Genomic DNA, 144179 nt, shown 5'->3' with positions numbered 1-144179 from the left:
GTATCTTTTTTTTTAAAAAAAAACAACATAACAATACAATTTCTTTAATTTTCTTGAACATATATATGTACCCCCACACTACTAAGATTAAGATTAATATGGTAAAAACTTTTCGCCTAGCCTCATTAACCTTGTGTATACATTATATACCATAATATTAATAAAAAAAAATGGCACATTTTATATTTCACGTTTAATTTCACCAAATTTACCCGCGTTGCGGGTGCACCCACATGTCCCACAACTAGTTGTGAGGAGGGTGTGCCCATCATAGGGGATCCTTCTCCTCTATGCCATGACCCTTTAAAACCCTAGAACTTTACACTTTTTTTAGAATGTATTAGGATTTGAATTCATGACTGTTTGGGAGACCTTGAATTAGAGTTGATTCTATCATTACACTTTTTTGTAAGAAACTAATAAGGAGTCGTCAATGAGTTTTTAGGAAAACCCATAAAGCTCGTTCATGCCTTTCTCCCAAGTAGGGTTCAAGGGATAAATAACATGAATCATAAGTTTACCCATGCTCAAATTAGTCTACTTGTACCAAAAATGAGTTCGGGAGTGAGGGTACTAAAATAACGTTCTTATTAGGAAGGAATTGCTATTCTAGCCCTAATGCGGCCTTTACTAGCTCTTCCTTTTTCACAATTTCATGACCAAACAATATATGCAACGTGATACCTAAAACTAAGTTAGTTTATTTTATTTACACACGTTAATCACTTAAATATTACATTACAACGAAAGTCGTTATTCTTTTTAATCAAATTCGTGAAAAGAACAAACTAAACAATATTTGCCTTAGCTTAAGTGATAAAACAACAATTAATTATTCCAATTCTAGTCTTGATTAACGAAATAATACTATGTGACATAAATTAATTAAAAGTTTGTTTAAAGTGGTCAAACAACACTAATTCATCAATTAAAGTTATTTAATAATAAAAGAAATTTGATTTATCTAAGTGCTCACGAAACTAACCGTTCTTTTATGATAAATCGTCGTTTTAGATGTTTATGGACCTTCTTTCTTCTTCGTATCTCCAAGGACTTCAATGAATTCAATTAGGGTTGTAAAGTTTTTTTTGGAAAAGAGAAGAAAAATAGTATGATAGTAAGAGGACCTGAGAGATTAGGGTTTTAAGAATATTAGGGTTTTAAGAATGCTAGGGTTTAGAATTATGATTTTTCTTTTTAGGGTTAAACAAAGACCCCCATTTATAGGCGTAGGAATCCAGGTTTAAGGATTTAGAGCCGCGGAATCAGGTGGCACACGCAACACTAAAAGTCACGCTAGGAGTCATGCTGGTGTGCCCAGCGCAATTCTTTGACTTGCGCTTAGCAGGTGAGCGCAACAGAGTTGCGCTCGGTGCGTGCGGTTTGCCTTATACGAAAACACGTTTTTTAAACTTCCATAACTTTTGATTGCAAAGTTGGATTAAGGCAAATAAGTATCATTGCAAAGCTCTGAATGTCTACTTTCTAATGCCGTTAGAATTAGGTTAAAATCTGTTATGGATCAAAAGATATAGTCGTTTGAGTACAAGGTGTAGGGAATATTTCAAGCATTATCCCAAACTTGAATCCCACTGTGATCATACACTTAAGCATGGTGACGTCCAAAGGGAAGGAAGCTAGAGCAAAAGAGTCGCCAACAAGTTTTAGGAACTTGTAAACCGTTCACAAGGTGAAGATTACACCCCTTAACGATCCAGGAGATCGTCAAATCCAAAAGGTCTTGAACCAGATAGGGTTCGGGGATGAAGGTACAAATCCAACCTAAAAGAGATTGAACTTGCCCTAAATAGGCTTCTACTTCATTCTTCTCGTATTCATGTGCGCTTTCTGACTAACATGCAATCAATAGGTTTACCCTAAACCTGTTTATCTATGTTGGTTGAACATTAATGCACAAATAAAACTATTATTGGCGATCACTTGAATTATAATCATATTAGCCCTAACAAGATTATTAATTATCTTATTAAGCGTGATTACAAGTACAAATTCCCTTAAACCTACAAGAGAGGGCGTGATCAAGAAATAATAATATATCAAGCAACATAATAATCATAAAAATAATAATCATAATCATGATAACAATCATACTAAAGCTAAAACATAATAATAGCAAGATCCTAGGCATGATACTAACAAGATTAATGACAAACCCTAGCATGTCACTAAGCAATAAAGATCAAAGCTTTAGCCCTAACATGATACTAACATGATATTAGAAAAGAGAATAGGAAGCATCCTAGAAATCATAATTGATATAAGCAAATCACCCTAAATATCAAACTAAGGAAAGCATCCTAACATGATACTAGGAACCAAAATAACAATCTAAGCATGATTTCTATATCATAAGACCAATTAAACAATTAAAGTACTTACTTCGATGCCTCGTATCTCTTTCTAATAAAAAAATACACGCGTTAGTAACTTCAAGGAAAATATAAAATCAAATAATCAAATCAAATAATTGAAATAGAGATTAGGGACCAAACCCTCAGAAATTATAACCTTTCACGTCTAGGGCGAAGGCAACTTCGAACTTGGCTAGGTGTGTCTAAATCTCGTGAATGCGGAATTTTGTTAGAGGAAAGGTTTAGAAAAAGAATAGAGAGAGAAAGCTTCTAGCTTTTGAGAGAAAGAGATGATTGATTGATGTAGATGATTGTGAATGTAGATGAATAAAAACGGAGGTTCAGGACCCTATTTATAAGAAAACAGTCCGGAAATAGGTAGAATTTGATAAGGAATAAAACTCCACGCTGTCGCTGCAAAATCGACTTTGTCGCCAGGCGACAGGGTCTGTCGCGTGGCGACAGGCCTGTCAGGCCTGGATTTCCACGCGTTTTCAACACGGAGTCCACTTATCAATCAAAATCGATTTGTAAAGTCCGTATGAAAATTGAAATCGTATTTTTCATAAAATAATATTTTATTCCAAATAAAACTTTATCAAAATATAATCATTAATTCTAATTCTATTAGGATTAAAGAGAATCTTCTAGAGAATTCTACAAGACTATAATCAATTCTAATAAATTTAGGAATAAAAATTAACATTGGGCCCTCCCCTAGATCATTGGGCCGCATGTAAAGATCAAACCGGGCCCAATTTAGTATTTTGGCCACAACTTCCTCATTATTCATCGGAATTGGGCTTATAATATATCGTTGGAAAGCTCTTTGCAAGCCCCATCCAACTACACTATTATTGGACCCTTGTCGTGGACCAAACTAAACCGGATTGGCTGTTTACATAAAATAGAGTTGTTTTCGAAAATAGAAAGAAAGAATTTAATAAAAACCAACCGCAACACTTGACTTTTCACACTTTCACCTCATTCGATAATCATTCGACGTAAAAGGTATTCATCACTAGGTTTGGTTTAGGGGAGACACATTTGGGTGTCTACACAAGGGTGTCGGTTTTAGGGCCCGGTTTAGTATTTTGATGATAACTTCTTTGTTTTAACTCAGAATTGGGCTTATAATATACCGTTGGAAAGATCTATGAAAGGGTTGGTTTATTTGATTGGCTCGGTTTTCAACAATGTAAGATCATTGGATCTAATCATTGCATTTGACACATTTGGGTCTGTTATTAATTAAGATTAAATATTTATGAGCACGTTTTAGGCCTAATTTGTAATCGGACTAGGATCAAAAACAACTTGGTCTCAAATATTGGTTTTAACTTATTTCATGCATAATGCATTTTGTAGTCCATAAACACTTCAACTTTGATCTGGCATGAAGAACGGGTTTTTGTAACATCATCGCACTTCCTGTCGGAATAAGAGGCTAAAAGTAGGTGTCTACACTAGTGTATTCATAAATTTCACATATACATACATTCTCTTTTTTTCATGCATTCATAGGTATACCACACAATTGAAATTCATAAATTGCTCTGTAATTTCACAAGCTAACCCACAAATTCATAAAATACCACGCCATAGAAAATCCTGGAGGAAAATTCCCAAAATAAAATTTAGGGTTTATGTTCAATTAGAGTAGTTTTGATTTTCTTCTCAGAAAACATGGAACAGGAACTTAATCTCAGTTTATAATTGCAACGATGCTATCTACTTTTGTATTTGGCGCATGATGCGATTATTAATAACTTTCAAGTTCAGCTTCAAAGTCAACGAAACGAATTGTCGCAGATGGTATAACAAGGAAACCAAAATTTGGAGGAACATCATATAAACTCAAATGCTTTACAACCTAATCTAATTCTGCTGCGAAATCATTCAAGAAATCTTACGAGGATCAGTGCTTTATTGGAGATATCCTAGAATAATATTGTTATGGTAGGATATTATTTTGGAATATCATGGGATATTATTGTGATTTGATATGATAGAATTATAGTAATTATTTTTGTGAATATAAGCTAGGTTGCTAATCTTAGTATTATACTTCCTCTGTTTTTCAATAGTTGCAACACACACTTTTTCACGGTATTTAAGAAATGTGGGGTTCACATGATATAATACACTTTAAAATAGGATGAGTGGTTGTTAGGAGTGTAATGTACTGGGCCATGTGCTTTAAATAAGGGAAATAGTATAATTTTTCCCTAAAATAACTTTCTATTTATAGTGTGTTGCAAGTATTGTGACATTTCCATTTTAGGAAAGTGTTACAAGTATTAAAAAATGGAGGAAGTATATACTTGTATATGTCGTGAAGAGTAATGAGAAGTTACAATGAATATTTTGATAATTATTTATTATTAACATGGTATCAAGAGCCTAGTTGAGATCCAATTTTTATTTTTTTTTATTTATTTTTTGTACGTAGATTTTCATAATATATTCCCACTTGTGAGAACTTGTGAGATTTTTTATTTTTTTTTCCTTTCTTGTTGAGTTGTGAGGATGACTGGTAGCGGCTCAGGCGGTGATGGAGGAAAAATGAAGGTGGACATGACTTACCATATGGGTTCAAATGATGGATCTAGATATATTATCACCCTGGTTCAACTTTGAGGTGAGAATTATGTTGAGTAGGCGAGGGCTATTAGGAACTCGTTGAAGGCCAAGCGCAAATATGGTTTTATTGATGGAAGCATCAAGAAACCGACGAATGGTGAGAAATTGGAGGACTGGGAGGCTATTCATTCAATGTTAGTCTCTTGGATTACGAATACGTTGGACCCTTCGGTAAAGGCAACATTGGAGAGTATGACGATGCTCAAGTCTTGTGAAACAATCTTTAAAACCACTTTTGTGTGGTTAGTGGTACACGAATTTGTTTATTGAAGTAGTTGTCCTTGGGTGAATAAAAACAAGGCAAGACATATCCCGTGGCTACACATTTTGGTCGAATCGCCAGAATTTGGGACGAGTTGAATACCTACATTACCGTGCCTGCTCATGTGGTGCGTGTAAATGTAATTTCGTGGCGCAAGTGGAAAAATTACGGCAAGAGGACTTTGTCCATCATCTTTTGATTGGACTTGATGATGCTTATGGCTCGGTTAGGGGTCAATTGTTGGCTCAAGATCCGTTACCATCTGTTGGTAAAGCTTATCAATAAATAATTCAAGAAGAGCGCTTGCGGGGAGACGGGTCCACCATGACCATGCTGGTGGCTCGTGAGAATGCTATGGCTTTCAATCTTGACACAAATTCAAAATCGCAATGATCGACGGATAATTCCGATAAATTTTGCAACCGAGTAGGGCATGATGAGTCGGGTTGCTTTCAGATTAGTAGCTACCCTATTTGGTGGGGAGACCGTGGCCGTGGAGGTCGGGGCCGAGGTCGTGGTGACTAAGGCTCGAGCAAAAGAGGAAGATCTGGGGGTCAAGGTGGAGGTTGTAAGCCTGTTTGTGTAAACAAGACTGGAGGCTAGTCGATGTCCCAGGCCACACAAGGAGGGGGTGCTACGGCAGCTAACGGGGTAGCACTTGCGGGTGTTTCTCCTGCTCAAATTCAACAAATTATTGATCATTTAAACACTGTGAAACCCAAGCTACAGGTTAAGGATCAATTAGGTTGGATCGTTGATACCAGTGCATCCAACCATGTGACTTGTGACTTGTCTCTTTTGACGAATGTGACTAATGTGCAAAAGTGGGTCTTCTGGATGGGAAGAGTGCTAATGCTTCTAAAATTGGCACTGTAATTTTGCAAGGGGGTTTGACGATTGCTAATGTTCTTTTTATGCCTCAATTGAACTACAATTTAATCTCTACAACTCAATTATGTGATGAATCAAAATTGTACTCTGCAATTTACTAACAAAATATGTGTTATACAGAACCTAATGACAAGGAAGGTGATTGGAGCGGGTGAACGCGTGGATGGACTTTATATTTTCGTGGTATTCATGAGGTGAAGGCTTTGAAGATAGATGGTGTTCAGTCGACAGAGTTATAGCATCAGCGAATGGGACATCCTTCGGGAAAAGTATTGCAACATCTTCCAGTTGTGAGTAGTTATAGTAGAAGTCTTAAAAATAAATCTTATGATGTATGCCTTAGGGATAACATCATAGGAGTAGTTTTCCCATTAGCAATAATAAAGCTAGTTGTGTGTTTGAACTTATTCATGTAGATTTATGGGGACCTTATAAGACCTCATCGACTTGTGGTTCTCACTATTTTTCAACTATAGTAGATGATTTCTCAAGAGGAGTGTGGACATATTTAATACAAAATAAAACTGAATTTGAATACATGTTTCTTAATTTTATTGCTTTGGTGAAACGTCAATTTGGTCATGAGATTAAGGTGGTTCGTAGTGACAATGGAACGGAATTTAATTCCTTAAAAATTATTTTTTTGATAATGGGAACATATTTGAGATTTCGTGTGTGGGAAATTCTCAACAAAATGGTCGTGTTGAGCGAAAATATCAACATATCAACATGGCCTGTGCTTTGAGATTTCAAGCACACTTACCTCTTAAGTTTTAGGGGGAATGTGTACAAGCGGCTTGTCACTTGATTAATCGGACTTCTTCTAGATTGTTAGAGTTCAAGACTCCTTTTGAAATTTTATTTGGCAAGAAACCATCGTATGAGTATATTAGGGTCTTTGGGTGTTTGTGCTATGCTTATAACCAACGAAGTGAGGATAACAAGTTTGCTAGTAGAAGTCAAAAGTGTGTATTTTTTATATCCTTTTGGGAAGAAAGGTTGGAGAGTCTTTGACTTGGAGACTAAGGAGATTTTTGTGTCACGAGATGTGTAATTTTTTAAGTATGAATTTTTATATAATACTCTCGATGTGGAAGAAATTTGGAGGTCCACATATGAGAAACCTTCGGATGTTGTGAGTGATGAAGAATGGGCATTGACTTGAAAAATGTGGGTGAAGGGAATGAAGAAGAAGCCCGGGAAGTGGAGACCGCAAACAACTTGTTGCGTGATGAGCAATCCCATGTCTTCCACAAATAGGCCGCGATTGGGTCTACCAGCGACACTCCAGCAGGCGCTGGTGCGGAAACCTACGAGATGCCCAACAATTTTGCTCAGGCCGCTAGAATTCTAGCGAGCGCTGAGTCTCCACACACTAGCACCGAGTAGGCAGCAGGGCAGGGGGTATTGCAGCCCACCTCAATTGAGCTTGAGGTATCCGAACAAGCTCAAAACAGTGAGTTTATGGGTAAGGCAACCGGCAAAAAAATTCCTTCCATTAAATTTCGTGACCATGTGACGCACCATTCGGAATAATAGAAGTCCATCTCTGCCTTATTGTTCATCAGCACCGCCTTTCTCAGTTAATGTTGATGAGTCTATTTTATATGTTTTTTTATTCCCCATCCCATGGTCATATTTGCGCTTATTTGAGCTCTATGGAGCTATTTTTATTATTAATATACGTTTCCTAGTGTTTTCGTAGAGTTGGTATTATTTTGTAGGAATTTGTAGATTTATGATAATTCTCGAGCTTATTTAAGTCACTACGAAAATATTAGAGACAAATTATATTTTATGACCAAATATGTAAAGCTCATGGCTGAGTTAGGGGAATTTAGTTTAGTGAATAAGGGCTCAATATAGTAAAAGAGGTCCAAAGTTCCCACACGAAATACAGATCATACAAGTGAAGAAACTTGGGCTAATAAACTCTACAAGACCAAGTCTAAGAACAAAAAGGAATTGTAGTATTGAAGCCCAACTCGTATATCCAACTGACTGGGCCCGATCAGGCGGCCCAATGCCCGATCGGATGAATGAGATGCAAGCATGTTGTGAATAGGGGTGTCCATTCGGTTTTCGGTTTGGATTTAGGCCAAATCCAATTCGATCCGAATTATAATTCGGTTTTCATTTTTCAATCCGATCCAATCCGAATTACTCTTCCAATCCAATCCGATCCAATCCGAATTTTAATTCGGTTATTTTGGATCCGATCCGAAATCCGAATTAAATTAAGTTGATTATAACGTCTAATAAACTAGTACGATAACATAAAATGATAGTCATGATTAACATAAATTGCTTAACATCCAAACAAATTAAATTGTTTAACATAAGTAGTACAACTAAAAGGCAACACTAAGAGTTCATTACAACAATTAAGTAGCATGATTTTTGTTCAAAATAAGTAGCACTTCTGGCAGTAGCAGACTAGCAGGCACAGGCGCACAGCAACTTAAGAAGAAAACAGCAGCAAACAGCAGCAAAAACAGCAGCAAAAACAGCCCACCAGCATTCTTTAATCAAGGCAGAAGCTTAGTCGTCTAAAACCTCAACTGTATCAGGCTCAGCAATGGATATCTTGCACAAATCTTGATATTGGGAGAAAAAATAAAGAGCAAATAATAATTAGATTCAAAATCAGTAACAATATTAATATATAATTAAAACAAGAAAATAAAAAGATTTAGCAATCACCTTCTTCAAGTTGCTCAACTTCCTCCAAACATTCTTCAACATTTAATGAATTCGGGGAGGCACGCAACCAATTTTGTGAACAAACAAGACTCTCAACAACTATAGGAGAAAGGGAACTCCTAAATGGATCAAGAATCCGTCCACCAGTGCTAAAGGCACTTTCGGAAGCTACTGTTGAGACTTGACAAGCTAAGACATCACGAGCTAGTTTTGCCATTGTAGGAAATCTAGAGCAATGAAACCTCCACCATCCCAAAACATCAAAGTTATCAGAGTCTTCCTCTGTTTCTTCTTCCAAGTACTTGTCCAACTCTAACTTTGTTTCTCCTCCTTTTTCCCCCCTTTGTTTCTTATACTTGTTTTTCAAAACATCAACTTTCTTTTGAGGAGCATTTAAGTGAGCATCATCCCTACTCTCACTTGAGTCCTCTCTAAGTGTATCGGTTGTTGGAAAAACACGATACTCATCATACAATGCATATAGAGATTCCCTCAAATTTTTTGTGAGTATAGAACCAACATTGAAATCATAAATCTCACTGATCATCCACTCAACATAATCAAGTTTATAGCGAGGATCAAGAACAACAGCAACGAAAATCAGCAAGTTTATCTTTTCTGGATCCCCCCAATATTTTTCATATTTCTCCTTCATTTTACAAGCCATCAAACACATATTTTCATCCCTAGATGCACACAACTCTTTCAAAAGCGCAGCAACATTAACAAGCTCATGAAAAAACTGATTGGCAGTCACATATGCAGAACCAGAAACACGCAAAGTCAGCTCATAAAAACACTCTAAAAATTCAGAAAACCTCTTAACAGTAGCCCAATCATCACATGTAGGGGGTCCATTTCCTTCCCGCTCATATAACTCTATATTATGATGGGGATCCTCCTCTGAATATCTATCAAAAGCATCCTCTAAAGCAAGGGCAGCATCTAACATAAGATACGTAGAGTTCCACCTAGTCGGCACATCAAGACACAACAACTTCTTGCTATTTATTTTTTCATCGGCAACACATTTTTTAAACTTCAATAAGCGAGCAGGAGACTGCTTAATGAACCTAACAGCATGTCTAACCCGAATAATTGAATCATGAACACATTTCAAACCATCACCAACAACTAAATTAACAATATGAGCTACACAACGCATATGAAGGAAACGACATTTAAGAACCCCTGTCTTCCAGCCATTGATTTTTCTTTTCATATAAGCTACAGCAGTGTCATTTGAACTCGCATTATCAACAGTTATGCAAAAAACATCTTCAAGATCCCACTCAAGTAAACACTTCTCTATCATTTTACCCACTTCTTCACCTTTGTGACTTGCAACAGTACAAAAACTCAGAATTCTTTTTTGAAGTTTCCAGTCATTATCGATAAAATGAACAGTCAAAACCATATAATTAATTTGTTGAATAGAAGTCCACAAATCTGTTGTTAAAGAGACCCTAGAATTGCATCGTTTTAGGACATTTTTTAGCTTTCTTTTTTCTGTCAAGAACATCTCATAACAGTCCCTTGCTATAGTTTGTCTAGAAGGCACATGAAACCTAGGTTCCATAATACTACAGAAATACTTAAAACCTTGACCCTCAACAAACTTGAAAGGCAGTTCATCAACAATTACCATAAAAGTTAGTGCTTTTCTAATGCTAACAGGGTCAAATTTCTGATAAGTCAAACCACTAGTTGCTCCACATGCTTTATTACTACCATTTTGAAAAGAAAGTAAGCTTTGCTTGGATTCTTTTGGAGTAGAATAGGGATACTTACGGCATTTAGAGATATGAGCCCACAAAGGGCTGGTTCCATTCTTTTTAGGGTCGCAATTATACTTTGTCTTGCAATGCTTGCAGATTGCCTTTAGCCTCCCACCCGTTTCCTCTTTGTCGAAGTGATCCCAAACCTCAGATCTGTCTTTCATCCTCTTCCTCTTACCCTTTTCTTTCTTTGGGTTGTTGTTTGAAGTAACTTCAAGGTCTTCAACATCAACGTTACTTTCAGCATTATTAACTTCAACATTATTAACTTCAACATCCCCTTTGCGTGAGACTCGCGACATACTGCAAGTATAATTACGAAAAAATTAAAAACTTGTAGTTGAAATTCAACAAAAAAAAAAAATGAAAAAAAAAACAAAATACAATAGAAGAAGGGTAGAAAATTACCTTAAGTGGTTTAGGATTGTGAGATCATAAGGAATGATTTGATTTAAATTTTCATGAGATGAGTAGCAGAGTAGATGATGAAGTGATGAAGAAAGAGGCGTGTAATGAAGACTGAATAGGCAGATTTAGGGTTTTTATTTATATAATATGTATTTGGGCTAAATTTTAAAGGCCCAATTATAAACCAAAACAGGCCATATTATAAATGCTGGCATCTTAAAGTTCGGTGTTCGGTTTTAATTGGATCCGAATAGGGTCAATCCGATCCGATCCGAAAATCCGAATTTTCAAAAAATTTCAATCCGATCCGATCCGATTTAAAGTTCGGATCCGATCCGAATTGACAATTCGGTTTGGATTGGATTGGATTTCGGTTTTTATCCGAATTATGGACACCCCTACATACCAAACATGCTCTGAGTAAGAAATAATTTGAAGAAACTTTGGTGCTCCTTAGTTCACAATAATCTTCCTAATCTTCATGTAATCCTTTTTAGGATGTCCATATCCTATTACTCGAAATGGAAGTTTCTACACACAAACCATGTGTTGTCAAACCTTCCTAAGACAAATAAATTAATATGGAGGAGTGGAAACATCCTTAAAAGTTCAATCAATTCTTTCTAGCAGAATACACCATTTCTTCCTAGCTAAGCTCACCACAAGATCATCAATTTATCATCACTGCATTCCACCAAAGCAATACTGAATCCTCAAAGACCACTTCTAATTGTACCCAATATCAGTGTATAAGTTTTGTTTAGACTAAAGCAAAAGAACAAAAATGAAATTCCATTAACATAGAGATCAAATACAACATTGTGTTGTAATGAAGCCTGGGGTACATGCTCTAGCAAAAGGGCAAGACAAACGATTGCTTTACATAATTGCAACTTCACAGCACATCACATTAAGATTATGAAATTACATGGGCAACCATCAATCACGCATGGGCTTTCTACAAGACTAATTATGAATTGAGAGGAGTAGAATGGTATATAGCCAACTTTTAAAAAAGCTATTAAATATTATACCTCATTTTTTTTTAGACCCGCTCATTATAGGATACATAGTTGAAGAAAACTAAAAAAAAAAATAAGTATGTGAAGGAAAATGTAAGAGGTAGTGCAAAAAGGTTAAAGGTGTAAGATAAAGTAAGAATGAAACTGCAAAAAGGATGTTTAGGTTTAAGGAAGAGTGGTAAATATAGTGTACAAAGGTGTAATATTGCAAAGAGAGGTAAGTTGGTAAAGATAATTAGTAGGGAAAAAAAAAAAAGCTATGAAGCGAGAAGAACAAATAAATTAAAAACAAAATAATTCTGACTACATTTAGCCTATGTTTAGTTCACCTTATTTTTGCTTATGTGATCTGAACTTATTTTTCCTAATATAATTATGAAATTATTTTTTCTAATTTGATTGTGTGATGAGTAAACTTGGACTTTGTATGTTTTCTAATCAATAAGAAAAAAAATATATATCAAATGAAATCTTGTTAGATTTGCATTAATGTGCATTTTCTAAATATATAATTTTCATAATTTTTTCATTAAAGAATTTAATACTACGTAATTAACAATAAAAAAATAAAACAAAAATAATGAAGTATGATCTGAAATAAGTAATGAACAAAACACAATGTTACTAGTTAGCTAATTATGAGAGCCAATTGCATATTTATATAAACGAATTACTATAATATTTAAACTCTACTTGTTATTTTAACCTAGTTAACATTTTTTCATTAAAGATAATTAGGTTTTTTACGAAAGTTATTCACAAATACACAATCATATATGTAGTATTAAGATTACATTGTATTGAAGTTCTAGAGTAATTTAAAAACCAAATATAATTATAAGTAAATTTTAAAAAGCTGAACACGAGCAAATTAAATAATAAGACGGAATCAAAAACAATATATCCTTTCACAATAAATTAATTACAAAATTTAATATGGATAAATTGACACCATGAGTCCCAACAATGACCGGCTTTTTTTGTAAAAGATCCCAACTATTGATTAACTCAAAGGTCAAAGCAATCCTAACTTTTGAGAGGTTTTTCTCAAAACAGTCATTAACATATTATTAACCGGTTAATAGCGCTACGTGTCTTGTTTTCGTTAAGCGTAATTAGAAAAAATCAATCCTCTACCACTCTAAACAACCACCCCCTCGTTACACCATCTCCATGTTATTTTAAACAACTGACCACTAAAAATTCAACACGTGACAATTTCTACTTGATTGTAAGCTAGGGATTGTTTTAATAAGAACACCCCCAATTTCTTCAAAAAAACAAAAAAACAAAAAAAAAAAAAAAAAAAAAAAAAAACAGAACACCCCCAAAGTTGGGAATGTCATGAGTTGATCAATAGTTGAGACCGTTTAAAGAAGAATGTCCATATTTGGTATTGATATTGTCAATTTTTCCTTAATTATTCATCAAGAGAACAACACTTGTTAATGAAACAACCTACAATTTACATTGATTAAAAATATGATCCATAATTAGAGAATAATACTACTAAAACATTTATAAAAGCATAACATTTAACGCAACAACAATAATCACGATAACAATAACAACAATAATAAAGTCTAATAATTCATTTGCAACTATTATAGCTTTGGAACCTAAAATTATAAATCAACAAACATGAAACAATATTAAATATGATAAAGTAAAACATAATAAAAGTTGAATGCCAAAACCTCAAAATTCTTCTTTGTGAGATAGGATTGTAGCATATCTCACTTAACCTCCATTGATTCCAACTTAACTCGTCTTCAAGTTAAACATTTTTTCCATCCAATTGGATTTGCTTTTCCCCTCTATCATAGGTTCATGCCATAACCACTCACATCGATACTGTTTTAAGAATCTTATCCAAAATTATAGCAATTTGTACTAGTGTTGATGATAACCCTTACTAGTGTTGATGATAAACCTTAGAAGCCTTAGCTTTCTTCACACCACTAGAAGAAGGTAGACCACCAAAGTCATGAGTACCAATGGTTACTACGTTCCCATCATCTTCATCCTTGTACCTTTTTTGCCACAACAACCACTTTTGAAGCAATCCCAAAGTTCCTTTTCAATAAAAAAATGCATTGAGATTTCCCAAACATTTTCGTGTACAATATTTTGTTTCACGGGCAACAAAAAAGAATAATATGCACGGTCCAAATTGTCACTTCATTGTTCTACCCGCTCGAATGCATCCACATTCTCTTCATGGTAACAAACCCTTTTCATAGTGTGCTTTAAGAGGCAAAAGGCTCTACTCCCCATGATGCATGATGCTTTTTCTAATGATGGTAATTCAAGAGGTACCATTTTGATACATGAGGTGCATGGGAGGAGTGTAAGACTCATAGGAGATAAACACTTTGTTTGGAGCTAGGTATAAGAACTTCACCCTCTCTCTTTAATTAGCTTTACTTGGGTGATGCACATTTTGTTGTTAATATGGTGGTGGTGGTGTGGGCTTGTAGGATAGCTGATGAGATAATATCAACTTCATTGCTAAAGTTAGGAACGTCTCATCTTCATCAGATCAAGTAACAATTGACATGCTACTTTGTGAGGAAAAATTGTGATCTTGGAAATTTGGTGGAGGGATTTGTTGTGAAGTGATTTGTTGTGGAAGAATTTGTTGAAAATTATAAAAATTCCCTTTCATCATTCAAATAAACCTATTTTTCGTGTATGAGAGGTGAATGAATCAAAATTTGTGAAAGCTCTCTACCAAATATGCCACCACATGTTTTAAAGCACCCCAAACAAACCAAACCTTAAGCTCAAACTCACTTGTGCCCCCCTTGACCTTGGTTGCTTCATGTCGCGGAAAGGCAAGAGTGTTCATCAAGCTTGGCTCCTTGTCTTATTTCTTTGCTTGCACCCTTGTTACCAATAGACAAAAGCACACCACACGAATCGTGTAATGGACTATGATAGCTATAGCCTTGATCATTTCCAAAAGGAGATAATTAAGATCCATTTGAAAGATAAAATAATGAAAATAGAAACAAAATTAATGTCGGCCAATCTATAAAAGTGGACAACATTTTTTGAAGTTGGCAAAACTCATTTTAACCGTAATCTGTATAAATCCATAGTGTGCATTAATGCGCATAATGCATCCCAACCTCCAACTTTAAATTTATTATGCTTAGCACACTACAACAACTGTAGCATTCCTAAACTACACCCAAAGACTTGTTTTAGTGGGCATTGATTAAAAACAAATAAATTAATTTATCGGTTTTCAAACTAAGACATTTAATACCATCTCATGATATAAATGATCTAATGAGAAGAATTGATATAACGGGTGGAGTACCATGAAATGAATTTTCCCCACAATGAATTGAGGAAATTATAGAACTACTCCATTATGAATGGATCCACTACACGAAGCAATTCTCTGGTTTAATATTAATCACAGACGGGACTAGGGGATAATTGGAAGGAAAAGAAGGGAAAGAAAATTTCTTAATATTTCAAATACAATTGGGTCACCAATATCATACGGGTTCTTTCCCATTTCCTTAATCATATTGGGTCCGCCAATATAATACAAGTATTTTTCTTACCCTATATTCAAATGAAATACCCCCCACATACTCATTAAGATAAAATATTGTAAAACTACCACTTTTATGCTTTTCTCATCAAAGCCTTATCATATACATACATCTCCCCTTAATCTATGCTCCCAAATAAAATGGGTTAAGGCGTTAAGGCTAATTGAGACAAAGAAAGTAGTTCACAATGCCCTTATCCTTTGTCATATCTCATTAGAAATGTAATACATCATAATATGAATGGGCACAACATGCAATTTTCTAGTTGTTGAGACTTAATTTCAGGGACATATAAATACTTTGATAAATCCTTGACCCTTAAGAATCCTATTCTATTCAAGGTGAAAGGTTGAGAAATGGAGTAACATTGCTCATTAGTCATTACAAAGAGATTAAGAAGTATTTCAACCTTAGCACAAGGAATTGTAAAGGAGACTTGACTTCCCATACAAAATGGCTTTATCCCTCACTCACTTTATACTTTAATGAGTTAGAGCAATATTAATACTCTATCCATTAAGAAAATGCTCAAGCTGATTTTCCACTCTACTTATCATGAGTTTCTTAAATTCTTATAGAGAAAATTTACATACATTTTAGGATATCAGTCATGAGTAACATTCTTGCATATTATCTTTTCCGAAGATTTAACCTTAAGTTTCAGTTTGAAAACATGAAAAGAATTGGTTGGAAAAGCGTGTTATAACTTTAAATAAAAATTTTAATAAAATTACAAATTTAAAAGGGAGGAAAAAAGCATAATGTTTTTTTAAAAAATTACAAATATAAAAAGGATTACTTTTGTCTGTAGGGGAGTAGGCTATTAAAAACAAAATGGAGAAAAAAATCATAATTTTTAAATAAAATAAGAATATAAAAGGATAAAAGGTGAAACGCATCCCACATTCCCATTTAAAAACCAAAGAGGCTGACACCAGAGAATTTTTTTTTTAAAAAAAAAAGGAGGGAGAGAGAGAGGAAAATCCGGAAGAAAAACAGTTAAACAGAGTTCGAAACTTTACTATCACACATCAACTTACATGGATATTGGATATGGTTATGCCACCAATACTAGGTTGAAGGCAGCCAGGATTCTTTATAGAGGCTAGAAATTAGTCAATCATTAAGCTCACTACGTGATTTAGACATATACACACATGGATATGGATATGTCATCAAAGCTAGGTTCTTTGTGAATATGTAATCAATGCTTAAGTTTTAGTTTTGGTTTTGGAATTGATTTTTCAAGTGAGCAAGGATATTAAACTAATTCAACCTGACAAATGTAAAATAAGATGAGAAGCAAGATGATGGGAGATGCATGAACAGCAAGACATGACTCAAACAACGAAATCAAGTTCTCTAAGGAAAAAAAAAAAAGTTATCTAACAAAACCAAGTTCCTTAATAAATTAAATTAAATGAGTTATCCTAATGACTACGAAATATGAAAATGATCAGAACTTGTGTTTTTAAATACTAATTGAACCAAATGATTGGTTACTAACACAAACATTATAATTAGACTAAATGGGAAAAAACCATGAGTTGACTAGAGATTAGAAGCATAGAAACGCATATAATGCAGTACCCAAACGCCTGAATCTATGCGTCAGCTGTTCAGATAAGATGGACAACTAGGGCAATGTTGATTAAGTGCCATCTGAAACTAATATACAAGTATCTGTAATTCCAAAAGATTACACATTGAGAATGCTTCTAATGGAAGCTGAATGAACCGATTCATGAAACGAAGATGTAGACGTAGTATGGGAGGAAGACAAGATTCCGTCGTACAATTAAGAAAAAATGTAAACAATGGAGGTGAAAGGCTTTCCAAGTAAAAGATTCGAAATTTCTTCTCAAATTTTACAATCATGTAAATATAAATCATGTAGCTCTTTTCCCATTAAGAAACAACGTGTAGGCATCAAGTCATCTTCTTTCGACAATTCAGGTTTTTTTTTTTTCTGTTCTTGCTGAATACTGTACTTCCCTTTTTGCAACTCAGTGGTTTCTCTCTCCTTTGGCCTTCTCTCTCCTCTCGAATCATCTGTATTCTCTCATACCTCCTTTTTCTTTCTCCTTCCTTCGCGAGATCGCCGTCGATCTATAAAAAATGGTTAGAGGATCGCTCAAAAACCTCCTTTCTAAACGCGCCGCTGCACATCCATTCTTCCTTGAACGAACTGACGTCGATTTGGGTTGAAGTTTCCAACTCTTATCACGATCTTGATGAGCAGATTGGTCAGCTTATGTAGTGCAAGCCTCTTTCCGAACAAGAGGTTTTCATTCTTTCTCTTTCTTCAATTTGAATGTGCTAGATCCATTTGTTTTCTTTGAGGGTTTCTGGTACATGAAAATGTGTGAAAGTTGCAAGATTTGTTCTGGGTTTGTTGATTTTTTTTTTTTTTTTTATTTTATTTTTTTTCAATTGAATTAATTCTGCTGATTTTCTTCTATATTAACCCTCAATTTGTGTAGAAAGTTTGGATTTTCTTCTATATTAACCCTCAATTTGTTCGTCAATCTTTTGTACTCCGTAATTTTTATTTGGATTTGTAATGATTTTAATCAGTGTTATTATGTGTTTGTTGATGATTTGTTAATTTTAATTTTGTTTGTGCATTAGATTTTTGTAATTTTCAAGAGTTTGGGGTTTTCGTCTTCAAGCTCCCTTCCTAGGGTTTCGAAGTCGCCGTTTTTTGGGGTTTCCTCTGGATTTAATAGGGTCAGCCCCTAATTTCGTTTCCATTTTCTTAATTTTTGATCTGACTTTTGATTTTAATCTTTCGTTCTTTTCATCGTTTTGTTTTTCAGGACGATGAGCTTCGGAAACAGTTCGAGGCTACACTGTAGATATTCATCTTTTTTTGAATTGTACTACAATTTTTTTGTGTGCTATTGGTGTGCTTATGTTGCTCATTCTTGAAGAACTGAAAATTGATGTCACATGCTTAGAGTTCAGACTCCCCAAATAAAACATTCTAACTTTTATGTGTGTTGATTACTCTATTTCTATTTGAGTATATTTTGTGCGATTGCGCCTATAGCTTAAGTGCTTATTTTATTTAAAAACTTCTATAAATCAGAATTTTCATATAACTAATGAGGAACATTTTGTTATTTCTACCAAGCATATAATCCAGGGTTGTGAAATTTTGGTGCCATGAGCCCATGATTGTTTTACCTTCCCCCAAACCCCGGAAGAAACTGAAATGAGACGACACTTCAGCTACTCTTTATAATAATAAGAGGACACTTTTTGTGGGTAATTTGCCATTTGATGCTAAGGTATATGCTTGATATGCTTTCCGTTTCTTTTCTTTTTAAAATTATCTAATCCATTCATATTGCTTATGTTGCTCATTGGCTGCTTTCGAAATAGGATGGGGAACTTTATCAGTTGTTTTGCAACACCAAACAACTTGAATCTAGCGTTGAGGCTGTTCGAGTGATTGGGGACCGGCACACAAGTCTTGGAAAAGGGATAGCTTATGTCTTGTTCAAAACAAGGGTATGCCTTGTTCTCTGTCTATACAATATCCATCATGTGCCTAATAAACATCGAGTTGCTGCAGAGAGATGCTACATTTCCAATTGAAATGAATTTATTGCATGAACAGGCACATCCAACTATTAATTTTGACTTCTCATCTTTTTGCTGCTGCATGTATTTTGAATTATGGAGGTTTTAGGACATCATTAAAAGGTTGCCTGTGTTTTCCTTTTGCAATTTACTTGATGATTTAATTGCATCAAATTACTTTTCACTATCCATTTCTTATAGACTGGAAAATTCAGATTATAGAAATAAGGAAGAGATGTGACGAAAATTGGAGAGTTGATCACTTGATTGTTATTTGATGCAACTAAATCACCAAAATTTGGTTTAAAGTCCTTGTCTTACGGGAGTGGATGGACAATTCCAATAACAATATAAAGCATAGTAAAATATGGGCTATTGTCTACTAAAAATCTAAAATATATAAGTGTCATATATGTGTGTATTAGTGCAAATATCTTGTATATTGCTACGCTGGAGCGTGGATGTGTGAACTTATGTATGTGTACAATAAAGTATGAAATTGTACCTTTTTTTCTGAAATTATATATGACACTAATTTGATGATTGAATCAACTATAGTTGCTAATGTGTTGCAGAATTCTCTAGTGTTGGGATGAAATTATGAAATTGCCCTATATTTATGACCCTAATTTGATGATTGAATTGACTGTAATATGGTTGCTAATGTGCTGCAGAACTCTTTAATCTTGGGATGGAACTATGAAATTGCCCTAAATTTATGACCCTGATTTGATGATTGAATTGACTTTAATTTGGTTGCTAATGTGCTTCAAAACTCTTCAATGTTGGGATGGAACTATGAAATTTCCCTAAAATTGTGACCCTCATTTGATAATTGAACTAAATTTGGTTGTTAATGTGTTGCATAACCCTTTTAGTGTTAATATTGAACTCCCTGAATTTAATTGCTGTTGAATATATTAAAGTATTGGATTGTTTTGATTGTTGCAGTAGTTTGTTTGAATCAAGAAATTCAAGATGTATAATGGGATTGGGTTACAGATGCCAAGGGGTTCTGGAACAAATGGCCATGTGCAAACCAGCAAGTTTTTGATTAGGGGGAAGACGTCAAACATGGTTGTGGATGGAAACCTGAGGTTTGGCCCTGATCAGGGTATGGGTGGTATTAACAAGAAGGCGAATAAGGAGATTTTGGAGCACGATCGAAAACGTCAAATTGAGCTTAAGGTTGTGATCTTGGAGGACAAGCTAAGTGAACAGGGCTACACGCCTACACTGATGCTGAGATTGCTGACAAGTGTGAGGAGTTTCGACATAAGCTCGAAGCTGAGGCTTTTGCTATGGCTGAATGCTGAAGATGGTTATGGCGGTGGCCGTATTGTTCTGATAATCTTGTTTTGTTTTGTGTACATGTTTGATAGATAACAATAGATGTAGAGTCTTTTACACCAAAATGAAATTACTGAATGTTGGAGTTTAATTTGCATTTTGTAAACTTTTATGTGTCGAAATGCCAAATTGTAGTAATTTTGATAATGATAGATAATGATATACTTTGTATTACGTAATTATGGAGTATGCGTGAATGAGTGATCGGCTTAATTAAGCACTAGCATCTCCCCAAAATATGAGTTAACAAATTCTTTAGATGTGAATAAACTATTGAGTGGTGAGCAAATTATTGTATGGTGAGGTAATTTGTTTATTTTTTAAGAGGTGAGCAATTTTTGTAGGGGTGGGGTGAGTAATTTATTTAAGGGTGGGTTAATTGTATATGATTTTTAAGGTTGGTCAAATTATTTAGTAATGAGCAAACTATTTAGAAGCGGACAATATGTTAGGGGTGAGTTAAGATTTTTAAGGGTAAACAAATTACTAAGGAGTGGGGTAATTGTATATGATTATTAGAGGTGAGAAAATTCTATAGGGGTAAATAATTAATTTAAGGATGAGCAAATTGTTTGAACAATTTCCCACAATATAGCTAATACTAAAATAAATTCCTTTATTGCGTCGGTGTAAAAATAAATTCCCATAGTATTGTTCACGTAGGATCGGACTTGAAAACCTATTTTTTTTTAATAGCTTAAAACCGCTAACGACGTTAGCGGTTCTATTATGAAATATGCAAAACTCAAAGAGACCAGTCATTAGTAAAACCAGGTCTCTTTTCTTACTCGCCAGAATTTTAGCAAAGAGACCTGACTTATTGTTTAACAGGTCTTATTACTTTCTTTCTATAAAAACACTTCGCTGACCCCTTAGAACCGCTAACGTCATTAGCGGTTTTAATATAAAGCCGCTAATGACGTTAGCGGTTTTCCAAACCAAACTAAAAGAAAATTTCCTTTATTATAATAAATCCCACGTGGACAATATTTTGGGAATTTGTTTTATAATCAATGTAAAATGGAAATTAATTTTCATTATAACTATATTAAGGGAAATCATTCCAAATTGTTTAGGGGTGATAAACTATTTAGGGGTGAACAATTGATTTAGGGGTGAAATCATCTTCGCACTGTACATAAGGAAATCCCAAATAATAACTTATGCATTACAAGAAACTTTTCTAGGGGCTTGCATCAATAAAAGTGATTATTTGGTTAACCATATTGCTTGCTGCAGGTTTTAGAGAGGATCATGCATGTGGTGCAAGATTTGGGTTTCAAAGTAAAGATTGATCAAGTCTCCTTTGAAGGGGGCTGAGGCAACCATGTAGATGTATTTATCATTTACAAAGGTTACTTGAGGGGTGACTTGGTCAAGGGTTACTTGAGTTATTCGGTCAAGGGTTATTTGAGGGGTTACTTGGTCATTGGTTACACAAGCTACTCAGTTAGTGGTTACTCGAGTTCCTCGGTTAAGAGTTACTCGAGTAATTTGGTCAAGGGTTACTTAAGATGTTCGATCAGGGTTACTTAAGGGTTTAGAGGTTACGTGAGGGGTTACTCAATCAGGGATTACTTGAGGGGGAGAGGTTACTCGGTTAGGGGTTAAGTCATGGATTACTCAAGTGGTTACTCGGTCAGGGGTTACTTGAAGGGTTACTCGATAAGGAGTAACTCAAGTCGTAACCCCTGACTAAGTAACTTGAGTAACCCCGGCAACTCGAGTAACCCCTGACCGAATAACCCCTCAAGTCAATGGTTACTCGAGGAGTTACTCGGTCATGGGTTACTCGAGATACTCAATCAGTGGTTACTCGAGTTACTCGGTAAGGGGTTATTTAAGGAGTTCGGTTAGTGGTTACTTGAGGGTTTAGTCAGGGTTATTTGAGGGGTTACTCAATCAATGGTTACTTGAGGGGGAGGGGTTACTCGGTTAGGGGTTACTCGAGGGGTTCAATCATGGATTACTCGGTCAGTCAGGGGTTACTTACAGAGTTCAAGTAACCCCTGACAAAGTAAATTGAGTAACCCCAACAACTCGAGTAACCCCTGACCAAGAAATAATTAACACAAAGCAAGACAAAGCTCAAACATGTGATCCAATCCAAGCAATGATATTAACTTTTCTAATTTTCTACACTCCATATCAACATAAGTGTCAATGCTTATCAATTGTTTGTGATCTAAATAATTGCTAACATTAAATTTTGGTATGAAATAATTATATCTTACACACGCATTCCAATTATTTATATTTCGTATAACTACAAATTCATGCACAAAATTACAAAAACTAAACCAAGTTGATTATTTTAACGATTCACTAATGGTTTCCTAAATTATATTAACAAAACGGTGCGCGCGCAACGCGCGCGTGCAAAAACACTAATAAGAGAAAAACTTCAAAAGAGAAAAAAATTGAGAAAATGTAGGACGATGATTAATGACACGTATACAAACAGTTATGGCTTGTACTTCGAGAAGAATTACTGAGTACTCGTATAATCCGATGGATATGTTTGCATAATATTTCATTACTCTTCCCGTTCTATAATATAGTTCCTGTTTTTCTATTTTGGAGTTTCAAAATGTTCCCGTTTCTATTTTTGAACAGTATATAAAGATAATTATACCCTCACTTTTTTTTTTTTTTGAAAACATACCCTCACTTTTTTAACCATTAGAGCACAAGCATTCACAAGGATTGTAATCCTTTTAGGTGTCATTTTCCTTCCTTTTCAACTTCCTTATTGATGTCAACATTGCCAAAAGGATACTGTTAGGAAAAGATTTGCTCTTTTCCTTTTGCTGGAAAGGATGCAAAACCTTGGCTGGTGTGCTAAAAATTTGCCAAATTGGCATCTATACTAATATATTAAAAGGCGTTTATAAAAACGTCTATGTGCCACGTAGATCCTTTAAAATTATGCCACGTCACTTTACAAACACTTCATGACGCCACATCACCTACCCAACATCTCTATATACCACATCATTACTTAATTAACCTTTTTCACTATGCCACGTCACCCAAAAAACCCACATTACTTAATATAAAAACTAGTGTCTGGCCCGAGCGTTGCACCGGGTTGCTACTTTCATTAAACTTATGATTATATGTATTTAATCTTTTTGGTGTTTTGTTTTTCCTTTTATTTTTAGTCTTTGTATTTTTCAATTATATACTTTTGTAGGCGTCGTTCGAAGTGCGCCTACGTTAAAAGCATAGTGTGAATATGCTTGGCACTCATAGGAAGTGGGAATTGACATATACGATTAGGGACAACGATTAGGGACAAGGAAAGTAGGGAGCCGCCAACAAGTTTTTAAGGAACTTGTAAACCGTTCACGGATCATTTAAGGCAACCACGATTAAGGGACAACGAAGGCAACAACGATTGACCCGTGAAGGTTACACCCCATTCATAATCCATGAGATTACTAACTCCATATGGTTCGGAACCACGAAAGGAGGATCGGGGATGATGGTACGAAGTGAGTCATGGAGTCACATTCGCCCGTATTGGCATCTACTCGATTCTTATAGTGAAAAGCATTCCTGTGATCTCAAAGGCATACAAACAAAATTCAATTCGCTCCAAAATATTATTATGCTAAATTGGTTTAATATTAATGCAACATATAGTTCTAAAATATCGTGATCACTTGATTAAATAACAAGATTAAAGGAACCTAAACCGGTTGTCCAAATTATCTTATTAGGCGTGATTTTCAATTACATATTCCCTTTAAACATGCAATATGGTGATCATAATAAATAATAATAGAATGAACATTAATTTAGAAGCAATATAGCAATAAATCCAACAATATAAAATCGTTAGAAAAATAATAGAAATAAAAGGAACATGATTCCTTACTTTGATTTTGTTTGCTTGCTACTATAAAAACAATAAACGCGTTAGTAACTTCAAGGAAAATTAAACAATAATTAAAATGGAATCAAATTAAACTAAATGAGAATTGATTTGGGGCCAAACCCTCAAACAGTTCTACCTTTCACGCCGTGGTTTAAGGACAGAACCCCGGGTAAAGTACGGACTCCTTGGAGTGCTTAAGGAAGGTATTTTGAAAGAGAGAAAGGTAGGCTAGTGTTTAGGCTAGAGCATAGAAGAGAAATGAGAGAATTAATTGGTGCCCCGTACATCAGAAATGAGGGGTTATTTATAGGAAAAATGTGCTGAGGGAACACACAGAACCCTAAAATGACAGAAACCCTAGAACAGTATCCCGTGACACGGCAAAGTGTACCGTGACACGGTAAACTCCACCGTCAGACGGGAGATAATCCCGTGACACGGTACTCTTTTGAGTGACGCGGGATACTTTTAACAAACGGGGGAAGAAAACGCGTTAGGGTTTACGCGGAAGGGACACATACTGTACCCGTGTCACATCAGGTCTCCCGTGACACGGGATTCTTTGCCGTCAGACGGGAAAGATTCCCGTGGCGCGGGATTCCTTGCCGTGACACGGGACAGTTTTTACCCTTTTTTCCGTCCAAATTCATTTTTTAACCCTAATTTCATTCAGCATTTTAAGTGCCGATTGATAATTTCGGGCCATTTTTCTGATTTATTAAAATCGGGCTAAAATAAGAAAATAAATAAAAGGTTTGGGCCAAAATAAATAATAAAACAATAAAAGGTTTGGGCTGAAATTAAAACTATGCTTTTACCAAAAACCAAAACTGATCCATAGACTATTCAGAAATACGGATTTAATTAAAGTTTAAGCACTCTCGGGATTAAATACTAAACCCGACCAATAGTGGCGGTGAAAGATTGTTCATCATCGGGTTTGGTTTTGGGGAGACATTTTTAGGTGTCTACAACTTTTATTTCATAATTATAACATGGTTGCCAATTAGCTTTGATGGTTAAATAATCATCTTTCCTACAATAGGTTAGGTGTTCAAATCTCCTTAGCCTTATGTTTTTTTATGGAGTAATAATGATGTGGCATAATGATTAAGGTTGATTGAGTGGTGATGTGGCATAAGGAAATGTTTGACTAAGTGACGTGGTATAAGTGAAAGGATCTGCGTGGCACATATACTTTTTTAGGAACGCCTTTTAATATATTAGTATAGATATAAGGTTAAGGGGATTCGAACACCCAACCATTTATAACAAAGTTGGCTATTTAACCATCTTAGCGTTATAAATATGAAAAAGAAATATAGATGAGTGTTAACTACATGATTTAATTATTAAAAAAAAACCATTAAATAATGTAGATTTCTGATTTTAAAATTTACGATTACAAAAGTAGTAACTCGGACAACGTTCGGGCTACTTACTAGTTTTTTATTATGAAAAGAAGAAAAAGAAAATGAAAAGATGGGGATTAAATTCAATGGTGTTAGTATATGTAAATGGAGAGAGAAAATGGGAAAGGATACTCATTGATGTTGGAATTATTTAAGAAAGAGGATGAGTAAAAGGATGTAGATAGTGGGAAGTGACGTGGAGGAAAGAGAGTGTGATGTGTCAAGTGAAGGAAAGGAGAGAGAAAATGTGAAAGGATATATGTATCCTTACCATAATTGGTGCTCTTATTCATTGTACCTTCTAAATTACCCTTGAATTTTGCATATGCCTTGTACTTTTTTCCACTTTCTCTCTCTAACTTTTGTCTATAATTGTACTTTTCACTTTTATTAGTGTACATCATCCACTTTCTCCTCCTATTTCTTAAATACCGTGAAAAAACACAAATAAGATTTATATTATAGGACGGAGGAAGTATAAACTAGTACTCTCTTCGTCCCATAATATAGTTTCCATTTCCTATTTTCGAGACCCAAAGAGACTGTTATTAGAAGAGAGCTATCATTGGATGAGCTAGTAAAAATGATAACAATTGTAGGTCAAATTTGTTAATTTCTTATTCATTGTACTTCATACATTATCTTTAAATTTTGCACATGCATTGTACTTTTTTTTTTTCACTTTTTCACTTTAGCTTTTGTCTATAATTGTACTTTTCACTTTTACTAGTATAATTCATCTACTTTCTCTTCTTACTCCCTCCGTTTTTAAATACTTGCTCCATTTCTCCATGTGCGGAGTTTTAGGAAAAATTGGAGAAAGTAATAAAATATAGAGGTAGTGAGGTTAGTGGAAGGTAAATTAGAGGAGAGAGAATCTAAAAGTAATAAAATTGGGTCCTACTAGTTGAGAAAAATGAATTAAATATTATAAAAGTTTTAATTTCCACATAAGGAAATGGAGCAAGTATTTAAAAACGATCACAAAAGGAAGTGGAGCAAATATTTAAAAACGGAGGGAGTATTTCTTAAATATTTATTATTTTGATTACTAAATTGTTTTAATTGATCTTAATTGTGCTCTCCGATCAATTGACCTCATAAAAATTATGCCATGGTTTACTCCATCACCTTTTATAAAATTTTCTTTATTAAACCATGTCCTCTTCACCTTAAAAAATATTCAGTAAAAGTAATTTCAGTTTAGTAAAACATAAATTTCAAAGAAGAAATATAATAAGGAACTAGTGAAAATAATTTCAGATTGGTATAAATAATTTCATTTCGGTAAAACTAATTTTAGTATAGTAAAAATGATTTCAGTTTAGTAAAATAATTTTAGTTCAGTAAAAATAATTTCACTTAAGCAAAAATAAGGTGAAGAGAATAGGACCTTAGTAATTTTAACAAATGAATCTCCAATCAATCAATTCACAAAGTCCCTAATTATAATAAGATTATTACCTAGATCAAGTAATTTACTCATCCACAAATCAATAATTACCTAATCAATTCATACAAATACTTTTATAAATCTACTCATTTTACTATTTTGATGAGTGTAAAAAATGCTCACTTTCTCTTCTTTACTTAAGCCTTACTTTCTTCAACTTAAAAGAATGATACTCATTCCATAAAAAAAATTAAGTTCAGTAAAAAAAAGTTTAGTTCATAAAAATAATTTCAGTTTAGAAATATAATAGAGAATGTTGAAATACATTGTATATATATGTAGCCCACTTGTAATTGAATGTCCCACATTGGAGAAAAAGAAGATATTGTTCCACTCTATAACGTAGTTTTTTTTTTTGGCAAATTTGTCAAAAACACCTTTTAAATGTTCCATTTTGCGAAAAAAAACCTTTTAAAAGATTTATCGTATAAAAAAACCCGAAATTAAAAAAATTTTGTTCAAAGAAACCTGGTACCACTAATTCACCTGATTAACCTCTAATATCTTTTAATTACACTCTAACTCTCACTTAAAAATTTAATAATTAAATTAATCTATAAATTAAAATAAAAAAACCACCACAACCACTCTAACCACCAGCACAACCACCCTCCTCCCTTTCCTCCTCCCTTGGCAGCAACTCCCACCATCGGCAACCCAACTCCACCGCGACCCTCCCCCCTCCCTAAACCCCGACAACTCACTTACCCACCTCCGTCCTCCCCCGATTCGCGCTCCATTGATAGATCTCGAAGCTCCATCAATATCGTCATCTTCATTAATATCATAACTCCATTATTCCCCTCGTCAATTCTCCCCTTTCTCCTCCAATGGCCTTTCTTCTCCCAATTCCTTCTCTTACCCTCTCAATCAAACCCATTATCCCTCTTCCTCTGATAATCTCCCTTACCTCTGCATCGCCTCCAATGGCGGAGATGGTAGCGTGCGTGGGATTAGTCGGCGGTAATGATAGAGAAAGAGGAGGAAATTGGAATTATGGCAATGGCGGAACGGAGGAGGAGGTGGGTAGGGAGTTGTCGGGGTTTATGGAGGGGGGGTTGCGGTGGAGTTGGGTCACGGTGGTGGGAGCTGTTCTAGGAAAGGGGAAAGAGAGGAGGGTGGCTGGGTTGTCGGTTAATTAGAGTGGTGGTGTTGGTGTTTTATTTTTAATTTATAAATTAATTTAAGGTTATTTTGACTTTTACCACCTGACAAAAACCCAAAAATTGCTTTTACCACCTCCACAATCAAAAGTTTTATTTTACCACCTCATAAAAAAATTAAACTTAGATTTTACCACCACAACCTAACTCCAGTGAAAGAAAATTGCTGAGGGGCCCACTATTTTTCATTTCCGTCCAAATTAAAAGGTAAAAATCCGATTTTCCTCTCTCTCTCTCTCTCTCTCTCTCTCTCTCTCTCTCTCTCTCTCTCTCTCTCTCTCTCTCTCTTCATTTTCTCACCTTCCCTATTTAATTGCAATCAATTTCTCACCTTCCTCCATTAAATTTTCTGAAATTTAACCTCTCTCCTCTCAATTTGCTTTCTTCTCTCTGTAAAGTAAAACCCTAACTCTGAACTTCATCACTATGTTTTGCATCTAGAGAAGAGGTGACACCACAAAATTTTCTGATGGTGATACACTTATGGAGGACATTTCCTACTGCAATTGACAACCACCAGCATTAACCATTATTTCTAATTGAACACAATTATAATTCTTAAACCCTAATTACATTAACCAATTGCAATTTAAAAAAAAAACCCAAATTAATTGATACTAACATGAACCCTAATTTTTAAAATCTGAAATTGGGGCTCAATTCATAAGTCATATCTACACTTACAATCAAACATAACAATTGTAACATAATTAAGACAAGAATTGCGAAAATATATATAATAATTCATGGTATTTGCAAATGAACTGAAATGAGTACCTTCTTCTACACTACTAGAAAAGTGTCGATTTCCGACGGAAAAAATCCCTTGGAAACTCCCTGTTTTCCGTCGGAAATAGTGTTTCCGACGGAATTCCGTCGAAAACTGTCGTCGGAAAACAATTTGTAGGAAAAAGGGCCTTTTCCGTCGAAAACACTTTTCCGACGGAATTTCCCCCAGAAATCATGCATCGGAAGACATATTCCGGCCCCGGAAAGTCCGTCGTAAATTTCCGACGGAAAACAAACCCGTCGGAAAATTACGACGGAAATTCCGTCGGTAACTTCTACCAAAAAAAATAAAAAAAAAAAACCCACCCCACCCCACACCACCACCCACCACCACGTCTAACCCCCACTGCCACCCCACAAGCCGTTAACTTATACCAAAAATAATAAAAAAATAAACCCACCCCACACCACCACCCACGACCACGTCCAACCCCCACTGCCACCCCCTAAGCCGCCAACTTCTACCAAAAAAAAAAAAATAAAAACCACCCCACCCCACACCACCACCCACCACCACGTCCAACCCCCACTGCCACCCACCAACCAGACCCACCACGACCCTAACCCAATAACCCAGATCTACCAACACCTTAACCCATTCAACCCTAACCGCCACCCACTAAATTAACCCACCCCACAAAACCAAACCTAACCCAGACCCGACCTAAAACACCCAAACCCCTAACCTAGACCCGACCTAACCTAGACCCAAACCCCTAACCCAGACCCGACCTTAAACACCCAAACCCCTAACCCAGTCCCGACCCCACCCTAACCCTAACCCTTGGCCCTAGCGGCACCCACCACCACCTCCCTCGACCCACCCTTAAACCGACCCTAAAACCACCAACGAGCCACCAGAACCCAATTTTTTTAAAAAAAAAAAAACTTTAAAACAAAAGAAAGAACATTAAAAACATCAAAACATAAGAACATGAAAAACATCAAAACATACCTTTAATTATGAAATTAGCTTCGAATTTCACCAAATTTAGGTTATTAAGGCTTAATTCGACAATAAAAACTCTAGATCTAGAGTTTTGACTCTCGAATTTAACCTTAAAAACCGTATAAAATCAAAAACGTGGGTGAGATGACGGAGAAAGAAGAGAAAAAGGAGGGAGAAGGACAGAGAAAGAGGACAAAGAAGGAGAGGAAAGAAGAGAAAGAAACATCAGAGGGAGAAGGAGAGAGAAAGAAACATCAGAGGGAGAAGGAGAGAGAAAGAGAGAATGAAAAGGGGAAATGAAAAAAACGGCTGAGGGTGAAATATAAAAGGGGGGCTAAATATTAGGGTTTGATTTTTTTTTTTAATATATTCCGATGGAATACTCTGTCGAAAATTTCCGACGGATTTTAATTCCGTCGGAAAATTACATTTCCGACGGAAAATTCCGTCGGAAAGCCCATATATTCCGACGGATTTATATTCTGTCGGAAATTTCCGACGGACCTTTAAAATCCGTCGTAAAATGTCCGACGGAATAAAAATCCGTCGGAATTTCCTATGTTTCCGACGGATTTAGGTGTCCGTCGGAACCAATCCGTCGGAAATAGGCCTATTTCTAGTAGTGCTAATTTCCCTCTTAACCATGATAAACGAGCACAAATATGTAACAATTAGATGCTAGGATTGTTAGGGTAGAGCAAATTTGAGGATTTTGGAAGAAATTCGCATAAACGAAGTTGTATTCATGGATTTTTGGATGAAAAGAGGGACCTGGGTTTATTCATACAACATGATCGAGGAAAATTGGGGTAAAATTGAAAAAATAGCCGTTAGTGTGGGGCCCCTAGCAATTATCCGTCACCGGAGTTAGGTGTGGTGGTAAAATCTAACTTTAAATTTTTTATGAGGTGGTAAAATAAAACTTTTGATTGTGGAGGTGGTAAAAGCAATTTTTAGGTTTTTGTGAGGTGGTAAAAGTCAAAATATCCTTAATTTAATTATTAAATTGTTAAGTGAGAGTTAGAGAGTAATTAGAAGATATTAGAGGTTAATCAAGTGAATTAGTGGTACTAGGTTTCTTTGAACAAAAATTTTTTAACTTCGGGTTTTTTTTATACGATAAAGCTTTTAAAAGGAGTTTTTTCGGAAAATGATACATTTAAAAAGTTTTTTTTTGACAAATTTACCTTTTTTTTTTTTGAAAAAATAACGTAGATTAGTTATTCGTAATATCACCGATCATTTTTAGCTGGAACCTCCTTTGACCTTATTTGTGGACTGAACTCTTTTCCTCCTTGTTTAGATGAGCAAAAATATAAGGTGAAGTGAACAGGGTCTTAATTTCTTGTTGGGTTAACATCATGTGAGATATAAATTGGGTTATCGATCACCATGAGTCAGATCAAAATAACATGTTGTGCCGAGTAATAATCGGTTTCTTATTATATTAGATGCAAGTTCAAATCACATAGTATTGGATCAAACTAATTGTCGTTAACATCGTTGGATCCAACTAATCGTCGCTTAACATCGGGTCGAATTCATTTCGTTTGATGAATCATTACTATTGTGTTAGTAAAGACAAGTCATTACATATTAAGTCGATTTTTCGAGTCAGGTAGAAACAGTTTTTAACAACTGTTATGGGCGTAATTCCCACGACACAAAGTGAAGTCTGAAAGGTTGTCCTATTACCAAGACGGTCCCATGTTACACGAGTTTTGGTGTTCAAGGTTAAGTTAGATGGAGAATGTCAAGGAGACTAATGTCCATGTCCAGCAAGCAATAACCGGCGTTAATGACACATCTTAGTGACGACACATCTCGGTGAAGGACATCAATACTCGACACCCGACAACTATAGTGACATTTAAAGGCCTCCAGTGACATATGTCGACCTCCAGTGGCCTCCGACGACCTCCAGTGACCTCTGACGCGACATCGTTAGACGGAGTCAGAAGATGACGCCCGACGCCGACGCCAGAGTCCGAACATGACCGTCTCGTAGTGCGACGCCAGAAAGCTGCGGAACAAGTCAAAGTTGTTACTAGTGGTTCTTATAAATAAGGAGAACATTTCTACCAGCCTTTAACCAGTTAAGGAGGTTGTTATCATGAATATAAAGCCTAAATCAGTCTACATTCATCAAAGGACCAAGTCTTGAAGTCAACCAACTACTTCCGAAAATCAAGGAAGTCATTCTTATTTTCCTCAACCGATTTCTACCATCGAAAGGCCTATAAAAGGGGGGGGGGGGCAACGACCAGCCATAAGGACAAATTATTCACACCATATTCCAAGTACAAATACCCACAAATAATACATTACAAAATATCAAAAGATACATCACAAGACTCCGTTCGACGATCCAAGCAATGGCATGTCTCATTTGATTGTTCTACAAGTTGCAATGATCAACTCAATGTTCATATATCTTCTCAATAGCTATAATGCAAACTTAATCTCTTGTTTTCATATACTACGTATTTCTTTACTATCTACGGCCTTAGTTGCCCGAATAATCATTGTATTTGTATCAATAATGGCTATAACGCCCGTATCATAGTGAACTAGTGGACAAGTAGCCACCCGTGGTTTTACCAACCTTTATTGGGGTTTTCCGCATCATTATATCGTGCCCTTATTCATTTTATTTTCGCAATCCTTTATAATCTACTTATCGGCATCCCAACCAGTGGTCGTCTCTTTAGCGATTTTTGGCATAAACAGCAAATCTACAAAATCGCATGTTGATTTATTGACCACGTAGCCTCCTCCTACTAACCCCCTATCACACTTGTCGTACAAAGAACTACTACTACGAGTACAAGAAAATCTTTCTCTTTCCTCTGTCAGACGTTACATTCAAACTTCCAAAACCTCAAACCTCACCAACAATGGCGGCGAGACTATTAACTCAACTCCGCCACCACTTCACCACCGAAAATCGCCACCATTTTCTCTCTCCTCAACTTCTCCAACCAATTTCATCGGCCGGACTTTTCTTCCGGCGATCCTCCGATGTCGCCCAACCTCTGCCGAAAGATCTCACAACCTCCGAAGAAACCCTCCCTCCAACTCTCAGTAAACCTAAAACTAGCGTCAATGGAGCTAAGGATTCAGTCAAGTCGTCCTTGAATGAGGCTGAGCTTGCGAAATTCTCCGCCATTGCTGAAACCTGGTGCGATTTCTTAATTTTTCGAAAAAAGTATTGGTTGGGAATTGTAATGGAAGTTTTAATCTGCTTTGAAACTTGTAAATTGATGGCATTTTAAATTTGTGATGATATGATTGATAATTTGATTGTAGTATAGTGGAGATTGATTGCCAATTTATGATTTCATGAAATACTTCAAATTGACATGATATTATGCTAAATTGATGGTTTTATTGCACGCTATTCGATGAGTTTGATCGATTAGGATGTTCTGGCATTGCCATATTTACCTTGATAATTTGTTACAATACCATGGTGTATTATCTGCTTACAGTTGCTGAGAATGGGGCCGCTCTCCTTGCTAAGGTTCGGGGTTTAGCAATGTGATTATTTGAACGATATAATGCGAAATATATAAAGGATATACAAAGCCCAAAGGTAATCATCTATGCATATATATATCAACAACAATAAAGAAATTAAACAAGGAAATTGCGTATTATTGAATATAATAATTACATCAACCAAAAAAAATCCCTAATGGTTTTAACCGAAATTAAATAGGCTCATCATCAAATTAAGAACACAATAATATAAATGTTACTTAATGTAATTAAAAACATCTAATCCTCTAACGTAAGATTAATAAAATCAATATATTTGGTTTCCACCTAAAAAAAATATATATATATTTGGTTATCTTGGGGACTTTTTCAGGACGTTTGGTAAATGAATCTGAAGTCCATGTTTCTTCATTTAAAAAAAATCATAAAGCGTTTCCGCAACCTCAAGAACACGCTTTTCCATTCTCATTCAACGGCAACTTGTTGAACATATATTGCTCTTTGTAGTAGGAGTTAAGCTCGAGCTGAAAGATATTTTTAAGCAACTTTGCCTGACTTACATCATCAATCAAAGACTCGGCTTGTGTTATACCACAAATGATGATTAGTCTTTTCATAAATATTAGGAATTCGATTAAATCTTTTGCATGACTTACAACATCACCAAATATTCCGGGAAGAGGTCCATCATCCGGGTTGTCATCGTAGGGCATTCCGTTATCCCTACGATACACCGTAACTTCATCGGCAAAAATCATTTCAACCGTAGGTAATTGCCCACAAGCATGCAATATGTCACTAACCTTTTTTTCACCAATACAATAAAGTAAATGAGATATGTCAAACAAATGATCAAAAACTGCTTCTGGATTAGGAGGCATTTCTGAAAAAAATGAAATGATAAAGAGATAGAGAAATTTAGGAGATTGCGAGTGAATAAATGTGATGCTTTGAAATGGTGATTTAGCTTCGTATATAGAGCATAAATATGGCGCCAAAATGACTAATTTTTCCACCAAAATGTGGCGCCAAAATGTGTATACAGATTTCCCTTCAGAGATTAAGTGGTTCGATATTAATTTGCTTTGTGTTTAAAATGGAATAAATCCTACATAATAAATAAAAGAAAATATTGCTTAGTAAAGTCAAGCTAATAATAAAATAACCTAACATAAAATTACTAATCATATTTCCGACTATAATATAAATTCGTAAGACTAAAAAATACATGTATGGCCGTATAACAAAAATTAATAAAATATACCAGATAATTCACGAAACACTTAAACAAATTTTAACAGGTCATGTCATATACTGTATTTGGATATTACATATTTTGTCCAATACAACTGTGTTTTTGAATTATTAATTGATTCAACTATTATCTTTTTCAACTCAAAAAAAAAAATTTAGTATTGATAAGATAAATTTTGTTAACATATAAAGGTGTCGCTATAATAAGATATGACAACATTGATTCATTTATTATTTTATAATAACTCAGATAAACATGATCTTTGAGAATTACTGTAGTTGATTTATATGAATAGCTAAAACTTATGTGTATATAATTTTAGTAAAATGATGCACACATTGTATATTTTAAAGATATAAATATGTAACAATATTATCGTTCTATTAAACATGTTTATATTGCGAAAACAACCGAAGTTTTAATATGTAATATAGAATAAATAGTTATGTCAATACCCATTACAACCATGAAGGACATTACTGACAGAGTACGGATCAAATGTTAATAATTTTTTTTGGAAACTAAATTTTATATAACTAATTATAACAAATAATTAAAAATCTTTTATATTTATATCATCATTTTACTAATATCGTAAAGAATATTTTAGGTTTTTTTATATTTTTGGTAATATATCTTTACACATATATATTGTATATAAATTTCCAATAATTAAAATATACTAATATGTTCAAAAAGAGGCCGTTAAATGATAATGGAAAACGTGTTCTTGAGGTTGCGGAAATGCTTGATGATATGGTTTCAAATGAAGAAACATGGACGCCAACATCCTTCACCAAGCATCCCGAAAAAGTGCCAAAGATTACTAAATTTTTTTTATTTTGTTGATCTTACATTGGAGGATTAGATTATATGTATGCAACTATCTAACTTTCAAATTTTTATGATTTTCCTGTCCTTAGAGTTTATTAAACTTAATGTAATTTAAGAGTGGATAATAAAGTATTTTCTTTAATTATTGGTGTTGACCTATATCAATATATGTTATTACTTATATAAATGCATTATACAGTTCGAAAAGAAATGTTATTTGAGTGTGTAAAAAAATAAGCCAAGAAAAATAAAAATTAACAAAGGCAATAAAATATTTTAGTGAAATAAGTTTATAAACATAAAATCAATAACGATATTTATTGATTTTACTGTAATTAAAGGAGTCCGGGTCACTGTATATCATTTAGTTTATTTTCTATATTTATTTAAACCGTAATTATTATAAGGATATATAAAATGTACTCATCTGCATAATATTGTTTTTGTTTCCATTATTTTAGCCAAGAAATAATCACTGAATTTTGAGTTAGTCAAGTCTTGACATAAATTATAGGAGATAATATATTACTACGTATCAAATAAGATATGTAAAGTAAATATAATAAAACAGTAGAGTACAAATTGGTTGACTATAATAACCAAAAGAGTTTATGACCCAAATAGAAATTGGTGATTACAATTGTATGAAATTTTATAGTAAATGAAATTTTTTTTGGTCTAACACCAATGATTTTTTTTAATAAAATCTTGTTAAAATTTTTGTAACACATATTGTTCAAATATTTATTTTAAAATCTAAGATTAAAAAAATTAAATAAAAGATAAGTTATAAATCTAATATATATAAATAAAGTAGGCATTTTTGGAGATCATTCGGCGCGCCACATAAGCAAAGGTATATTTTTGACCAATTAAACATTAGAATTCTATTTTATTTTAGAATTAAAAAATTCACTTGCCACCTAAATAAAAGCGACGAATGAGATTTAAGAAATTTGCCACTTAGGTAAAAACAACGAATAATGATTTATGAGGATTTAATTTATTAAAAAAACTAAAATTTATCTCTTAAAAAAATCATCTTAAGATAATCTTTATAGTGTTTATGATAAGAAATAAAAATTATTATTTAATTGTAATTAAATTAAAATTTGTGATCCCTACCACTATAAATTGACGCATTCTACGACACACATAAAATCTCATATCAATACAAAACCAAATCAAGCAAACTTTGTGTCCGTTTTAGGTCATCAATGGTTGCGTAATTCTTAATTAGTTTAATTTTTTAAATTCCATGTGTTAAATGTATATATTTGTGATTATTGCTTACATTGTGTTTATTTGGAAAACTTAATGATTATATGTTTATGTTTTGTTTATTGAATTTATTTTTTTACATGTAGATCTAATTAAATCAGAGAATTAAATTCAATCAAAAATGATTGAAAAATCAAAGTACGAAGAGGTATTATATCTTTATAAATCGTTTACATTTTTTAAATTTTTTATAGACCTTTTTAGTTTTTATTCATTAATTTTATGATTAAAACAATTTTTTGTGATTTTGGTAACTTAATCAAGCCTTCAAATTAACTTAATTTTTATTTTTAATTACATTGCGTTCATGCCTCAATTAAATCCAACTTTATACAATTTCGTCCAAAATAAATTGAAAGAAAAGTTTAGGCCATTAGATATTTTTCAATCGTTACAAATAATAAGCAATATCGCACACATTGTTAGTGACAACAAAATAATGATTTAATTTTTTTAAATATTACTGTTCGGGCTATTGAGGATGATGATAAAATTCAACGTATAGATCTAGATTTGATTTTGTACAATTAAAATTTATAGATCAATTTCACAACAATTTTTCACTTCCCGATAGATATATATATTGATTTATTATATAAGACTATAAAGACTAATTTTATATGAATTTTATTTTTGCTAACAGGTTTTATTTATCCATTTTGATTATATGGAAGCGATATGGGTGTGAACGAAGGTGAAGATTTTATCTAAATAGAAGATAAATAGTATACATGATTTTATTATTTTTTTAATATTTTTATCTTTTAAAAAACAACGAATAATGATTTAGGATTTTTATTATTTAAAAATAAAAAAATAGCTTTTCATATTAAAGATTTTATCCCAATATGTAATAGATAAAATATCACATTTACAAAAAACAATTTGAAAGATATCATATTTACAATTATTCATATTTTTAAATTCAGTAGTCATATAATTAACAACCACGATAAAATACAAAACAACAATTAAAAAAAAAGTAGAATTATAAATTACATTAAAAAAAAAAAAAAAAAAAAACTTTTGTAATAGGCAATAACACTTTAATTAAAATATTATATGTTTTTTTGTCTGAAATTATTAGATAGTAAAATAAATCAAATAATTAAAAAAAAATAGAATCTATTCAAAAATATATTTTCTTGAGATTTATATATAAAAAAAAAAAAAAAAAAAAAAAAAAAAAAAAAAAACCGTGCATCGCACGGGCTTTCATCTAGTAAACATTAAATCACAACTTTAATGTCATCATTATCACATATCACATCAACCCACTACACTCCATCTCTCCCATCCACAAATTCACATCGGTAAATGAAACAATTTTTTAAAAAAGAATTATTTAAACGAAATTTACAATAACTATTCAATAAGTAAAAATTAAACCGTTTAAAAAAAACACAAAAAAAAGTTGTTTAGGTAAACCGTCAAAATGGTTTAACAAAAAAGGTAAACCGTCAAAAAAATTCAACCAAATCGCCTTTACCTTTCGCAACCCTCCCCCAATTTTCAAAAACCACCATTCTCCACAAAAACCTCTCACAATTGAATCCTTCTTTCTTGAAAAAAACCTCCAACGACTTCAAATCCGAAACAAAGGTATGTATTTTTTAATTAATGTGTGTTAATTACCTTTTTTTGGTTGAATTATTAAAACTTTGTGTTTTTGTTAAGATTACAACAACTTAAGAATGTAATTTTTGTTACAAATAAGAATGTATGTCCATTATAGCTTGTAACTATCTCTTTATTATGACTATCTTAAGTGTCTTTGTAACTTTCTTTGTAACCTTTATATGCCTTTAGTTCACATTGTAACTCTTCATGATTGGACTCTTCATTGTCCATATAGGTTACATTGTTCACATCATGTATATATATAGATGGCCTATGAAATGGATGAATAGACAACACAACACAATTACCTATCTACATCTCTCTCTAATATTCTCTCTTTCCCCTTATTTTATAATACGTTATCAGCACCATTGCTTTACCTATCAAAAGTCAGAAGAAACCATAGTCAAATAATATAACAAAGGATCATAATCATCTACGTAAGTTTTTTTTTTTATAGACAATTTTACATAGATTCTTACAAACCTTGATGAATCATGCTGCATATATATGCCGCATAAGGGGGTCGGGTCTTGTTATGGACAATCACGTACACACAGTGATTCATAATTACATATTTATATTTTTAGTTTTTTTTGTAATATACGATCATGCATATGTTGGTACGTCCCTAATTTTGATATCATATGATATAATGTTAATCAATAAGTATTATAAGTCTCTTTGGTTGATTATTAAACTCTTACATTTTGTTATGTCAGACTTTTATTTGAGTTTCCCCAACTTAGTTTTATGTCACTTTTCCCGAGAGTAATAGCATTCATATTTCCATTGTATTTGACTTCATATATTAGGAGAATGTTAGACTTTATAATTTAATTACCACTAGTTATGAGTTGAATAATCATGTTAATATTCTGGATGAATAATTATGTTTGACTTGTGTGCACTAATAATCTGATTATTTGTATACACTGTGAATAAGACAATTTATTCATGAATATATTAGTATTAATTACAATGAACTTGGAATTTTGGAGGTTATGCATAAACAAGTTTTATAATATACAGTAGTATTTTATTTTATTAGTTCATGTTTTTATCCTTATTTTAAGTATTATCCTTATTTTATTTGTATACACTTTTATTATCAACCATTATGTTTTGATATGTATATGTTTGATATTTTATGAGATCTAATTTTGAACAATATTTTGTATAGTGAAAAATGTCGAATCTTGCCAAGCTTGAATTTGTGGCCCCTGATATTACCGGAAAGAACTATTTATCATGGGTGTTAGATGCTGAAATACACCTAGATGCTAAAAGGGCTTGGTGAAACAATCAAAGAGGCTAATGAGGCAACACCTCAAGATAAGGCTAAGGCCATGATATTCCTTCACTATCACCTTCATGAAGGACTTAAAAATGAATATTTAATTGTGAAAGACCTACAAATCCTTTGGAGTAATCTAAAGGAAAGGTATGACCACCAAAAAACAGTAATACTACCTAGAGCTCGTTATGATTGGTTGAATTTGAGATTGCAAGATTTTAAATCTATTAGTGAATATAACTCAGCTATGTTTAAAATAACTTCTCAATTGAAATTATATGGAGAAAATATTACTGATGCAGAAATGCTTGAAAAGACATACTCCACTGTTCATGCAAATAATATTGTCCTGCAGACACAATATAGAGAAAAAGGTTTTCAAAAATATTCTGAATTAATATCTTGTCTTCTTGTGGCTGAGCAAAATAACGAGTTGTTAATGAAAAATCATGAATCAAGTCCTACTTGCTCTACTCCATTCCCTGAAGCGAATGTGACAACCCATAACGGTAAAGAAACTAAAAACAGAGACCATTCCAGCAGTAGTGGTCGAGGTAGAGGTCGCGGTCGCGGTCGTGGCCAATGGCGTGGTCGCGGTCGTGGGCGTGGTTTTTGTAAATATGGTAGAGGTCGTGGAGGTCATTTCACAAACTCACATTCTCACCAGAAGTGGGAACGTAGAGATGATAAAGAGAAAAGTGAGACCAATATATGTTACCGCTGTGGAGGAAAAGGCCATTGGTCTCGGGTTTGTAGAATTCCAAAGCATCTTCTGAACTTTACCAAGAATCATTGAAGAAAGGAAAGAAAGTTGAGGCAAACCTTGTTCTTGAACATGGTGAAGGTGATTTTGATTTTTCAATGCAAATCAATTCGATGTTGCTGATTTCCTTACTTCCCTGGAAGGGAATAATTTTGATTTTGGCAATACAACTCATTTAGAAGTTGATGATTTCTTCAATGCCCCGGAAGGAATAATTAAATTTATATTATTTTGTGTCAACTTTATGTATTAGACTTTATCTAGTTATTTACTTATGTTAATTTATGTTAATTTCTATGGTTGTAATAAGGACTTTTGCTTTATGAATTTATGAACTATTTGGGTGTTTTTATTGATTTATTTATTTATTATCTTTATTTTTATGCGTAATACTTTGACATATATTTTATTTCATGAAGAACATGGATATTACTCAAGTTCAGTTTGCTATGAATGGTGAAGAATTATGTCTTGCTGATAGTGCAACTATTCATACAATACTTAAAAATAAAAAATATTTCTCTCATTAAATGATGAAAAGGATTAATGTGAGTACCATATCAGGTAGTACAAATATCATTGAAGGCTCCGGAAGAGCCAACATAAAATTGCCTTGGGGAACTGAAATTAAAATAATTGATGCTTTATACTCCCCATTGTCTCAAAGAAATTTATTAAGATTTAAGGATATTCGCAACAATGGTTATCATATTAAGACAATCAATGAAGAAAATAACAAATTTCTTCAAATCACGAATATAACTCAAGGCACAAAACATATTTTGGAGAAACTCCCTACATTCTCCAGTGGTTTGTACTACACAAAAATTAATACTATTGAAACTCATGCTATAGTAAACCAGAAGTTTACTGATAATTTTGTTGTTTGGCATGACCGGTTAGGCCATCCCGGTTCAATAATGATGCGAAGAATAATTACAAATTCATGTGGACACTCTTTGAAGAGCCAACAGATTCTTCATAATAATTTTTCATGTGCTGCTTGCTCAGAAGGCAAGTTGATAATTCGCCCATCACCAGCTAAAATTAATTTTGAATCAATTAGTTTTCTAGAACGCATACAAGGAGATATTTGTGGGCCCATACACCCTCCATGTGGACCATTTAGATATTTTATGGTTTTAATTGATGCATCAACTAGATGGTCACATGTGTCCTTGTTATCAACTCGTAACCTGGCGTTTGCGAGATTACTTGCCCAATTAATTAAGTTTCGGGCACAGATACTTCTATTAAGACTATTCGGCTTGATAATGCTGGTGAATTCACATCTTAAGCTTTCAATGATTATTGCATGTCCATTGGGATAAATGTTGAACATCCTGTAGCACATGTTCATACACAAAATGGTCTGGCAGAGTCATTAATTAAACGTCTTCAGTTAATTGCTAGACCATTGCTTATGAAATCCAATCTCCCAATTTCTGCTTAGGGACATGCTATATTACATGCAGCATCACTAATTCGCATCAGGCCAACAAGTTATCACAAGTTCTCCCCATTACAATTGGTTTATGGTCAGGAACCAAATATTTCCCATCTAAGAATTTTTGGATGTGCGATTTATGTTCTAATAACTCCACCACAACGCTCTAAGATGGGACCTCAAAGGAGATTGGGAATATATGTTGGGTTTGAATCCCCGTCTATAATTAAATATTTTGAGCCTACAACAGGGGATTTATTTACGGCTCGTTTTGCAGATAGTCATTTTAACGAGTCACTTTTACCAACATTAGGGGGAGAAAAGAGAGCTGGAAAAAGAAATTAAATGGAATAAATTATCATTATCTTATCTTGATCCTCAAACTAAACAATGTGAACTGGAAGTTCAAAAGATAATTCATTTACAAAGTTTAGCGAATCAATTGCCAGACTCGTTTGCTGACCCAAAAAGAGTGACCAAGTCACATATTCCAGCTGTAAATGCTCCATTTAAAATAGATGTCCCGGAAGGACAAAATAAATTTGCTAATGAGTCTAAACCACGTCGGAAACGTGGAAGACCAATAGGTTCCAAAGATAAGAATCCTCGGAAAAGAAAAGGAGCATTGATTGATGATGGTCAAATTGAAGAAACAATTTCTGAAGGATCTCCAAAAGAGAATTTAGACATGATACAAGAAGAAATTTAGGTACCTGATAATGAAGAAATTTCAACAAATTATATCATGTCTGGAATTACATGGAACCGAAATCAAATCGATGTCGATGATGTTTTTGCATGCAATGTAGCATTAGATGTTATGGATAATAATGAGGATCATGAACCAAAATCCATTGAAGAATGTAGACAAAGAAATTATTGGCCAAAATGGAAAGAAGCAATTGAAGCAGAATTAAAATCTCTTGAAAAAAGAGAAGTATTCGGACCTGTAGTCCGTACACGTGAAGGTGTAAAGCCAGTGGGAAATAAATGGGTCTTTGTGCGAAAGAGAAATGAAAAGGGTGAAGTTGTAAGATATAAGGCACGATTAGTTGCACAAGGATTCTCACAAAGACCTGGTATTGATTATGAGGAGACATACTCTCCTGTGGTGGATGCAACTACTTTTAGATTTTTTATTAGTCTGGCAATAAGAGAAGGACTTGACTTACGTTTGATGGATGTAGTCACAACTTATTTATATGGCCCACTGGATAATGACATTTACATGAACCTCCCAGAAGGATTCAAGTTGCCAGAAGCAGCAAAACTAGTTCTCGAGAACATTTCTGTATTAAATTGAACAAATCCCTTTATAGATTAAAACAATCTGGGCGTATATGGTATAACCGACTAAGTGAGTATTTGTTAAAAGAAGGTTATAAGAACGATCCTATTAACCTATGCATTTTTATAAAGAAATTTGGATCAGGATTTGTAATAATTGCAGTGTATGTTGATGATTTGAATATCATTGGAGCTCCTGAAGAGATTTCAGTGACTGTCAATTATTTAAAGAAAGAATTCGAAGTGAAAGATCTTGGAAAGACAAAATTTTTCTTGGGGTTACAAATAGAGCACCTAGAGAATGGAATCCTTGTGCATCAATCAACATACATAGGAAAAGTTATTAAAAGATTTTCTATGGATACAACACATCCATTGAGCAGCCCTATGGTTGTAAGATCACTTGATGTAGAGAAAGATCCGTTCCGACCTCGGGAAAATGATGAAGAAATTCTTGGTCCTGAAGTACCATATCTTAGTGCAATTGGAGCACTAATGTACCTTGCAAGTCATACACGACCCGACATATCATTTTCGGTTAATTTATTAGCAAGGTTTAGTTCATGTCCAACCCGAAGGCATTGGAATGGGATTAAACATTTACTTCGTTATCTTCAAGGTACGAAGCTTATGGGTTTATTTTTCCCAAAGTTGTCCAAAGAAAATTTGATTGGTTTTGCAGATGCAGGTTATTTATCTGATCCTCATAATGGTCGGTCACAAACTGGATATGTGTTCATATATGGTGGTACTTCCATTTCTTGGCGTTCCATGAAACAAACCATTACAGCTACTTCTTCCAATCATTCTGAGATTTTAGCAATTCATGAGGCTAGCCGTGAATGTGTATGGTTAAGGTCGGTAATTCAACATATAAAAGAAGTTTGTGGTTTATCATCTGGGAAAGAGGCACCGACGACTCTATATGAGGATAATGCAGCTTGTATTGCTCAACTTAAGGAAGGATACATCAAAGGTGACAGAAGAAAGCACATCTTACCCAAATTTTTCTTCACTCATGATCTTCAGAAGAATGGAGATATAAATTTATTGCAGATTCGTTCAAGTGAGAATTTAGCAGACTTATTCACTAAGGCTCTTCCGACCGCAACATTTAAAAAGTTAGTTTATCGTATTGGATTGCGTCGTCTCAAAGATCTTCAGTGATATAATAATGAGGGGGAGTAATTGTGCGCTGCACTCTTTTTCCCTTATTCATGGTTTTTTCCTGGAAAGGTTTTTAATGAGGCAGCATATAAGCGCATTAAATCTCTCTTAGATAATGGGCATCCAAGGGGGAGTGTTACAAATAATAATGTATGCCCATTATAGCTTGTAACTATCTCTTTATTATGACTATCTTAAGTGTCTTTGTAACTTTCTTTGTAACCTCCATATGCCTTTAGTTCACATTGTAACTCTTCATGAATGGACTCTTCATTGTCCATATAGGTTACATTGTTCACATCATGTATATATATAGATGGCCCATGAAATGGATGAATAGACAACACAACACAATTACCTATCTACATCTCTCTCTAATATTTTATAATAATTTTGTGCTAATTGCCTACAATTTTTTTCAATTGTTCTTATTTTTCTTCATTTTTAGGGATCCATGTTCCTCATGTATGTGCAATTCCCATTTTTCTTCCTATTTTCTTCTTATTTTTGTGCAATTCTCATGTTTTTTCGAATCGTCGAGTTCGTGTGTATAGTATGTTTTGTCAATTGTTTTATGTTTTAAATTATATACGATTATAAGAGTTTATTATTTAGTCCTAATTGCCTATAATATTTTTAATTCAGTGCTAAATGTCACAAGTTTTTCAATTGTTCATGGTTTAACGATTATTAGATGAAATTTTGATGAACGACTTTATTATTCAAATTAAATAAGCTTTTTCGATTAACCATTGTTCATGTTATTTTTGAGTTTGGTTTGTTGGTGACCCTCTGTTTTGCAAAGTATGCAAATGATTTATATTATTGGAAATTACTCTATCTAATGTGAATTTTGTTGTCACAGGAGCAATGTATACTAATGGAAATTAATATATACCAATATTTTACAAACCGGTGTTGGTTTCTTGACTGAAATTGACAATATATTAGCAAGTATTATATTGTTCTGTTTTTTCTTTTTTTTATCTTTGAATTGGATTGACATTGACACTACTCTAATCTGACTTTAAAAAACAGTAACTTAACCCTTCTGTTTTTATTGGCAATGATCTGTTGTTATTTTGGTCAATATATGTTTGCCTTTGAAAGTGAATACTTTTTTCCTTTTCCTTTTGGTTGTGACCATTTGTTATTTTGGTCTACACCTATTTGCCTTTGAATGCCTTATTCTGTTTTCTTAGGTAATGAACCTTTGTTATTTTAATCTATACCTGTTTTCCTTTGGAAGTAAATGCCTTGTTCTATTTTCTTAGGTAATGACCCTTAGTTATTTTAATGTATACCTAGTATCCTTTGAAAGCAAATGCCTTGACATGTTTTCCTTTGGTAATGATCATTTGTTATTTTGGTGTAAATCTTTTTGCCTTTGAAAAAATATGCCTTGTTCTGTTTTTCATATGTAATGACCCTTTGTGATTTAAGTCTATACATGCGTTTCATATGACAGTGAATGCCTTGTTCTGGTAACCTTTAGTGTACACATGTATGCATTTGAAAGTGATTGAAATATTCAACTTTTCATTGGTTATGACTACTCTATTAGGTTGGACCATTTACCTTTAAAATCTACACCAATATTTATTACAAGACTTTATGCATTTTTTTTTCCAAAAAAATAGTTAAAGTAAAGCAACAAGCAAGGAAACCACCCAAGAGACCAAGAAAAGGGGCATCGATCGGCTTGAAGAAACTTTCCCTCCCAAAAAAAGATCAACAAGGCAAACTGCGGCCACTTCTACACCACCTTCTCCTGCTGCAGCAGGTGGTAGCACTGACCAAGCACCTTACAAGACATTCAGTAATCGGTCAATTTGCGATGGGCGGCATATAGACTTTGAATCCCTTGCCGAAGCCCATGCTGGTTTTATACATTAGTGGTTTAAAAACCAAGGATGGGAGAAGTTGCTAACTGAAAAGCATCCTATATACCCTGACCTTGTTCGCCAATTCTACACTCACTTTGATCATGCTAACAAAAAGGGGGGAGTAATATACACTTGGGTAAAGGGAAAAGAGATAAAGTTGGATGAATTTGTATTGAGCAAAATCTTGAAAATCCCGCGAAATGGGGTGCACGTCGTTCTCCCGAGTAAGAGATGGAATACTCTTGAGCAATTTGATCAAAAGAAATGTCTCAATCTTGTGCTAATGGAAGAGGACGCTGGTAGACAAAAGAAGCCAGAAATTAATGATCTGCCACTGCCTACTCGTCTCCTGCATTTGAATCTTTTCTATACGTTCAACTGCCGCAATGGTAGACCGTCTTCCTTAACATACCTTGACATGTTGGTCATGTACTTTATACTTTCCGGTGTAAGGATGAATATGCCGAGGATGATGATTGACTACATGATTGCAACTCAAAAGGGAACAAAGAAAGGTTTATTCCTTCCTTATGGGATGTTGGTGACCAAAGTTTTTGAATATTTTGGTGTGGATTTTTCTGATGAAGTAGTGCAACTTGGACCAAAAATACCATTCAACAAAAAGACAGTTACTACTGCTTTGGGTTACAAATTTGATGTGACGGCAAAACAGTGGGTAGATAAAGAGGTTAAGCGTGCTCCTGTTCGAAAGCGAATTGATGAAGAAATTGAGGATGATATCGGTGAGGAAGATGGGCATGGAAACCTTAAAGCTGTCATGCTTGAGAGCATTGTTTAGCAAGAAATGCTTAAGCGCATTAGGCTAGACATCTTCACTGATGATGTTATGGCTGAGGTCGAGAAACAGCAAAGTCTAGGATGGACATTCAAGACGTTAATTCGGGTAATTTTAAGTTCTTTATTGACCTTAAACTCATAACTGTCCCTATTTATAATGACTTAATATGTTTTTATACATTACCATTTCTGTTTGGAATCAGGTCCTTTGTTTTTTTTTAATTTGTAATTACCAATCAAAAAATTGGATATTACTATCTTGATATATTTAGGTAATGGATTTATTACATAAGGTTTAACACCTATTTCAATGTTTAAAATTACTTCAAGACAACTAACCGTGTTATATTTGTTAATTGTGAAGGAGATGTATGTTGATAATTCAGGTATTTTAAAGTACATTATTGTATTGATAACCTTAATGTCATCACTAATTATGTATCTAATGACCTAATATGTTAATATATACCTCCATTTCTGTTTGTGATCCTATCATTATCTGTTTTGTAATTTGTATGCAACTATCATCTTTTTGGATATCTATTTTAGTTTTTTTATTAATTCAGTAAAACTAACTGGTGTTATATTTGTTAATTGTTGTGAATATAAAGATGGTAGTGATGAGGATGTGGAGACACACTCTAGTGGAAAAGACAATGCTGGTGGTAAAGATCCATCTGATGATGATGACTCTGGAAAAGAAGACTTTAATGATAATTAGGTATCCTGCTTTTGGTGGAAAAAGACTTTGATTGTTGTACGCTTTCACGAAAGTGATGTTTTTTTTTATGAAGACGACAGTGGTTTTGAGAAAATTTTAGTTGTACTCTGTAATCTATGTTTAATATTTGGCCCATTGTGGCAAAACTTTTATGGTGGCATGTCACCTATTAAGTCCTCTATGGCAAAACATTAACTTTCTAGTTACGTTCAGATCGTAACTTGGATTAGTCAAGACCATTCTAAGGTGTTTACTCTTGCTTAATATATATATTCAATTGTTAAGTTGATTACTATATTTAATGTATTAATTTCTTTAATTAAAAAATATCATATAAAAACAATGAAACAAATAATAATTAGCAATAACAATTTTATTAATAAGTGATTCAATTCTACAGTGTATTTTATTCAATTATGTTTAGCATCAACTAAAAAATTCAATAATAATTGAACACAAATAACCCAACCCATGACATAACCAACGCTGGCAAAATCACTGTTGTGTAAGCAATATGTTTGTTCTTCTCCATAGTTGATTGACATAATTGCCTTTTCAAGTCACCAATTTGCTCCTCAAATTGTGACTTTTTAACCTTCAATTTGTTTAGCTTCGTAGTTAGAGATTGAACTTCTTTCTCGATTGCATCCAACCTCTTTAACATCATCTCACACTCGACGCATCCGCCGACATCATCATACAACCAGTTGAAAAATCCACAGTCAGCCTCGTGCAATTTGCAAGTATTTAAAAACCCTAATTGATTTTCCAAAATATATATAAAAATAAACTAATTGGTTACTAGAACCCTAATGAAATATTATTCCGTTAACTTATATTTATTAAAATTAGAGCAATCAAAAAGTGAGTATCAGCATATTTTACTTTTGATATTATAGATATACGAAATCTCTGTTCCCTATTGTGGTTTCAAATTAAGCACAAGGATTCAGAAAATCTACCGGAAATTTGCCACAACCACGAAATTTTCTACCCCTGTTGTGGTTACGCTTGTTCACAGTTCGTATCTTACAGGGAACACCACATCCACATTTCACCATGAATCCCCCAAAACTAGAAGATGGACCTCCGGAATTTAGTGAATCCCCCATTTTATTTTTCGTAATTTTTAAGATAGAGAAGGATGAGAGTGGGTCAAGGATGTAAATTGAAGTTTTGTAACCGACAAGCGAAAAATAAGGGCCGTCATTTAAAAATTTTGAATTGAGTTTGAAAAATTCAATTCAGTATTTAAATGAAACATGTACCGATGAATTGACTATGATTTTACATATACTTATAACAGGTTTTTACCCTGTTGATATTTATGTCATTGTTGATATTTATGTCATTACCTATTTATAGTTAAACACTTTTACTCTGAAATTTAAAAAGTCAAAACTAATAGCTAAGGTTCATCTTAAAAAGTAAAAACTAATAACTAAAGTTCATTTCAATAACAATCTTTTACCTAACCCTTTGGGGCCATAAACTAGATACAATTTTGATTGAATAACATGTTACACATAAATATTAATATGAAGTATATGTGACAAAGTGAATAACATGTTACACATAATACTATACCCCCTTAAATAAATGTTAATAAGGTCTAATGAATTATAAAATGTCTGGTAATGTCCAAAATATTGTATGGTCGCACGTATATATTAATAAACTTGTTTTTCAAAGGTAATGTCCTATACGTATTTGGGTAAATACCTCATACACAAACAATATTTTATTTTCATACTTGGTTTTTTGGATCAAATGGGGTTACGCAAAAAAAAATGAAACGGTTTGTTGTCAAATTTGAATGACGAACCCATAATAGCAAAAACTCATAATTTTTTAACTTGATTATATAAAACTGTCGTTTTTGCAGCCCTTTAATTCTATTAGTCAAAGATTAAGAATCCACCCACAGGATGAAAGAAACCGATTATGTATACCATAGCATTACGCAATGGCTGTATAAATCTGGCCTATTTTATCAGTCTCCATTGATGCGCGATTGAAAGTAAGGTACATGGAACATAAATTGTGGTTAATCTCATTATTTGATGAAAATTTTTGAAGAACTACGAAGAACATTGATGAACATCGATGAACTACGAAGAACAAACTTTCGATTTTTATTTTTTTGTTTAATCTTAATTTTGGATTTTATTAAATTTAGATTTAGATAAAATAATTTCGAAAATTAAAATAACAATTTCAGAAATTCATTAATTGAATTTTGGTAAATAAGAAAATGAATTAAAAAAGGAAAATACTAAAAATAAGGTTTGACCAAGGTTAAAAAATAAATCAAAAATCCACCAATGAGAATTAAGTATAGTGATGGTCATTGTGAGAGTGATCATACTAGAATTTTCACCTTTGTTGGGCATCATTTTTGGTTTTCAGTTTCCTGTTTTTTTGAAAACTAAAAACCAAAAACAAAAAATAAGAAAAAGGTGTTTCCACTTTCTGTTATTAGTTTTCAAAATTATCATGATTCTAATAAGTCTAAATATTTTTTGATTCATTATGTGACATATATAATATACTTTTGAAAAACAAAAAACCAAAAAAAAGAAAACCACGGCAATGTCAAACGAACCCTTAAGTTTTTGACTGACTTCATGTTTTAACAAATAGGGAATTTTTCCTTGTTGAGGCCTAGCTTTTTTTAAATAACACTCAAGCCAAAGCCTAAATCCATCTTTAGGTGAGAGACTATGAATTCTTGGTTGTGACAAGAAATTAAAGATGTATTAAAACAGTAGCTAGTTTGACCTCTCTCAAATAGAAGTATATATATGATACAAAAACCAAAAACATATATATATATATATATATATATATATATATATATATATATATATATATATATATATATATATATATATATATATATATATATATATATATATATATATATATAAAAATCTTATATGAAACAAAGGGAGTAAATATTACTGTAATTTGCATAACATTGCTGCCTAATAGATAATGGCCATTTCCAGAAAATTGGCTTACAATAATACCAACTATCAACGGTGTGTGAAAAATAATACGAACTCAATTATTTGCTATTAGCAGTACCACCTTTTATACTATATGTGCAAAATAGTACGCAAGTCACCAAAAACGTATTTTGAGTAATATTCCGTCTACATTTATTAATATTATTTTATTAATTATTTTTTTTCAAAATACATATTGTATTAATAATTTCCTTTACAATCAAATTAATAATGCATTCCCCACCCCTTTGTTAGGTTTTTTTTTAATTGTCAATTTGTACTTAAATAATTTATTTCAAAATACATGTTATTATTTCTAGTACCAGTCTACCACACAATAGTAAATATGTTATTTTTTATTTAATTAGTTTCAAAAAAAAATTTAAAAATCCAAAAAATTCCCTACATTATTTTGGTTAATAAATGTGGGAAAATTTCGGATATTTTGAAGCTAATTTTATCAACATAATAATAATAATAATAATAATAATAATAATAATAATAAGGCATTTAAAAACCCTATTTACTATTGTGTAATGTAGAAAGTACTATATGTATTATGAAAAAAAAATTAATTACATATTTTTCCTAACAAAAGGGTAGGGCATTAATGCATTACTAATTTGGATTGTAAAGAAAATTGTTAGCATAATACTATGTATGTATTTTGAAAAGAAAACAGAAAATTATTATAAAAAATAATAATCAATTACAAAGATAGACGGAATATTCATTGAAATACATTTTCGGAGATTGGCATACTATTTTGCACATATAGTATAAAAGGTTTTACCACTAATAGCAAATAGTAGATTTTGTATTATTTTGCACACATCGTTGATAGTTGGTATTATTTTAAGCCAATTTTTCAAAAGAGTATTGCGACTAAACTGTAATTTTCTCGGCTACTGTTGAGTAGTTGTCTTCAATGACCGCGAGCCAAGACATTTAAATACGACCTAAGGTATTTGCTCTCTGCAAACACAAGTATTGTACTATAAAATTTATTCTACCTCCATTTTGTATTAGCTGCAACTTTGGAATATTTTATATCTCACAAATAATACCCCAAAGTTGCAACTAATAAGAAACGAAGGTAGTAATATTCTTTAAAAAAAAAATATTTATAATACAAGTGTAACTAAGAGATAAGTATGAGAAGTCACATGTATCTAACAACTTAATTATATAACTAATTTAACAAATTGTTATGGAAAAATAGGCTCTTAATAATAATCCCAACTATTGCACACAAAATAATACGACTCGACATATTTGCTCTCAACATCACCACCTATTCAAGAATTTGTGTAAAATAGTACGTTGGTGAACGGAATGAGAATCTTAAGTAATATTCCGTTCAGATCTATTATACTAATAATTTTAATTAATTAGTATTAAAATAAATAAATATGATATAAAATGAAGAGATGTGTCTCGGTTTGGTTAACATTTTGGTGGTCATTTTGGCCCTTAAGAATCATATTGAGGTCAAATTGGTAAAAGAAACGACCATATAAAAATATCTTGATTTGCGTGCAAGGAAATGCTTCAGTTTGCATGCTTCATTTTCGAGCCTAGAAAATTGTTAAGTTAAGGTTTTGGGAGTCATTTTGGTTTTAAGGGTCAATTTGAGGTTGAAATTGACAAAAACGACTAGAAATAATGTCTCGTTTTTGCAAGCAAGGAAATGCCTCAAATTGTGTATTTCACTCACGAGCCGTGAAAATTGGTTAAGGCTATGGAGGTCATTTTAGTTTTTAAGAGACAAATTTGAGTCAAAATTGAAAAAAAGACCAAAATCGCCTCTATTTACGTGCAAGTATTTGCCTTAATTTGCGTGCTTTATTTTCTAGCCGCAAAAAATATAAGTTAAGGTTTTGAGGGTAATTTTGGGTCAATTTTAAGTTCAAAATTAACCAAAAAAAAGACCAAAACGTCTTTTGATTTACTTGTAAGAAAATGTCTTGGTTTGCATACTTTATTTTTGAGCCGTGAAAATTGCTCGGTTAAGATTTTGGGGGTCATTTTGGCCCTTAAGAGTCAAATTTGAGGTCAAATTGGAAAAAAAAAACAAACTAGAAATAGTTCGATTGGCGTGCAAGGACCCCCAATACCTTAACTGATCAATTTTCCTGACTGGCAAATTGAGGCATTTATGGTCGTTTTTATTTAATATCATATTTATTTTTTTGAAATACAAATTATTTTTTTAATATAAAATATTAATTTAAACAGAATATTCCCTAATATTCTCATTTCAATCAGTGACGTACTATTTTGCATAAATATTTGAATAGCAGGTGATGCCGAGAGCAAGTACTTTAGGTCGTATTATTTTGCGCACATGGTCAATAGTTAAGGTTATTGAGAGCCAATTTTCCAAAGATATACTTACTAACAAGGAGTATGACAAATCAATAACTAATACTCACTCCTTAAAGATTGCCCCATTGCACTTTTTTGGGTCAAAATTTACAAACTTTGACCACGAATTATAAATTATTTATAGAAATATGATAGTTATGTGCGTTTTAATGTCTTTTTTAGAAAATCAAAGTTTTACGCGTATGAAATCGGATATAATTTTATTTTAACACGTGTATTAGAGAACGTGAAAGGTGTAATGAAATAAACTTTAATGGACGAAGGGAGATTTAGGAAATGGATAATCATAGACTATTAAGTCTATGACTTTCTTGTCTCCAACACAATCATCAACTTAAAAGAAAAAGGTAATTAAAAGAATGTTTGACGTACTAACTTATTATTTGGTTGAATCACCTTAACGTACAAAAGTCATTATGTTGCATGTTGTTAAATTAGTCTCAAAGCTTAACATACAAGCATAACACACAAACTTAAGTCGGTTTAAATTTGTCGCGGGTAGCTTTGGGCTCCATGTGAAAGGTTTGTATAGTAGGGCTTTTGAGTTATTTAAACGGGATCAGAGGTATGTTTGGCCCAACAAGGTTTATTTTAAGGGCTTGGAATAGGTTTTGGACTATATTAGAGTTTATTGGAATGTATTTAGGCTTAGTTTGAAAAGTCTGTTGATATTTCTTATCTGTTTTTAGATTCAAATCAAGTCAATCGAGTTGTACTTTTACCTTAAGTGTTGGGGAAGATACGATTATGTGTCTAAAAAAGTTCCTACTTTGACCTAAGTTTTCAAGCTGAAAGGAGAAGGTCAAAGTATTCGAGTCGAGATGGAGAATAGTTCAAAACATTTTGTGATTACAAAAGATCCTTTGTAATTGTTGGTACTTGTAAACATGTCTGCAAGCAACACCATTGTAGTTGTATTCCAATTGAACGAAGTTGATCTTGTATGTCAATTTCATTATTACGCATAAGATAATGAATTGATGCTACAAATGAAAGCGCTTTGATTGGATGGAGTTAGGGATGTTCAAGGTGCGGTCTAGACCACGCCAAACCGCAAGACAAATTGCACTTTTGCTATTTGTGGTTTGAAAACTGCAAGCCAAGCACACGATAGTGAACGTTGGAAAGTAGGTTTAGGTTGTTTCTGACAATTTTCCTAATATTTTCCTAATAAAGGTTGTTTTTTACAAAATGGCGTTTTAACAGGTTGTTTCTGACAATTTTCCTAATATATTTCAATTGAACATACACATTTCCATAGACAAACGAGTATTTACCAAGCTGCTATTAAATTTCTAAACTTTGTTAATCTTTGAGAATAAGTAGAGTTGATCAAATATGGCCCGACCCGCTAGCTCGACCCAAAAAAAGGACGAGTTTGCATAAGTCTAAAAAGGCATCATTTTTAGTTAAAAATATGAACTCAACCCCCAAAAAAAAAAAAAAAAAAAAAAAACTCGAAAAATTCGCTTTTTCCCAACAAGTCCGCCGCTTTTTTACGGATTTGAGCATGAGATACTATGTTAAGGTTCGACCTAGCCCAAATTTTTCATCACCTCTAACTCTCTAAGGTATTATATCACTAATAAGATAAAGTCGGTCTCGCAACCAGACCACGAGACATCGACACTTGGCGTTCTATTTTTTCGCCAAGCGTTGAGCCACATAGGTGACAAAATAGGTGTTATTGTGACAAATAGCTAGATACTAAATAAGCAAATTTTGAATAGTTTTTTTTAAGATTAAAATGTTGTATTGTGTTTTATTATCGATATACCTCTAATATTTTATATATACAAAAATTATTCATAATTTTTAATAAATATCTTATAACTCGATACTATTTCCATCATAAAATTCATTTTAAAAAGTTCTTTAAAATGAGATTCATGTATAATATATTTTTTAAACAATAATGGATAATAAGTAAAAGCAAGTTTTTATTAGAAAAAATAATCTAGTTTGGTAATCAATTCATTAGAAATAAATTTAAGTGCAATAAAAAAAAGAAAAAGTTAATAATAACATAAATGATATTTAATTACAAATAAAACTACAAAAGTATATTATTATATAAATAAGCGATATGATATTATATGTTTAAACATTTTACATTATCAAAAGGCGTTATATGACCGTATTAGCATTCAAGCTAAAAAGTTTAGGACAATCTGACATCGTTTGGGGTGTTGTGGTGAAAAATTTAATCTAATGTTACCATTAAACAACCACCAATATAATATTTTGGATACAAAAATTATTATTGAATTAATATAATTTATTATGAAAATTAGTATAAATCGTGCGTTGCACGGGACTTAGGGCTTGTTCTCTTCAGCTTAATTTCAGTTCAGTTCCAGTCAGTTCAGTTCAGTTCCTAATTTCCTTCTCTCATAAATAATTCATTCGGCTCAATTCAGTTCAGCTCAGCTTCAATCAATTCAGTTCAATTCAGTTGAGTAAATAAGAACAGGCCCTCTTAAGGTTTATGGGGGATTGGGAGTCGCGCCAAGATACAAGTCATACAACACTCCAAAAAAAATTGAACGTTTTGGCGCGAAAACATATTTTTTTTTATACCCCAAAATGGAGGGAACTGAAGATCCAAACTAATCTGCACATTCAGCAAAATCCGAACTCAATCAGAATTTTGCAAGAAATTGATTTCTAGTTTAGAAGTATCGGAAGAAATGCAGAAAAAGATTGACTCATTCTTCAAACACTCATCAAATCCTCCTCCATCTGCAAATTCTGATGATTTATTTGACGGAATTAGGGCACCAAAATTTCCAGAAATTCGAATCAAATACACTCGCCAACCCACCAGGTACTTCAATTATTTCCCTAAATTATGCATTTACAACTTCAATTAATCAAACTTTATTCATACCCAGATCGTTAATTTGTTCCAAATTTAATATTATGGCCCTATAATTTAGGGTTGAAGAATCAACAAGTAATGGGTTAATTGGGGAAGAAAGTTTCGAAGAGCAAATTGAAAGGAGTGAGAAATTGAAAGGAAAGAATTTGAATAAGAAGAGAAAGTATGCCCAATTTCATTTGGAATTGGGTCAGTCTGATTTTCTTCTTCATACTTGTAAAATTTGTGGGATTCAGTATACTAAAGGAGATGAAACTGATGAGAAGGTTCATACTGCATTTCATAAGAATTATACTCATGGAATCCCATTTAAGGTGAGATTTGCATAATTTTAGCCCTTTTTTTCAATAATCCTTTTTTATTTTTTTTTTCGATTCGTATTTGATTGAATTGTTGTATTGGTTTACAGGGCTGGCGCCAAGAGCGATTGATTTATTTACCAGCTCTTGAAAGGGATCGTATCGTAGTTGTTTCGAATTGTGATCCTCCGGCTCAAAAGAAGAAGGTTGAGATCGTATTTCATTTTGCTCTAAAAATAACTGGTGTTTCTTTGTTGGTGATTTTTTTTTGTTTGTGGACAAGATTGAGATGATTGTGCAGTAAATTTAGCTTTTTGTTGGGATATTGTTATGTTTTAGGTACAAGAAGTTGTGAAAATGATGGAGATTGAACTTGGTGATGGGTGGATTTTCCATGAGCTTTGTCAGGTTTGTATTGATATGTTGGAGTTATCAGACTTTTCATTGCGTTTTGTGTTTCGGAAGTTGTTCCGTATGGGATGATTATTGAATTTAGCCTTTGCTGAATGGTTGTTGCAGGTGTATTTGTTTATATCCTCACAAAGAGTCGCGGGCTGTATAATAGTGGAGCCAATAAGCACGGCACACAAGCTCCTTTCAGACTCCGTGCAAAAAATATCAGATAGTGCTAGTGGGAAAGAAGTAATAGCTAAAGCAAAGACATTACAGTTTGGTACAATATGCTTTCAAAGGGAAGTTTCTAGGAAAGGCTCTACCCATAAGAGCCCAGAGGCTATGGATTCTAACTTACTTGGATCGATTGTCTGTGAAGAGGAGGCTACACCAACCTCTTGTGGCATTAGAGCTATTTGGGTCAGTCCATCAAATCGAAGAAAACATATTGCAACTCACTTGTTAGATGCTGTGAGGTAACCTAGCTCTTCCAACATTTTTAACTTTACATATGGTTGTGTATGAATTTCCGTGAATGAGAATATAGACTGATTTAATTAATGGCAAGAAAGTTGTTACTAATGATAGTTATGTAAATAGAGTCATGTTTTTTATTTGTTTTTTATTTGTTTTTTATTTATTTATATTTATTTTTTATTATTGCCATAATTTTTCAGCATGGAGCCATGAACACATAATGCTAACTGTCTGCGACTCCTTGTTATAGTTTATTTACACATGCCTATGCAGAAAAGAAGAGGGATACAAATTAGGTTTGTAGAGACAGTAGTCATTCACATTGCAATGATAATGATTCTGCTTGAGTGAAGTTTTTTGGCAAAGTTGTGAATACTTTTTACTTTTGCGGGATTTAAAATGCCATAGAAAACAAGACGAAACCATGTATTCTAATATGTCTTTATGAGATGACAACCAGTAGCTATTTATTTAGGACGTGAATGGTGAATATGGTTTCTGGAATCGAATGTACCTGGGGGCTTAGGTGCTTAGGTGTACTACTGTGGATAGAATAATTTTATTACTGCAAGAATCTGGAATCCGGATGAGGTACCTTGGAGCTGTTTTAATCAAGGCAGATGGTCTGGTTAATGAGTTACTAATTTACTTTGGAAGCTTAAAACCTTGAAGGGCTTGAACAGATGCTAAAAAATATCATTATGGCATTGATGGAATTTTTAACTATGCACTTTACTGTTAGATTGTATATGTTTGATTATTAAGGTGGTTTCTTGGTGCAATGATAATCTAGATTCTAGAGTGTTAGTGAATGCAAATTGCATATTTTACTGAACATAGGTGATTCGGTTGCAGTAGGCCTTTTCTCATGTTAACTATTACAGTATGATTTTAGAAAAAAAAGAATAAAACCATAACTTTAACATCATGCAAGTGTCAGATTTGCATCATGGCTAATAGAACTCCTTGTGCTCCTTCTGCCCTGCTGCCCGGCCTTGGCATGCTCTTTGAAGGTATGACTGTGAGTCTGTGACTAAGGGCAGTGATGTATAAGTCAGGGATTCGTTTTCCCTTGTTTGCAGCAGAAATACGGAAGTAGAAAGAAAGGTTGGAGGGAACGAGCCAACAAGGGATCCATTTTCCTCCCTTTCCCTTCTTAAAAGCTCACCAAACAGAATTTTAGTTATGTCATTGGATTGCTGCAAAAGTAAGGCAATAGTACAGCATCTGACTGTCTTCATCATACCCTTTTTGCATTGGTATATGAATCTGTAAGGATGAGATTGCCGACTTGCCGTGACTTTTGTAGAGTAGCTTGTCATTGTGGCCTTTTGGGTGCACTCAGGACGAGGGTTTGGTTTGCTGAGTTGGTGATATGTAGTCTGTAAAGTTTGCTACTGCGTGTACTTAGCTACTTCAAATTATCACTTCTTTAATTAATGTCTCATCCTCTCATCTTCTCTGTGTAATAAAACTATATTTTTAGATGCTGGTTGTCATTCAGCTAGATAGGACATGTGACAGAAGCTCATAAGTTCTTGTAGTAAGAATTCTTCGTGATGATTCCCAAAACATCATTTATAAATCCTCATTGCATGCTACCATGTACGCTATCTAAGAGCCTAAAGTCTCAACTATTTTGAAACAATTGATGGCCATAAGATCCTTGACTCGGTTGCCTTTATTTCTCGCATGCTTTCTGATAGTAATACAATCATTGCAACAGGTTCTGTAATGAACAAACTCCGATAGTCACCCACCCACTAAAGCACCTAAAGACATAATCTCTTTAGTCTTGTACTGCCTGGCTTCTCTTGCTGGTAGAATTTTGTAAGCAACAGCAGGACTCTGTGTTTCGACTCCTTAAATCAACTAATAACTGACTGACTATCACTCTATTTCATAATCATTCTGATGTTATATTGCTTTCAAGGTTCATCAATCCCAGAATTACCCTGCAGCTTCATAAATTAGTCTGGCGAGGCTAACTACCATAATATGTGTGATAGGGGAGTTATTGGGGAGACTGTTTATGTTTTTTAGTGCAGCATAAATCTGCCATTCAGTATTTTTCATCACTTTGCTTTTGTTGGTTAATCATATATTAGTAGTATTTAAATCTTTATTCTGATGTTAAATATTCATGCAGGAAAAGCTTCTCTACAGACTATGTTCTTGAGCACTCGCAGTTAGCATTCTCTAATCCAACCTCAGCAGGAAAGGCATTGGCAAGCAATTATACTGGTACAGGATCTTTTTGGTGTACAAAACGTAGTTATACAAATATTTTATACAGCAGTTCAATGTATTTGCTGTATTAAATCTTGTAAGTTTTGAAATCACACTGGTTTTAGCTCCTGAATACCTTGCAATCATTCTATCTTTGCATTCTGCTAATTAACTTACATATGTAGCCAAAATACCAGACTCAGGAACCAAATTACAACCTAACATTTATTCAGCTTAGGGATGCATTATATATAACCTGACAGTAAAATCTCTTTTTTTTTTTTTCTTTTTTTTTTTATTTCCTTTGAACCCAATAAAATCTCCTTAATACATGGTGAAACTTTTTTTTCTCTTCCTCTACAAAAGTGGGCCCAAGAATACAAGGCCCATAAGGTCATTCAAATCTCAGTTTGTTTACAAGTAATAGACCCACTTTCAAGCCTCTTGCTTAAGATTTCATCACCTCTAAAAGCAAGTGGGGAAAAAAGTTGCAAAGCCCATAACATCGTTTGATAGTTGATGTGTGTATACAAGTATATTTTTGCATAGAATTTTGGTGTGGAAGCATGGTAGGTGGATGAAATCATTGTACATAAATACATAATCCTACATTTTCCCAAAAGTTCACATTTTTGTGTGCATAACTTGTTCTTTTTAGCACTTTTTATAACAATGGAAGAGCAATTCAATAACTTTTGAACATTATAAAAACATTGGAAAACTGTTTAATATCTTTATATCAAAGTTATGGACTTATAAGATTAGCTTGTAAAGCTTTTAAGGGAAGGAAATTTGGAGAGAATATTAAAAACTTTTTATTATATTGTAATGCGTTTTTTTGGGGTTTGTATAGGGTGCTTGATGTACTAATTAAAATAGACTAGTTTACCACTCTAGAAACAATATTGGTGAACTACACTCTATATTGATCCCAAGAGAGTAATGTTTAGAGCAATCCAAATATGCATCAACATGGTGTAGATCATTCATGAATTACTTTTAATGTCAAACAAAAACAAGTCTAAGAAAATAGAACCCAATGGAGAAAGTAGTGTATTGAAAACCTTAATCTATAGTTCTTAGGTAAGTAAGTTGGAGTTGTAGACTCCCGAAGAAAGTAGTTTATTGAAAAAGAGAACTTACATATAAGGTTATAAAAAACGCATATGTATGTTTTGATTCAATATAGGGTAGCTCTTTTAAGAATATGGGATTGGTTAAATTTCTAAGAGGGTTTGGATCTTAAATTCAATACTTCAAATAGTTTAAGTTAAACTTAAGCTAAGTAAAGTTGTTTAAGTTGATTGAAATTAAATAAAACACACCATACATTATAAAATCTTGATCAGCGCGTTTTCTGTGTAGCTAGCCACACTGTGTGGTCGGGGTTACTTGGTCGGTCAGAGATTACTCGATCAGTCAAGAGTTACTCCTGAAAGTAATTTGGGTCACACAGCGTGACCAGTCACATAAAAATTTGTATATATATACTACGTATTTGAGTTAGCTATCAATATAATTGCTTTGCATATAACATTATTCATAGCACTTGTAATTTTGTAAAGCCTAATGTAGCATGGCATAAATGTTATGGAATAATTTGTACTTTGTACTAATCATTCTTCAATAATCAATAGTATAACGTATGTAAGTAGCACATGGTAAGTAAAAAGACCATAACTGAAAAGCCATTGCTTGAACGTCACTCTCTCCTACATTACATAAATGAAACACCCCCATTTGCAACTAATGCTCCCTTCAGCTTCTGCACCCCTCCATTTCCTACCCTTTCTTGTCTCTTTTTTTTTTATGCTCACTAAGATGCTTTTTTTTCATAAAATAAAAATATTTATACATAGGAAATTCAAGTCCCTGAAATTCATTAATTGGAAGTTACATCAACCATTTACATATGGAGTTAAAATAATGGTAGATTGGGAGTAGTAAGTACAGTAGAAATGTATTATTTGGCCAAAACAAAGCTATAGAACAAATGCAACAAATAGAACTTAAGGCATATTCGTTTCATCTTATATTAACTTATTTTATCTTATCTTTAAGTTAAGATAAAAATAAGTTAAGAGCATATAAGTTGTTTTATGCACAATTTCGAATTATTTCAAATTAGTTCGATAATGTATGTTAAAGAAGAATTAACAAGAATAGTTTTTTAGGTTCTATCAATAAAAGGGATTTCATGATCAAATTAACTCAGGAGAAGAAACGTTACTAGGGATGGCAATTCAATCCGGATCCGACCCTACTCCGCCCCGATCCGAGGCAAAAAATCCGCTCCGAGTCCGAGAAAAAATTAATCCGAGTTCGACTCCGATAAAATAATCCGAATCCGAATCGGAGGAGGGTCGGAGTCGGATCCTAAAAAAAATCCGAGAAAAAAATCCGACTCCGGCGGATGTCCGACTCCGACTCCGACTCCGAGATAATCCGACCCGTAATCCGACTCCGACTCCGACTTATATACAATTTTTTTTGGGATTTGTGTAATTGTGTACTCTAACTTATATATATATATATATATATATATATACATATATATATATATATATATATATATATATTTTGAAGGGATATAATTAATTTATTGTAATACCTCTTTATTGTTACGAATCAACAGTATAAACACAATTTAGTTGCGTCACATACTCACATTATATGATTCATCAATCATCAATCGATAGTATACTAAAAGTCTAAAAGACACACCAACAATGACACAATTTAGTTGCGTCAAGCCGTCAAACAGTATAAACACAATTTAGTTGCGTCACATTATATACTAAAAGACACACCAACAATGACACGTGTCATTTCCCGCCTTCCTGGTGTGTCCCTTATATTTTAATTTTTTTATAAAAAAAATCAATATTTAAAACTTTAAGTTTTTACTAATTCACAAAAACATAAACATAAACATAAACATATATGTGATATATCTTTAAGTTATTAATTCAACTTTATATCTATAAAGTCAATCACTAATTCACAAAAACATAAACATAAACATATATGTGATATATCTTTAAAGTTATTAATTCAGCTTTATATCTATAAAGTCAATCATGTGCTCAATCAACAGAGACCAATCAATACTCAATAGTTAATTCTTGAATATCTTGATCAAAAGTTTTAAACATTTACTAATTCATAGTAACACAAACTATTTATAATTATTAATTGTACTTTATATCTATAAAGTCAATCACTCCATCAATGGAATATAATGTTAATCGATTCATAGTTTAGTCTTGATCAAATGTTTAAACTTTTTTTAGTAATTCATAGTAAGTCAATAGCACACTCAATCGGTCTAAATTCTAAACTTTTTACTAATTCATAGTTACACAAACATAGTTAAAGCTATTAATTCACTATTATATTTATAAAGTCAATCACTCAATCAGCGAAGTATAATGTTAATTGATCTTTATTCCAAACAATTAACTACGCAGTATATTACAATAACACAAACATTGTTAATCGGTCAAAATTATAAACTTTTTACTAATTCACGGTTACTAATTCTATTTTATATCTATAAAGTCGATCACTCAATCAACGAAGTATAATGTTGATCGATCAATAGTTGATTAGGATAGTTTTCAACAATGTGGACTACCTTGATTCACGAGATCTATTCTTAAACCTTACCTCTAAATCTCTAATGACTATTACTCCATACTTTATTAGACCAATTTTTTTTTTTTTGAATATTAGACCAATTTGATATATAATGACATAATAATTTAGTTACACAATTTTAAAATTATGTTCTTGTTACACAATTAATATTTGTAATGTGTAAAGTATAAGACATTCTTTTTTATGTAAAAGTTAGATTTAAATGAACAAATTATGTATTTTTTTCAAATTAAAATATCTAATTCTAATTTTGTAGTCTAAGTGGTCTTTTGTCTAAAAACCCTAGATCACTCCTCACACTTTCTTTCACAATTTCACGCAGCCACAACCCACTCCATTACTCCACATTCTCAATTTCTCACTCTCACTTCAGTCTTTCACGCAGCCACTCAGCCAGCCACAGCCCACTCCAATACTCCACATAGCTCTTCACGGCGGCGCGTCTCCACGTCAACCACCTACTCGTCACCGCTCCGGCGCTCCCGCAGACCGATGCAACGCAGCACCGTCAACAAGTCAAGTATATTTTCATTTTTTTTAATTTTTTTTATATTCTGAAACCGAATTATTTGCTCGATTAAATGTGTTGTTTGCTTGATGATTTGCTCGATTATGTGTATTGTTTGCTCGAATATTTAGTTACACCGAATAGTTTGCTTGATTTTTTTTTGATTTTTAATTTATTTTGCTCGATTTTTGGTTGTGTATTATGCTCGAATTTTTTTGAATTCTTTTTTTATTCTGCTCGATTTTTGGTTGTGTATTGTGCTCGATTTTTTTGATTTTTTTTTATTCTGCTTGAATTTTTGGTTGTGTTACTTGTGTATTCTGCTCGAATTTCGGATTGTGTATTCTGCTTGAATTTTGGTTTGTTTTTCTGCTCGAATTTTGAATTTTGGATTCTGTACTAGTATACACTCTTAATTGCTCTGAATGCTATTGCAAATGCTGAGGCCCGAGGGGGATGTATGGGGTATGAGATGGATGGTATCTGAATTGAAGCTGAGCATGGCAAAGGATAAACTTTTGGCTTGTGAACTAGCTGCAAATGGACAAGCTGGGAGAGGTGAACAATTGGGAACCATCTTTAAAAAATGAGAGAAGGCCAATAATTAAATTTCTTAAAAAGGGCATGTTTTGGACGTGCCAGAATGGCGATGAAGAATCTTTTAGACTAGCCTGTTTTGGATTTCATTTTATTTTCCCTATTCTTTCTAATCCTCTTCAGTTTAGTGTTTGTCTCTATGCAATTTTTAAAAAGGATATTTTTTGTTTGTTCTTCTACTTGTGGATTTTCAATTCTTTTGTTTGTTAAATTTTTGGTTGTGTGTTAAATTATTGATTTTTATCCCCAATTTAATTTTGCATTTAGGTATGGAAGAAGTTTCATCTACTCCTACTAATGGATATGATGATGATGAGGGGTTTGTTGATCCATCCTCTTATGTAAAAGAACCTACTAATGTGACTACAAAACAATCAACAAAGGTTAATGATGAAGAAATGACTCAAGATGATGACGAAATTATAGGTGTTAAGGGAAGGAAGCTAACTTCAATTGTTTGGAAACACTTTGACCAAATTAAGGTGAATGGAGAAGACAAGGCAAAGTGTAAAGGTTGTAAGAAACTTTTTGTTGGTGGAGGAAAGAGTGGTACTACACATTTAAGGGATCACATAAAGAGATGTATGAAAATAAAAAATACTATGGATGTGAAACAACAAATTTTACTAGCTATGTCAAGTAAAAGTGGATCTCCTTCCTTAGGGATTGGAAAATTTAAGTTTAATGCTCAAGTGTCAAGGTCCGAGTTGGTGAATATGATTATATTACATGAGTACCCACTTGCCATTGTTGAGCATGTTGGGTTTAGAAGATTTGTAAGTAGTTTGAACCCGGATTTCAAGGTAATCTCTAGGAATACCGTTAAAGCGGATATTCTACGAGATTACAAGGAAGAAAGATCAAAGTTAATGAGGTTGTTTGCGGAGAATGATTCTAGGATTGCTATTACCACCGATATGTGGAGTAGTAGCAATCAAAGGAAAGGGTATATGGCGGTGACGGCACATTACATTGATGATGATTGGGTTTTGCGTGAACTTATCATTAGGTAATTTAATAGTTTTATATTTTTGTTTGAACTTACATTTAATTGAATATATAATTAATATGTATGTAACTTGATTGTGTTTGATAGGTTTTTGTATGTGCCATGCCCACACAACAAGGAATCAATTAGCAAGGCATTGGTAGAATGTTTGAAGAGTTTCAATATAGATGAAAAGGTATCCACCATTACACTTGACAATTGTACAACTAATGATGCCGTAGTAGATGTTTTGCGTGAAAAACTTAACTCTAGCAAGCTTATTATGGGTGGTTCGTATTTGCATATGCGTTGTTGTGCACATATATTGAACTTGATTGTGGGTGATGGGTTGGAAATGATTAGTGGTGCAATTGAGAAAGTTCGTAGTGTTGTTGCCTTTTGTGTTTCAACACCAAAAAGGTATGAGAAGTTTGAGGATGCTTGTAATTATTGTAGAATTCCTATCACTAAGAAATTGACTTTAGATTGTAAGACAAGATGGAATTCATGTTATGATATGTTGCAAATAGCCCTTTTGTATAAAGATGCATTTACTAGGTTGGATTCAAAGGTGAGCAAAAGTGGAAGGAATAAATTTAAACTACCTAGTAAAGAAGATTGGAAAATGGCTAGTGAGATATGTGAAAGGTTAGCACTATTTAAAAGGGCAACGGAGGCTTTTTCGGGAAGAAAATATCCAACGGCCAATTTGTACTTTGAAAAAGTGTGTGAAATTTTACTTGCTTTGAGAAAATGGGTTTGTTGTGGGAATAAGGTGATTGAATCTATGGCTTCAAAAATGATTGTTAAGTTTGATAAATATTGGAATGTGATTAATGTAATGTTGTCGGTTGCTTCGGTTTTGGATCCTAGAAGAAAATTGGATATTGTGACTTTTTATTATAGACTTGTGTATGGTGATTGTTTTGAGATGGAATGTGATAGGGTGAAAAGATTGTTGGTTGATTTAGTTCATGATTATGAGATGGATGCAAGTTATGATGACACTCCTTTTAGTGTAACTTCTTCCATTGTTAATGTGAATGGTAAGAGGCCCATGGATGAATTTGATGAAGTTGAGGGGTTGTGGGCAAGACATGTTTCGCAACAACCTCCTAAGAGGACTAAAAAATGTGAGGTGGAAACTTACTTGTTAGAGGAGAGGCTTGTAGTTGACGAGAGTAAGTTTAGTCTTTTGGCTTGGTGGAATGCGGAGTCACATAGGTTTCCCACCCTTGCTAAGATTGCTAGAGATATTCTTGCGATACCCATTTCCACCGTTGCTTCCGAAAGTTCATTTAGCACAAGTGGGAGGGTCATTGGACCCCATCGTAGTAGACTTCTACCGGAAACCGTTGAAGCTTTGATGTGTCTTCAAAGTTGGAGGCGTTCACTATTGAAAGGTATTTCATTAATTAAAGTTTTTTTTGGTCAATTTATAATACTAATGTATCTTTTTATATGATTTTTAGATACTACAAAGATTGAGCTAGAATTAGCTTTAATTTATGAAGATGAAGATGTGGAAGTTGATGAGGAATAATGAACAAAGGTGAATTTTATATGTTTTTGATTGGTTAATTAATTAAAAATAATATATTATGTAATTATGTTACTAATTCATTTTTTTTTATCTTGGTTAGTTTCACAGTGAACTTGATGTTAAAGAATTGAAGTCTTCAAGAGTTGCATGGAGCCATGGAGGAATGAACTTGGTTGTTTTGTATAATTGTATTGCACTTGTAATTTATTATGAATTTTTATGATATTATTGTTCTAATGTAGACAATTTCACAAGTACTGACAATGTACTGTGTAATATTTTCTTTGTTGTACTTTGAATTTTCATTAATACTGTTTTTTAGTGGAATTTGGAAATTGTTGATTTAGTATTTTTTTTTAAAAAAAACCTAAAAATCAAAAAATAAAAGAAACTCGGATTCGGGTCGGATCGGAGTCGGATGTCGAATTTTTAAGTCGGATCGGATTCGGAGTCTCGGAGTCGGATGTCGGAGTCGGAGTCGGATGTCGGATTTAGCCTCCGACTCACTGTCGGATCGGAGTCGGATTTAGCATAATCCGCTCCGAATCCGACCCGTTGCCATCCCTAAACGTTACAGTGAGAAATGTTGGTAAGAATTAGTAACAACGATAATGTTGGAGGATAAAATGAAATTTGAATGTGTCACTATGGTTATAAGGCAAGCACAACCGGTCAACCGCACAACCCAAGTTTGAGACAAAATTTAGCTAGGCACAACCATACTTGAAACTTAGCTAGGCACGACCATTCTTAAAACTTAGCTAGACACAACCGCACAACCCAAGCTTGAGACGAAATGATGTGCCCATGCTATGTTGGGTTGGCCACTCTTAACATCACGATCCATCCTTTAGAATATCCTTGCAAGGTCGTGTTTTGTCCACTTTTTTATAACATAATATGCGTACTCATAAAATCAATTAAATCAAACGCTCCACAACTTGTTATTACAAGTACAACACTTCTATGTTTGTGTCAAGTCGTGCTATTTTCGTATCGTGCCAAATAAACATAGTTCTCGGATTGTTCCACCATCCAACTCAATGTCAAGCCAAATTTTATCGTTCAATCAGAATTCGACACAACTATATTCATATTTTGAATTCACAAACATCAAAATTTTCAAGTATCAGAATTTTTGAGTAAAAAAATCCTCAGACTTCAGCTATGCTCAGTTTGTACAGCACTTCTTTGACGAGCCATAGTAAAAGGCCTTCTGCACACGCTACCTTAAGGTAGGACTTGGCTTGGCCTATCGCAGCTGAAAAGTGGCCCACTTTCGGCAGTGCATTGGAATTCCCCATCAAATTATTAACCCGATTTAAGAAAGAAAGAATCAAATAACTTTTTTGTAACATCAACATCATAACTTAGACAAACTAGTCAATTTGCTGCTCCTTACTATCCCCTATCCTCATTCACACTTGCATGTTTATGGTAAAAACCCACTTTCACCGGAAATTATCTCAGCATTCCCCTAATTTAGTACCTTCTGTGTTTCCCTATATGCTATAGTCTTATACTTCGTATATAGGCATGATTAATTCCCTGTTCGCGTTATTGATTCACCCTGTTTGTAATTAATTGTCACATTAATAAATTTTGATTGTTTAAAAATGTGTCAGCTAAGTTTTCAACCAAAAAAAAAAAAAAGTGTCAGCTAAGTTTTGAACTTGTTTGATTACCCAAAGTGAACCTAAATGAAATCAGACCCAATTAAAAGTGGAGCTAACCCGCTTTTGAATTGATACCCAAAGTAATCTGAGTCGATTTTAACCCAATTTTATAGAATCGAGTGAACTTGATGGTCGAGTGACTCAAACCGAAATTATTTGATACTCGAAATGACCTGAAATGATTATAATTCTAAGACCCAAAAAAAAAAACCCAAATAAACTGGCTCAATTTTTGTAAATTTTTATTTTATGATATGTTAGGGCTTGTTCTCTTCAGATTATTTTGAGTTCAATTCTTAATTTCCTTATCTTATAAAATATTCAGTTCAGTTCAATTCAACTCAGTTCAGTCAATCAGAACTGGCCCTTAGTGTATTCATTGCATATTTTGAGTATTATTTTGAATCATCAATCATGTTTAATCTCGAAATGACCCAATTTATTTTATTCTTATCCGAAATACTTAAATGTTCTAAGGGCCTGTTCTGATTTACTAAACTGATTGGAACTGAACTGAACTGAAATGAATTGTTTATGAGAGAAGGAAATTAAGAGCTGAACTGAACCGATTGGACCTGAACTGAACTGAAATTAAGCCGAAGAGAACAGGCCCTAAGGTTGACTCGACTCGAAATGACTTAATTCGAACTTACCTGATCTAAACATAACTGGAAGTTTTGACTCAATTCGAAATGACACAATCTAAAAAGACCTAATTCACTCAACTCGAAACTTGACCCAACTTGATTATCTATTGACTCAAACATATTCAAAACCTGAATCGACCTGACTTGAATCCGATCCAACTCGGTTATTTGTTGACTCAAACAAGCCAGAAACTCGAATTGACTTGACTTGAACCTGACCCAAAAGCATAAAGAACCCAAAATTATTTGTCAAAAAACAATTTGTATCTCTCTTCATAAATACTTAATCCTTGTGCACAAATTTGATAATCATATACTTACAATTATTATCCAATGTTGATGTTACTTTTGTAAGGGATGGTACCAACACCGATATACATTAGGTCACCGGGTTGGACCTTTGCATGTGGATCATGACCAATATCGGCCCATTGCCCATACGTGGAGACCTGCTTCCGGCCGCATGAACTCCCCACCCACTTGACAAGACAATTATGTGAAACGACACATGACACCAATTAACCTAATATATTTCACTTCAAAGGTACGATTTTCTTAACCTAAACACTCTTAAACCACCTTTATACTCTTATCATCCAAAAACTGACTCTAACATCGAAGCAGTTATCCTCAAACAAGCCTTGAGGGTAGTTAATCTACAATGACTATACAGGTACCCAGTTAGACGATAAACCATTACCAGCCTAGAATCATAGATACAAGTTATAAGCTCACCCAGCCAAGTTGATTCATTTTTTTTTTATTTTTTTGGCTTTTATGAATTTATTTTCTTTTTCTCGCCATCTTAAATCTACACTCTACCCATGTTGAGTATAACAAAGCAAAACGATTTTTACAATATATTATCGATAATCAAATGTAGTCAATGAATAATGTTCACTATGATTGAACAAAGAGATTTCACAATTTCACACACACAAACCTCAAACAAGATCCTAGACACGCAATTAGAAGCCAAGGATTGTCGATTTCAAAAAATCAACTCCCCAAAAATGATAATACAAGCATCTACGAGTAGATTAATACACCTAGTATACAATTGCGCCAAGTTAAAACTATAATAATACTACCACTTTATAGCATTGATATAAATTCATAGGCATAGCCATACAAAACTACATTAGTTAATTTTATATAAGCAGTACTGCTATTAGTTAATAACCTCAAACAAACAAAACAACTCCACCAAAACCTAAATATTCTAGGACACTTGGGTTATTTTACACTAGGGATCACACTAGGCCAGTGTAGATTTGCGGACAACATAGCGATAGGCAGCTACCTTCCTCTTCCGTGATGTGGTGTTGTCCACAGACAACACAAGTTTCCCGGCCTCTTTTGCCAAGAACGAGTTGTGGATGGCATCGTCTGAGGGGTTGAGTTTCTTCGGCTTCTCCACTGCAAGGGTGTAGCCATCTTGGGCATTCGGGATGAACTCCGCGCTATACTCCAAGTCCCAACCTCCAACGACCAAGTCCCATGTAATTGTTGCACCCACCTATTACAAAAACAATTAATGCGTCTTCATTATAACTAAAATGTTGACATTGATCTTAAGCATCATAAAGACAAGTAGGACACATCACACAACCATTAATCCCTTATCAATCTAATTTCATAAATTCATTTACATGCCTTAATGTTAGTTCTAAATTTGATTTCAAACTTGACCAGAACTAACCCCACATTACGGGAATTTCTGACAATAAATCAGCCAAATATCCAATAATTCTAGTCCTTGAATCATACTCAATAATGCAATATGCCAATTGTGCAAGTAAAAATAATTCCTAAAATTTGAATTGTTTTCTTGTTGAAGGTCTTTACAATCAAAAGTAGTTAATTTACAATAGAATGTTTTTCACCTCACAATTCGCTTAGCTTATTTTTGGTGCAAAATTAACTTCTAATTAATGCTTCCCTCAATTTGTGAGGCACAACAATGCATTGGACACCAAATCAAAACAGAAAAAACTGCATACTTGCTAGGAAAAGAGGAAATCTAACCTCAATGCCCTCAATCTGAATATTAACCTTTTCACCCCCTTTGACAGTGAACTCGGAGGCCGGTTTCGCCGGGCCATTCTGGAGATCGCCCGGTCGACTCAGTCCTCCATACTGAACTGGTACATCCTCTGGCCTTATGAACCTAGATACATTGTATACAAAAATAGATTCAAACCCAATTATCAGCTTGATTACAACTTATAGCCATTTCAAAAATTAACATTGTGTATAGCAATGCTATTTATGTATTACTGTAATCGAATTTAGTATAATCGTTATACAACCTCCATTACATATTAAATTGATGTTATCATCATTAGCACGCGTGTAAAACTAAAGTGTTAACATCATTACGAAATGGAGGTAGCAGATAGTATAATTCCTAACATAAAGATAAGACCAACAGTACTAATGATTTAAGATACTCTTTTTGAAATTAAAGAAATATCAGTAGAATAATTTAGTACACTTGCATTGCATATTCAAAAATTCAAAAGTGAAGTGAGAAAAAGACAACACAAGAAAGCAAACACAGGGAAACATGATCACAGGAAATGAGATTACCCTTTTCAAATATCATCAAAAAAAGACAAAGAAAAGAAACAAAGAAGTTTTAAGTTCAGGCAAACATGAAAAAAGTAAGCAAAAATTCAGATGAAATGTCCTTTTTGCCACACAAAACCCTATCAAACACCCACTAATCACAGTATCACACATTAAAAAAAAAAAAAATTAAACACATCTAAATGGGCACTTTTATAATTTACTCAAAAATTAATATGCATTTAATATCAAATTAACAATTAAATCAAGGGAATTAATTAATTAAAATTAATATTTAATTAATGTGCTTACTTGTATAGTGTTTCAGCAACATTGCCTTCCTTAGCAATCACAAACTTGCTCTTAGTTCTTTGAGTTAAAAATGGGCTGAACATTGAGTACAACAAGCTAAAATACCATGGCACATTGATGAAAATCTACACACAAAAAATAACACACAATTGTTAGAAACAACACATAAAAAAACGGAAACACGAAATCAAATCCCGTCTACATCATTGCCCTTTACCTTGCGTGCAACCATTTCAGGGTAATTATCTTGAAAAAGAGATAGAATCTGATTAGAAGCAACCCTAAGTTCTCTTTTAGGCATATCTTTTAAATCAGTAACTTGAATAATAGAATTAACACCACCAGGTTTAAAATGAAGCAATTTAATCCCTCTTTCAAGAACTTGAACTCTCCATCTCAAAAATTTCTCTAGTTTTTCATCATCCCCAAAAATTCTTTCATACATTTCTTTATCTTTAAACACACCATAAGCATTGTAACAAACAGGGTGACCTTCTCTATCAAATCCATGCATATAAGCAACTAATCCTTCTAATTCCTTGAACCCTAATTCTTCTTCAACTACACCATCTGCTTTGAACTCTTTCCGCCATTGTAGCGATTTCTCGAGCATTGAAAACGCTTCGTTTACCTTGAAGTCCCTCGCTCGGAGGAACTTCAGGAGGATTACATCCGCCTTCTCGTCTTCGGCGAGAAGAGGAATGTTCCACATTGATGGGTTTTGATTGGATTGTGAAGATGAAAGCTTGGATTTCAGCTCATTGAGAGATTTCTTCTCAGAAGATTTGAGATTAGAGAGAAAATAAGTGTCTTCTTTGAAAGAAGGAGAACGAAGAGTTGTTGCTTCCATTAAAGAGGAGATTAAGTTTCTTTTTGTTGGGAGTTTTTGTGGGTTTGGTGATGGGGTTGAAATGGGTAGTTGAGTTTTTGGTGAAGATGCTTCCATTTTTGCTCTGTTTTTGCTCTGTTTTACTCTGCTTTTGCTCTGTTTTTTTTGGGGTTTTTTGGGGGATTTTTGGGAAGAAATTTGTGGGTTTTTTAGAGAGAGAAAGAAGGAATGTGGGAATGGAGGAGAGATAGTGAGAAAAGGAGATTTTATGGGTATTTGTTTGGCATTTTTGGTAGTGCAGAAGAAAGAAGGGAAAAAACAGGGGAAAACAGAGAGACTGAAAAAGAAGGTTATAAGAGAGAGAAAGAAGGGGATAAATAATTGAAGTGGGGGTGAGTGTGTTTTGTTTTTTCAACTGGAAAAGCTGGCAAAGAAGGGGTGAGGTTTGAGGGTTAATTTGAATTAAGTGAAAAAAAGTTGAAGGTGGGGGAGTTTGTTTGAGTTTATCAAGGTTGAAAATTTGAACGAGGCTACATCAAAATTGAAGTGACATGAGGGGGTAATCTGAATTTACCACAAGTAGAAGCTGTTGAGGAGTAATTTTGGGAAAAGGGTTTTACTTTTTTATAGAACTAATTTTGGATTTACTATTATGGCTAATTTGACTTCATACATAGTATATGTTCATTGTTTGTTTTCAAATTAAAGTCTCATTTCACTAAAAACATAAATAAAAAAATTTATAAGATATTGAGTGTCAACACTTTGTGTTGCCATAGGTGAATGCAACATAAGCAAAAGCAATTTTGTTAGGCATGAAGATGACTATCGCAATGCAAAAGATGTAATTGTTGAATGTAATGAGATGGTTTCAGCGCACCTAAATTTGATTGTGTAGGAGATATACCTTTGATTCGATTTAAGTTTTTTCATGTTTTTATAGAGGTCGAGCTAATGACTCAAGCTATCTTTAATTCAGTTAAGCTTGTTTATGTTCATGCTAGCAACTTAAGCATTCAACATGTGTGGGTAAGAGGTTTGTCGAAGTGTGGTAAACAATGTAATAGCTTACGATTTTTGTTTGGTTATTACGGAGGAATAAATAACAACTAGTGGTAATGGTCAAATTCCTAAAAAAAGATTCGAAGCACAAAAGAAAATAATACTAAAACGTCTAAATTATGTTAGAGTAAGAGTTACAAATAAGTATTACAGTATCTCCCTTTTACATATGAAAAATTGTCAAAATATTTTATGTAGGAAAATGATAAACCTGAAGCTAAAAAAGAAATATTGATGATAAATTAACATTAATAACACCTATCTATGCATGATTTTGTCATGAATTCGTAACTTGATTCCATTTTAGAAAATATTTGATGTTTATAGCCCTAAGGACTACATATATCATTACCCCTATTTGTATATTTCCTACCTAAGCTGTTTTTTTTTTTCTTTTTTCTTTTGCTATGTAATATGAGATTTTAAACTATTATAAGGAAATAATTATACGTTTCTTTTGACAAGTTTTCAAGCCCTGCCCTTTTTTCAAGGAATGACAAGTTTTCAAGCCTAAGGGGGCGTTTGGTTCATAAGTTTTAGGTATGACATATGGGGTTAGAATGAGTAAAACCCACCTATTGTTTGTTTAAGAAAAAACTAATTTCTAAACTCATTCCTCAAACCCAAGGAGGAAGATGGGTATGGCTCATACCACACCTCTAGGTATCAAATAAAAAGGAAATTTATATTCCTAAACAACGGCTAAACACAAGGTATTAACAAGTTTCAACCCCAAACTAATTTAATTTTATTCCTGATTCTAAACTCATACCACTTTGTGACGAACTAAACGCCTCCCCCCTAAAAATGCTAGAATTTCTTAATACTTCTGGTTTTAAAAGGGAAATTACTAAACTAGTATGCTAAAATGTGCCCTCTAGCTTTTCTCCTTATAAGCTATAACTTTGTTTATATGCATGTATAATAACAAGTATTATGAACCACTTAAAAAAACATGGACTCGACGTTAACAAGTGCATCGCATGTTGAATATGTATTAGATACATCTACACTTTGAACATGGGTATATGTGTCTGAAACATAGAGTCAAGTGTTTGATTTATTTTAGTTAAAGAGGACACATGCCAAAAAAGCGATAGACTTAAACAGATACATATAAGACAAATCTAGTGGCTTGCAACTTTATTAGCTATTTACTTCGAATTATATTATACAAACTTTGCGACCTCCCTCGCCTTCTTTTGGCATAAAGTCTATCCATTTTGCAATCAAATGTATCAATGTTACTTCCTATGCATCCCTTCACATTTAACTATTCACATGCTCTGCACATAATCATGTAAACTTTGAAACGGGAGTATTTAGCAAGTGCATACAATAATACACTTCACATTACTTAAGACCTAAAGTTAACACGGTAGATAGCACTAGGCAACTACTCCCAAGTCACCAAACCACGTAAAGCATGGTGGTCACCTAGCTTAAAATCACTTCCATCGCACTGCAACACTGCATACATTAGTGCCACTACATGATGCCGTAACAATTGGAGCAACTATAATGTCAATATACAAGTATTTTATCTTATAAAAACAAAAACATTTATAAAACCATACTCGTAAAAAAGATGTAAGCAAAGGAAGTGTTTGGCAATAAAGAGTAGAGTGTGAATAAGGTTAAAATAATTGGAAAGAAAGCGTGAGAGCGGCGAAGGCGACACGGGTGTTTTTCATGTGTGGGAGAAGTTGGGCTTACATTAGTTAATGTTTGACATCCAAACTTGCCTTTTCTTTCTTTTTTGGATTTTCTCTTGCCTATGAGCTTGGAATTAGATAGTGGAAAATAAAAAATTTAAACTTTTTTTTTTTTTTTTTTTTTTTTTTTTTTTTTTGTAGCAAACATTTTCAATTTCAATACCTAATGCATGAGTGTTGTAGAACAATGGCGTGAAATTTTGGTGGGTTAAATTGGAATTACTCCGTATTCATTTTTTTTAACTTTAAAAGTTCAGTATAGTTTGGCTCATCTTTTTTCTTTTTTTTTTATTTTTTTTTAACTTTATAATTAATGTATTATTATGATTATTATTACTACCTTCGATTTTTTTTAGTTGCAACTTTGGGATATTATTTATGAGATATAAAATATTCCAAAGTTGTAACTAAAAAAAATCAGAGGTAGTATTATAAATACACTGAGATTTGTGTTGATTCATCTTAATTTATATGAACTTATTTAATAATTGGAAATTGTGTGTAAAAATAGCTTTTTTTTCAAACTTACTTGTATTTTTTCTTTAATAAGGTTAAAAAATGTTAAGAAAAATGAAACAAGTAGACCCTTAAGAAGTTAGAAGTTGACCAACTTAATTACGAAGTACTTATTAAATTAACTATGAAGTAATTAGACCTTTTTAAATTGCCAATTAAAAAAGAGGACAAACATTTTTGTATTATTCTCCAAATAAATGTGGAGTATCTAGTTATCTATCACCTTCAAAGTACACCACATCTCATTATATAACCTTGAAAGTCTTCACGAACTCTTCAAAGTACCCTTACTCAGTTCAGCCATTGTTTATTTACTCACCAAAAAGTATCTCATTATTTATTACCTATTTTAGGTCATGACTCATGAGAAACTCACCTGTAACTAAGTTTTGTATATAGCTAGTCATACGGTGTGACCACATTGATTTATAAGGGTAATATTTATTTATATGTATGAGTAATCTCATTTTTTCGTAAGAGTAACCCTCTGTAGTTCATAAAAGTAACTCAAAAATTCATTATACAAGTGAAATCAAGTAATTTAGAAATAAGTAACTCCATTTGTCCATTTGAATAACTCTTATTCTTTTGTTTTAAAAAATCAAAGAATAATTCCACCTTTTTTTAATAAAGTAACCCCTTTTTCCCATTTAAGTAACTTACATACGTTAATGTAATCTTATTTGCTCATCACTGTAACCCCTATTACTTAATTAATTGCTTTATATGTGACTATGTGAAGTGACCACAACACGTTGCTAGCCACATACAAAGTATAACTTTGTGTACCTTTAATAGACAAAATTCCTTAGACAACTAAACATCGTCATTTTCTAAAAAAAAAAAAAAAATCATCAGCATATTCCACTTAATAAGAAATAAAAACACGTAAGAAAATCACTTTAATTTAATAATTTCGTACTTCTTTTGTTCAAACTAACAATAACCATATACTGACATGATTATTATGAACTTGACCTCATCACCTCAATTGAAAACCACAACCAAAACGGAGCAATCAAAGCCAAAACCTGATACTAAGAGACCGTGAAACCCAATTCAAAGACCTATTAAATCTCAAGGACACCCATAAGATAATACTCCTCTTAGTCCTATCGTTTTTTAAAAATTTGCTCCACTTTTTATATTTGGTTATATTTAAATACTTGCTCTTTTTCTTATTTGAAAATTTTTTACAATATTTAATTCATTTCTCTCAACTAGTGGACTCAATATAAATCATATTTTATAAATTTCATATTCTCTCTCTTCCAATTCTCTCAAGTCTCAACTACTTCTGTTTTTTACTCCCTCCGTTTTTAAATACTTGTTCCACTTCTCCATACGCGGAATTTTAGGAGAAATTAGAAAAGTATTAAAATATGGAGGTAGTGGGGTAAGTAGAACAACAAAAAATTGTAAAAAAAAAAACAAAAGTAGTGGAGAGAATTGGAGGAGAGAGAATATGAAAATAATAAAATATGATCATAGTGGGTCCACTAGGTTAGATAAACTTCCACCTATCCCACTACCATATTTTACGACTTTATCCAATTTCTCCTAAAATTCCGTGCATGGAAAAATGACGCAAGTATTTAAAACGGAGAGAGTATGGAGTACTTCATAAGCATTTGTATCATACATTCATACTACTACGGGTTTGTTTTGATTTACTGAAAACAATTGAAGTGAACTGATAGGAGCTAAGTGAACCGAATAGAGTTAAAATGAATTCTTTACGAGAGAAGAAAATTAAAAACAAAACTGATTAAAACTAAACTAAACTGAACTGAATTAAAATTAAGCTGAAAAGAACAACCCCTACATATTATGGCCAGAGAAGTTTACCAAACAATTTCACACCCGGAGCCTAAATCCAAAGGGTTTTGAAATGCCAAGGACGAGAAGGCAAGACGAAATACATGGGGACCAATAATCTTCACCAATGGAGAAAAAAACCTGCTTTGTTATAAGCCTTTGTTTTTGAAAAAGAAAGGTGCTAAGATATTGGAAAATTTACAAATTGCATTTATTTAAAGTTCGTATTTTGCAAATTACAGCCATTCAAAAAAAAAATTGCAAATTGCAGCCTAAAAGTTCGTATAAATAGTAAATTACAGCCCGATTCAACTTTTTCATCGGTTTACATGTCGAAAAATCTTCGGTTAAGGTTTTAGGGGTCATTTTAGTCCTTAGGGTTCCGAATTGAGCTCGAAATTAGCAAAAAAAATAACGTAAGTGTCTCGTTTTTACGATTTCCCACAAATCTATACATTTTTGTTATGCAAAACGAGGCACTTGCATTATTTTCATTATTTTTTAAAAATTCTCTAATTAAAGAGTAAGGATGCCCCTACTCTTGGACTCATGTCTCTATAATATTTTAATTTCCTCCATATTATAGAGACATGAGTCCAAGAGTAGGGGCATCCTTACTCTTTAATTAGAGAATTTTTAGGGATCTTAAATTACTAATTCATAATTATGCTTCTTTAAATATGGTCACTTATGATTTGGGGATGACCCATCTTTAATCATTATACCCACTAATCCTCACGATTATGGCCTTAATTACTCATGTTAGTTGTGCATTGGTTTAAGGCGACAACCAAGAATCATTCAAGTTTCAAAGTTATATTTTATGACCTTTGTTTTTACTCCGTATATTTTTGTACTCAAAAGAGTACTTAGTAATCTTTCCTATTTTTAATTAGATTATTTAGAAATGTGCATGCACAAATTGAAGATTTACTAATATATGTAGTCTTAAAAATGACATATAAGATTCTAGAAGTATGAATATTAATTATTTATAAAGCTTTAATTGATCTTGAGTATTTAATTATATTACATCGATTTTGAAAATGAAAACTAAAAAAGTGTTCTCTTTCTATTATAGATTGACATAATATTAAGTGTCTAAGATGCCTAAACATTCATCCACAGCTCAATACCATCTTTTAAATTCATATTTCATCTGTCTCATTAAAATTGCTCTATTTGAATCTACAGAGCATATTGTGCGGGAGTGCCCTGCAGCAAAAGTTGTTTGGTGGAAGCTAGGGGTTCGAGACAATGGTAATGATGGCGTGACACCTTTTGCAAACTGGCTGCTGGAAAATATTGCGAGTGGAGATTCAACTAGGGGGGAAGAATGGCCGAGAGTGTTTGCAGTTACATGCTGGTGGCTATGGAGATGGAGAAACGAGATATCTTTCAATTCGGAGCCTAACATTCCCATGGACCAGATTATGTTTATATTTTCTAGAGTTGGCTTAATTAAAAAGGTCATAGAGAGTAGAACTATAATGGTTCAACAAGAAGGGAAGTGCAAATGGGAATTGATCTATATTCGATGGGTAACTCCAAGTGTAGGGTGGGTTAAATTGAATACGGATGGTGCATCGAAGGGGAACCCTGGGGCTACGGGTGCTGGTGGTATAATTAGAGGATGTAGTGGTGAGTTGTTTGAGTGCTTTGCCTTAAATTATGGAATTTGTTCCTGTACTAAAGCCGAGCTCATGGCTATGATGAGAGGTCTTTTAGTGGCTTGGGATGGTGGGCATCGAAAAATTCAGCTTTCTATTGATTCAGAAGTCGTGGCGCGTATGTTGGTGGATGAGATCCTTGCCAACTCCCCTTTTATTGACATCTTGCGTAAGTGCAAGGCCCTAATCTCTGGTAAAGACTGGGAAGTTGTCATTTCTCATTGCTTTCGTGAAGCCAATCGTGCGGCTGATTGGCTTGTGAATTACGGTGTGAATGCAACACCATCTTTCACCCTCTTTGAAGCGGTCTTGAGGGATCTTCAAACCATTTTATTGGAGGACTTGGGAGGTGTGGCTTTGTGTTAGAATCCAACTCCTTTTGATGTATTTGTTTCCCTTTAGATGCTTTCTTAGAGTTTAGTTTATGTTTTCTAGGCCATATGTCCCATTATTGTGTTACTGTCAGTTCAGTGTTCACTAGGGATTCTATGCATGTACTACATTAAGCTCTTTAGAGGGCGAATGATTAATGAAATCTTAAAGCCTTCTACCAAGTGTTGCCTTGCTTTTATGCTTGTTTGTTGTTAGACCTTTATAGATATTGTGTCTTACTTGCATATTAGCTCCCCTCCATCCCAACTTGATGCGCTAAGGACTCGTGGTTCGGACCCGCTTGTGCCCGCTTTGAAGTATCGGCCGTCACAAGCCCCGACCACCCGCACTCCGTCGCCCAGATAGACGCGAGTGCTCCTGAGATTCTATTGCCCGCTTGTGTTTCTTTGTGCTCACAAGCCCCTCTTCCGCTCAAGGCTAGCGTTCTTGCCGCCAAAAGGCTAGAGCGCGCCGCACGTTTCGGGACCCAAACTCCCGGACCGTGACAGTTGGTATCAGAGCCGAGGCTCAAACCTCATCGCAAGTAACCCGTGTAGGCACCAAGGAGGGCTACACGAAGATGGAATTCGTAGAAGAAAGGCTCGCTTGGCTCGAGGAGAAGGCGGACAAATGGGCCGAGCTCCAAGTCATTGTACACGAGCAAGCCGAACAAATTGTGAAATTGATGGCTGATAGAGATGCCCTCCGCGAACAATTGCAATTTGTTCAATGACAAGCCGACGAAGCACTTGAGAAATGTGCTACCTTGACGCGCGCTGTGGGCAGAGACGCACTGGGTGTTGGTGTAGCGAAGATCAAGCCGCCCAAACCCCGCGACTACAGTGGTGCTAGAGACGCTAAAGAAGTTGATAACTTCCTCTTCGACATGGAGCAGTACTTCCGAATATGTCAACTCAGTGACGATCAGATGGTGGATACTGCCATCATGTACTTGTCCGAAGATGCTAAGCTGTGGTGGCGCACCAAGTACGCAGATATCGAAGCAGGAAGGATAAAGATTGATACATGGGCAGAGTTCAAAGAGGAACTCAAAGAACAATTCTACCCCGTCAACACAGCATTTGTTGCGCGGATGATGTTGCAAGAGTGCCGTCAGAAGGGTTCTCTTCGCGACTATGTTAAGGAATACTCGGCGATAATGTTGGACATCACAGACATGAATGAGAAAGATCGTGTGTTCAACTTTGTCAACGGGTTAAAGGAATGGGCGCGGCGAGAGATTTTGAGGCAGAATATTGATACCCTCGCTGCTGCTATGTGTGCTGCTGAGAGATTGATGGACTACTCAGTCGGGAAGGGTCGTCAATCCGAGAATGAATCAAGTGGGACGTCAACACGCTCTAACAGTCCGTCTCCAAGCTCTCCAAAGGGTACAGAGAATGGCTCACGAGTATCGGCCAACACCATTAATACATATCATAGAAGAAGTGGAGGAGGTGATGCCCAGAGACAAACATCTACCCCCTCCCACAACTCAGGAAACTCAAAGGCCGGCGCATCCTCAGCGAACACAAGAGCGATAAACTGCATACTTTGTCGAGGTCCACACAAATGGTGGGATTGCGAGCATAAAGAAGAACTTGACAAGATCCAAAAGAGATTGTCATCCATGTCCGTTCAGGAGGCCACAAAAGAGACTAGCAGCGATGAGGAGCCCACATACCAGATGGGGTCCATACGACGCCTAAGTGCTATGAGAATGATAGCACCTCAAGAAGAACCAAAAGTCCGATACCTTTCGGCAATGCGAGTGATGGAGCCTGAGAAGAAGGCAATATCGAAGAAACAAGCTCGCACCAGAAACCCAGAGAAGCGGGAGATGAAGCCCATGGAGTTGGCAACATCCCAGATACACACCCGCCAAAACCAGAATCAGACATCCGGTTCAATGCTACGAGCAACGAGCCTAGAGACACCAAAGGAGAACCTCCCAAGAGAGAGGGAAAACAGTGGTCGAGCAAACAACGCAGGTCACGTGCAAGGGATCACAAAGAAAATGGTCACCTAAGAGGCACCAACCACAACTCGAAGCTCTCCACCTTAGTCTTCAAGAATCTGCTCCCCAACAGATGATCGGGGAAGCAACTCTCCACCAAAACCAACAAGATTCAGCTCCCAGGAGGAAATTCAGAGATGAAGCTCTCAACAAGTTGTTCGAGCAGAGCCACCCCAAAGACAAGCTCCTCAGCAACAACGAAGATCCAGCTCTAGAGTCATAGAAGATTCAAGAAGTCAGCCGCATCAACGGCACACCAGAGACTCAAGATAGTTAGGATTTTCTTATTTTGGTTGTAACTCTTGTAAGTCGACGAGGTCGTCGACAGCTTAAGTGGGGGAGGATGTTAAAATCCAACTCCTTTTGATGTATTTGTTTCCCTTTAGATGCTTTCTTAGAGTTTAGTTTATGTTTTCTAGGCCATATGTCCCATTATTGTGTTACTGTCAGTTCAGTGTTCACTAGGGATTCTATGCATGTACTACATTAAGCTCTTTAGAGGGCGAATGATTAATGAAATCTTAAAGCCTTCTACCAAGTGTTGCCTTGCTTTTATGCTTGTTTGTTGTTAGACCTTTATAGATATTGTGTCTTACTTGCATATTAGCTCCCCTCCATCCCAACTTGATGCGCTAAGGACTCGTGGTTCGGACCCGCTTGTGCCCGCTTTGAAGTATCGGCCGTCACAAGCCCCGACCACCCGCACTCCGTCGCCCAGATAGACGCGAGTGCTCCTGAGATTCTATTGCCCGCTTGTGTTTCTTTGTGCTCACAAGCCCCTCTTCCGCTCAAGGCTAGCGTTCTTGCCGCCAAAAGGCTAGAGCGCGCCGCACGTTTCGGGACCCAAACTCCCGGACCGTGACACTTTGCCTTGTATGGTTCTGCAGAATAATACTGCCTAGCTGTGCCCTTATGGCATTATGTTAGCTCGTTCTTTAGCCGTGTGTTTTGTTTCTTGCTTTTGCTTTCCTGTTTTGTTTGGCTTTCGTGTTTTTTTGTTTTAGGGGCTTTTGCCCCTCTCCCTCAAAAAAAAAAAAAAAAAAAAAAAAAAAAAAAATTAAAATTGCTCTATTTAAACTTAAAAAAAAAATACTCCCTTGAAAGAGTTTATTTCAATGGGACGTATATATGAAAATGATTGTGCTAGTAAAATTCAAGCACCCCCTCTAACTCTTAGGATATAAGATAATGCAATCTATACTAATATATTAAAAGACGTTTTTAAGAATGTTTATCTATACTAATATATTAAAAGACATTTCTAAGAACGTCTATACGCCACATAGACCCCCTTATTTTGCCACGTCACTTACTCAACTCCTCAATATGCCACATCATCGACACAACCAATAATACTCCATATTGTCTCAACTATATTGAGAAAAATATATGAATGAGAAGGTTCGAACACTTGACCTCTTAGAAGAAAAGTTATTGTATAAACATCTAGGCTAATTGTTCATTAATTATGCTTTAACATTGCACAATAAATAATATTATACTACAAAGTATTGACGACACATACTACATACAAACTATTAAATGCTCTTATAAATTAGCAGTTGCACAGCTATAAAAGTAGTAGTTCTAACTCGAGGCAACACTCGGCTACTCACTAGTTAATATATTAAAGGTTGATTCTAAAAAAAAATAAAAGTTACTTTATACTAGTTTTGTGCCCTATGCGATGCTCGGATTGTTTATTGAATTTTAAAATAAATTTTTAATCTATATACTAAATTTTAAAATATATCATTGATACAAAATTAGTTAGGAATTGATGTGGTTTTGTGATGATTTGCTATCTAGTAGGCATGTAATGACTAATAATAATGTTGGTGGAAATATTCAATTTAATACATTAAAAAAATAAAAAATTAGTAAAAAAATTAAATAAAATAAATGTTCAAAGCCCGTTGAATTGACTCGAAACCCAAAACTTTGGACAAGGGTTGAATATTTCTTGACTTGTAACTTGAATTGACCCAATCCGAGATGACTCATGACCCGACCCTAATTGACAGGTCTACATAGTAATAAAATTCTATCACATTGTGAAATATATTATTTTAACCGATTAGTATATATATTATACATGGATGTTTTACGCTTTGAAATACATCCTTTGCTCCAAAAAAGATTATAATATAAAAAATAAATTTATATGATAATTTTTTAGAATTATAATCTAATAATTTTTTTTGAAAAAAATTATAATTCAATTTGTACATCTGAAATATTGGTATTTTATTAAAAATAAAACTCTAAACTACCAATTTTATCCTAAAATTCTATCCAAATAGAATTCTAAACTAACTTGTTTTTTTTTTTATCTTATAAATTCTATTTAAATCTATCTAATGTGGCGTGATACTTGGCGAAAAGTTGAAACGCCAAGTGTCGCTGCCTCATAACCTGGCTAAAAGTTTAGCTTTTAATCTATCCAACGTGACGCGACACTTGTGTTCACGCTTTTTGTCAAATGAGATTCAAAATTGAGTATCTAAACTTAGCAACTTTATTTTGGAGTTGTTAAGTTTAGATACCAACTTATAGGTATCATTTGCAAAAAATACTATTTCTATCCTAAAAATATTCGTTCAAGTCTCACCATTGAAGATGGTGTTATACTTTTTTTTTTTTTTTTTTTTTTTTTTTTTTTAAACTATAGTATGATTAATAGATGGAGAAAATCAACAAAGTCGAGTTGATGGTCCATATATTCCAAGGTACAAATGGTACAATGATATTAGGACAAACTAATACGAGTACTACATGAAGTTGATATTTCTGCTTAAATTTGTATAAACGGCCAAATATAAGAAGCTGCTGTTATGATGATGATGATTAGCACCCTCTCCTCTTCATCTTTATATCATTTGTATGGAATCTACCACTATTTTTTTTATAATTTGTTTTCTTTAATTTTTGAGGTCACTTTAATCTTTAAAGTTTAGTTGTCTAAAGTTTTTGCTACATTTTCTGATCCCGCATGAGCTGTAATTATACAATTTAATTTTGTCGTGGTAGATGAGAGAGAGACAAAGTTTAAAGACCTTTCAGATTTGATCGATCATCTACACATATGCTACTCTTCTTTGCACGGCTTATCTCTCTTTTGTTAAATTCTGTAGTGCATGGTCCATCCGTATCTAAAAGGATACTCCGTAGTCAATACTCCATCTATCATTCTATCAGTCTTTTCGTTCTCGTGTAGATTCCGTCATTTTATTTTTCACTTTTTTAAAATTTTTTTTTATTATTTTTTATGTCAACACTACTACATTTTATCAGTATAGTTATACTTCTTCCGCTATATTTAGAAATATCACTTTTTTAAAAGAGAATTTTCAATTTAGACGGATTATTTTTTTTTTTTTAATAAATAAAATCTTTCTATCTCTGTTATATCCAATCACATGAGTTTACTTTTTTCTCTCTCTATCTCTCATTTCCAAAAATTGCCCAAAAATCCCCAATTTTAAAGTGATACAACTAAAAATAAGGAGGAAATAATAATCTAAAGTACAAGTAATAAAACCAAAATCTCTAATATTTTTGGTTCCCCTTAGGGTTTGTCATTGGGAGGGTTTTTCTAGTTCTCTCTAGAATTTCTTCCTTTAAGAGGGTTTTTCTAGCCCCTATTGTTAGATTTTTTTTTGTTTTTTTTAAAGGTTTTCCTTAACTCTTCTCCTTTTTCCTCTTTCTCTTTCATCTCTTTTCTTCTGGTCTCTTTTATGAATATTTGAAGGGACTTCCATCGGTGTTTCACCGGTAAGCCCCAACAACCTTTTTAATTGTCTCAATAAATGAATCCCATCTTTCATATGATGGTTATTCTATTTGGGTTAATTTCTTTTTTAGTTTGTCTGCCAAATATTGAAGTAATAGCAGCAAAATCAAACTAAAAGCCACGAAGAAAAACTGACAAAACCGTCACAATTGAACCCACGCCCGATCGGGCCGGCCACCACCCTGTCGGGCAGATCGGAACTCCGGAAATCAAAGCCTCTCGCGCCCGATCGGGCAGTGATGGCCCTATCGGGGCGGCGAAGCCATGAATTCCAGATTGAAGCCTCGCGCCCGATCGGGCGAAGAGAACCCAGAACCGGGCTTTAAATTTCATAATTTTCAGAAGTATCTAGAAGACCATATGAATATTTTCACTCAAACAACTATTCATCAGCGGATCTTAAGCCAAATTAGTGCTAACTCACATATTGTATTGCTTCGGATGAAGTTTTTTATTAAGACGATCGTTGATTGAATATGCAATATAACTAGTTCTAAGGTGATTTGTACTTGTGTTGGAATTCTAATTTTCCTAGAAATCATTTGTAAGTGCCATTTGACTAACTTTCATTAATGAAATCCTTTTTTCTTGAAAAAAAAAACAAAAAAAAATGGAAAATTTGATAGAAATAATCTCAACTTTGCTCAATTCGCCCAAAACAATCCCCACAAAATATTGGGTGCGGGCACTCACACCCAACAGTTCGTACGGCAACTCACATTCTTCCAATTTCCACTAACTGCAAAATCCAATTCAATCAAATTCAACTCCATTCAATCATATTCAACTTAATCCACTCAAATTCAACTCAATCAAATTCAAATTCCACATTACTCAAACCAATTCTTTTTTTTTTTTAATTTTTTTTTTAATTTTTTTTAAAATAGAGAGAATTATTACTTGATAGAGAAGAGGACGACGACGAAGGAGATGAAGAATAAATTCTTCGGCGGCGGCAAGTGTCTTCTAGTGGTGCGATTCGGTGGTGGTGGGTGCGGTGGCTTGGGTTCACTGGTTTGTGGGTTCGGTGGTGGGTTCGCAGATTGTGGGTGCGGTGGTGGGTTATCGATGAACGGTGGTTGGCGATTTACGGCTGGTGGCAAGGGCGAAGCCAGGATTTTCAAGTCCTGGGGCCGAACTGTTAATAGATAATTGAAAAGGTTAAAATGTACTAATATTTTATTGTTACTGAAAAAAAAAGAGTTAAATTTTACTCTATGATTTTTCATAATAGCAATATCATCAATAAAGATTCAACACTAAAATTTACCGCAATCTCTTATTAACTTTTCTATATATTAAAAATAAAAAAAACTAGTGTTTTTGATTTCATGATATCAATACAAAAACAATAATTATCAAATTAAATATAACCCTAAAAGTTTGATATTTCATATTAAATGTAAGCAATTAGCTTAAAGTTCCTCTCAATTGACAAAAAATTTAGCCAAATTTATTAAATAATATAAATATATTAATCTTTATTTAAAAAAACCCATGCCCAAGTTGAATAAACAAAGCCTTAATAAAAATTAAAAAAAAAAAATTATTTGGGATAGGATTCGATCCCAACTCCCTCTGAAAAAAGACCACTCCTTAACCAACATAACAAGTCTTATTTACTAAAATTTATGTCTCTTTAATAGTATATGTAAATATTTTATGGGGGCCATAACATTGAAAACATGGACTGCAAATCTGAGCCGGGGAGGCCAGGCCTCCATCAGCCCCCCTTCCCTCCGCCCCTGGTTGGTGGGTTCGTTGACAGGTGCGGTGGAGAAGGTAATTAGGGGGAAGGGAGGAGCAATTTGAAGGAGAAGGAGTGAGTGGATTTGGGAGGATTTGATGTATTTGTTCCATTTTCACGTGAAAGAGGAAGGGGGGAAAGAGGAGAGAGAATGAAATAAAAATAATGTATAGGCTTATTTTTGGTTGTTGGCTAATACATTATTCATATCATCCAATTGATGTCTAATATCAGTCAACATCAAGAACATATCAGACATTAATAAAAAAAAAATTAAAAAAAACGTATCAACCAACAAAAAGAATATATCAGCCAACAAGAAGAATATATCAGCCAACAAAATGTACTTATTAGCCAACAGAAGAAACAGATTAGCCAACAAATAAAGCATATCAGCCAACAAGATGATAAAATCAGCAAACAAAAGCAACAGGAGAGCCAACAAAATAAACTTATCAGCTAGCAAAATGAAACATATAAGCTAACAATAAAAATATACATATCAGCCAAAAAAATAAATATATAAGCCAACTAAAGAAACATATAAGCCAAATAATGTCTGATATCAGCCAACAAAGGAAAAAAAAAACATATTGGCCAACAAAAGGAATATATTAGCCAACACAAAAACCATATCAGCCAACAAATAAAACCTATCAGCCAACACATGAAACATATCAAGCAACAAGTAAAATATATCAGCCAAGCCATCCGCACGCAATACATTCTCAATAATCCCAACTTTCGATTATTTTTCAATAATCCGAACTTTAATATGAATTTGCTTCTAATGGTCTTGGTGACCGGACTTGTTGAATAAGTAAATATTTTTTTTTAAAAGTTTAATTTACATGTGTCATTACATAATTGGTAAAAAAATAAATTAATTTTAATTTTAATTTATATTATTAGTTTAATTATTAATTATTTATTTAATTAACTCAGAAAATGTTAAAAAAAAAAGAACCACCAATTCAACCACCGTCGAACTCAGGCCAGCCTGACAACAACCACTGACGGTCGACGCCTAGCTGGCCTATTCCCTTTATCCCGCCGGCTCAGTTCCCCCTCCATCGCCGGCGGTGGAGTCCACCCCACCCCTCTCTATTTGGTTTTTAGGTTCGTTGTTTTGGGTTTTCTAGGTTGTTTTGGCTAAGTTATGATTTATGGTTTTGGGGGACGATGAATAGGGGAGGGGGTCGTTTCGGAGAGAGAGGGGCGTTTTATGCGGTGAATCGGGGAAAAGGGAGGAGGTCAAGGGTGAGGTGGGCTTCATTGGCTAGGAGGGAGGAAATGAGTTGGCGGGGGAGGGGGGAAAATCATGGCAGGATCCGCCGGTCGGGGAGTGGCCAGCTAGGCTGTTAGTTGAGACGAACACTACAAGAGGGGGTGAATTATATGTGAGTTCCTAGTGACTACTTTTGCGGAATATAAAACAGAATATAAAGGAACTTGCAAAGAACACAGTATTTTACGAGGAAACCTTCCAGGGCCTAATTGGAAGTAAAACTTCGACCCTCTAAGGGATTTCCAAAACCAAACCAATCCACTATAATAGGGCAAACTCACAAGTTACAACCTATTATACTCAAACCTTTACTCACAAGTTCCAAACTGAACTTGCTACATAGTAGAACCCTATTCTACCCAATCCAAGTCCCTGACTTAGATTCACTCGTACTTCCTAAGTACTCTCACTCGGCTTCAACCTAGAAGCTTACACAACTGTATGCAATGATATAATTCACACACACACACACCCAAGAACCCAACCAATACAAATAATTTGACTCTAGTATATGAAAGGTAAGATACACATGAAATTCGAAACTAATATGACAAAGAATGAACTTGGCAAACTTACACTAATATACACTCTTCGAATTCTTCACCCATAAACTCACAGATAATATGAAATGTGATTGCTACAAGTTATACAAGACTACCTCGTATAGAAAGTAGGGTTTTCAAAAGATTAATATGTTATTTTTCCAAAATCACAAAAACACGGTTTCATGTAAATCTTTTTAGAAGAAAATCTTTTTGGAAAACTTATCCAAGATATGAAAAGAATAATATCTTTTAGAAAATCCGGATTTTATGAAATAAAATCTTTTTAATAAATCTTTTCCAAAAACTTATCTTCTTTAAATCTTTCCTAATTCAAGCTTGCCAAACTTTTGTCACGTTTCTAATAAATCTCATGTATAAACCTACCAAGCATATTTACAGCAAATCTAAAGAATAAAAACTTAACAAAACTAAATTGCTTCGTCAATTATTGTATTCCAAGATACTTGGGCTTCACGCAGTCCAAGACTAAGTTCCTGATGTCACCTGACTTCCAGTTCTCAACTGGAACTTTGCAGACCAAGTTCTTGTGAATCTTGCTGTTTTCAACGCAGACCAAGTTAAGCTTCTCAACTTGCTGTCTTCAAGTTCTTGTTAGGGAATTCAGTTAGTTCCTGGTTAGAACTCTTCTTCTATCTTCTTTAACTTTCCTTGAAATCTCTTCGAGTCTTTATAGTTAGGCTACTCTTTCACTTCCAAAGTCTACTTCACCTGTTCTAGTTACAACACTTAGAAAATTCTTATTAATTGAAGTTTGCTAGTTTATATTCATCATCATCAAAACTCTTAAGCTTCAACATAGGGGCCGACAGTCGTGGTAGGGATCAGCTGCGAGTAGCGGTGGTTGGGCTACACTGGTGGAGTTTTTTTTTATAAAAATTTTTTGATTTATTTTACTTCTTAATTAATTATTTTAATTTAATTTTTAATTTTTTAAATTTTTTTTATCCAATCATGTCCTGACACATGTCAGGTGACTTGTTATAACAAGTTTTATAACCGGTTGGGACCCCATTAGAAGCAAATTCATATTTAACTTCGGATTATTATTTTTAAAAAATAATCCAAAGTTGGGATTATTTTGAGCGAATTGGGCAAAGTTGGGATTATTCTTGTCAATTTTTCCAAAAAAAAAAAGTACGAAGTAATAAATTTAGATTAATTAAATTATATAAATGTTAATAATTTTAAATGTGATAAGTCCATGGCATAAGTGAATTTCATCATTACCAAATGTTTAACCTCAAAAAAAAAAAAAAAAAAAAAACCCTCAAAAAAAAAAACCTCAAAAAAAAAGGAAATATATTCTCCTCACTATTTATGAAGATTAATAAAGTCGCATAAATATAATATTTAATAGAGTAATCATACACGGCATGGTTAAAGTATAAACCTAAGGGAATGTGATTAATAATTATCTACGAAAATCGTTTAAGAAACAAGTGATGAAGTCTGTCCATAATTAAGTCAAAAAGACAAAGCTTAAAGCTTGATAAAGTAGATAAAGAAGAAATTACTTTGATGAAGTTTTTGCAATCGGCTAAAATCTGCCACTTTTCACCGATTACTATGCCAATTAAGTAATTTTTGTAAGATCTTGCAAGCATCTAATTAGTGACCCAATTTTGTGTCGGGGGCTACCTACTTTCAACTACGGCTTAGGGCCTATTTTCTTCAATTTATTTTCAGTTCAATTATGTTCAGTTCAACTCCAATCAATTCACTTTAATTCAATTTAATTTAGTTCTTAATTTCTTTCTCTCATAAAATATTCAGTTCAGTTTAGTAAATTAGAATAGACCTTTAGTCAATGGTAAAAATTATTGTATAAGGGATTAGTTTTGAACTGTTTTAGATAAACTAGTTTTTTGTTGGGCGATACGTTAAGTTATTAATTAAATGCGTTAAGTCAGAATGTTAAACTGCAACACATATTATTGAAATAAATCATATACTGAAATTGATTTCATGGAAAATTTGTTAAATACAGTCGTTTAAAATAATAGATTTGTCAATTACAAGTTTGCAACCTTATAAAATAAAAATTGCACACATTGTAACCTAAAAAATAGGAAATTTTCACTTTTGCTACCACTCAAACACCTCTGTTTCACTTTTGCTACCCATCTAAAGTTTTATTTTATTTTGCTACCACCTAAAATCACATAATTTAAATTTCACTACCACTTAACACTTTTAGTTATTATTTCCGTTAGTGAGATCCAGACACCCTCACTGCCACCTTCCGGCAACCCCTCCCTCCTCAGCCACCCTAATTGCCTGCCCATCAACCACCAAAAAATAAAAAAAGATTAAAAATTTTTTTTTTATAAAAAAACCTAGCCACCCTCAACACTGCTAGCCCCCTTGCCGTCAGCAACCCTCACCCCTACCCATGTCGGCGGTCGGCGGCCAAAGCTTCGGCCAGCGTTGGAGACCCCACCTACTTGCTTTTCCCCATAAACCAACACTTGTAACTTTAGACCACTAGGCCGAAACCACCGAAAACGAGTTTTAGGGTTTTGCTTATGGTGGTTTTGGGGTGGTAGTTTAGGGTTAGGGGTGGCCGAAAAGGGTAGGGGAAGGGGAGGTCGATTTCGGTGGGGGGGAATGGGGAGGGGGGCCGGTTCCGGTGGGGCAAATAGGGAGGGTGTGGTTTCCGGTTCGCTAATGGTTGTTTTAGGGTTTAGCTTATGGTGGTTTTAGGGCAGCAAGAAGGGGAAAAGGGAGGGGGATGGTTGCATCAGTGGGGGAAAGGGAGTGTGGTGAGTTCGCCGGCCGCTGGCAGGAGGGAGGTGTGAGCGTGGCTGACGGGAGGGGGCTGGGCAATTTAGGATACCTGGTTTTTTTTTTTTTTTAATTTTTTTGAATAAACTTAACGGAAACCTAATGGATTCCGTTAAGTGGTAGTGAAATTTAACTTTTGTGATTTTAGGTGGTAGCAAAATAAAATAAAGTTTTAAATGGGTAGCAAAAATGAAGTAGGGGTATTTGAGTGGTAGCAAAAGTGAAATTTTCCTAAAAAATATTACATCCCCTTCATTTTTCCGGCCAAAATTGCTTAAAATAATGCCATGCATTTTCTTTTTCCCATCCCTTCTACTTTTACTCCCTTCATTTTTCCGGCCAAAATTGCTTAAAATAATGCCATGCATTTTCTTTTTCCCATCCCTTCTACTTTCACTCTAATGTATTGTTGACTATACCCTACTCACTTTCTATTCACAAACCACAAATGGTGAACAAACTACCCTTTTACAACCTTCAATCCATTTTCTCACTACTTTGATGGAATTTCATCATTTGACCCATTTTCTCAAGCTTTGTTTAGATGGGAATGGAATTTCGGCGAAAGTAATAGGTTAAATCTTTCTAACATTCACGAATTCAACATTTTTAGAAATAAATTACGCGGGAAAACCCAAGTCTCTTCCCTCTTTCCCAATTTTGTGTTTTATAGCAACAAAACTCTTTGCAATTTTAATTATCCAATTGCAAGGATTTTCCCACAACCCATGTTATTAAAGCATTTTAAGGAATTAAAGTTTACCAATTGAGGTAATTAGGGTTTATAAAGTTTGAAAATAGGGTATTGAATGTGTTATGAATATGAGAAATTAGGATTTTCACTTTAAATTGATTTGTTTTAAGAATATGAGAATTATGGTTTTGAGAAACTAGGGTGTTTAGGTCTTATGGGTATAAGTATAATTAATGTGTTTCTACTATAACATAAATGGAAATTAGGCTCACAAACGAAATTATTAAACTGAATCTACTTGTGAGTTGTGTTACTCAAATTTTAGGTAATTTTTTCAAAAGTGTATATTTAACATACTAATATAATTTTTGATAAAAAATTCCAATAATAGCTTCATAAGCAATCAAAAGATAAAATACGGAGAGAATCTCTAATCTACCAAATTATCCATCACTTTTAACCTTTTTTTTTTTTTTTTTTTTTTTTTGGGTTTTGAGAATACATGGTCAAGTACTCAAGTGTCACAAACTCACAAGTCACAACAATCAAAATCCAAATGATTTGCTCAAGCTCAAGCCAAGCACAAGCCCAAATCCACACCCACCAACCCAAAGTTGGACCATTCCCAGGTTTAGGTTGACTTTTACACTCTTAGAAATTGACAAAACTGACACTCAAATTGCACAACCGATCTCAAAGTCTAACAAATTGGATGAATTAGCAGAAATTGAAAAATGGCAGGAGAAAACTCAAATTCTGAGCAAATAGTGGTGGAAGAATGGGCAGGTTCTTCTCCAACTAAACTATCAATTACTGCCACTATTTCTTCCACCCCAACTATCTCAATCCAAAGGTATATTCTCTTTCTTTATCCTCAAATTCTCCATTTTTTCTGAAAATCCCACTTTTTATTCATTTTATTCTCTTGTTTTTATAGATTTGACAGCCGCTTTAAGTTAGTGAGAAGACAAATTCTCAGTGCCTTTGTACCTGAGGTAATTTTCTCTTTCTTTATCCCCTGATTTTGATTTTCTATGTATCCGGGATTAATTGTCACGTTATAAATGTTCGGTAAAAGTTGTCGCCTTTTCTATTGATGGGTTAGCAATGAATAACTAACATATGACTATACGACTATCCGAGTAATGTTTTGTAAATATTACGACGGATTGGGACAATGTGACAATTTTGTAGGATATAATAAGTTTATTTTGAAGGATAATTTTGATGGGTGTTTGTTTTTCGTTTCTTTACAGGGGTTTCCTAGTAGTGTGACTCCAGATTATGTACCTTTTCAAATATGGGATTCATTACAGGTAAGAGTTATCTTCTTGCTTTTTTAGACTTATTACTAATTGATTGACCAAGAGTTGTCCTCTATTTTATTGACCTTTACTTTATGTTGGAGTTTTTAAGAATTGTTCAAGAATTATGCACCTGAATATAGGTATGATTATTGACATGGGTACGTTTCCAAGTGTTGAACATTTTTCCGTAATTAGGAAATTTGGTCTTGATTGAAGTGTCCAAGAATTCATACCCAGTAGAGGATGACTGATTATCTCATATGGGCAATGAAAGAGTTCATGTTAGATTAGAATGATCAATTTACAAGTGAATTTTCCATTTTGGCACGTGCCCAATTTGACATAATTCCTTGTTTTTCAACTCAATGCCATTGCAACACATGAGGAACTAAATTTGAGGACAATTATCACATTTATTTTTGTTTATGAGCTATGAGTCTAACTTGGATTTACTGTGTAATTCTGCTGATGGCTCATTATTTATGAGAATTTTTAACATAATACACTATTTTGTGATTTGGTTTGCTATTTGGCTTTACTTGCTACATAGTATGCCTGAACTTTTGTCGATGTAATGGGTGATGAATGAAATAGTTAATACTTGTAGCAAACTTTTGTTCTTTAATATGCAGTACTTGTAGTATTTGTGTAACACATTCTTATGCTGTTTTGGTTCATAGGGCCTGTCGACTTATATACGGATGATGCTTTCAACTCAAGTAAGATATGTGAAAATGATTGTTCAATGATTGATTTTTTCTTCTACCATCTTTGATCTAGGTATCCGTTTTATGGTGTTTGATTGTTTAAACACATTGGCAGGCTCTTTTGAGTGCTATTGGAGTTGGTGAGAAATCTGCCACAGTTATCGGGGCTACTTTTCAGGTTAGATCTTCTCATTGAATACGATTAAGCTCGGTCCTTGTTAAACATGTTAGGTAAGATTAGTTACCGAGCATACTAACTTTTCTTCCTTTTGTAAGTGTTGCAGTGGTTCTTGAGGGATTTAACAGGAATGCTTGGGGGCATCTTGTTCACATTTTATCAGGTAATTTTAGGCTAGCTTTCCATTACAAATTTTGTTTTTTTAGAAACACGAGCATACCAATATTTTATTACCAATCTGTCAATTATTATTGCTTTCAAAATCGACGGTTCTCAAGGGGGAAACAATCTAGTATGATGTGAAATAAGAGATTTACCATGTACGGAGTATTAGTTAATGGCTTTGAAGTATTGCATGTAAGAGAAGACCAGATTCAGTAGATAATAACCTTGTGGAAATAATGAAACTGTTTTGCAGAACAAGAGAACATACCAAAAAAGAGATCAAGAATTAATTATTGACTGGTCTTTCTGCCTTAAATGTGCTGAGATATTCTCTGCAAAACTCCTTTCATGCTTAACATTTACAATATTATTTTATGGCACAAATTATGCAGCTCTCAAACTACATTCATAGCCTGCTAGGAACTGACTGGCCTTCAGCACTAACAATGGCAGAAATTAAGAAGAAAATTGATGATTGTATTGATAAGATGAGGATTACAGTAAATCAATTGATAATTCCACTTTCGAGAGGTGGATTCTCTCCTCTCCTAATATGAGCTTTCAAGCGGCTCACTCTCTCCCAATAACAAACCACTCAATATTCAACATATCCTCTTTCCTCCTAATGAGACCTATTTATAGAAAATTCCTCCTAACAAACCTCTAGCTTATTCCCCAAGTTACTACTAATAGACTATGACTAACATGCCCTTCCCCCAAACATTGATTCCTTGCATAACCATCCTTTGACTAATTTGAAAACTAAGAAAATAGTTGGGAATAGAAGTGGCTGTTGATTAGTCAATAATAGTTGTATCATTTGTCTCTTGCTAGGGATCAAATTTAGATAGCAATGCAAAAATGTGGCGTTTGGTTGCAGATTTGTTGAATGACCTTGGTATTTTTCTAACTCTCTTTTTAATTTGGTGTTATTTAAGCTTATTTAACTCTCTTTGATGCCCTAATTAGAATCCACTGAAGGTATGTGCATTAAAAATGAAGTAACTTCAATGTGTAATCGAGAGTTTTTTATAAAAAAATATCAAATACGTGCAGTGATTCCAAATTTCAGGTCATCGCGTATTTGCAAATGTCAAGATACTTATAAAGTTATAAATAGGTTCCCGTGCATTAGAAAGTGAAACTAGCTACATCAGAAAAGTCATTTCAGTCCTCCGGTGCCATATTGAAAAATTTTCTAGGTTATAATTGCTTACAAATGTGCTTATCCTCAAAATTTCCATCTATGATTTATTTTATTTTATATATTTGTTTTTGTAGTATTGCTTTTAGAAATATTTTTTCTGTTTTCACCCTTTTGCTCCTAGCTTCTTCATTAGTGCTTGCATTGCTCTAACGTTAGGCCAAAAGGTTCAGTATATATGAAAGAGTGGTCTCCTAATTTGCGGTTGTGAAAAAAATGAAATGATTCAGTATCTAAAATTGTATTATAATCTTTGATTGGTCGCTTTTGCAAATTTTTGTTAAGCTTATGTCTTCACAAACCATGTCACTTGTATACTCCCTTAGTCCCTCTTTCCCAATATTGTCTGAACACTAGTCAATCCACCATTATAAGCCAAGAGTATTAGTAATTGCCTTATCTATTTATTTTTTCATGAAAACATGGATGTGATTGGACTATTGGAGATATATGGTAGGGTATTCGTAGTGTATTTTGTTATAATGGAAAAGTAGATGTAACAGGAGATAGTGAATCCCATAAAAAAGGTAGCATATAATAGATGATTTGTATGGTCAAACCAAAAAAAAAAAGTGTATCCAAAATGTATACATTTCCGAAAACTTGATATCTGAAAATCAAATCAATTTTGTTCTTGTACAACTTTATCTTAGGAACCTTTTGGTTTTCTAATTACGCTAAGTTGCTATCCATAAGACATTTATGGATTTGCGCAAGTGTTTATATATTGCAACTGCATATGAGCTTTATGATGTAATTTCATCTCTTTAAAATATGGGCTAGAAGCTTACCGTTATCTAGTGCACAACAATGTTGTCACTGGAAATACAGAGTATAATACTTTGTATAAATCATGTGGCTGTACATATTATTTTGAAGTAAGGTTTTGTTACACTTAATCTGAAGCATGTGGAGCTCAATTTTGATGTGTTTGTGCTTGTTCAAAAAGGTTTAGTAAAGCTTTCCTTTTACATTTAATCTTCATTTAAAGTGCAGGCCTTATCTTTTGTTATCACAAATTTATCTTCAATACTGAAAACTGATCTAATGCATCAAAATGAAAGGGATTTGATGTCAAATTGAGGGGCTCTATAATCAACAGATCTGACATGTTACTGTTTGTACTTCTAGCCATAGATGGTTTGTCTCATCAGTTATGTCTTTGTTGTTCCAGGAATGCTAATGGATCTTATTTCTCCCTTTTTTCCATCGGCATTTGTGTTCATTCTTTGCTTGGGAAGTCTGTCACGATCATTCAGTAAGTTCTAATCTTTCTTAATTTTTGCTCCTTCTTCTCATGCAAGCTATTGGACCAAGAAAAATGATGTTTCTTCCGTTTTCAAATGATGTGCCCATTCACCATGTGAGGTCTTGTTAAAATAGTCTTGATATGCAGTTTCCAAAATGTAACTTTTTGAATAGTATGGTATTAGTACCTCTAATAGTATCTGATTGACTAATTGTATAAACTTGATCTCTCATTTCTTATGCCTCTACCATAATGTCCACCCTTGGCCTGCTGAGGTATCGCTTGTCAAATACTTTCCCGTTCTATTTTACTAGCAATAGTTTGACTTTCACGTTTGCTAATACATAATTTCACCATCAGCACCTTTAATTATGATTACAAATTATATAAAGTTGCTAATCTGCTATTATGAAAATTTACGTTTAGACGAATCTAACAAGATCCCAACTTGACTATATTTTGCCTTACATATCAATCACCTAAGACGGTCAAACAGAAGTATGTGAATAGTGGCAAATGTCGAATTGTTGCTGGTAAAGTGGAATGGAGGAAGTGCTTTTATTTCGTGGATCCATTCTCAATGTAATCTTTTTGTAACTTTGGAAAAGTTTTTTATAAGCACGTTAAACTGCATTGTTCCGATCCTTTTATTATGAAAAAAAAAAAAAAAAAAATCTTTGTACTATTCATTTCTAATTAACATATATCTCTCCAAATTTGCACAACAAGCTGGTGTTGCTAGTGGAGCTACTAGAGCTGCTTTGACTCAACATTTTGCACTCCAGAATAATGCAGCGGATATATCCGCAAAGGTACAGACACAACATTTCCATCCTAAAATCCTAATTTTTCATTGTGTTACAATTGTCAACTGAGTATCTGATGTTTTATATTAGGAAGGAAGTCAAGAGACAGTGGCAACAATGGCTGGAATGGTTTTGGGAATGTGTCTGGCTCATGTTACTAGGGGACACTCTCTGGCAATTTGGTTCTCATTCTTGTCTTTAACTATGTTTCATATGTACGGTGAGTTCCTACATCCTAATTGCTATGTTGCTTGGATCTGAACCCCATATTTACTTGTTTTTACCCATTATCTTTATCTTTTGATGCTGAGTGTCTCGGTCAGATAAACCTACAAGGGTTAGTAGCTGGCACAGGAATGTTTAGTTTGAATTTTTGAAATAGGGATTGTGTTCAAATAATGATGCAGTTTGTGCACCAATCTGATTTATCAGACCTTTAGCTTTGCTGAATTATTCTTTTGCTCTATTATGTATTGCCTGCATATCAGCTACTAATCAACTATACCTTTTGGCACCCCTTGTCCCTTACCCATAATGAGGCATTTAGGCTTAATTTACCTATACAGCGGTGAAAATATCCTTTCTTGTTGAACCGAAAGTACTTCGATTTGACTGCTGATATTCTAATCTGATCTATGAAAATACGCTCCTGAATACCTTTAATTATTTTTACAATGTAGCAAACTATAAGGCTGTCCGTTGTCTGTCATTGAAAGCATTAAATGGAGAAAGGACTTCTCTTCTTCTGCAGCATTTCATGAAGACTGGCCAAGGTAAATCTGCATGTCTTTCTGTCTATTGCCTCAATGGCCTTTTGGTCATATGTAGAGTAAAAACTTGTAGCACCTTATCTTCTCATTAACTTTAAGTTACTTGGCAGCGGCTAAAGGTATTGCCATGGGTTTAGTATGGGTCTTTATGCTGATGTACATGTACAATTTCCTTATTTAGTGTGTACTTCTTGTCAGTGCTTTCTGCTGAAAAGGTTTCGACGGAAGAGCAAGTTTTACCCTTGTGGTTGAATCCATGGAGTTCGAAAAAGTTCAAATGTTTGCACAGTCACATTAACTTAGGTGTGAAGGTTTCTTCTCTCAATCATGCAGAAATGTAAGAATATTTTCATTCAGTTTAAAAGTTCAAATGTTCAGTCACAGAGATTAAGCGTGATGGTCTCTTCTCTTAATCATGCAGGAATGTAATCATATATTCATTCAAATTAAAAACTTAGCTATGAACATTGAAATTTTATTCATTTTTTTTTAATTAAAAAAAAAAAAAATATTCTTTTACTTCCACCATTCCGAAAGTATGCCTTGATTTCTACTTTGACTATCTCTAAGTCATTAAGCTGCTAGTACACAGCTAAAGTTCCTATCATTCTTTTCCTACCATAGACAGCCAGTCGGCCCAGTCTACTAAAAAATTGGCATTACTTGGTGATGGAGTATCTATTTTTTTTGTTTAGTTAGAGCAAGTTTGTTTTGAGCGGTACCTAAGGTGGGTTCATTTTCAACTAGTACCCATTCTCGTGGAAACTACCCATGAAGAAAAGGTTCTCTGATTATATCTTGTGTATGAAATGCTGCACATCAAGATTACAGAGTAAACCATCACACTGAGATGAATACTGCTCCATTTAAAAGATTGCCACTTAAAAGTAAAATGGGGGGAAATATGATATAGCATCATACGCTATTTCACCATCGTGTTGGACTTTCTTGGTCTTGCTACAATAATGTTATTCATGATCTTAAGATCATCTGAGTGTTTAGCTCATTATAGTTTCAAGTCAATTCTATGGTCCATCTTCAATTGCTATCTTTATATATACGAAGTATCTTGCAATCCCGCTGCATGCATTTATTGATTATAGGATTTTTTTTTTTAAAAAATATCATTTGACCACAGGATGGACCTTTTTCGTTCTGCAGGATCAAATTATAAGAAAGGTTAGCTATGTATGGAGTATTTCAATATAATTTCTGATATGAACAATTCTGTTGCTGTTGCAGACTCCTGTAGGGCTGTAACTAACACCACATTTCCATCCCTCTTTTCTTTTTTAACCTTTCTAGCCAAGTATTTACTGCTGGAGAACACTGGGATAATCAGTATCGTTTTGCATAAAGACTCAACACCGGTGGATATCTTGCAGTCCTACATACATGCACTTGTAATGGCCAATCTTTCGGATAAAAGCACATCCGGGCATGTTGAAAGTTTTTCATGGATGGACAAATACTATGAGGATTTCATCAAGAAGGTATTATTTTATCCAATTTATTGTCTGTAACCTGGATTCCTTGAATCACGTTTAGGGAATCAAATAATAGAGGCAGATAAATTCTTTACATTTTTCAGTCTATTCAAATGGTGCCTAACATCCTCTTGTAACCCTGTCACGCCAAAATATTAGTGATTAATCTTTCTTTTTGCAATTGCCGTTTTGTGCTTGTTTATCTGACTAATGTAGCCTGCTGATAATATATGGAAGCTTCAGTCATCAGGATGGAAGACAGAAAGATTATTATTGCATTCTGTTGTTTGGAGGGCAAATTGGTTTATTGCACAGTCAGATGAGAAGATCGACTAGCAACCTGTACACCTCTAGGCGGTTTTCAGAGATCACTATCACCATCACAAAGCAATAGGCAGTGTCACGTCTGTCAACCTTTCTCTATGACTCAACACTCTTGATGCTTTGGCGAAGCAAGGACTTGGTTCAAGCTTTCGCCTAGTATTTTTCAATGAAGCTATAAAGATCTCAAATGATTGCACTTTAATTCAGTTGAATCCTACACATGCCTGAATAGGCGACTAATGTGAGCTTTTTTGAGTAATCCCTACTTTTTTAAAAGTATGAGAGTGCTCTTATGAATAGTGTATGGATGATTATATCCCTAAAAAATGTTTGTTTACATGTTTGCTCCCATTTATAAGTTTAAAAAGCTATATTTTTTTCTTACATAATTATGTTTTACATATTTGCCCCCATTTATAAGTTTAAGAAGCTCTATATATTTTTTTTCTTATTAAAGTAGATAAAAATATTTCAAACATTTACATTTTTAGAACTTGATAATATTTGTCACTATCTCAAAATTAATTCTATTAAGTTTTTTTTTTTTTTTATTATTTTTTTTTTATTTTTATTTTTTTGACGAGAAGAAAAAGGATTTCATTAATGAAATATAGCCAAATAGCACTTATAAACAATTCCTAGGAAATCTAAAATTCCAATACAAGTACAAATCACCTGAGGACAAGTTACATCGTAGATTTGATCAACGATCGCCATAATAAAAAACTTCATCTGAAGCAATACAATATGTGAGTTAGCACTAATTCAGCTTGAGATCCACGGATGAGTAGTTGTTTGGGTGAAGAAACTCATAGGGCCTTCTAGATACTTTTGGAGACGATGAAACCCTAAATTTTCAATCTTTAGCACACGAATAAACAAAAAAAAAAAGCCTAATTGAATAAACTCCATCATAAAGATGGGATCCATTTATTGAAAGCAATTAAAAAGTTTTTTTGGGGCTTACCACCGGTAAAACCATCGGTGGAAACCCCTACAAAAATTTACAATTAAGATCAGAAGAAAAGAGAAGGAAGAGAAGAGAAAAAAAAAAGGAGAAGAGCGAACGAAAACCTTCAAAAAGCAGAAAAAATCTAGCAATGGAGGCTAGGAAAAGCCTCCCAAGGGAAAACCCTAGAGGGAACCAAGAAACCCTCCCAGGGAGAAAACCTAGAGGGAACCGTCAATTCTATTAAGGTTTCAAAGAATATTGTACAGTTATACAACATCTAACACATTTATCGTCTATATAAAAATAGTTACTCCCTCTGTTTCACTTTGTTAGTCCATATACTATTTTGGGCGTTTCATAATGATATACCCATATAGAATATATTCCTAATATTATTATAGGGTGAATAATTTTCATAAGCTGTGAATAATAATCTAATTGGGTGTTTAAAGAGTCAAATAATTCTAATTAGTTAATATATGCGTTAGTGGATTGCTGACATGGCAAATTCTTCTAATCAAGATTTATTATAGGCGATTTAATTATGGCCAATTTCCATAAATAAAACAAATAATACAGGAATAGACAAAACATTAATTACAAAGCTCCAATCAAATTCCAAATTATAAGGATTCCTCCTTTTCTTATTTTAAGTGATTGATTTCAAATGAGACTAACAAAATGAAACGGAGGGAGTATAATAAAATATCATGCAAATATATAAGGGCCGATTGTAAAAACTCTTTTCATTTTTTCAAAGACTAGCCATAGCGCGCATTGCGCACGCTAGAATCCCTAGTGCAAAAGATAAATTTCACCTTTTGGTTAGTATGTGACCCAATTTGTTTCCAAAACTGTTGATTTGATGTACGAAATGAAGTTAAATGTTTAGGATGGATGATGAGAATTAATCCCATGATCTTGAACTATCCTTCACTCTCACACGTAAAGGAATTGTGATTGCCCTTGAGAGCATGAACAATGGGGAGGATTTATATGGTATATCCTTCCCACTTTCTCTATCCTTTTCTCCATTTAACACATAAACATTCTCTTTCCTCTGCATCACTACCTACTATCTCAATCATTTTCCTCATCCTCTTTTGTTGTTGTTGTTCTTCCTTTATACATTCCTTTCCATCTAGCTATAGTTTGCTCATACCCAATGCATGCATTCAATGTTTCCCAACATATTTAGGAAAGCCTCTGTCCATCCCTTCTCCAAGGAGATGTTGGATGTCTTCTAATGGTGGCTTGCGAAGGTACTCAGTTGAAAATTGAGCAATGAGTCCACCAACAAACTCTCCAAGACATTTCTCTAGCAGTACTTGCACCAAACTTCAGGTATTCATCTACTTGATTAGCTAAACAACCATAAGCTAACATCTGTATGGCCTTTGTGCATTTGGCTGAAGCACTAAAACGCATGGTAGCATCAGGGTGTTGTTGGAAGTAGCGGTTAATTACACTTGATGTGTTGACAATGCGAAGAAAAAGAGGTCTACCCATATGAAACCTCCTTCCACTACTAAAATTCGGTGACTTTACGACCGTTTTGTTTAAATGATCGCAATTTTTTATTAATTACGACCGTTTCCGCATCGGTCGTAATTTGGAAAAATTGCAACTGGTACATACCTTATGATAGTTGTGGACTAGGTCCATACAAGATTTTTTTGTATTATGCATATGACTACGAAGTTACTATGTTATATTATCACATAAACTTATAGATTATGTAATAATTAAAAATAGTAAAATAAAACTAAATAATGATTTAAGGTAGATTTAATAGAACTAAAAGTAGTTATTGGCTTGGGCGATGCCCCACATCATCATAAATTTATAAATTTAATCAAAAAAATTATAAATGAAAATATTAATACATAAATGAAAATATAATTAAAGGTTATACATATGAAAAGTATTTCAAGTAAATTAAACATTATTATAGAGAATAAAAGTTACATAAATGAAGAGTTTTCTAAGGAGGCTAAAGGTTAGTACAATTTAATGCGGTGAGAGAGGGGTGATGATACATAGGGTGACAACTGATGCGTAGCGCACGTGTGGCAGCAAGTCATATGAAAGAAGGGTGATACATGTCGTTAGCTTGTTGTCTATATGAGTTTTAATAATATTATAGATTAGTAAAAATAACATCATATTATTAAATTCATACAAATTACACCAAGATTAAACGGTACGACAGTAACAATAACAATAATAATTAAAAAAAATACAATTTACAACCGTAAACATTTATGATAACCACTACAATTACTAAATTAAATCAAAGTGAAAATCTTCCGTTGAATCCATCTCTCAATTTCTTATACTTTTTTAATTCATCAACATCATTAAGTACTTGTTTCGGCATTAATCTTTTTATAACATTCTAAACTTCATGGCCTCGTCCTTTAACATCTTATTTTTCTTTAGTTTTTTTTTTTGAATTCATCTCGTTCTCGTTCATTGAGCTAATCCATCAGCCGCTCACCCTACTCGTTCATCTTGTCACTAAATTAGCCAAAATTCGCATGTATTTAATGAGTCAAGATTTATACTTGAAAAAGTAGTAGATGCTTTACTTTTTATCTTTGTTTGTTTTATGTCACCAAGTCTTTTAGCTCTTCCCCCAACCTCAGATAGAGAATCAGGTTGTAATCTCTTACCGCTTCCCCCACTTTTTGATGGACGCTTGCCCACCATGTAACATATTCTATTGATCTTTAGAAAATGAATTGAAGGGTCCTATTTTGAGTATTTTCTAAAAGTTTCAAAACAATGGGAAAAAAAAATCCTATTGTTAGTTGCGTAATAAGCCCTGTGCGTAAGTTTCTCCAAATTTGTTCTGACTCACCGTACCACTACCCTTTGTTCGATTATAATAGTCATATGCATATACTCATTTATCAACATGTAAATTGATATGATCCCATCGATTTTGCATAGATTAAATGTTTCTTACCTTGATCTCATTGGGTTTTTCTATTCTTGCCTTTTCGTAAAGGTTATAATTTCAACCCATAATCCGCTTTTCTTTGTCTTGGTTCCCCCTCTTAGAGTGTGTTATCTTCGACTATGCCCCATGATTGGATTTTCCTTTGTCCGTTAGTATTGACAACTTCTTGTAGAACAATTTTGGCATGAACATTGTCAATGTCTTCTAGATGTTGTGCCCCCACAAATTCTTCTACATGTTCATCACCCCCCTCTATTGGCATTGAATTGTTGCTGTAAACTACTCCCGGAGATTGGTCCATGTCCCGAGTGAAATGTTCACACATGGGGGAAAAACGAGGTATTACCAACAGGTTGTTGATATGATGTGCTACTTTAAGGAAAAAAGGTTGAAATTGGATCGGAGTATATTGTTGACATTTATATGTCTTGATTGGCTATTGTAACATTATAAAGGAGAAAATATTGGTTAATATGCAATATTAACCAGACTTGTTTATATGAGGGCGCACCGGTCATTTCCACCTTTTTAGTAAGGGCAAAATTGTAAACATGCGGGTATGACCTTTAACGTCCAAAATGAGCGTTAACTCCTTGTTTGTTTACAGTCCCGTTCGGTAACTATTTTCCGTTGCTGAATCAACTGTTGTTCAGTTCTCCTGAATGGTCTAACTCTCCTCCAAAAGATATTGCAAGTCGAGAACATGTTCTCCACAATTCCACTCAGTCTCATATTGAATTAAAGTTACCCCCAATTTTCTATGTCGATCTTAATTGTTGTCTGTGTTTTCAAACTACGGAGGCGGCGGTACATGTGGTGGTTGTGGCGACTAAGCATTGTACAGCGAGAGATTCCACGGGGGAGTTGCGGCGACTGAGCAATGTGGAGCTAGGGTTCCCAATAAGTATGTGTCGTTTCTTTAATTTACGACATTATTTCCAGTTTATCGGGTTGATTCTTCTCGTTATTGTTGTTGTAAATTGGATTTTTTTACAGTTAAATAATTTATTGATTGATTGTGGTAATGTCATGTGTAATTGTATGACTTAGATGAATTGATTGATTTATCTAATTGAGTTAATGTCATGTATAAATGAGTTGATTTGAGTTAAATGATACAACATATTTGCGTTGATGAGCATGTAGTTGTGTTGGATTGATGGTAATTGGAGTGAATAGGAAAAGCAGGAAGTTTAAATGATAGTGTGTTCATATAATTGTGTTGGGTTGAAGGTGTGGATTCAATGGAGTCTCAACAGGAAGTGCAAATGCTAAAGGATATTGTAATTATAGTGAGGATGAAAATGACCGTTTCTAATGGCTAACGTCCCAATTAAGTGCCACATCACCTACAAACCATAAAAACATTAAAATATTAGACAGATGCTCTCATAATTGCGAAAATACCATCATATTAACATTCTTTGTTAATATGGCTTATTAACCAAGGCCAGCTCATTGTAAAGCAGCCTGAAATTGAGGAAAACTCAATAGGTTTAGATCAAAAGGTGGATTATTTTAAAAATTCATATTTCTCTCGTAATTTGAATTATTATGATCCTTGTTGAAGGGTAATTGAAAACAAAAGTGAAATGGAAAAATTTATTTGTGTATGAGTGAGAATTGGTTTTTATGGCAAATAAGAGACTAATGAGAAAAAAAAAATGCTAAAACTAAAAGTGTGTAAAAATATGGGATAAATATACTCACTTTATATAGAATAATATTTTATGACCGTTGGTGATAATTTTTTTAAATATAATAATTGTTTGTTTAACATTATCGTTATAAATATTCTTGCTCTGATCTTAAAAATAAGCTAACAAATTGAAAGAGGAATCTTGTCCTAATTTACCATTGCCTTTCTAATACTCCTCCAAATGTTGTTGACAACCGTGCTACTTTATTTTCTCTTTTATTTATTTAAAAAGAAAAAAAATGTCAATTAAATTGCACGCAAGCTAAGGAGTTCTTTCCACTTCACCAAGAGGAATACTGTCACTCACTCATTCCTTTTGGTAAAAGGTAACAAAGACTTTTAAGAATTGAATAGGATGGCTAAAAGAAGAGTAATCCTCTCCACAGTTGATGCTCTTAGTTCTGATCAAAGAAGACTTATCTAAGTGTTGGTTACCTTTCTATATTTTGGAATCGTGAATTAGGGTATATTTCGTCATCTTATTTTACGGAGTAACTTATTTTGAATTATTTCATATGAAGTTTTATATACCGCCCCAGTATTATCAACTTTCCGAGTCATGCCAATTGTTTTTCCATATTATATATGGTAGTTCCATTAGTTTTTTGTATTTTGTTAAAATTCAGCCTTGCTTGTTTATTAATGACTCGTTTAGTTTTAATCTAACTTGGCTTGAGCTTGAGCTCAAATTAAAGTGAGTTACTTGTGAGCCATACTCGAACAACAAACGAGCCAAGCTCAAAGAAGCAAATTGAAAGCTTAGTGAAGCTTAGTGTGAGCTTGAGCTCAAGTATTTCTTATTAAAACTAGACCAAACAAACTAATACTTGTCTCAACTCAGCTAGTTGACGTCCTTAAGTATATCAAATATAATTAATTGTACCTATATATTATTAATTAGGGAAGCCTACGCACGCGTTGCACGTGAATTAGTTAGTTTTATGGTCAAGTTCTAATAGCTTTTTTTAACACCCAAAACTTATTGGGTAGAATTTTGAACACACTTTAAGAAATCGATGACACTCATAATTCTAACTCGGTGACTCCTTGAGTGGATGCAAAAACGTTGTTTTATTTTAAATGGAGCTGTTTGGTTTATGTTTCCCAACTAAGGATGCAATAGATTTTTCGCAGTAATTTGGAGATAATTTGGTCATTACATAAACTTGGAGGAAGAAAGAATAGGGGCTGACTAACATATATGGACCAACAAAGAATTCAGGAGTTATTGGGTTATTTGGGTACCGATAAAAATAAATACCGATAAAAATAATTATAAAGATATAATATAAATAAATTTTCCTAATGACTTACAAAACAAATACAAGTAAGTAAAAACAAGTTTTTTTTTTTTTTTTTTTTTTTTTTGTTTTTTGTTTTTTGTAAAACATTACTAAATAGTATATGTTTCTTATGTTCATATAATAAATATAATAACTCTAATGTCTAATGCATCAGTGTGTGTATATATATATAAAGTAGACATTTTTCGGTAGCATTCGGCGCGCCATGTAAACAAATGTATTATTTTAACCAATTAGAAATTAGATTTGTATTTTAATTTAGAATTAAAAAATTCACATGCCACTAATGATATTTCAGAATTTTGTTTAAAAACAACGAATAGTAATTTATTAAGATTTAAATTATTTCAAAAACTAAAAATTATCATTTTTTTAAAGAACTAAAAATTATCTTTCAAAAAAAATAAAAAATAATTTAGATATAAGGATTTAAATTATGCATTAAAAACTAAAAAATAAATGATAGTGTTAAAAAAATGTTCTACTGAATTAGATAAACTATATATTAAAATAATTCTTTCACCAAAAAAATATATTAAACTTATTTTGTTTTCAACTAAAATCACATTCATTTATTTGTTGAAATAAAACCATGTTCATTTAAAAAAAAACTCAAATGTGGATTAAATATAAATAATAATATAAAAATTTAATCTGTATTAAACTAACAAATATCCTTTCTTTTTATCTTGCAAAAAAAAAAAAAAAATAATAATAAAAAAACTCGTCTACTCATTATTTATTGAATTAAAGGATTAAACGTTACATTAACAAAAAAAATTATCATATTAAAGTTTATCATATCTTTAATCATAAAACTTCATTACCACTTTAAATTACCACTTTAAATTCAGAATTTTTTCTCTCATATATATATATAAACTCATCTAATGTCTTACACAAATAAATGTATAACTTTTGTCAATAAAGAAACTTCTTTTATGTGTTAGACATTAGTGATCAGGTTAGTCATACATATGAATTTTGCAAGGGAAAAGATTGAGTTGCATGATGAAAGATTATTCATTTTAATTATGTTTACAATTTGAAAATAGTTAGCCTCACATAGTTTATATTTTCTTTCTATTTTCCTTCAAGAATTGTTTATTTTTTTGTATAAATAAAAATTTTACAAAATATATATTGTTTATATATGTGTGAATTTAAATTGTATAAGACTAAAAAAATTAGTAGTAATTTGTATTAATATTTATTATTACGATTGAATGTTAGATGTTAAATTTAATTATTAATACAATCCCGTGTATCATTCGGGCTTAAATCTAGTTAGTTAATTAGATATGAAAAATTAAATAAAACAAATAATATTAAATTTATTTATGTAATTAACAAATTATGTGAAATTATTTATAAAATAACAAATACGTGTGATTACGTAACTATCATATACACATATAATTATAATTATAACAAATACGTGTAACCACGTAACTATCAATCAAAACTATCGCTGATTTGATCGTATACTTTTCAGTTTTGGAGCTGAAAGAATCTGCACATAATACAATTCCTTCATTTCCACCGGGATTATCAATTTGTTGCCGCAAATTATAAACTTGTCATATAAGATTAATAATAAAAGCCTCTTAAATTATACTTTGAGCCATGTTATAAAAATAATTAAATTTACCTTAACTTACCATTTTCACTGTCCACAAAAATTTGATAGTAATAACAATAATAATAATGATAATAATAACAACAAAACTAACATAATAAGAACAACTCTAATTCTTTATTAAAAAAAGAACAATTCTTATAATAATAAATAACAATAACAATTATAATCTATAATCTATAATTATTACTAAAGTTAAAACCGCTGACATCATCTTTGTACATATGTCATTTTTTAATTAAAAAATTTCCCTCCAAAATTGATTATGACATTATCTTTTTTTTACAAACTTTTTTTTTTAATTTTTTTTATTTCCAACAAATAAATTCAAATATTAGGAAGATTATTTTTTAAAAAATAAATAAAAGTATGAGTGTCAATTACTAAAAACGCATTAATGAACTTTTTCTTCCGAAAAGTACTTTTTCATATGATTTGTTGCAAAATTATTAATTAATTAATAATATAATATTAATAAAAATATCTTTTAAAAGCTTAAATCGTGCACCATACGAGTACTAATCTAGTAAATTAATAATAACAACACCAACAATAATAACCAAAAGTCAAAAATAATAAAAACAACAATAATAACAACAAGAATTGCCTCTACGTGCTTATTGCTGCTATCAAGATCAAGCCTTCAGACTACTATCTATTAACTATGCTATAGTTTCGTTTCTAGAACTCTATTTTAATGCTAGTTTGTTTGTTGCGGAGCCTTTATAAGGTATTAATCCTTCATGTTTGCTATTTTTGTTGTTTAAAGCTTCATGGGGAATACTTTTGGTTCTTCGAACTTTCTCTGATTTGTTGGGTCTGACCAGTTTGTAATATAAAAGCCAAATTCCAGTAAGATGTTGTTTTTCTTTATAAATTCATTTCGTATTCAATTTGTATCATAAGAACTTTAAACAAATATGAAATCAAAACATATTTAAACGCTCATTTTCTTAGAAACACCATGGCAGAAACGCCAAGATATTTCGAACCTCCAGCGATGGTTCGAAATATCTAGGCGTTTTCGCCTTAGATTTCCGGAAAAAATGGGCGTTTTCAGCGTTTATCGGAAAATAAATAAAAAAACTTTGCCTCCGGCGACGACAGCGTTTCCCTTATCCCTCCTTAGCATTTCCGCGAGAAAATCAGCTAGGTCTAGTGGTATTGGTGGTTAAAGGAGGTGGTGGTGGTGGAAAATTGAAACTTTGAGATCTTAATTGCAATGATAAGCTTGAAATACAACGCCTTTGCTCTAAACTCTTTACAACAAAAATCTTGTGCCTATTATAAGGATACAACAAACAAAGATCAAACAAAATTCGAATCGATGGTCAAGATGATAAAGTGCAATGAAAAACTTCACTTATGGTGGTGGTTGTAATACCCCAGAAATACCCTTATTTTAAAATACTCTTTTTACTCTAAATAAAACTCTTCTAAAGGAAATATCCAAAATATTACTGTCACAGTGATAACGGCTAAGGCTAATTTTTTCAAAGTCACACAGTAGAAGTCTAAACTAAAAACAAACTTTCAAAATAAACATGAGTTCACAACCTCAAAACAAAATAGAAATAATTAAATCACAATTTGGAACCAATCCAAACATGACCCTTTTTAAAATCCAACTTAATTTTAAACACAACAAAGTTAGTCCATAATCAATAACTCAAATCATAAAACTAGGAAAGCATAACAAATAACACTCGGCACTCATTCCCATGTTTCAAGTACCTGTCACTTCCCCTTTATTTCAACCCTCTACTCACCATATAAATGGGTCATAGTAGGGCCAACCAAAGGAAAGCCAAACACAAACACAAAAGTACGAATAAGAAAAAGATGAGTATATATGCACCATACTAACATGAATATCCTATCTACAAGAATAATAATAAAACATGCTTGCCATACAATCACAGTCAACTTACCTTTGACTCATAACTAGCAATATTAGTTATTAAATAATAGCTTTGGATTACGCATCGAACGGGTTTCCTTCCTTAAAAATAGCCCATTAAAAATGGAGCTTCTAATCAGGGAGCTACCCCAATAGGCACCTACTATGTCACACCTTGGTGACGGAATTCCAGCGCATAAATAATAATAAAAGAAAGTACAGCGTACTGTACCCTTGTAGAAGCTATGCTCAAATATAAAGTCACATAACTCCCCCCATATGTTCATACTCAAGGTATATACATTCCAAGAGTTTTGGTGTGTATCCTCTTACACTTTACGTGATTTATCAATTTTACATGTGATGACTCCAAACCAATCAATCAAGAATAAACATAACAACACTCAACACATACTTCCAATTCATTCTTGAATTAATTAGTGAGCACATACTATTTATTAATTAAGGTTTCTTGCCTAGTTTTGTGCACAAAATTGCACGATTACTACCTTGGTGCATAGAATGCACTAATAAACTTCCTTGACTCGATCTCAACTTACTTGATGAGTAAATAAATAAACTAATTTCCTTACTTGACTCAACACCAATAATAAATGGGTGAGAATAAAATTCATGGATCATGTTTAATAATTCTAATTATAGCTCTTTTAAACCTACATAAGCCTTGCTTATTAATTTCACGCTTCCTTGATACTTAAAAATAAAACATACTTCCATGATTCACATATATTCAACTTGTATCATGCTTCAAATATCTTATTCACATGCTTGCATAATAATCCATGTTCAACCAATATCAATTCCAAGCATATATATAATCAACCAAACATGCTACTAATTCATCACTTCAATCATAATTCACAATCCTAACATGATACTACGCATACACAATATTCTTATGCACATACGTACCTTGAATATTGCCTTAAATTGGCCACACTTGCTAGAAATCACTTAGCTCGAAACTTCCTACAATTTAAAATACATAACTATAATTAATCCACTATTTTCACAAATTTCCAGCGACTATAATACTATTTTAACCATACTAATCAACCCCTTTTAATGACGTAAAAGCCATAACATCTTTTCTTTAAGTGGGTACAAATCGGATATGTAATTATTGGAATAATTGTTGGAGACTCAAATGATGGATATGCAAGCATGATCGGAAGTGACACTCTTTCACTGTCTTACTTTGGCCCCGAAATTATCGCTTTCAAATAAATTCTAGAAAATCTTCCACCTTAAAACAAGACAAAAAAAAGAAAAATTGAAATACTTAAATGGGCATGATAGATCATTTATATCATCAATCGAATCACTTTTTCGAGAAATACGAGACATCTTATTCTTAAACGAGTTCCTGAGAGGGTACTATAAAGGCGGTAAGTTTCCGAAACAACAATATAAATAACGTTCCTTTTAAAAAGACTTAGTTTTCATGACTTAAATAAAATTCCAGCATACTTATGTAGTATAAAACATCACTTTTAGACTAGGAAATCATATATAAATCATTAAAACCTTTTTCCCTTTTATGGGTAATCAAACCCTAACTTAATAATTAAAAAGTAATGTGTATAATTAAATTCCAGCATTAAATTGAAGGCTTTAAACTCATCAAAAACATGATTAGACCATGAATTAATCAATAACAACAACCTAGCCTCAATCCCTAACCAATTATACAAAATCCCCAATTTCTATCGTTTATAATTTGGGGTTTTTAATTAAATAAAAAACTGAAATTTGTATTAATAATTTTGCAACATCAAAAATCCCAAAATCAATACCAAAACATAATAAAAATCATACTTTTAAAACAATAAATCAATAGAATTAATTTTAGGAATAAAAAGTTGTTTTTTTTTTCCTTTTTTATACACAAATCGCAAAAAGAGGAGAGAGACGACATCGGCTGGGCTGCCGGCGCTGCTGCTGCCGCCGGTGGGCTGTCAGTGGTGATGGCCGGCGTGAAGGAGGAAGGAGGAGGAAGAAGAGGCGTGGGAAAAATAGGGGAAAAGAAGAAGAAGAAAAAGAAAAGAAAAATAAGGAGAGAAAGGAGAGAGAAAATAAAGAGAAAACCTTTGAACTTTTTTGTGAAATCTGACAATTATGAAACTTGTGAAGAAAATCTTGAGGTTTTAAGGTATTTACACTCTCCTTTTAAAAACAAAACTCATATTTACAACTTTGCCGTTACTAATTTCTACTTCCCCTCAAATTTTCACTTGGGCCAACTTATTGGAGTTATTGGGCCCCTAAATTCCCAATAAGTTGGTCCACTCATTTAAATAGGATTGACCCAATTAAAAATAATTTTTTTTGCCTCAATTCATGATCCATTTAATTTATACACACTTACAATTTATCTAAATAAATAATTTATTTTTAAAATGAAATAAATTATTTTAATAAATTTAATAAATAAAATAATTAATTTATATATATAAAAATATAATAAAAATGAGGAGTATTATAGTGGTGGTTAGAGAGAGGAGTGAGGGTGAGTTAGATATTATGTTTGAGATGGTAAATTTATGTTTATATATGAGGTTAAATTCGTAAATAAATTTTATTTTGTTGGCGTTAACTGGATATTCGAGGGTGGTGTTTAACAACTCCCTAAATTAATCACAAATTATCAAAATATTCATTGTAAGTTCTCATTACTTTTCACAACATATACAAGTATATATAATACTATGACTAACAACCTAGCATATCTTCACAAAGATAATTACTATATAATTCTATCATACCAAATCACAATAATATTCCACGATATTCCACAATAATATCCTACCATAATAATATTATTCTAGGATATCTCCAATAACCCCTCAAGTTGGAGCAAACGGGTCACAAATGCCTAACTTGCGGAGTAAGAACTCAAACTTGACTTTTCCCAAAGCCTTTGTACAAATGTCGGCTAGCTGAAACCTGGTGGACACGTATGATGTTTTGATAGTACTTGCTGTAATAACATCTCACACAAAGTGACATTCCGCTTCAATATGATTTGTACGTTCATGAAAAACTAGATTCTAAGCTATGTATAGTGTCAATTGACTATCACAATGTAGGTGCATGTCACTTTCATGTTGCACACCTAAGTCCCCCAAAAGCAGCTTTAACCACTTATGCCGAGCTCTTAGACACTGTGTGTTGCTTTGTGGTCTTCCATGACACGGGAGATAGACCAAGTAAAACAAAACAACCACTCAAGGGTTGTCGAGTTAATGGACAATTTGTCCAATCTGAATCACACCAACCGTTCAATTGTAGAGCACTATCATATCTCGACAAGATGTCTTAACCCGGATTCTTTTTCAAATACCTCATAATCCGCAAGGCAGCATCCCAATGCTCAACTCTTGGACTTTGCATGAATTGGGATAAAATATGCACTAAATAGGCCAAGTCGAGCCTAGTGACAGGATAATAAATTTAATGTCTTATAAGACGCCTATACCTCTCCATATCATGTAAAATTTCCGCCATCCGCTTGTGGTTTTGCTCCATGGGGAAATCTACGGGTTTTGCTTCAAGCAAACTTGTTTCTGTAATAATATCCAAGGCATACTTTTTCTGACACATGAAAATTCCCTGCTTGTTTCGGGCTACCTCTAGCCCTAGAAAATATTTTAATACTCCCAAGTCCTTCATCTTGAAACAGTTCCCTGAACGTGATTTGAAATTCAACATAGCAGACTTATCATTGCCTGCAACAATTAAATCGTCAACATAAACTAGCACATTAAGTTGCATTTTCCCTCTCGTTAGAATAAATAGGGAATAATCAGGATACGACTGTTTAAAGCCATAATTTTTCAAAGCCGTTGCCAACTTTGCAAGCCACAACGAGGAGCCTGCTTCTATTCATACAATGACTTCTTCATCCTGCACACTTTCCTAGAATTATTTTTGTTAAAACCAGGGGAAATTCTCAAGTATACCTCTTCCTCCAAGTCACCATGTAAAATGGCATTGTGCACATCCATTTGATGAACCTTCTAATTCTTCACTGCTGCAACTGCAAGAAAGGTTCGAATTGTCAACATCTTTGCCACGTACCAGAGCAAATGTTTCATTGTAGTCTAGACCTTGATGACCGAATATCACTAGTCTAGCTTTCAACCTCTACAAGTTTCCATGCTCATCATACTTTTCCATGTAGACCCATTTAGTCCTAAGAGCCTTTTCACCAGGTGGCAAATCATCTAGCATCCACGTACCCTGTTCCTCAAGTGCCTTTATTTCTTCAGCCATCGCCTTTCTCCATCCCTCATGTTTCATAGCTTCTTTAAGTTATTTTAGTTCATTGCTACTTGTAATTGCTGCAATATATTTTCTACGTTTCACAAAAAATCAATGAAAATCAACAAAATGTGATATTGGGTAAATAGTTGATAGGCTAAAGTCGTATCACCTAATCAAAAGTATTACATAAGTCCTCTAACTAATATAGATAGGGAAATAGGGTCGAATCCATAAGGAAACAAGTCTTTCTATTCCTATTTATTAATATAATCTAAATTATCAAGTAACCAAATTGTTGTTTAAGGGAGTTAAACTAAGGAGAATAAATAGCGAGAAATCAATAATAAAAAGCCTAGGATCATAGGTTCACCAATAATTAATATTCCGGGATAAACATAACAATCAACAATTAACATTGCACATATAACATGATTAACAGGCTCCCGCAATTTATTAATCAACATAGATCTAACAGGCTCTCGGAATTTACCAGATCTAAGTTCCTATTGAAAATAGCCTTTAATATCAAATTAGCGTCTGCTCGATTCATCAATTCAATATTGCTATACTTTTACAATCAAATCATATCTGCTCGATTCATAATATAATTGCAAAGAATTAAAACAATCCAATAAGAATATATCAAGTAATATCAATAATCAACAATAATAATTTGTCCCTTCATATTAATTATGGATCCCCTAAAAACCCTAGAATTAAACTACTCGCACATAATTAAATCTACACTAATTAAAGCAATTAAAGAAAGCATGATTAAAAACATTAACTATAAAACTAATATGAAAACAATAATAAAGAAAGCTAATAAAAACAGTAATATGAAACTAATAATTAAAAGTCACCAATACTAAAACAAAATAAAAGTATATGAGGAAAACTTAAAACTAAACTAAAACTAAATCACCTAATCTCAAAACCTCCGTACTACCTCCTTTAATAAGATAGAAAAAAGGAGTTTGACTCCTAATCAACTTCTAATCCCATCAAAAATACTACTTGCCTAAACATGATAACCGACTAAATAAAACCCAAATCAGCAACAAAAACTTATAATAGTAGGCGCAATAGTTGAAGTGATTGTGCCTAAACCAAACAATGAAGATATCCGCCCAACAAATCTAATTATTGATGTCTACACCCTAGTGTAGGTAAATATACCTACACCCCCCACACACACCAATATACCTCCATCCCTAATAAATTAGTATTCCAAAAAAAATTCAGATTGTATATATCACCATTGTTATCTTCTAAAAAGCTTCATTCTAGGATTTCTCTCTCCAAAAACCATTATCCTTTATTTTCTCTCTTCAAAAAATTTCTATCATATTCATTTTCTTTCTCCAAAAACCTTCATCCTTAATTTTCTCTCTCTAAAAACCTTCAGATCATATTTTTCATCATAGAAGTTTAATCATAATCTATTCAAGTCACTTCTTATCGGAGCTTCATTGTTGACGCTAATCATTGATGAGGTACTAATTTCTCTCTTCTTTTTCCTTTTCAATGAATTGATATAATCGTTAAATATTGATTTGATTACTCTAATTTTTTTCCCCAAATTGATTGTCAAATCTATCATAGAAAAAAAAATAATATATTGGTTGAATTATATCAATATTTGATGTGCTCTTGTGTGTGAATTAATTATGGTGTGTTATTATATTATACTCCGTATAATTATTAGACATAAATAATTGAAAACAGAGTGTTGTCCTAATTTTCTGGATAGTTTGATCTATTTTGTCATATTATTAAGATGTAAATTTAGTTTAGTGAGGAAAATAATTGTTGAAGAATGTTCACTTTCGTTATGAAAGATGTTCATTAGCGTATTAGTAAATGATCATTCACATATTAATATATGAGCATTAGATTTCTGATATATGATCATATTATTGTCATTTTCATCAAATTTTTTATCTACTATTAAAGATTTTAAGTAAGAGTTTGTGACTTCTTATACTTTTTTGTGGAAGTTAGTGATTCTTATAATTGTAGTTGAGTTATGTTATTGTTTGATATTCTCTAATTTTGTGTTATATGGCGTGATTTATATTATTAATTGTTGTCCTAAAATTTTAAAAATTGTGTACAATTTGTCCTATAGTTCTGTTATGACTAATGAAGAAAATTTCTTTTTTTATATAATCCATTCTCATATTGATAAATGCTCATTCTGGTCTATATATATGTTCATTCATATATTAATTGATGACCATTCGAATTTTGATAAGTGTTAATTTGGATTGTTATATATGTTCATTCTCATATTGAAAAATAGTCACTTAAATTAAATGCACGTTCATTTCATTCTCATATTTAGAAATGCTTATGAGTCTCATTTGGATATTGATACTACATGCATGTAAATTGTTTATTGATAGATGTTTATTAAAAGGGAAATTCTCTTTGGTAAACTCCAAGTTTATAAAATTCTAAGTGGTAAACAAAGTTTCTTAAAATTATCTTTGGTACTCCTAAACTTTTTATAATTATTAATGGTGCCATTAATTATTATATTTTATAAAAAATTTAACTATAGTTAGGTTTTTTTTATTTTTTTAACAATAACATTTAACTATAGTTAGGTTTTTAATTATTTTTTTTAATAATTTAATAATTATACTAAAATTAAAAAAAAAAACAACCACCCCTTCCCCCCCACCCACTGCCATCTCCCCCTCCCCTGCACCCACCCACGCCGGCGCACCGGCCGCCCAACCTTCATCGGCGCGTCGTCCTCCCTCACCCCTGGAAACGCCGACCTCCCCCAACCTCTGTTCGCCGCCCTAGAAACACTAAACCCAACCCAAAAACACCAAAAAAACCCAAACCCGTTTAGGGTTTTTAAACCAAACCCAGAAATCGAGCTGAGTTTGTGTTTTAGGTGGTTTAGGGGGCTGGTTTTCGGGGAGGCGAAGGGGATAGGGGTCGAATCGGGGGGGGGGGGGGTCAGGGGAGGAGGGCCAATTCCGACAGGGAGAGGGTCGTGGTATAGGGGAAGCGGGTTTGGGTTTTGCGGTGGTGAGAGATTATTTTCGAGGGAGAGTGGGCGGTTTTTGGGGTTGGAGTGGGCTAGTTAGGGGTGGTTTTTGGGGTTAGGAGTGGCTGGCCGACCATTTTCGAGGGATAGGGGAGAAGGCCGATCATTTGCCGACGAGATGGGGGTTGGTCATGGGGTTTTGCGGTGGCGGGAGAGGAGGGGAGGGGGGCCAATTCCGACGGGGAGAGTGGAGGAGTCGTAGGTGGAGGTAGAGGTCGCCGGTGCTAGGGGAGGTCGGCGTTTTCCGGCCGCCGGGAGGGGGCTGGGTTGGGGGAGGAATTTTTTTTTTTTTTTATAATTTCAAAATAACTAAAAAAATAAAAAACTAACTATAGTTAAGGAAATAACACTTTTCAATGGTAATCAATAATTTAGGTTTACCATTGATAATAAAATTTAAGATTGTTTACCACTTAGAAAATGGAAAAGTTGGAGTTCACCAAAGAGAGTTTCCCTTATTAAAATATTAATACATAAATTGTTCATCATTGCTTGGAGATATGTATATTCACATGTTTATATAATGCTCATAGGTAAAAATATAAGGAATTATGAAATTATTTGCCATTGAAAATTGAATATAGAGTATAATTGTGCTAATTTTCTAAATTAGTTGAGCTTTCGTAGAATTATTGAGATTTGAATTAGTTTATAGTGAAAATGTGATGAGCGTCGTTTATGGCGCTCAAAAGAATAAGATTTAGGTCCATTTTCTTTATTTTCTTTCATCATTTTCATATAATTTTCTTAGTTTTATTTAATTTTCCATTTTTATAATTCACTTTGGTTCTCGATTAGTTTTTACGAGTTTTTCATATTTTTAGTTGATAATTCATAGTTTTAGTTTTAGTTATATTTTGTTATGCTTTCTCTCTTTGTTTTATTTGTGTTTTGTAGGTGAATAATTAAGTCAATTTGCTCATTTTGGGACTGCCTCGCTCGCGGGCATCATCTCGAGTGCACTGATGATGGGGATGCTCGGGAGCGCGGAGTTTGATCAAGCAAAGCGAAGGAGCCAAGGCCTCGTGCACCACACAGGGGTGCGTGCGCGGCTGGTGGGTGCGTGCGCACGGCCCTGTGCAGCCCCTCGAATTTTCTATTTATAGCTTTTGACTTTCTTTTTTTTATGACGACTGAACTTTTGTACTAGAGATATAATTTTCCAGAAATAGTAGAGAGAGATAAAGTAGAGAGAGAAGCTTAAGATTTACTTGTTTGTACTTGAATTTGATCTTAGATTTGAATTGGATCTTGTAATTCCTTCTTCAATTCAATGAAAATTTGTAAGATTTACTTTTAATGCAATTCTTTCTAGTTTCTTGAATTTGATTGAGATTACATTCCTTTCTCTAGAATTTGTTGATTGATTGATTTTCTTTTGATTAAGCTTTAAATGAATATGAATTTGATTAAATTTGTTTTGTTCCTTAATTTCACCATGATTAGTGAGTAGATTAGTTGCTAGGGAGAAGGGGAAGCATGCTTGATTGATGATTTTTGCTAGTTGATGATACTAAATTGATTGGATTGTTGCAATTAAATTGGTTGAGATAGTTGTGCATGTGATTAATTAAAATAGGAGTGATCAACCTATAAGATTAATCTAGATTGCATTGCAAATTTCAATGACATGAACCCTTGATTTGAGAATTGCTTTAATTGATTGAATTTGATTGTGATTTTCCTTGTTAGCCATTCATAGTGAACCCTAGCTTGGCTTATAGGAGATAGCTTTTGGATTACTTTGATTGCAACTATTGTTTGTCCCTTGTGATGTTGAATCGATTGAGTGATCTATAAATTAGCATAATCATTGAGCTTGCATGTGGAACCTATATCCCTAGTGTTTAGCATATTGGATTCTTTAATTTGTCTAGCTTTTTGACATCTTAGTTACCAACCACAACCATTTATATTATTTGAATTAGCTTGACATAGGCTATAGCATCGTTCCTACTCATTCCTTTGGGTTCGACCCTTAACTTACCATATTCTTCTATTAGGTTGGTCGAGTGTTTACAAATTAGGTTTGGCTCTAGGGAGAGGTAGATAACGACCTACATTTTCCTCTTGTCAAAATGACTTTTGGACAAATGTTCATTTTCATTTTGATAGACGTTCATTTTGATATTACTATATGATCATTCACGTTCTTACCTTACATCAGATCAACTAGGGTCCAGTCTTGAGAGAAGACTACCCTAGTTTTTTTTTTCATGATAATTCAGATATTAATGAATGTATAATGGGATTTAAACATATGTTCATTTAGATTTAAATACATACATGTTCATTCTCATATTGAAAAGTTCAACTTCATATTAAATTAGTATATACATACATTTTAACCCTAATATTGATAGATGTTTATTTAAATATTGATACATAGATGTTCATTTGGATATGTGTATATTCACACATATATTAATGTATGTTCATTCACATATCAGACAATGTTCAATAATAAATCACATATTATTCATTCATCGTAGAAAATGTATTACTACCTCCGTTAACAGTTATTTGCAACAAAGGGGGGTAGCATGGACTCCTAGGCAAAACTTTTAGAGGATGATTAATGAAAAATAAGGGCACTTGGTTAAGTAATAATCCTACCTAAAAAAAAAATAATTAAACAAAACCCATTAACACCGAAACCCAGAACTAGTACCACCACCAAAATCACCGACAACCACCAGTACCACCACCAAAATCACCGACAACCACCAGAACCACCAAGCCCACCAACACTTAGAACCCAAAACCACCACCAAAACCACCGAATCCCAACCACGAACCCTGCCAAAACCACCGAAACCCAACCACGAACCCAACAAACCACCCACGAACCCAGCAAATTAAACCACCACGAAACCCAATAAAATCGAAACCACCACGATTCGAATTACTCCCAATTTAGCCACCACCACGAAACCACCCATGCCACCCACACGAAATCAAACCCACGACTACCCATGAAACTAGACCCACGACCACGAAGACCCATACCCACGAAAGTCATGCCACCCCCACGAACCAGATCTGAAACCCCTAAAACCACCCCACGAACTTGGATGACGAACCCATATCCACAAACTCGGACCCATGACCAGACGAACCCAAACCCAAATCGTAAGAGGAGAGAGAAGGAGGAAGATGAACCAAAATGTTGGATTAGGGTAAAAATTTCGGAGATTTCAATTGAAGAAAGGTTAGGGAGATAATGATTTTGATGAAGATGAATGAATTTTGGTGAAAATGATTACAATAATCAGATTCATTAAGTTGTTAAACTAGATTTGTCTAAGTTGTTTAAGTAAGGGTAATATGGTCATTTAGTTGGCAAAAAGTTACTAAAAGTGGAAAGAAAAAAATTATTGCACAGAATAGATAGCAACCGAAAATGGCAAATGTTGCAAATAACTGTTAACGGAGGTAGTATTTTATTACTTTACAGTGTGTTGATTGTCGAATTCGTTATGGTATTCATTCGTAAATTTTCAATTTTGAATCCTTAGATTTCATGTAATTTTGTTTGGAATGTGTTCATGGTTGTTATTACTTTTTTTTTTTTTAAAAAAAAAATGACCTCTTATTGTACAGGATAATCAATTAAGGAAGTTGAAGGCGACAAATATATTGTGCTCATCGGATTATATTTTTCGTGGAAAACACACAAATATCATATGATTAGAGGTGCAACAAGGAGGATATATCTATATAGACACCTTATTATACCAAATTTAAAAATAAATAATGTCCATTCAGCAAGACACATATGTACATGCATTTAGGATTTAATGTCTCATTTTCATGTTTATGAATTAATTAAATGAAATAGAATAGAAATGTGTTGTTATTGTAATTAAATTAAATATTTTTATATTGGAAATTATTTTTTAACAACGTTTTATTTAAATAATTAGAATTCTTAGATGTATGTACTTGCATACATCTTGTTATATTACTTACATAGTTACACCTAACACTTGAAATAAACATTTGATGACACAAAAATGAACATCTGTTGAAACATAAATAAACAAAAATGAACATTTGATGATGCAATATTTCTTATAGTAAAAATGATTTGAGTGCAGTATTCCTTATAAATAAACTTGTTCTCAATTTTATTTATAGAAAATTCTAAAATTATAATTTAGAAAATATACGAAGTATTAATTAGAACAAAAAACTCCTTGCTAAAACATGAACATCTAAGCATACAAAAATGAACATTTACCAATACATAAATGAACATGTTATAAAATTTAAAGGAAACTTGTAAATAAAAAGGGGAGGGCGAGATACACGCAAAAGGTTCGGTGGTGGGGGGGGGGGGGGTGCAGGCAATGTTCCTTACCCCGGGGTGTAGGTAAAAATTTGTACAACAAATCAGCCTATATGACAATAATGGGCCTTAAAATCACTTAACCGACTTAACAACATGCTTGCATCTCATTCATCCGATCGGGCATTGGGCCGCCTGATCGGGCCCAGTCAGTTGGAACTACGAGCTGGGCTTCAATACTACAATTCCCTTTTGTTCTTAGACTTGGTCTTGTAGAGTTTATTAGCCCAAGTTTCTTCACTTGGATGATTCGTATTTCGTGTGGGAACTTTGGACCTCTTTTACTATATCGAGCCCTTATTCACCGAAATAAATTCCTTTAACTCGGCCTTGAGCTTTACATATTTGGTCACAAAATATAATTTGTCTCTAATATTTTTGTAGTGACTTAAATAAGCTCGGGAATTATCATAAATCTGCAAATTCCTACAAAATAATACCAACTCTACAAAATCACTAGGAAACGTATATGAATAATAAAAATAGCTCCGTAGAGCTCAAATAAGCACAAATATGACCATGGGACGGGGAATAAAAAACATATAAAATAGACTCATCAAACTCTCCCAAGCTAAACCTTTGCTTGTCCCTAAGTAAAGCAATGAATAAATAAATCAAAACTTTATCCCAAATTCAATTTAAATTAATAAATATAATTCAAGGTAAATCTGACAAACATATATCAAAGTCAATCAATCAAATCCATCCAACTACCAATCATCTCTAACAATTGTCAAATAGAGTAAATCACAAGAGCATATATAATTCAAGACTAGTGATCACACACTCAACTCTCATTTATGTGGCGAGTAAAAGATGTACTCGATCGCTCTCGAACCCACCCCTTTAAATGTGAACAATGCCCTCCCAACTCACGCACTCGTGTATTTAAAAAGACAAGCACTCAACCTAATAGTCGACTTGAAATATGTCAAATCATTCTTTGCATTGATAAACAACTAATTTCACATTCATACAACTCCATGCACAAAGGCCGGAAGGTCTTTAAAGCTTTTAATGTAAGGTTAGGGTAAATGGTAGGAAATATTTGGGAAAATGTGAGAGTAAAGCTATACTTAAGGGAGCCAAATATCCTAATAAAACCAAGGTCAAAAATGAATAATGACCATATCATCTCCAACATAACTCTACAAAAATTCACCAAACAACCAATCCAATATTCCACAAATTCTCCAACACTTACAACTTCACAAATACAAAATATGATAATGTAAAACTTGAGTGAATAAACAAACCTTAAACAATTTTTTTTTCATCGAACTTGATTTTTTTCTTTGAAACTAATTTTTTTTCCTTGAGCAACCTTCAATTAGAACACTTGATTATTTAAATATTTTTTTTCTTTTGCTCTTTTATTTTTCTTTTTATCTCACATTGGAATTTTCAACTTTTAAACACTTTTACAATTTTTTCCAATCACAAAATAAGAACAACAAATAACTTCTGCAATTCACCCAAATTTTGCAAATTATGTGGACACTACAACTCCCTCACCTCACTAACTAATAGCTCCCCCAAGTCAAGCTTGGGACTAGTAACTAATAGAGGTTAAATAGGCTTGTAATGTGGCTAATAAAGAGGGAACAAACAACAACATGGGTAGTAAGAAGGGAACAAATGTATCTAATATCGTCTGAAAGCCACCTAGAAAAACAAACGCCTTCGTCCTCCTCAATGTGCATAATATGAGTCATACAAACATTACTTAAAGTTAAAAACCAATACTCAACTTCATTGACATACTAGAAACCAACACACATTCCTTACCAAATCAACTAGTCAAGCACTATATTCACAAGTAGTTGGGAAAAATTGACGCATGTTAAACTTTTAAGGCAATAAATTATTAAATCATGATCAACTAATCCTCAATATTTATCATCATATACCAAGAATCAAAACAATTTCAAAAAATTTTCATTAAGGGGCACAGGAAAGCATGATTCATAATTCATTGGAACGTATTTTTGGATTTTTTTTTTTGTTTTTTAATGCAATAAAAACTAACCTATAAAGCAATAAAATCTATACTAAACACACCAAAGAAAGAAAGAAAAAAAAATAAATATAAAGAGAGAGTGAAAGATATACTATGCGAAAACGAGAACCTCCCCCAAGCTAAATCAGACAATGTCCTTGTTATCTTAAAGGGAAGCTAGTAGTCAAGGTGACTACTCCTCATCATCACCACATCAATTTCACCAAAGCCTCAAGGATTGCAATGCATCTTGTTTAGGGTAAAAATACCCTAGACACGTGGTCAAATCAGAGAGGGACACGTATTAAGCCTGGACAGGCCCACAGGGGCCATTCACCAGCTGACACGTGTCAGCCTCAGATATCAGCTGGAATTGCGGCCTTCAAGTCCCAATTCCAGAGAAAGCTGCAAAATGGCGCAGCCCACCAAATCTAGGTCAGAGTGACCTAAGAGAGGGCACATTTTCCAACGACCCTATAAATAGGGAGATATTTCCATTTTGGGGGACATTCAATCATTTATTACACCTACCCTACATTCTCTCACATCAGATAAAACACTTGATCTCAGAATCCGAGAAGATCCTACTTTACTTTTCGCATCTTTTACATTCTCCAACACGTTCTAACTTGATCGTCGGAGGCGGAACTCCAACCACCCGAAGTCTCCGTTGTTTTGCAGGTACAGGCGTAGTCGGACTAGTCTTCAAGCCGTAACTCTCCTGAGGGACAAAAACACCCACAACATTTGGCGTCGTCTGTGGGGAGAGTACCTCAAAGATGGTTCAAGAGTCTGTACTGTCGCCAGACCCCAGCCGTCCTACGGTTGATGGGGAGGTCTTTACAGACCAGGAAGACGACCATGATGTGGACGTCGAAAAATATGTGGCCTCTGACGGGTTACTCATTGCTAAGCACATTTATTCCGGATAAGATGGAGTGAGTAAACAATATAGCTGGTACCAGCAAGTCTGTTGGACCACCGACCCAGGCGGCAGGAGGTCAAGCCCTAGTAACCCGAGATGAGCTCATGAAATTCATGATAAGTTTTAAGGGTGAGATCAAGGACCTGATCGAAAAGAAGACGGATGGCTCTAGCAAGAGACAGTCGGCCAAAAAATCTCCTCAAGCTGCAAGGAAGAAGTCAGTTAGAGACAGGCAGCCTACTCCACATCCAAAGGAGAAGACTACGCCTTCCCTTGACTAGACTAAGATCCTTCTGCCCCAGACGGGCACAAGGAAGGTCATCCATGCAGTTCAGCCGGATGGCAACAAGAAGACCTTCACCGATGCTCGACATACCATCGAGCAAAATCGGAATCAACAGCTGTCTAAGTCAGCTTCTACGTCGAGATTTCCTGACAGCCTCAAGAATACATCCGCAAGGAATACTCAGTCCTTTTATGAGAGCCATACAGGCGGCAAGTCCGTCCATTCTGGCCCTCAGATGATTGGGAATGCCCCGTATGTGCCTCAGATGGCATACGGGCCATACACCCCTCACTTCATGCAGCCGTCCCTCTTTGGAGGACAGGCGGCGTATAACGTCCAACCTTTGGACTGGCAGCTCCATCTGCTCAAACTTGGTGAGCAAAATTCTGCGTTCACCAAGGAGATAACCGAGGCGGCACATCCGGCCAAGGTTAAGAATGTGTTGGTTGGTGCTTATGATGGTACCTCCAACCCTGAGGACCACCTCATGGCCTACTCCAACCTTATGCACATGGAGGGGTTGGAGGATGCTATGTGGTGTCGATGTTTCTCGGCTACCTTGAAGGGCATAGCCCAGTAATGGTTCGGCAACCTGCCAGCCGGGTGCATTGATAGCTTCAGGAGGCTTGCCTTCCTGTTTGCCTCCAACTTCTCGATAAACATCCCTGCCAAGAAAACAAGTCTTGACTTGAGCACCATCAAGCAGGGAGAGAGAGAAGGACTTCGCTCCTATGTCAGACGGTTCAATCTGGTGAGAATCCAGATTCAAGGGCTGTCTAACAAGGTAGCCTACACAGACTTGTTTAAGGGTCTGAAGGGTGGGTCAACCTTTAAGTTTGACCTCGTCCAAAAGAGGGTTTTCACTCTCCAAGAGGCGTTGATAGAGGCGGAAAACTTTTCAAGCTACCGACCTTTGCTCGTCCAGCCATCAGTCAGACTCCAAGAAGTCTGACAAGCAAAAAGAGAGTCGGTCTGCTCAGCCAGCTCAAAAAGCTGATCAGAGCAAAAAGAGAAAAGAAGTTTGGGCGATTGATGAGCCTGATCAGCTGTCCAAAAATAAACAGAAAGAATTCAAACCGTATGTTCCGAGGTACGAGTTTAATAAAGACTGCCACTCCATCCTCATGGAGGTAAAGGACCAGCTGACCATTGAGAAGCCGAATCCAATGAAGAGTTCCGTTCAGTCACGGAACAAGAATAAATATTGTCACTTCCATGAGGAAGTCGGCCATGACACTAACGACTGTTATAGTCTCAAGCGGACGTTGGACCGTTTGGCTCACAAGGGGGTGCTGAAGTCCTATGTCTTGAAGTCCAAAGCGACTGTCAAGACGAATCTAGGGCAGTCGTCTAAGACTGTCCAGCCTACTAGTAGTTCGGACACCGACAAGGATCCGGTCTACACCATAGCAGGCGGATTCGCTAGTAGTGTCTTGACCATCCGGGGCACGAAGGATCATCTGAAGAAGATGATCCACTCAGTTAATGATGGACAGACGTCCACCAGTGGTACATTCCCAGACGTCCTCATCATTGAGAAGGATCGAGGCAAAGTCCGCCGACCGCATGACAACCCAGTCGTCATTGAATGTAAGGTCGCCAACTAGCTGGTTGGTAGGATCCTTATTGACACTGGTAGCTCCTCTGACCTCATTAGCTACAAGTGTCTATCCAAGCTAAGCTATAAGTTGGATAAACTGCATGACGCCTCCTATCCACTAGTTGGCTTTGGGGGAGGGGTCGTGCACCCATTCGGAAAAATTAATCTACCCATCCGGCTGGGGCAGAAGGGAAAAGGGCGACATGTGATCGTTCGGTTTTTGGTGGTTAAAGAGCTGACTGCCTATAAAATCATTCTTGGCCGACCCACTCTGAATGAGTGCAAGGCTGTCATCATCCCAGCTCTCATGCTGCTCAAGTATAAAAAGGATGATGGCTCTGTTGGCTCCCTTACCTCCCACAACGGGGATTAGAAGACGGTAAGGGAGTGTTACCTCTCAGACGTCAAACCAACGGCTACAGCAGCCGGTAAGTCGAAGGAGCCAATAGACCTTGACGATGTCAAGGACTCTGATTCACCCCCACCAACAGCCGAAAAGAAAAGAAAAGCTGATCAGCTGGTGGAGGTGAAGAAGGAGAGGAAATAGCAATCACTGATCGTTCAAAGACAGCCGTTCAAAGTCGGCTGGTGATCATATTGATATTCCTCTGGACGACAACCGTTCAGAGCGAATTGTTAAGGTTGGGACGACTGCTTTTGAAACGTTGGGTGCAGACTTGCACCTCCTGATGAAATAATTCAAAGACATCTTTGCCTTTGAAGTGGAAGAGATGCCAGGCATCAGCCCGGATCTTGCTGTCCACAAACTCACCGTGGATCATAAAAAGAAGCCCATCCGGGAGAAGAAAAGAAATCACGGCGAGGAAAGAAGTCAGGCGGCAGCTGCCGAGGTCAAAAAGCTGTTAGACGCTGGGTTCATTCGGTTATGTAACTTCCCAGATTGGGTTGCGAATGTGGTGCTTGTAAAGAAGCCGAATGGTACCTGGCGCATGTGTGTAGATTACACTGACTTGAACAAGGCATGTCCAAAGGACAGTTACCCGCTTCCAAAGATTGACAACCTGGTCGACTCTATAGCCGGGCATGCCTTGATGAGTTTTATGGATGCTTACTCCAACCTCCACCAGATACCCCTGTGGAAAAAAAGATCAAGAGAAGACGGCCTTCGTCACTGATCAGGGGTTATTCTGTTATACGGTGATGGAGTTTGGCTTGAAGAATGCGCCGGCTACTTTCAAACGGATGATTAATACAGTCTTTCGTAATCAGATTGGGAGGAATGTAGAGGCGTATATTGATGACATGATAGTCAAATCCAAGCTACAAACGGATCACCTTGCTAATCTCCGAGAAACCTTCACCACACTCAGGCGGCATAAGGTCATGTTAAATCCCAAAATGTGTGTTTCTGGTGTTGAGTCTGGGAAGTTTCTCGGATTCCTGATTGATCAAAGGGGGATAGAGGCTAACCCCGAGAAGATACAGGCGGTGATTGACATGAAGTCACCCCGCACTGTCAAGGAAGTTCAGAAGCTCACCGGTTGTCTGGCTGCGTTGGGGAGATTCCTCAACCGGTCAGGTGACAACTGCCTTTACTTCTTCCAACCAATCCGGAAGAAGACTAGATTTGAATGGGGAGATGATGCTGAGGCGGCCTTTTAAAAATTGAAAGAACATTTACACTCCTTGCTAAGGCTTGTTAGCCTTTTGCCAAAGGAGACGCTCTACATGTACTTGGTCGTCTCAGATCATGCCCTCAGTGCCTTTCTCCTTGCTGAGAGAGACGGTATTCAGCTCCCGGTCTATTTCATTAGCCATGTTTTCAAAAATGCTGAACTACAGTACCCCATGGTTGAAAATTTTGGCCTTGCTCTCTACATGGCTGTTAAAAAGTTGAAGCCTTACTTCTTGGCACATCCGATGGTGATCTACACAGATCAACCCCTCAAGCGACCAATGATAACCTTGGAGTCATCCGGCAAGATGCTCAAGTGGGCTATTGAAATGCAAAGTCTTGAAATCACCTACGAACCAAGAAAGGCAGTGAAGGGTCAGGCGTTTTCCGACTTAATTGTCGAAATGACAAGGCCGGTTGCTCCGGACAATCTTGATCAGGTTTGGAAGGTGTATATAGACGGGAGCTCTACTATGAACGGCTGTGGTGCAGGCGTAATCTGTCAGTCTCCTGAGGGGGAAAAATATGAGTACGCACTACGGTTCAAGTTCCAAGCCTCAAACAATGAGGCAGAATATGAAGCCCTGCTAGCTGGCATCCGCATGTGCAAGGAGGCAGGGGCGAAAAAAATTGATGCCTGCTCTGACTCTCAGTTGGTCGTTAGCAATACCATGGTGACTATGAAGCCACCCATCCGGCTATGGTCAAATACCTTCAGGCGGTCAAAGCTGAGGCTGGGACACTTGAAAAATTCCATCTAAGTCAAGTGCCCAGGTCTGAAAACAATCAAGTGGATGCTCTGTCAAAATTGGCATCCTCCGCCTCCTGTGATACGCCTCGGTCAGTCTTTTGGGAAGTTATGGAAAAACGGAGTATATCTGATGAAGAGCCCATTGGAGTACTTGACCGAAGCTCCACCTGGATGGATGGCGTCCGGGCATATTTGACAGACGGTACACTCCCTGATTCACCCCAGGAAGCAGCCGTACTAAAGAAACGTGCTACAAACTTCGAGATGAGAAACGGCGAGCTCTTCAAGGCGGGTTTCCTAAAACCTTTGTTGAAGTGTGTTACCCCAGAAAAGGGGAAAAAAGTACTCGAAGAGTTGCACTCGGGATACTGCGCCTCTCACATAGGCGGCAGATCCTTGGCTGTCAGGACCAGGCGGCAAGGTTATTTCTGGCCTACTCTTGAGTCAGATGCTGTGGAAATGGTCAAAAAGTGTGACAAGTGCCAAAAATTTGGCAAGCTCATCCATCAGCCAGTAACTGACCTGACAGCAATCCACAACGCAGTCCCGTTTACTAAGTGGGGCATGGACATTTTAGGTCCTTATACGCCTGCTCCAGGTGGAAAGCGCTATATTCTAGTGGCTGTGGATTATTTCACCAAGTGGGTTGAGGCAGAGGCGGTCAAGGGCATCAAGACAAAGGATGTCATCTCTTTCATTTGGAAGAACATCATCACCCGGTATGGGGTACCTATGTCTATGGTGTTTGATAATGACCTTCAGTTTGAGACGCCTCAGCTTAAGACTTGGTTGGGAGATCAAAGGATCTCAAATTGTTTTGCATCAGTAGGCCGACCCTAAGCAAACGGCCAAGTTAAAGCCTTCAATAAGCTCATCTCAGATGGCATCAAAAAGAAAATTGAAAGAGCCGGTGGTTTATGGGTTGAAGAGTTAATTCATGTCTTATGGGCAATCCGGACAACCGAAAAAGGGGCAAACCGTGAAACCCCATTTCTCATGGTTTACGGTGCTGAAGCCGTCTTGCCCATCGAGCATTATGAGCCGACTTTACAAGTCATGCTATACGATAAAGAGGCAAACTGGGAGGCCATGCGGCTAGCATTGGACTCTCTCCTGGAACGCAGGGGCAATGCCGCCTTGCGTCATGAGATTTGCCGTCTGAGAATGACCCGTGCCTATAACAAACGAGTACACAAACGACCCTTGAAAGTTGGGGACTTTGTGTTATGAAAAATGAAGGCAACCGGTAGGGCTAATGAGCATGGAAAGTTAACTCCTAATTGGGAAGGCCCCTACCGGATCTATGAAGAAGTAAGAAACGACACCTACCGCCTGGAAACTCCAAACGGCAGGCGGCTGCCCAGAACTTGGAATGTAGACAACTTAAAAAAGTACTACTTCTGAGATTTGTAAATTTTTGGTAAATGAAAAGCCCATCAATGAAAAAGCTGCCTTTTGTTTTCAATTCTGTTATATATACATGCGTAGTGTTAAAATTCTGCCTATGTAATGCACAGACGGTAAACTAAATGAATTAAACTAAGTTAAAAACTTAGTGGCTAAATTAATATTCAAACTATGAGGCCAATGGCTGGATGATATTTTATTTTATAAATTCGTCTGCTCCAACATGAGTAAGGCGTCCGACGACGCCCATCCGGGTGGAATCGTCACAGAGAGTATCTCCCATCCGGGTAACCAAGTGCTCTACCTACTCATATAGACGGCAAAGATTGAATGACCTAACTGGTAAACTCATAGCCGTCTGACCAAAATAATCTAAAGAATGATTAAGCTCATAAAGTCGGATGTCTATTGACATCAGCCAGCTGCCGACTGAAGTTCTAACTTAGATTATTTGACGAAATTGTACAAGTCCACCCAATTGTACAAACGGACAAAGTGCAATGGATTGCAGGTGCCCCAAACGGTTCTTAAGCCATCTGGGGCCATTTCTCAAGTGGACCATTTGTCTCCTGCCTCATCAAGTGCCAAGCGGCTATTATCCTCCTGCCTTATCACAAGACAGTATAACTGGATTACGAGTACCCCAGACGGAGGAAAAGGGCTATAGTAAATCTATTTCTCCGCCTGGGTAAACGGCTACTTGCTTAAATGTGTGGACGGCTGTGTACTTGGTTTGGGGCAATCACTACTGTGATTGATTGACTTAGGAACATCTCATACTCTTTAAAGTATCAAAAGTTCCCAAGTCAATCAATCAGAGAAGTACCGAAACCAACCACACAGCCGCTAGGGGCAAGGGTAGCCGGTATACTGAATGCCGCATGCTATAAAAGAGTTAGGTAGAATTGCAAAAATTTAAGTGCAAAAATTGAAACAAATTGAGCAAACAGACTCAGTCGGCAAATTTCATTAAATTCCAAAACGGCCAAAGGCCGGGTGATATTGTTAGCCGGAAATACATCCGGAAGAAAAAAGATAAAAATTGTTAACTCGACTCCTTAGTCGGTAAATATAAAAGTACACGGCTCACAGGCCGGAGTAAATAAGAAATGGCATACTGCCGCATAAATGCTCAGGGGGTGGCTGGATCATGGCTGCTGAACTTGCTCCGGCTTGTCTTGGCCGGCAGAGAGGCTTGCTTCTTTTTGCTTAGGGAGGACCTCGGCTGGGATTTCCTCGGTTTGGTTCTCCTCCTTTTCTTCTTCCCCGTCTGAGACCTCGAAGCCTAGATCTAAAGCCCATTCTTTGGAGGGAGGCGGGGCCTGCTCCTTCAAGACCTCAGCGTCGTACACCGCTGTGGCGTAATCGTACCTCAGTTTGAAGTACTCAAAGTCCACAGTCGGATGAAGAAGATACCAAGCAAGCTTCAGAAGGGCTTCAATGTCTCGGTCGTTTTTGGCTACCAGCCGGCTCTGTTCCTTCGAGAGCTCTTCCCGGTGATTGTTCCTCATCTGAACAATCTCCAGCCTAAGCCGGTTGACATCCTCCCTCAGCCGGGTGTTCTCTTTGTCTACTTCCCCCAACGCTGCAATATCATACTTAGCATTTTTTAACTCCAACTCAAGGTTGGAGGCCTTAGCGTTGGCGGCGTCTGTTGCAGCCGTCAGGGTCTTCACCAGCTCCTCCTGTTTCAACTCCACTACTTTAATTTATACATCACACATTATTTTACTGTATTCAACAGAGTTGAGAGCTTCAGTGGCCCTTTCATTAGCATCGTTTACCTCGTCTTTTTTCCGCCTGAAGGGGGCCCTTAGCCCGTCTACCCTTAGCATTTCTTAAAGGGATGCAGACGGCAGGTTAAGCACTTGAATGTAACAAAAAAAAGGAATGAAGTTTGAATTGAACTATGAGTTACCTCAGCCGGCAAGCCCTGGATTCAGTCAAAGTCCACTACCTGCAAATCAGGCACTTAGCTTTTCTCTGATCGAGTCAGAGACCTAACCATCCTCTTGGCAAACGCTTGGACATCAGGTGGCTCTAAGGTAGCATCTGCACCAAAAGAAGTACTTGGTGAGAAAGCAACAAAGGTGGTATCCATTTTCTAACGGCTGCTGATCGAACCTCCAGAGGGGCTGACTCGAGTCTTGACTCGCATGTAGTCAAGCGCCCAAGGGAGTTCAATACGAGTCTTACCTTGGGTCTTAGGCTGAGAAGACTCTCCCCCTTCAGCCGTTGCAGCTCCGATTGCAACATTGGGTGGCTCGCCACCTTTCGATGCCGTAGAGGCATCCGACAGTTTCCTAGAAGCGCGCTCCGAGCTCTCACTCAGAGCCTTTAGCACAGCTGGGATTTTACCCCCGGTTGTGAAGAATTCTTCTTCACTGTCTTAGCCGGGTTCTTTGTCAGCTCATCCCCCGGCCGTTTGAACAACTTGGTAATGGAGCGTAGAATGGATCTATTCCCACTCTGCACATGAAGAAAAAGGGTTACAGTCGGCGAATAATTAAGTTAAAACAAAATCTAGGAAGCATGGAAGGCGACTTTACCCCGCTCTTCTTAGATTCCTTGGCCTCCAAGGTGGCCCTCTTCTCTAGCAGTTGCTCCTTTCTCAGCAGGGCAGCAGGCGTCTTGTTTGGGTCCACCATGTTCAGCGCTTCTTCTGCAAAAAAGCAAGAAAACAGTTGGTTAAATAGACCAATAAAACGGTTAGTGCATCAATAAAGACGGCAGAATTGCCGGATGTATAGTGAATCTTCCCTGTAGGGACATGGTGCTAAGACCGCAGGCGGAAAGGAAGGCCTCATCCTTCAAAAAATCTGGATGGGGTATCCAGTTCTTAGGAACAATTATACGGGTCCCATCCTCAAGGGGCTCAGTCGTAGTTTCAAAAAATTCGGGCTCCATTATTTGCTCGTAAGCCTTAGACGGAATGCGAGGAAGGGTCCACTTCTTTCCATGTTAAGCCGAGTATTTATTGTACCGGCGTAAGAACCGGCTGTGTCCCAACTTGGGCGAGGAGATCAAGTAAAACTTCTCCTTCCAATCGGTCCACTTGGACAGTTTGTCCAAGGACATCAGATATTGCGGATGGGTGGTCAATGTGTACCATGCCCCATACCCTCCTGGCGCCCGGCTCATATAGTGCATATGAGCAAAGGCTGCAAAACTTGGCTTAATATTTTAAAACTCGCAGGCGGCGATGTAACTTAATATATTTATCCATGAATTTGGGGTGAGTTGCCAGACGCCTAACTCGTACCCCTTCAAAATCTTTTTAATCTCCATGTGGAGAGGGAAACGAAGACCGGCTCTAAGCACGGCCTCATAGCAGCCAAAACAATTATCGGCGTTTTCGATGTCATCTTTTCAAGCAATCGTTGTCTCCACAGGCGGGACCTCAATCTGAAGGAATTATGTCTTCGATAAGTGTAATTACTAGATATATCAAGGATCACTATTATGGAGATAATAAGTTCATTCTATAGGGTCGTCAATATCTGGTGCTAGATATGATAATTGATCTTTGGGTTAGTTAAATAGCCTAAAGCCTTATAGAATGGATCCTATGAGGTCACACAACAAGGGTATTGGGTTAAACAAGTAAGAGGCCCATTAATGGGCCTCATGAGATTATGACATACCATGTAGAGTGTTGGGCTAGAGTAGTGTGTTTAGGATAAGGGTTTTGGGCTTATGACATGGGCTCTTATTTAGAGATGAGATCTATAAATAAGATCTATGCCTAGGGTTTGAAGCAAGCAGTCATAATTCACACACTGTGAATTTTGACATCAAGGCAACCAATCCCAAAACCCTAAACACTCTCCTCACTCACGACCCTCCCCTCTCCCCTTCACGTCCGTACGTGCGGTGCCCCTCATGGTAGCTCGTGGTGTTCGTCGTGGTGGTTCATGGTTAGCTCGTGTCTCTCTTCTCCGTTGAAGGTTGATTGAAGCGTTCAGTCACGATTAACTAGCATTAGTGGAGGTTTAACTTGTGCCCGTGGACCAAGTAGAGGAATCACGCTTGGGGTTCTTTATCTCCTTTTGTTCTTGCTCGATCGCACGTGGAATCACGCTTCAAAGGTACAATTATGTGTTCTTTATGTGTTATGCAATGATCCTTGGTTTAGGTGCTTTATGAATATGATTCATGTTATTTCCGCTGCGTAGTACCTATAAACCCCTACAGTGGTATCCGTTAGCCTATTGCATTTACGCATATTGCCAATAATTCTTTGATAATCCACAATTTTAATTCAATTAGGAGGGAGAATATTTAATTATGGTTCAATTGTTATATTTAATGGGATTAAACTTTTGGAATAGATTAAATGCGATTTAATTATGCTCAAAATAGCCATGAAGAGGACCGAAAGTTAGCCCTAAAGTGTTCGAAATTTTCGAACCCCCTATCCCTATTTTTCGAATAATTTCGAATTTCTAGCCTTAAAATATGATTTTTGTGCTTGATTTTGATTTAATTCGATTTGTTTTATGTTTCATAATTTTAATTGGATTGATTTATGCATAAAAATGTTTTATGTATGATCAAATATTTAATTTTAAAAGTTAGAATTAAATTGGGATTAATTTTATGATAAACCCTAATTTTAAAGTTGAATGTGATTTAATTTTAATTTTATGGACTATTTAATTTAATTACGATAAGTGTTATTTTAATTAAATTAAAACACAAAAAAAAAAAAAAATTAATTTGTGGCCGGCAACCGCGGCTGGGTGGCGCAGCCACGGCGGCTGCTGACCAGGTGGTCAGTCCAGAGGGAGGGAGGGAGGGCAGGTGGTCCGAAAGGTGGCTGGACAGCAACGTGCAAGAGTTGCACGGCTGCTGTCACAGCCACGCTAGGCTGCTGCTGCTGCCTCCTTTGCGGCAGTGGCTGCTAACCGCAGCCAGCCACCGTGGCTAGCTTTGGCTGGCCACGCACGGTGGCCTGCAGCCCCGGCAGAGGCAGCTGCCACGCTGCTGCCCTTGCGGCAGTGGCTGCTGTCATGGCAGCCAGCCACCGTGGCTAGCTTCGGCTAGCCAACCACAGTGGCCGGCGTTGGTGGCTCACGGTTTTCAAAAAAAAAAAATTGTTTTTTTTTGAAAATTTATTTCAAGATAATTATGAATCATTTTGGGATAAAATTGTTTTATTTTGGATAAATATTGTTTATTAAAGGATAAAATCAGTTTTATTTTGGATAAGTTAAAATATTTTCAAAATATGATCTTTTATTTTAAAAGAGAAAATTGGTTTTATTTGGATAAATTCTTTTATTTTAGGATAAAATCAAATATTCAAAAGTTGTTATAGTTGATATTATCCATATTTAAAGTTGTTATTTTGATAATTATCCATAATTAAAGTGGTTAATTTTGGATAGGATTTGTTAGAATATTCTGAGCATATTCGAAAAGGATAAAGATTGATTTAAATAATGTGATTATCCCATAATTATTTTTGGATATAATTGATTTAAAATTTTGTGATTGGCTTGTAATTAGGATAGAATTTTCTAACTTTGTTAGGATAATCTTTGAGGATAAATATGATTTATCTTTTAAGATTAAAATAAGATTTGATTCTATCTCATGATAAATTTAGAATATATGATATTTTATTGATGATCATGAATAATATATGATATAATCTAATTACATTAATTAAAATATGAGATATTTAGATGCCATGTTTCCTTAATTATGATCATTCGATGTTATAGTTTAGGAAAGCATGATGAGTGAAATATTATGTGGCAATTTTATGATATATGATGTTGTTTATTGCTATATAATGACTAGTATGGCCCAGTAGATTGCTAAATACGATCTGCGCATCGTGATGTATTTTTGTAATCTTAGTACGGTCTACGAACCGATAAAGTATTTTTGTAATTTTATTTTATTTTATTTAAGTAGTAGATAGAATAGAGTAAAATTACAGGTTGCAGTTAATCCAAGAAGCCCATGAAGTGAAGGCCCAAAGGAGCAAGGTGGATGCGATCCATGAAGATTCAAGTGGGAGCCTTTTACTTTATAAATTTTCTTAGGATTAGGGGCCATGCTATGTCTTATTTATGCATTCAGTATTTTATGCATGTTAGATTTTATTGATGTTTAGTGATGATGCGCTAGAGTTCACTATTTAATCACAACATAATAAATCTAGATCCCAGTAATATTGATGCAGCTTTTCCAATTAAAAACCCGACGAAACCTTCGATCGTTTATGATGGGTCGGCCTCAGCAGAGCATCATAATATATCTTGGGGAAGTGGGGGTAGATCACGTTCTACACTTTTAATTGGTTATATTCAACAAGGTTACCTAAAGATCAGTTTAGAACCTTGAAGCTAAGAGTAATAATTAAACATGTGATGGTTAATTATTCAACCAAGAGTTACAAGAGTTGTAATCAGTAAAGAGTTTACTCACCTTGAAAATGTAATGGTTGATGGCAGGGCCTCAGTCCGGTCAATTATTGCACGAACAAAGGATCTTGGAATCACTTAATTCAAGTTGGGATCAATTAAATTGAATAGAGTGCTTTAAAGTTACCAATTTAATTCGCTTATGGTACTTTAAATTTTAATAAACATAATTGAATTTTGCGTTTACTTATAAGTAACATGTCGTTCTAATTTTATTATTATATATAATCTCCTCGATTGAAAATAAAGTTGAGAAACATTCTCAAAAGGTTTAAAAGATAATCCATAAACCTATATTCCAATTTTGCTAAGATTGTTCTAAAAGGCAAGTTTTAGAAAATCATGTCACATGTCTAAGGTTGGTTTTATTCAAAATGTTTGAGTAAAATACCAACATATCTTCATTTTGAAAAGTGTTTCAAGGGATATAATGAGATGAGAGGTACAAACCCTCTAAAAGACAAGTATAGAAGTCCAATAAAATCTCTTATCTACAATATGATTGAATATAAGAAAGTGATTGGAAATATCTATGATCAAAAGTTGATCAAATGACAGTATTCTTCATCTACTTTATATAGAGTTTAATACTTGATTAAACTCAAATATAAATAATGATAGAATAGACTTAGCAAAATCATGAAAAATGCTTAAAGTAGTTGAGCAAGGTATCATTTTGAACCTAAGAGAAATGTTCTAAGTGGCTCAAAGGGATAGGTTTAGGAATATATGCGGATTGCATTAAGATGTTATAGGCCAAGAAATGCAAACAAGTTGCTACTTCTCAAACCTAGAACTACTTACATGCTAAAAGTTGTTATGAACAACAAATGTTTTAAATTAAATAGACCAATTCCAATTGATTAGATACTACCTCATATAGTTGGAAGGTAAAAGAATGGAAATGTTCCAATTTAAGAATTATATTATAGAAATTGATTTAGCATATTGTTACTTCTTGGACATATGATGTCTTGTTTAGATCACTCATTGCACAATTTGGTTGAACTAAAGGAAGAAATTAGCTAAAGGAGGAATAATCTACAAGTTTAGAAGCAAATGTTGCTACTTCACAAGTAGAATCTACAAGTTTGGAAGCAAAAGTTGCAACTTTACAAGTAGAACCTACATTTCACCTTACCTTGTTAATGGCTAGAATTAAATAAATGTTATTCATTCTTGCCATTATCAAAACACCATTCAATGTTAGTAATGACTAAGCATCGAAGATTCAAAAACGTGGAATAAATGTTAATCTATGCTTCTTTGAGTCATAATGTGTTTTGAATTGCTAAATAGGTTTAAAGTTCTATATGATAGAAATAGTTAAACCATTTCTATATATATAAGTTGTCTCTAATATGTCAATTAATTCGAATGAAAATGAAAATTGCATGCGGAAGATCCAAAGGGATGGACTTTCAATATCATTGAATTATGAATCCATTGATATATGTAATTATCATTCTAATTTGAAACTTTGACAAAGTCACCATTTAGAGAAATGATGTTGCGAACTAAAGGTCGAATACATATCGATGTAAGAAAACCAAAGGTTCAAAGGCTAGAGACAGACAATGAAACTTCATTTGTGATACGATCACTATTTATGCTTAGTTGAAGCATGGAAGTGAAAATTTTGAAAAGTTCAAAATGTTCAGTATGAAGTTCAATATCAACTTGACAAGATAATGATTACACTACAATATGATTGTAATTGTGAAAATTTAAGTCAAGACATGTACTTGGCAACACATTTGAAATATTGCGATATGATCGTAATAATGAGAATTTAAGCCAAGACCTTGATAAACATCCAAGAGTCGTGAAAACGTTTTACAACAAACTCCGAAAGCAAACCTTGTGAAGTGTTTATGAAGGGAGCTATCAATCTATATGAGATATATTTTGATAATGGATGTAAATTACCTATCTTCCAACCATTGTTCAAGGAATATACTTTTAAGATAAGCTACAAAACTAAACAAAAATTACATAGGTCAAATCAGAATGTAGCAAAGGCTTCATACGTGATATGGATAAGAAAAGTTCTTATTAAATCTTTCTACAAAGTAAGGAATAAAAGTTGTGTTAAAACGTTTAATGAACGTTCTATTCCTATACAGAGCACGGGGTACTACTACACAAATCATACTTAGCACAAAATGTTTGTTGCTAAAGTAGGTGCCCTTATGGAAATTGTTCCAAAAGGTCAAGTGGGAGTAGTGTAAATCTCAAAAGAGTTTGAGAAAAGCAACAAACAAACGTGGTTCAAACCATGATTGGTTCACCCTATGCTAAATATGCCTCCTCAAAAGGCAAGTGGGAGTATAAGAATCTCGAAAAGTTCGAGAGCCTTGAAAGAGTTCAAGAAAAGTGATTTCGAAAATCTCGAAGAAATTTGAGAAGTTATCGAATAAAAGCAACAATATGAGCATGATTCACCTCATGTTACAAATGACAACGCGTGGTTTCATTATGTGTTATGGGATTAATAACCATGTGTCGAAGGTAGTACATTCCAAGTGCATATCCTCAATTGTCGTTTCTCATTGAAAGCTAAACAAAGTTGTTGTATGAGTTTCAATTGTTGCATCAAGCCCACAATGATGACTAGCATATGTAAAACTTAGCCAAAGAAATATGATTTCATATTGAATAAGAGTTCTAAAATACTTATTTTGGAACATGATGATTATGCAAGTAATAAAGATGATTTGACAAGTTATGACTCCAAGTGGTTTAAAACCATGAAATCTGAAATAGATTCTAAGTCTGTAAGAAAGTGTATGACACTTGATTAATTTGCCTAATTGGGTGAAACCCATTGTAAGCAAAGCAGACAAGAAAGAAAAATGTTTTCTAACTAAATCAAAGACTTGTTATAGGATTCAACTAATTCATAGTATGACTATGATTACGATGAAACCTTTACATGTTGCAAAGATCTATTAAAGATATTTAGTGATTTCTACCTTATAAGATTTGGTAGATGGATTTCAAAACACTTTCTTGAAATTGTTCATGAAATAAGATTTGTATATGATACAATCAAAAGTTTGGAGATCCAATAATCCTAGGGATGCCTAAAAGATCCATAATGGATTGAAGTTAGCATCAGGGAGTTAATGTTCTTAATTTTGTGAGTTAATCAAATCGTTTGATGTTCTCGTAAAATGAAGAAAAGGTCTTATGTGTACAAGACGTTTAGTGGGAGCTATGAAGTCTTCTTGGTCTAGTATAAAGAGCAATTATTCATTGCTTGAAGAGTCAAGTGGTGGGTAATGCATTTTGTATGAAAACCTTGAAGAAGAAGATGAGTACATTTGGGATTCAAGATCTATATAGATAGGTCTCGAAGGATGTTTGAGTTTTAGTTAAGAAGCTTATCTTGATAAGATTCTTATAGGGTTCAACATTATATTGAAAGGAGTTTCAATCCCATGTAACATGGCCACATTGCTTAATGATTCAATACTTTAAGAAAGGTTGATGAAATTAAGATTTTGAGTGATGATCCTTATGCAATTTGCAAAGGATGCATCATGCATGTCATGGACTATACTCGTCTATTTGACTCACATGTTTTTAATAACAAGTGATAATAGATTTCAATCGAAATCCAATGTGATGTTGGAATACAAATTAGAAATTCCAAAGTTCCTTGCGAAAGGGCGAAGGAAAATTCTTAGTGTATGGAGATGAAAATGATTATAAGATTTAGAAATTGCAAAGTTCATGTTTATGAGAATGTCTCATGAACTCTACTTACTGAACCCCTTCCATGACCAAGGTATATGAGAGTCATACTAAGGTTTTTGGATTGAAGCAAGTTATGTAATTTTAGTTGTGTATGTTTTGAGAAAGCATATTACAAAAGCAAATACATTAGCTTGCAGAATTATGTTTATCAATTTAAACAAAGTTTCAATCTTATTTAATCGTGGTTTCAAGATTAAATAAAATGTCCGAAATAATTATGAATTGATGGGCTCACTAGGTTAATGACCTTTTGAATGAAACCCCACAGGTGAACTAAATTCATATATTATTTAAGTTCCTAGTTCGGAATCATTAAACTGGACATAAATGATTTCATTTAATGGACTAGCATGTAAGATTGATTGGATAGCGCAGTTTCATGGGCTATAGGAGCGTAGTGATGCTCGGTCAATCACATGGATATGCATGAATGATGCATGATCGAACTATAGACCTACTTTGAAGTTCAAGTATAGAGCTTCCGGATATATTAGTGGATTCCTTTGACATGAGTGGAACACTGATTCCATTCAATGATTGATTTGACTGTGGTACATTCAAACGTCTTACCGTAACTGGAGATTATAAAGGATGTTTCCCGGTTACTTCATGAGTTGAGTGGGAGCCTTGGTTGCCACAAGATTGGATAGAGTCTACCTATTTAATTAGGAATGTGTCTTGGCCCCTTGAAGAGGAAGAATTCAGAAAATGCATGGCCGTGCTCAAATGGATTACATTGTAACAATTTGTTTTGTAATTCTAACTCAGATTTCAAGAAAGATTTGTAGATTAATATGATCACGACATGAGATGCAATCATATTATCAAATCGACACACATTGACTTAAGGAATTTGAATATTGCGCACTTGTCTCAGACAAGTGGGAGATTGAAGGAATTATGTCTTCGATAAGTGCAATTACTAGATATATCAAGGATCACTATTATGGAGATAATAAGTTCATTCTATAGGGTCGTCAATATCTGGTGCTAGATATGATAATTGATCTTTGGGTTAGTTAAATAGCCCAAAGCCTTATAGAATGGATCCTATGAGGTCACACAACAAGGGTATTGGGTTAAACAAGTAAGAGGCCCATTAATGGGCCTCATGAGATTATGACATACCATGCAGAGTGTTGGGCTAGAGTAGTGTGTTTAGGATAAGGGTTTTGGGCTTATGACATTGGCTCTTATTTAGAGATGAGATCTATAAATAAGATCCATGCCTAGGGTTTGAAGCAAGCAGTCATAATTCACACACTGTGAATTTTGACATCAAGACAACCAATCCCAAAACCCTAAACACTCCCTCACTCACGACCCTCCCCTCTCCCCTTCACGTCCGTACGTGCGGTGCCCCTCATGGTGGCTCGTGGTGTTCGTCGTGGTGGTTCATGGTTAGCTCGTGTCTCTCTTCTCCGTTGAAGGTTGATTGAAGCGTTCAGTCACGACTAACTAGCATTAGTGGAGGTTTAACTTGTGCCCGTGGACCAAGTAGAGGAATCACGCTTGGGGTTCTTTATCTCCTTTTGTTCTTGCTCGATCGCACGTGGAATCACGCTTCAAAGGTACAATTATGTGTTGTTTATGTGTTGTGCAATGATCCTTGGTTTAGGTGCTTTATGAATATGATTCATGTTATTTCCGCTGCGTAGTACCTATAAACCCCTACACAATCCGCCAACCTTCTCCTATGGGATGTGCATCTACGAACGCTTGAAAGCTACCTCTCAAGGTAGCAATGTCCTTGGGAAGCATGCCCGTTTCTAAAGGATGTGGCAAGGCTGGTCCCCTAGGCGGCTGCTGATAGTCAGCCGCAACATCCCTTTGATCAGAGCCCGATGCTTCTGATCTGGATCGTTCAGC

General features: G+C 34.5%; 3 protein-coding genes and 1 long non-coding RNA gene across 5 annotated transcripts; 3 read left to right on the top strand and 1 right to left on the bottom strand.

The window, feature by feature from the left end:
* The first annotated feature begins 17658 nt into the window (after nucleotides 1–17658).
* Nucleotides 17659–20761, top strand: LOC145568955 (uncharacterized). Its single transcript, XR_014096027.1, has 4 exons — nucleotides 17659–17935; nucleotides 18283–18944; nucleotides 19039–19167; nucleotides 20191–20761. It is a non-coding gene; the product is annotated as an uncharacterized LOC145568955 (long non-coding RNA).
* Nucleotides 20762–56125: 35364 nt separating this feature from the next.
* LOC145566692 (protein CHROMOSOME TRANSMISSION FIDELITY 7-like) lies at nucleotides 56126–59865 on the top strand. Its single transcript, XM_081626030.1, has 6 exons — nucleotides 56126–56321; nucleotides 56434–56689; nucleotides 56785–56880; nucleotides 57014–57082; nucleotides 57194–57543; nucleotides 59694–59865. The coding sequence occupies exons 1-6, from the start codon at nucleotides 56185–56187 to the stop codon at nucleotides 59863–59865; spliced, it is 1080 nt and encodes a 359-aa protein (XP_081482156.1). The 5' UTR covers nucleotides 56126–56184.
* A 10597-nt stretch (nucleotides 59866–70462) lies between these two features.
* LOC145568954 (patellin-6-like) lies at nucleotides 70463–73514 on the bottom strand. Its single transcript, XM_081628333.1, has 4 exons — nucleotides 72493–73514; nucleotides 72276–72400; nucleotides 71421–71562; nucleotides 70463–70911 (listed from the first exon to the last, which is right to left on the bottom strand). The coding sequence occupies exons 1-4, from the start codon at nucleotides 73219–73221 to the stop codon at nucleotides 70651–70653; spliced, it is 1257 nt and encodes a 418-aa protein (XP_081484459.1). The 5' UTR covers nucleotides 73222–73514; the 3' UTR covers nucleotides 70463–70650.
* Nucleotides 73515–93817: 20303 nt separating this feature from the next.
* On the top strand, nucleotides 93818–101714 carry LOC145568953 (protein root UVB sensitive 3-like). 2 transcript variants are annotated; one of them, XM_081628332.1, is made up of 15 exons: nucleotides 93818–93999; nucleotides 94084–94141; nucleotides 94403–94462; nucleotides 95134–95172; nucleotides 95276–95338; nucleotides 95445–95501; nucleotides 96338–96401; nucleotides 97882–97965; nucleotides 98686–98768; nucleotides 98853–98982; nucleotides 99443–99535; nucleotides 99731–99869; nucleotides 100671–100711; nucleotides 100838–101025; nucleotides 101263–101714. In XM_081628332.1, exons 1-15 carry the CDS (start codon nucleotides 93881–93883, stop codon nucleotides 101353–101355), a joined length of 1311 nt encoding a protein of 436 aa, XP_081484458.1. In that variant the 5' UTR covers nucleotides 93818–93880; the 3' UTR covers nucleotides 101356–101714. The 2 variants fall into 2 exon arrangements, with proteins under 2 accessions (XP_081484458.1, XP_081484457.1); XM_081628331.1 differs by having other exon boundaries at nucleotides 93833–93999; nucleotides 101257–101714.
* The last annotated feature ends 42465 nt before the right edge of the window (nucleotides 101715–144179 follow it).

The sequence above is a fragment of the Chenopodium album genome, chromosome 11, assembly GCF_948465745.1.
Source record: "Chenopodium album chromosome 11, dcCheAlbu1.1, whole genome shotgun sequence".
NCBI classification, from domain to species: domain Eukaryota; kingdom Viridiplantae; phylum Streptophyta; class Magnoliopsida; order Caryophyllales; family Amaranthaceae; genus Chenopodium; species Chenopodium album.
The sequence above is the reverse complement of the archived record's forward strand: the minus strand, read 5'-3'. Positions and strand labels throughout refer to the sequence as shown.

Excerpts from the sequence above, each read along its gene's own strand:
- LOC145566692 (XM_081626030.1), top strand. The coding sequence starts at position 56,185 with ATGCAGAAAAAGATTGACTCATTCTTCAAACACTCATCAAATCCTCCT. Across the intron at positions 56,322-56,433 it reads TACACTCGCCAACCCACCAG|GGTTGAAGAATCAACAAGTA; the intron begins GTACTTCAATTA and ends CCTATAATTTAG. Across the intron at positions 57,544-59,693 it reads CACTTGTTAGATGCTGTGAG|GAAAAGCTTCTCTACAGACT; the intron begins GTAACCTAGCTC and ends ATATTCATGCAG.
- LOC145568954 (XM_081628333.1), bottom strand. The coding sequence starts at position 73,221 with ATGGAAGCATCTTCACCAAAAACTCAACTACCCATTTCAACCCCATCA. Across the intron at positions 71,563-72,275 it reads GTTGCTGAAACACTATACAA|GTTCATAAGGCCAGAGGATG; the intron begins GTAAGCACATTA and ends CAATGTATCTAG. Across the intron at positions 70,912-71,420 it reads TTCAGATTGAGGGCATTGAG|GTGGGTGCAACAATTACATG; the intron begins GTTAGATTTCCT and ends TTTTTGTAATAG.
- LOC145568953 (XM_081628331.1), top strand. The coding sequence starts at position 93,881 with ATGGCAGGAGAAAACTCAAATTCTGAGCAAATAGTGGTGGAAGAATGG. Across the intron at positions 95,173-95,275 it reads GGATGATGCTTTCAACTCAA|GCTCTTTTGAGTGCTATTGG; the intron begins GTAAGATATGTG and ends ACACATTGGCAG. Across the intron at positions 95,502-96,337 it reads TCTTGTTCACATTTTATCAG|GGATCAAATTTAGATAGCAA; the intron begins GTAATTTTAGGC and ends GTCTCTTGCTAG.